At 57.2% G+C, this 134,171-nt stretch overlaps 12 protein-coding genes across 14 annotated transcripts in view; 8 read left to right on the top strand and 4 right to left on the bottom strand.

The window, feature by feature from the left end:
* LOC141464794 (thymosin beta-15A homolog) overlaps positions 1-1,361 on the top strand; it is a 1,617-nt gene extending 256 nt beyond the window's left edge. The window contains exons 2-3 of the mRNA XM_074147905.1: positions 202-306; positions 807-1,361. Of these exons, the coding sequence (XP_074004006.1) occupies positions 207-306; positions 807-844 (138 nt within the window). The 5' untranslated portion in view covers positions 202-206 and the 3' untranslated portion in view covers positions 845-1,361. The remainder of the gene's footprint in view (positions 1-201; positions 307-806) is intronic.
* A 12,661-nt stretch (positions 1,362-14,022) lies between these two features.
* Positions 14,023-17,752, top strand: RAB9B (RAB9B, member RAS oncogene family). Of its 2 annotated transcripts, none has more exons than XM_074147892.1 (2): positions 14,023-14,072; positions 16,734-17,752. In XM_074147892.1, the coding sequence occupies exon 2, from the start codon at positions 16,769-16,771 to the stop codon at positions 17,372-17,374; it is 606 nt and encodes a 201-aa protein (XP_074003993.1). In that variant the 5' UTR covers positions 14,023-14,072; positions 16,734-16,768; the 3' UTR covers positions 17,375-17,752. The 2 variants fall into 2 exon arrangements, with proteins under 2 accessions (XP_074003993.1, XP_074003992.1); XM_074147891.1 differs by lacking the exon at positions 14,023-14,072 and adding an exon at positions 14,934-14,952 and having other exon boundaries at positions 16,734-17,746.
* Positions 17,753-27,227: 9,475 nt separating this feature from the next.
* On the bottom strand, positions 27,228-44,092 carry PLP1 (proteolipid protein 1). Its single transcript, XM_074147500.1, has 7 exons — positions 43,963-44,092; positions 30,081-30,324; positions 29,461-29,617; positions 28,227-28,395; positions 27,929-28,002; positions 27,750-27,815; positions 27,228-27,299 (listed from the first exon to the last, which is right to left on the bottom strand). The coding sequence occupies exons 1-7, from the start codon at positions 44,090-44,092 to the stop codon at positions 27,228-27,230; spliced, it is 912 nt and encodes a 303-aa protein (XP_074003601.1).
* Positions 44,093-49,203: 5,111 nt separating this feature from the next.
* Positions 49,204-56,395, top strand: LOC141465008 (glycine receptor subunit alpha-4). The gene is made up of 8 exons (XM_074148184.1): positions 49,204-49,318; positions 49,685-49,752; positions 50,450-50,673; positions 50,806-50,888; positions 51,489-51,629; positions 51,717-51,931; positions 52,226-52,375; positions 56,108-56,395. Exons 1-8 carry the CDS (start codon positions 49,240-49,242, stop codon positions 56,393-56,395), a joined length of 1,248 nt encoding a protein of 415 aa, XP_074004285.1. The 5' UTR covers positions 49,204-49,239.
* A 7,371-nt stretch (positions 56,396-63,766) lies between these two features.
* GLA (galactosidase alpha) lies at positions 63,767-68,701 on the top strand. The gene is made up of 7 exons (XM_074147181.1): positions 63,767-63,936; positions 64,219-64,393; positions 64,605-64,782; positions 66,278-66,369; positions 67,297-67,458; positions 68,036-68,233; positions 68,438-68,701. Exons 1-7 carry the CDS (start codon positions 63,767-63,769, stop codon positions 68,699-68,701), a joined length of 1,239 nt encoding a protein of 412 aa, XP_074003282.1.
* Positions 68,702-70,886: 2,185 nt separating this feature from the next.
* On the bottom strand, positions 70,887-73,817 carry RPL36A (ribosomal protein L36a). The gene is made up of 5 exons (XM_074147182.1): positions 73,798-73,817; positions 73,350-73,455; positions 73,099-73,166; positions 71,297-71,419; positions 70,887-71,212 (listed from the first exon to the last, which is right to left on the bottom strand). The coding sequence occupies exons 1-5, from the start codon at positions 73,798-73,800 to the stop codon at positions 71,192-71,194; spliced, it is 321 nt and encodes a 106-aa protein (XP_074003283.1). The 5' UTR covers positions 73,801-73,817; the 3' UTR covers positions 70,887-71,191.
* Positions 73,818-75,423: 1,606 nt separating this feature from the next.
* On the top strand, positions 75,424-85,958 carry BTK (Bruton tyrosine kinase). The gene is made up of 20 exons (XM_074147174.1): positions 75,424-75,439; positions 75,646-75,713; positions 77,528-77,710; positions 77,827-77,925; positions 78,185-78,253; positions 78,830-78,911; positions 80,375-80,503; positions 80,608-80,675; positions 81,209-81,390; positions 81,695-81,757; positions 82,016-82,070; positions 82,370-82,452; positions 82,556-82,683; positions 82,774-82,848; positions 83,177-83,348; positions 83,622-83,838; positions 84,485-84,549; positions 85,035-85,153; positions 85,286-85,443; positions 85,574-85,958. The coding sequence occupies exons 1-20, from the start codon at positions 75,424-75,426 to the stop codon at positions 85,643-85,645; spliced, it is 2,103 nt and encodes a 700-aa protein (XP_074003275.1). The 3' UTR covers positions 85,646-85,958.
* A 108-nt stretch (positions 85,959-86,066) lies between these two features.
* Positions 86,067-88,638, top strand: TIMM8A (translocase of inner mitochondrial membrane 8A). The gene is made up of 2 exons (XM_074148258.1): positions 86,067-86,278; positions 86,721-88,638. The coding sequence occupies exons 1-2, from the start codon at positions 86,156-86,158 to the stop codon at positions 86,880-86,882; spliced, it is 285 nt and encodes a 94-aa protein (XP_074004359.1). The 5' UTR covers positions 86,067-86,155; the 3' UTR covers positions 86,883-88,638.
* On the bottom strand, positions 88,439-92,834 carry LOC141465066 (magnesium transporter NIPA2-like). Its single transcript, XM_074148255.1, has 5 exons — positions 92,686-92,834; positions 92,073-92,129; positions 91,317-91,407; positions 91,016-91,176; positions 88,439-89,734 (listed from the first exon to the last, which is right to left on the bottom strand). The coding sequence occupies exons 1-5, from the start codon at positions 92,822-92,824 to the stop codon at positions 89,100-89,102; spliced, it is 1,083 nt and encodes a 360-aa protein (XP_074004356.1). The 5' UTR covers positions 92,825-92,834; the 3' UTR covers positions 88,439-89,099.
* Positions 92,835-92,972: 138 nt separating this feature from the next.
* On the top strand, positions 92,973-99,143 carry TAF7L (TATA-box binding protein associated factor 7 like). The gene is made up of 11 exons (XM_074148256.1): positions 92,973-93,263; positions 93,977-94,055; positions 94,615-94,748; positions 95,142-95,268; positions 95,477-95,535; positions 96,541-96,613; positions 97,006-97,122; positions 97,322-97,510; positions 97,606-97,718; positions 98,031-98,090; positions 98,699-99,143. The coding sequence occupies exons 1-11, from the start codon at positions 93,198-93,200 to the stop codon at positions 98,741-98,743; spliced, it is 1,062 nt and encodes a 353-aa protein (XP_074004357.1). The 5' UTR covers positions 92,973-93,197; the 3' UTR covers positions 98,744-99,143.
* Positions 99,144-99,682: 539 nt separating this feature from the next.
* LOC141464534 (aryl-hydrocarbon-interacting protein-like 1) lies at positions 99,683-105,075 on the top strand. Its single transcript, XM_074147499.1, has 7 exons — positions 99,683-99,778; positions 100,441-100,620; positions 100,803-100,991; positions 101,069-101,245; positions 101,358-101,499; positions 102,014-102,298; positions 105,002-105,075. Exons 1-7 carry the CDS (start codon positions 99,683-99,685, stop codon positions 105,073-105,075), a joined length of 1,143 nt encoding a protein of 380 aa, XP_074003600.1.
* Positions 105,076-106,630: 1,555 nt separating this feature from the next.
* DRP2 (dystrophin related protein 2) lies at positions 106,631-125,302 on the bottom strand. Of its 2 annotated transcripts, XM_074147158.1 has the most exons (23): positions 125,195-125,302; positions 120,591-120,724; positions 119,602-119,758; positions 118,316-118,436; positions 117,840-118,108; positions 117,203-117,349; positions 116,616-116,694; positions 115,365-115,425; positions 114,918-114,979; positions 114,563-114,637; positions 113,287-113,488; positions 112,993-113,078; positions 111,673-111,830; positions 111,367-111,533; positions 110,938-111,049; positions 110,413-110,549; positions 110,054-110,119; positions 109,213-109,278; positions 108,776-108,919; positions 107,864-108,101; positions 107,601-107,721; positions 107,389-107,475; positions 106,631-106,650 (listed from the first exon to the last, which is right to left on the bottom strand). In XM_074147158.1, the coding sequence occupies exons 1-23, from the start codon at positions 125,300-125,302 to the stop codon at positions 106,631-106,633; spliced, it is 2,817 nt and encodes a 938-aa protein (XP_074003259.1). The 2 variants fall into 2 exon arrangements, with proteins under 2 accessions (XP_074003259.1, XP_074003258.1); XM_074147157.1 differs by lacking the exon at positions 106,631-106,650 and having other exon boundaries at positions 107,339-107,475.
* Positions 125,303-134,171: the final 8,869 nt, after the last annotated feature.

Below are 134,171 nucleotides of genomic sequence, written 5' to 3'. Positions count from 1 at the left end.
CCGCCCGGAGGCGGCGGGGAGCGGCGCGGTGCTCGGGGCGGTGGCGCGCCCCGCCCTGCGCTATTGTCCGCGGCGGGGCCGGGGATGGGGAGGGAATGGCGGGGGGGGAAGACCGGGGCGGGTCGCCTTTGTCTGCCGGTCCCCATCCCCGGGGACCTCGGCTGACCTCGGGGTGGGGCGGGGGGGGGGGGGGTCTCGCAGGCAAAATGTGCGACAAGCCGGACCTCTCGGAGGTGGAGAAATTCGACAAGAAAAAGCTGAAGAAAACCAACACGGAGGAGAAGAACACGCTGCCCTCCAAGGAGAGTGAGTGCAGCCCAGGGAGGGGCACCGGGGTTTGGCTTGCGGGGGGAGGGGGGGTACGACGATGGGCACGAGTGGGTGTCCTCGGGTGCTGATCTCGCTGCCGAGGTGGCTTGGGGCAGCGGGGCTCTGACACGGGGAAAACGGGTCCCCACGGACCCCCCCCAACCGATAGGTGAGGGGTTGGGGTATGGCACCCCCCCACCCCCGGGGCAATGGGCAGCATCCCCTGCGGTGGGACATTGCTCCGAGCTGTTGCCTCAGGGCACGTCTTCCCTGAGGAGAACTGAAGGTGGGTGCCCGACTCGCTGTCACCAACGTGTGTGTCGCATCACCCTCTGACTTGAAGTTGTCTACCCCGCTTGGGGTCAAAGCGTAAGCCTGGGCGCCGGGGGCTGAGTGATTGCTCTGCAACCTTCTCCAGTGGGTGTTTCCACCAAAAAGGAAAAAAAAAAAAAGAAAAGAAAAGCGCCAGAGACTAATGGACCTCTCTTCTCTTGCAGCTATTGAGCAGGAGAAGGAATGTGTGAAGTCTTCCTAGAGCGAGATGGCCTGGCAGGAAGAGCTATCACTTGATTTTTTTTTTATTTTTTTTTTTCTTTGAATTAAATCATGTGTTGGTTTTTGTTTTTTGATTTTTTTTTTTTATTTTTTTTTTTAAATTTACATCATGTACATGTATAGAAAACAGCTGCATCACCTCACCCGCTGTCCCACCTTGCTGGCAGCTTTGGCGGGTGGGGGTAACAAAGGGTGGCCCTCACAGTCCATCGATGGCCTGACCCAACCCCGTCTCTGCCGCTCAGTCGACTCCCGTTGACAGCGCTGATCTCGCCCCCAACGCGGTGGGGAGATGAGCAAGGGCTATGGAGGCTCCTGGGGACGGACCCCTTCTGCCTGGGGGAGTGGGGAACCTTTCTGGCCTGGCCCGTGGCCTGGGGCTGTCTCACATATTCTTCACTGATGGTGTTCTGTAGCCTCACGGTTTTTTTGTCTTCCTTGGGGGAAAAAAAAAAAAAAATGAGAAGTTTATTATAAAATAAAAAATGTAATGACCTACCTATGGCTTGTGGCTTCTTCTCTGGCAGCCTGGCTTGCCCTGGGGGGTGGGAAGGTCTCTGCCTGGTACTGGAGCAGTGCTGGTGGTTTGGTGTTGCTCAAAGGGCTATGTGGGATGGTTCCCTGCTGGGTGAGTCCAGCCTGGTGTGTGTGAAGGGCTCAGGTTCTGGTGGCCTGAGGGAGACCAGAGCTGGGAGCAGGGCTGGTGTGGTGCTGGGGTCTCAGTTGGCTGAAGCCACTGTGTTCCACCAGCAATCCCACCACCATATTGGTTTCTTGGTGGGTATTCCTGCCCACCTGAAGGCTGAGCCTCCTGCTTCAAAGAGGTTGGTGTCCCCTGCCTGAAACATCACTCGTGAAGCTGGGCTGGCTCTTCACCTGTGTGGCTGGAAGTGCTCGTGCTGTGGTAATGTGGATGCTGGCCCCAGTCCTGCTGGCACTGTGGCTGGGCTGGCTCTGTCCACCAGGTTCTCAGAGCAGAGCTCTCCCCTCACTGCCTGGCACAGACAGCCCTTTTCTTCACCTTGAGCCAATCTCCACCCCCAGCCTTGGTGGACGGAGGTTTTTGCAGCCTTGTAAGGATGGATTAATGCAGTAGACCCCTTGGATACCTTCTAGGCTGATCCCAGCCCTGCCTTGCAGGGGTGGAGATCCCTGTGTCCTCCAGCACAGCATGGGAAAGGGGGAGTTGGGGTCTGATAGTGCCTCCAGGTCTATGCTGAGGCTTCCTGGGCGCTGCCAGGATTTCCTCACCTCCACCTGGCCTGCAGGGTCACTGAACGGGCTGTTTGTGGAGGAGGTGGAGGCAGACTTGCCAGCTAACAGTTTTGGCCAGTGAGCCTGGTCGACTGGAGACAAACACGGGGCTGTTGTGCCTGTCTGGACACGGTGCCTATCTGCCTCGTACCTCCACCCACGCTGCCTGCCAAGGGCTGCAAATAACGCTGCTTGTGTGGCTGCAACTGCCTTCACCTCTTAAAAAGCAGAATCGAAAGAGCTGAAGGTAAGAGGTTGGTGGTTTTGTGCTTTCAGAGCAGGGTGTGGGGTTTTCCGTGGGGTGAGGGTGGTGGGGAACAACGCTAAGGCCCAGTTGGGGCTGCTGCTACGCTGGGCTGAGCACTGGGAAGCTCAGCACATGCCACGGTGGCTCTGCCTCCAAACCCCCCCTGATATTCCTGGGCATGGGAATCCTTCTCCCAGTGCCAACAGCAGGGATGGGGTGGCAGCAGCCGCTCATCACCCCGGCAGGGCTTGTCCCTTCCCGGGGTGGTTTCTCTTGCTAGGGATGGGGGCTCATCAGACCCTTCTGTGAAAGCAGAAGGTAGAAAAGGTCTCGTCAGCAAGCTCTGGGCTTGGGAGCCACAGGCAGGGCTCACAGACCACTAAAGGTCAAGCAGCTTCTCGCTGCTTCAGCATTTCCCCTTCCTGCAGAGAGGCTTTGCAATCCCTTGGCCACTTGATGCGCCCAGGCTGGGAGTCAGGTCAAGTCCAGAGGTAAAGCCAGCCTGAGCCTTTTTCCTGTCCCCGGAAACCAGAGCATGAGCTGAACCAAGGGAAGCTTTTTGGGATGGAAACACAAAGTGGCAGAGCACATCTCTTCTCCTCAGTGGGACTTTTGGGGACAGGAAGGTCTTGGTGGCACGCTGGGTGATCCTGACACCGTCCCAGTACCTCTCCCTCCCGCACGCTCTTAGTCATGCTGCGATGGGCCGCTCCACGGGCATGGAAAACCACCGGTCGGCTTATCTCTCCCTGAGTCACTCGGACCTCTGCAAGGTGACAGCAGGAGTGTCCCGTCCCTGCCACCGCTGTGCTCACAAAGCCCTCCCCCTGCACATGTGGCAGCAGAGACTTGGTCCAGGGGTGCCAGGCACCTCGGGTGCCTGCTGACCGTGCACCCCCTTCCTATGGGGCCCACCAGTTTGCCAGCTGGGGTGAGGGCTGTGGTTCCCTCAAACTGCAGGGTTGCTGGTGCCAGGACCTGGTGACACTCCAGTGTTTGTCCCAAGCCTGTGGAACTGGCCCATGGGACCACCTTGCTACATCCCAGGGAGCTGCTGGGTGAGGACTTTGCCGGGTTTGGGTTGCTTTTTCACTGGGGCCATCACAGGGATGGAGCCATGTGGGTTTAAACATGGGGTTAAGTCCTGGGTCTATGCCCCGAGGAAGCCACTCCAGGGCCTGGCAGCCCCAGCCTGGCCACGGGGACACCATTTGGAGCTGGAAGCAGCTCCCCAGCCCCAGTAACCCCATCTCAGAGGGTCGTATTGACGATGGGGCTGTGCGCACCCAAAATGAGGGCAGCCCAGGCACTTCTCCCACCATATCCCTGCCGGAACGGTGCATGGGGAAGTACCAGACACATTGCCCAAACACTGTATTATCAGGTCTGAGGATAAAGGGAAAGCTGTTTTGCAACCCAGTGCCCAAAATGTCCCTGTTGCCAGCAGAGGATTAGCCAGTAAGGGGAGAACCATTACAGAAAAGCCCTTTATATCAACGTTTTCCCTCCCTGCCTGACCTAGACCTTCCCTTTTTCACCCCGGCACGCATGGGCACACGGCTGCCAGCGGTGTGGGAGGCCAGGATGCCTGCCAGGCTGATGTCCCCTAGAAACGCGGTGGCTTCAGCAGCCACCCATGCACGGAGGATGCCATCCTAGGAGCTTTGCCTTCCTGGCAGGGCTCGATGTCACCTTCTTTCACTGGGCACCAGGGAAGTTCTATGTCAGCTCCTCCTGGCCATATCCATTCCTCTCCCCGGCTGGAACCCATCCTGCTGTTCTCGGGGCGGTTTCCTCCCATGGCTCGATCGGGTGGTGAGCCGTGGCTGGCGCTGCGGAGGAGGGAGGAGAAGACTGAGTCACCGGCAGGAGGAATTTGGGCAAATACCTGATGATGAGTGGCACGGGGTGAATTCAGATCAGGGCTTGCGGCTGGGATGGGCGTCTGCCCCCGCCCCTGCTCCATCCCCTGACTCAGCCAGGAGAGGATTTGGCCCCACATACACATGTGTGGCGGATCATAATCCCATCTCTTGGAGGAGGAGCCGGAGTCAGCCTGTGCATGGCCGTGTTCTGGGTACCCTGGTGTCCCCCTGCTCCCGGCTGTGTACCCCCTGCCAGGCTGCGGCACCCTCTGCTCATCCCGCAGCATCGTGCTGGTTTCCAGTAGGGATCGCCTAGTGCAAGGGAGGCTTTTGCTCGCCAGGGTTTTCCCTTGGCCACTCTCCATTTGGCAGCCCCTGGAGCTGCGGCAGAAGGTGGTAAGAGCCAAGAAGTGGTGGTGACTAGGGCCTGGGGCAAACCCTGGGTTTGGATGGTGGGAAATTGCCAGCCCCAGCCCGCAGCGCGGTTGGTCCAAGCAAACACCCCCTTGGAAGGTGTGGGTTTGTCACCAGAGCAAACAGGATAAAGCAAAGCCAGGCTGTGTGGCCGGGCAGACACTGCAGCTCCCTGATGTGTGGGTCCTTCCCCACCACCGCTCCCCACATCCTCGGGGAAAAACATGTCACCGCCTCAGTGTCACTCAGGTAAGCCTTTCCCTTCCAGGTCCCCTGCCCGGGCAGACACACTGCCAAGTGCAGAGCCCAAACCCCATGTTGGCAGGGGTGGAGAGGAGGGGTGAGGGGGCAGCAAGCGTGATCTGCCAGGGAAAACCTCCGCCGGCAGTTGTTGGGGAGGATACTTGTGTGTGCGCACGGGGATCGCTACATTTTTGGCTGTAAAAGGGGAAAGCAGAAGAGACTGAGCAGTAACGGGGAAATGAAAGCGTTGTATGAGCTGGTGACCATGGTCCTTTGGGAACGAGCTGATGGGAGGCCACCACAGGGTGGGAGAGTGTGTGCGATGCGGTGCTGTAGGTCAGACCGTCCCCTGGGGACACTCAGTGACACAACAGGAGGATTAGCAGGCAAACTGTCCCCATCCTGAGGTGGGAAGCAGAACAGTGCCAGAGAGCCCTGGTGGCCAAGGGGCAGGAAAGCCACTGTCCCTGACCAGTACTAGCACAGTGAGCCAGGCACCTCCGGACACCCACATAGGTAAACTCGCCTGTGGGCTACGTGGTGGCCAGCAGAGCCAGGCTGCCACACTCATCACACCCCAACACCTTCCCCAGCAGCAGAGAAGTTATTGCTGCTCTCGAAATAATGCCGGGGAGGTCAGGTTTACCAGCAGGAGCTTACTCATCCCCTGCCAGTGAGGGCTCAGCCCCAGTAACGATGAACCAGGAGGGCTCAGAGCTTCCTGCCCCCTCCTCCAGAGCTCCAGCGAGGACCTGCCAGCACCCAGGTCTAAATGAAGCCGGGGAGTTAATGCACTGAACACACACACCCCCCGCGCCCCCCCCTGCTGTTCTTCCCGCATTTGTTGCTGGCGTGGGGCGCAGGTGGGAGCAGCTTCTCCGCGTGCCTTCGCCGAGCCACAGGCGTGCTGCTGGCGCCTGGGGGTGACGAGCCCTTCGGGGGCTCACAGCTCGCTCCCCAGAGTGGCCAGAATTAATTCCTCATTTCTTCCCCCCCCCACCCCCGGAGTTGCATTCTGCAGATTCCCACGGGCCCCAGGAGCATGTGGTCCCACAGGGGGTGCAGCTCCGGTGTCCTACGGCAGCGCCCGCACTTGTGCCCGAGCCGGGGCAGCTGATGGCAGAGAGGAGCTCTTTATTTTAGGAAGCAGCTGGCTCACACAGGAGACATTGTTTATCGTCTTTCTTCCCCCCCCCCCCGGTGCTTTATTACAAAGGATTATGGCATGAAAAGCCATTTTGTTCCCCTGCTCCCAGTGCGTAGCCCCCACTCCGTGATTTATTCCTCTCCGCAGGCAGCAGCTGGGGTACCCCGGGGAGCTCAGGGGCGGGGGGGGGGGACACACGACAAGGTTGGGGCTCAAGCCCATGGCAGTGATGGCAGCAGGGATGCATCCGGTGCCCTAGCTGAGGCACAGCCAGCTGGGGTTTGCCAGGGGTGTCCCAAGGCTTCTGTTGACTGCGTGATGTGAGGAAACCTCGAGGGGCAGAAAAACAGAACCAAAGCCTTTCCGTGGTGGGTGTCACCCATGAAGCGATGTCACCTCGCTTCGTCTGGACAAGGCAGAGGTCAGTGTCCACTCCCCAGGGACACTGCTGTCCCCAAGTCTAGGAGCTAGTGGCACCATGTGGTGTCACAGCTCTAAACCTGCCTGGATGAGCTTGTGGGGGAACATCCCGCTGCCCATGGGGAACTGGGGCCAGGCTGGGTACGGAGAGCACGGTGCAGGGTACGAGCTGGGGGTCAGCACAGGATTTTGCTGCACCACCCCGAAACCACCTGCGGGCAGGGGAGAGGCATCTCCAAAGCAACGGTGGGAACAGCTTCCCTCCAGCCCTCTGCCCAGGCATTTTCCTTGCCAAGACAAGCCAGGGTGCCATGTTCCCCTCTGTCCCCCTCCTCCGTCCCTGCTGCCATGAAGCCGGCTCTGCCACCGGGCGTTTTTGCTGCGAGTCCCCGAGCAGAGGCTGCTGCAGCAGGGACCAGGCTTCTCCCCAGCAAGGCGCCCGCCAGCCGCCTCTGTGGCTTTCCAGGAACCGGCGCAGGAGCCATTGGCAGCAGATAAGCGTGTTGCAACAGATGCTTCATGCTGCCTCCCAAAGCCCCAGCCTGCCCGCGCACCCTCAGCAGGGTAAAATTACGACTGGTGCTTCCTCCTACGGCGCTACCTGCTCTGCCACCCGGTCACCCAACGTGTCCCTGATAAGTGGCCAAGGGGCCGCAGGGACAAGGTGGGGACAGGCGAGGAGGTGAGGCTGTAGCGGTGGCACGCAGCTGGGTTGCTGCTAGCCCTGGGGCTGCGGTGGAGCTGGGACAAGCCCCCACTTGCATTGTTGTGTCTCCGAGAGGCAGCTCGGCAGCCCGGGCATGTTCCTCTCGCTGCTGCTTCTCCCACACCACTCCCAGCTCAGCGAGGAGGGACCTCACGGGGCTGCAGCTTTGGGATGGAAGGCTCTGACAGCACCTCCGGCACCCCAGTACCACAGCAGGGAGGAGACGGTGAGGAGGCAGCTCCCACCCTTGCTGCCATGGTCCCAGTTCCCCTGCAGTGCTGGCAGCCACTCCATCTCTGGCGTGTCACCAGCTAGGTGGTCTTGCCGCTGTGGATGATGCTGTTTGGGGACACTGCTACACCCCTGAGCTACTGCTGCCTGTGTGGCGGCTGGCGAGTGTTGAGCTTGCAAGGCCTCAGCCCAGCTCACAAAACCCGCACAGGGCACTTCTCTGGGGCAACTTGAGCTGTGTTGGGTAGAGAGAGATGTTTGGGGGGGGGGCCTTCCCCAGCTTTGCTCTGGCTCTGTTGGTCCTCGGCAGGGATGGTGGTGGGGGGAAACGGGTGCCAGGGTGCCTGGCAGCCACTGCTTAGAGACATGGGCTTGGGGGAAATGTAGGTGGCCAAGGCTAGGGGGGCTAGGGGTGTTCAGGGGGGGACACGTGCTGGGGGCGTGTTTCAGAGCAGATGCTGTGCGCTGGAGCTGCCACCAGCAGCCTTGGAGAAGCAGCTGCAGAGCTGGGCACCGGGGTGGAACAAAGGAAGATGCCCAAGCCCCAGCTGCAGCGTGGGACGTGTGATGAGTTCATCGGTGCACAAGCTGGCAGCAGGGACAAGGCTGTATCAGGGCTCCTTACCTTGGCACCGGCTTCCCTGTGTTTGCCTTAACACCCAGAGCCGGGAGTGAGAGCCAGGCGGCGGGAGCGTGTGTTGCAGTATCTCTCCGTAGGGATGCTGCCGAGCCTAGGGGAGTAAAACCCCTCGTGCTCCAGGAGCCCAGCTCCCTGCAGAGTCCCTGCTCCACTGCCTGATGCTGCCCCTGCTGCCCTGACACTCCTCACCAAGCACATGGCTCCTGGGCAATGTCCCCACCTCCAGTAGCAACCAGTGGCAGTGCCCAGGGCTGGCAGGCAAGGTTCTGTCCTGCCTGCAGCGCTGAGGCAATGCCGGATCTCCACAGGCTTCCTGCAAGTGCGAGGTCATGCCGAGATAAGCCCGTTCCTCTTTTGCCCTTGAGCCCAGGGCTTGGGTTCCCAGGCACCGTGGGAAGAACCAGCCCTCCCAGCAGCTCCCCACTGCCTCCCTCCCGCTCCTCTCTTTCCAGGGGTCATCAGGGAGCCCCTCTTCTGCAATTCAAATTCTCCCCTTGCCCCTGCCAGAACTCCTCAGGAGAGGGTCCAGGCCCCCCTCCACGCTGTGTGGCCAAGCAAGCTGTGCTGTGTTGTGCTGCCAGGCTGTGCCACCACACCAGGGTGGCAGACCCGTGGAGCAGTGCCTGTGATGCTGTTTGCAACCCATCATGGCACGGTTAGTCTCCTCGGAGGTCTCCTTTCACTTGTAAAAGATATTTTTCTCCAAGACGCTGTACTGGGTCTGGCTGAGATGGAGTTAATTTCGCCCGTAGCAGCCCTCATAGTGCTGTGCCTTGTATTAGTAGCCAGAAAGGTGTTGATAACAGCCCAGTGCTTTGGCCACTGCTGAGCAGTGCTCCACAGCATCAGCGCTGCCTCTCCAACATTCCCCCCGCACCAGTAGGCTGGGGGGGAGCAAGATCCTGGGAGGGGACAGAGCCAGGACAGCTGACCCAAACTGACCAAAGGGATATTCCACACCATATGACATCTGCTCAGTAGTTAAAGCTAAGAGAAAAGAGGAGGGGGGGGATGCATTCATTATTATGACATTTGTCTTCCAGGGTAACCGCTATGCGCACTGAAGCCCTGCTTCCCAGGAAGTGGCTGGACATCACCTGCTGTTGGGAAGTAGAGAATAAATCTTTTGTTTTCCTTCACTTCTGTGCATGGCCTTTGCTTTTGCTTTATTAAACTGCCTTTATCTTGACCTACACCTTTTTTTTTCCATCTTATTTTCTCTCCCCCCGTCTTGCTTAGCAGGGGAGGTGATAGAGCAGCTTGGTGGGCACCTGGTCTCCAGCCAGGGTCAATCCACCACAGTCCTTTTTGGCACCCAAGGTGGGGCCCGAGACAAGGGCAGTTTTGTATTAATGCTGCTGTAGCTGTAGTAGTCAGTAAGTAGGGAGCTTCTGTGCGGGCCACGGAGTTTGTTGGCTGCGCTGCTTATTTTGCTGAGCTTGGGAACGTTGTTAGCACAAACAATGGCTCTGTGCTTGCCCTGGCACCGGTGGCCTTGCTGTGCTGGGGGAACTACCTTGTGGAGAGGATGAGGGAATGCATCTGCCTCTTCCTACCCAGGGCTGATGAGGGTGGATTCATTGTGCAGGCTCCCGAGGTCCTTGCTTACCCTTATGTGAGGTGTTTTATACTACTAATTAACACTGTTGGGGTATTGTGGTGTTTGGGGAACCTGGCGTCGTCCTGGTGTAAAAGAAGACAACTTTTGGGTGAGGCGATACTGAAATGTGCCCTGAGGCGGCCAGTCCCTGGGTGGCAGGGTGAGTGGAAGGATTTGGGCAGGTCCTTAGGGCAGTTGTCACCTCCCATCATCTGGGACTTTACACCTGAACAGACAAGTAACCCTGGCAAACTGACGTGCCACCTGATAGAAGGGTGCCTTGCCTACCCCAGTGGAAACCAGCAGCTTCTAGCACTGGACTGGGGTTTGGGCCATCCCTACCGAGCCACAGATCACTCCTATCAGATGACCGTGAGTTAGCTCTTGGGCATGTCTGGACAGGACCAGCTGTGCAAAACGAACTCTACGCTGCGGCTGGGGAGCATGGTGTCACCTGGAGCCTCTGGCAGAAAACATCAGGAGAAAACCAAGGTCAACCATGAGGGTTTTGGAGCCAGAGGTCTCAAGGATCAGAAGAAGCCAACTACACCCCGACTGAAAAAGAAATACTAGCAGCGTATGAGGGGGTTTGAACCACTTCAGAAGTTGTTGGTACAGAAGCGTATCCCCTCTTGGCACCGCGATTGCCTGTGCTACACTGGGTGTTCAAGGAAACACCCCCTCTACTCATCATGCAACCAGCGCTACATGGAGTAAGTGGGTTGTGTTAATCATGCAACGAGCTCGGCTGGGGAAACCCAACTGCCCAGGAATCCTGGAAGAGAGCATGGACTGGCCAAAAAGCAGAGATTTTGGAGCATTGCCCAAGCAGGTGGCTCATGCCCAAGAGGCACTACGATATAATGAGTTATCAGTAGATGAAAGGCGTTATGCTTTGCCTGGTGATGGATTCTGTCATGTTGTAGGAAACCATCGGAAGCGGAAACCTGCTGTGGAGACGAGTTGTTGAAGCCACTGAAGGAGAAGGTGAGTCAAGTCAGTTTGCAGAAGTGAAAGCCATCCACCTAGCGCTAGAGATTGCTGAGGGAGAAAAGTGGCCAGTACTCCATACTGATTCCTAGGTGGTGGCTAATGCTCTATGAGAGTGGCTGCAGTAGTGAAAGACCAACTGGCAGCGCAGGGGTAAACTCACCCGGGCTGTTGTGTTGCGGTAGGACGTCACCGCCTGGGTAGGAAACATCTCTCTAAAGGTATGTCATGTTGGTGCTCACGTGTCTGAGAGCGGCGCCACCGAAAAACACCAAAACAAGGAACAGGTAGAGAGCTAGGTGTTGTTGTTGGGTAACTCTGAAGGATGGGGAAACACCCAGTGTGTGCCTCAAGGAGATTTAACCTTGGGGGGGAAATAATCTGTGATCTAAGTTGTGTGTTGTAGGAAGTAATGTAGCAGGAACAACCTGAACCAACAAAGAGTGAGTTTCGCAAGGAACCGTGCGAGTGCGATGATGACCCAAACCAGGCCGGTGTTGGTGCCCAACAACTGAACCTGCTGTGTCTCCCGTCCCGAGCACCCCTCTTGACAGACGGGGACCAAGTCATAGCCTGTTCTTATGGACATTTGGAGGAGTGGAGGAAGCCTGTGGAATGGGAGAATAATGTCTCTCTATTAAAGGACAGGGGATAGTAGTTAATGAGAGCGTATAAATCTGTATGTTGGGTGTAAAGATGGATTAAGTATGTAGTATAAATTGTAGATGTTGGTAAGGAAGGATTTCAGGAATGACAGTTAAATACAAGGGTGTGGTTAGAAGACATATATGTATTAAATTATGTGGAATCTGATCATGACACAAATGGTATGGAATAAAGGGTGGAGATGGTATTTGGTCTTGCTGAGATGGACTTAATTTTCTCCCTAGCAGCCCTCACAGTTCTGTGCTTTGTATTGGTAGCTAGAAAGCTGGGGGGCATCCATTAGTATGACATTTGTCTTCCAGAGCAACTGCTACGTGTACTGAAGCCCTACTTCCCAGGAAGTGGCTGGACATTGCCTGCTGATGGGAAGTAGAGAATAAATCTTTTGTTTTCCTTGGCTTCCCTGTGCGACCTTTGCTTTTCCTTTATTAAACTGCCTTTATCTTGACCCATGAGGGTTTTTTTTCCATCTTATTTTCTCCCTCCCCCCATCATGCTGAGGAGGGGAGTGATAGAACAGCTTTGTGGGCACCGGGCCACCAGCCAGGATCAACCCACTACAGGCTGTCAACCCTCTACAGGCTGCCAGATAGGTCGTCGCCCAGCTCAGAGGAGGCAGCCAAGCTCCACAGCCTCCGAGAACCAAACCTGCCCAGGCACATCCCTACTCAGACGAGCAGGTTGCCCTCCAACAACTCCTGGTGCTCACAGCTCAGCCCGGGGCAACATGGGGGCCCCTTGAGCACCGGCACGGTCAGCTGTGGCCACCTGCCCTGTGGTGTCCTTGGCCACACTGCAGGGACATGTTGCCCCCTCCCCCCGAGCCCTACAAGCAGCATCTCCTGAGGCTTTGGTGTTTGCCAGCCCTACCAGGGGTGGTCCAGGGTGTCAGGACACGGCACGGTGATGCTGCAGAGCATCTCTTGCCTTCGCAGGATCTGTTCTGGTGGCTCTGTCTCGTTCAGGAGGTGTCTTGCCCCTCCTGTCTTCAGTATTCTTACATGCTAAATTAGATCTCTAATAAATAAGTAATGACGAATAATGGGATTAAAAGGCTGCCGGGCAAAGGGAGCCGGCGGGGGGGTGTGCCATGCTCGGACACTCACTCCGGCGGCTCGTGGCAGGGCTGGCACGGGGACCCGGACCGGTTGGGAGCGAGCCCCGGCCGGTGGTGGGGCTGGGTCTTCCTTTGGTACCAGCAGCACCCTAGCATGAAGGTGGGTGCCCCAAATGAATGCCCAAGGAGCACCCCCATATTCCCCGGGCATCCCTGGTCCCAGGCTGCCTGCATCCTGCGCCCTCGGGCCCTAATCCCGCTGCCCCCTCCACACCCCCCTCGCTTCCCTTGTTCCCCGTCTCCCCCGACAGATCACCCAGGCTGGTATTACTATAATCCCTGGCTTAATTTAAATCCTCCTCCCATCTCATGTTTTTCCAGGGGGGAGGAGGGAATTGGGGCACTTTCATGGCACCCACTCAGCCCTGGGGCAGCCAGAAAGCCCTGGGTCTCCATGAGAGGGGTCCCTGTTCTTGCCCGCCCCGGGAAGGTGCCGGGGGTATCCTGCAGCCCCCAAGTTTTGTGTTCCCCAAGTTTTGGAACTGTCTCTGGGTGGGTACCAAGCGCTGGTGGGACGAAGAGCTGACGATGCCTGGGGGGGGCCATCCTGCTCCCCAAACCCCACCTGCAGCCACCCAGGGGTCTGGTCCCCTCCCCTCACTGCCTGCCCCAGGCTGGGGTGACCTTGCCGCTATTTTTCCTTTCAACCATCCGAAATGTTTGCATTTGCTGCTCTATCCCCAGAAACCTCCTTCTTCAAGACGTTCTCCCGCCTGGTCCCATGGGTGGCGGTGAGGGTGGGGGGAGTCGCAGTCCTTCGGGCAGCTGCCAGCCATTTGCCTCCCTCAGCGCTAAATGGGGAAGCAAGGAAAAGCCATTTGGGGAATTTGTTAATTTATTTCTGTATGTCCCGTTCCCCCCCCCCCAGCGCAGCAGCTGGGGGGGCTGGGGACGGCCACCGCCACCCGCCTGTGGTGACATTGCACAGGGGACTGCGTTCTGCAGGCAGGTAAGGGGCTTTTTGTGATGAGGGTGCCACGGCTCGCACAGGCTCCATGGAGCCCCCACCGCTGTGACCGGACACCCATTACTTCTCGCCTGACCTAGGATGGGGGTCCCACTGCGCCTGCCCTCCCGGCAGTGGGGTGGAAGTGGGGTGATGGTGTGGGGACAGCAGGGTGACAGGAAAGGCGAATAAAGTGACAAAAGGGGTGCAGGAGGGGATGTGAGGAGGGCAGTGGGGGACGAGAGGGGACTGAGGAGGGCAGTGAGGGGACAGGAGGGGACAGGAGGGGACTGAGGAGGGCACTGGAGACAAGAGGGGACTGAGGAGGGCAGTGAGGGGACAGGAGCAGGCTGAGGAGGGCAGTGGAGAGGAAGGGACTGTGAAGGGGGCAGTGGGGGGACAAGAGGGGACTGAGGAGGATAGTGAGGGGACAGGAGTGAGGGAAGTGACGGGAGGGGGCGGTGCGGTGCCCGGCGGGGGTGACAGGCGGGCGGCAGGAGGGGCAGCGAGGGGACGCGGGTGACAGCGTCGCCATCTCCCTGCCTCCCCCGCGGGAGGGCGGGGCGGGGCGGGGCGGAGGGGGCGGGGCGATGCCTGTGTTGGCCCCGCCCCTCCGCCTCGCGCCGCCGCCGTGGGCCGGGCGCGTGCGCTGCGCAGGCGCGGGGCGCGGCGGCACCTGCGGCCGGCGGGTCAGGTGGGCGGCGGCGGCGGCGCGGAGGGAGGTAAGTAAGGGCGGGCCGTTCCGCCGCCATTTCCCCCCCCCCCCCCCCCGGCCCCCAGACACTCCCGCCGGGCCGCCCCTTACCCCCGGGCCCTTCCGACAGCGCCCCCGGCACCCCCCTCGCCGGGTGCAGCTCCTCGGCCGCGTCCCCCCACCCCGCTCCCTACGCCTCTCCTCGGCCGCTGCGGCCTGCGGGTCGGGAGGGAGCCTGGCAGCCAGGCAGGGGTCTCCCGGAGGGTCTCGCCTCCTGCCGGGCTGGCAGCCAGGGCCTGGGGAGCAGGGTGGGTGGCCGGGCCCAGCTCCCAGGGTCGCACCCCGCTGTTTTTCTCTGCAGGCGGGTGCTGGCGTCCTGCGTGAGGGGCCTCTGTCCTGCTGCCAGTCGAGGTTTGCCTCCGAAATAACCTCGTAAAGGGCTAGTCGGTGAACGCAGGTTGCCAAGAAACCTCGGTGTGATGGGTGGCAGCGTGCCCATCGGTGTCGTGGCTGTGTCATGTATGTCTGTCTGTCAGTAGTCTGCTGATCCCCCAGGCTGTGGGGTAGCCTGGCATAACCCGTTAGTCATTTTTAAAACGTCTGCTAGTCACTCCCTAACAAACCATTTCTAAACAGAAACTCTTGTCAGGGCTGACGGTGCGTGTCAGGGAGGCCTTTTGGGGACAGGGACCATCTTAACCCGCCCCCCCACCACAGCAAGCGTTTGGAAAAGGAAGAGCAAAGGTTTGGAACAGCTCACCTGCTCGGGGGAGAGTTTCCCAAAGCCCTCAAGCCCCAGGGAGCTATGTTGCATTTCCTGTTTGTCTCTTGTGACATTTGCATTTTGCTCTTTGCTTTAGAACCACTGGGTTGCACGGGTGCTTCTCAGATGTCCCATGGCCCATCAGGTTAGTTCAGCCGTGCTTGATTTGGGGTGTTTCTGTGCAGGGGGAAGTGAAATTGGTGAGCCTTTGGTTACTTTCTGCGCTTTCCGCAGAAACTAGCTAGAAGCAGAAGTTTCTGATTTGGGCTTTGTGGTAAGCACTGGTTGAAAGAGCTGCAAAAAGAGCAGAAACAAAGTTAAACAGGCCCCCCCCTGCGATTAATGCAGAAAATTAGGGTTTTTTTGGCCTGGAAGGAATAGGAGTGCTGATCTGAGCAGTGTCGAATGCTCCTGTTTGGGTTGGTTGGAGGTTGGTCTGCTGGTGTCATCACTAAGCAGCACTATGCATCCACACCCTTCCCAGGAATGTTGGTAGCAGGTGTAAGCAAGCCAGATCCCGTCTCTTTTCATACCAGCCTCTTGCCAGCTGGCTCACTCTTCTGGTTAGCAGATCCAGGTACATGTTCAGTCCTCAGATCAGATTCCAGTATGTAAGGGTAGGCAGGCCAAGCAGATCAAAGCTATCGACGTCCCCGGGATTGAGAGCAGACACAAGTTACACAGCCTGTGCATTCATGCCAGAGCTCCTTCAGTTTATTCTTTTCTTATTTTCGCTGTAGCATCCATAACGTACTGGCTCTGCCCTGGTCAGAAATGGGCTGTGTTCCATTTTACTTAGGGCAAGGGAAACTGTCCTCGGCGCCTTGTTCTCGCCTGTTTTATTCCAGCCATTAGCACTGAGAGCTCTTCTGCTGTTCTTCCAGCCTGGGCCACCATGACGGGCTGAAAGGCAGTGCATCGACCACAGCTCTGGCAACCTCTGCTGACAGATATTTGTTTTTTAGTGACTGTTATGCTGGAGGAAGGTGTTCCCTGGACAGTCCTGGAGATAGAAGTGCTGTATTTCTAGAGCAGGCACAGTATAGACAGCAGCCAAACAAACCTCTTGTTCTGTGTCAGGCCTCTACCTCTGCTTACAGAATGTCCCTGGCAGGGGGAGGGCTGGTTGGCACTTGGCCTTTCTCTTGCCGCTGCTGACGTAAGGAACCTGTGGTGTTGGGGTTGTTGCAACGTTGAACTTGCACCTGTGCCCTGGCAAACTGGGCTGCAAAAAGCGTTGCCAGAAAAAAAGCAGCACATAAACTGGGTCTCTGTGCCTGGGAAACCTCTCCTGAGCTGTAGAGATGAGGCGCAGTAGAGATGAGGCACAGAAAGCAAGCGCAGCACCACGTGTAAGGTGAATCAGCTTTCCTGGGGTGATGAAGAACTGGTTTGCCAGATGACTGGTATTGATGTTAGGCCTCTACATCTTTTACATCCTTCCAGTAGAGCAAGTCAGATGGAAGAAATTATTTAGCTAATGATGGTACAGTGGAAAGGAAGGTCTGGTGATGGCGATGCCTGGTGATTTTGCGGTTTCTGTGATAGCCCGAGGACACAGGCCGGAAGAGGTGTTTAACTAGTGATGGTATGTTTGGAAAAGCTAGACAAGCTTTCAGATACAGAGTTTTCACCAAAAGTAGCAAAATTGATACTAAACTCAACAGTTGTTCTCACCTTGTGCTTACAGTGGTGACATGCTGCTTCCATTTCGGACTTGATGGAGGACTTATGTGCCTGAAAGCTAATCCAATTCCCAGCTCTCATCTCTCTAATAAGATAAATTACCTCCTATAGGCAAAACTTGTTCAGAAATGGGGATGAAAATAACATATTGTGTTCTTCCATGTGCAACTTTCTGTAGAATTCCATTAATCCATGCAGAATCCAAAAATAGCTATTTTGTACTCTTTCTGAACCCTGCAGATTGCCTTGGTACTGCGCCCCTCCGTCCTGCTGCAATGAGTGGGAAGTCCTTGCTCCTAAAGGTCATTCTCCTTGGGGATGGTGGAGTTGGGAAAAGTTCCCTCATGAACCGGTACGTCACCAACAAGTTTGACTCGCAGGCTTTCCACACGATTGGTGTGGAGTTCTTAAACCGGGACCTGGAGGTGGATGGACGTTTTGTGACCCTCCAGATTTGGGACACTGCGGGACAGGAGAGATTCAAGAGCCTGCGAACCCCCTTTTACAGGGGAGCAGACTGCTGCCTGCTGACCTTCAGCGTGGACGACCGGCAGAGCTTTGAGAACCTCAGTAACTGGCAGAAGGAGTTTGTCTATTATGCTGACGTGAAGGACCCTGAACACTTCCCGTTTGTGGTCCTAGGCAACAAGATAGACAAACTTGAGAGACAAGTGAGCACAGAGGAGGCCCAGGCCTGGTGCATGGAAAACGGTAACTATCCATACCTGGAGACTAGTGCCAAGGATGACACCAATGTGGCAGTAGCCTTTGAGGAGGCTGTGCGACAAGTGCTGGCGGTAGAGGAGCAGCTAGAGCACTGCATGCTGGGCCACACCATTGACCTGCACACCAGCTCCAAATCAGGGTCCTCCTGCTGTTAAAGAGTGGCTGCTGCTTCGGGAATGTGGCTCGGAGCCAGTGGCTGGATCGGAGTAAGCGCGGGCAGCGCTGGGGCACTCTGAGGAGAGTGGCCACAAGGACACTTAGGTGGTTTGCTCACTGGGGAGTTGCAGCCTCACCATCTGAATTCCAGCTGGAGTTTTCGGGCACAGAGCATGTATCTGCAGGAGGAAGCAGTTGAAAAGCACGTGAGCGTAGTCCTGCTTCCATCTCTGCCTGTTTTAGCAGGTTTAAAGGACTGGGTTGAAGTCCTTTAAATTCACTAAAGACAGTGGCGATCTGATCTGTACCAAGAACTGCTTGTGGAACAGAGCTGAGAGCGCTCTAGACACTCTTTGAAGTATTTTAGTCCTGAACTCAAAAAAAAAAAAAAAAAGAAAATAGACCCACTAAACTCATGACCTTACTGCCAAAGGAGAGTCTGCTCAGCATACTGAACGGAACCTGTTGTAGAGACTCTAGCCCGTGCGACTGTGAGAATGCCAAATACTAGTGTGGATGAGGAGATGCGTGTATCTGTTGTTTGGGATTAGTGCATTCTGTCCTGAGACCGAATTGTGCTGAGAATTGTTAGAGCTCTGATCTGAAGCAACACACAAAGGAGAGACGGACCTGGGTTTGAATGTGGCAGCATCGCTTCTCTGTAGCTGCCTATTTCTGGTCTGTTTTTCCTCACCTCTAACTTTGTCTCGTGTGAGTGTTATTTTGTGGAGGGACTGTGTGCTGCTTGTTTAATATATGTTTCCTTGTCTCTTCTGGAGGCTCAACACTGGATCTCGCTTCTCATACCTTGAAGCCCTGGATGAAAAATACCAGTGTGGACACTCGCTGGGTCATGTCAAAGGGTTTAGCGTTACTCAGGAGTTCAGGAACGTGAAACTTCAGCTGGTTTCTGTCACATGTGCAGATGATATGCTCTAGCAGACCAGATGGTAGGTGGGTGGGATGTCTCCTAGGTGTGCAGGTGGCCAGGGGAGTCATGAGTGATCAGCCGGTGTGCAGGGCCGGTGGCCACTGTGCTTCGTTAGCTGGCGGATCAGCATCTTCAGCTGGTTTAGCGCGGTAGTTCCCATCAGGATGCTGCAACATGGAACCATTCACTTAATTACCTGCTGTGTCAGGTGCGGTGCTGCTGAGCACAGTTAACTCATGCCGTTGTCCTGGCCCTTACTGCCTAACGGGGAATCCAGTACGTTTTAGCTGTAATTCATATGACAAACTTCACTGGTAGAGGGTGTCCACTCGGTTAAGTGGCCTTTGTTTATGGCTGCTGTGTTCAGCCCACTGGAGAGAGCTGCACTGGTTCCACCTCTGTTCAGGGTGGGTGAAAAATGGCAGGAGCAGGGAACCTTCTAGAAAAGGACACCAGGCTTTGTTGATCCCAGCTCCTGCCCCCTGTTAGGTGTTAGTCCCAAGCTGTCTGTGTAGCAGAGAGATGAGTGCTTGCTGACTGCTGTCTTTACCATTATAACCTCATGTCCTGCAGCTTCCCGTGCAAACGTTTGTCCAAAACTATGGCTTTGCCCATAAGCACGTAGGAGCCTGCTGTGGGGAGAGCTTCCCCGAGTACGTATCCGCTACCTGCTGAGTGCGATTCCCACTGTGATGAGCTACTGGATGGTAAATTCTGTAGCTCAAATCGAGCAGCCTCACTTACGCTGTGCTTTAGAGCAGGGCAATCTCTGCCCTCCTGCTGGCTGGTGGCAGCTGATCCCCCGTCACCGTGCAGTCTCTGAGCGTGCAGGGAGTCTCCTCTGGGGCAACTCGGGGCCATCCTGCCCCTCTCTGCAGGGCAGCCACGTGTGGAAGGGGCTGAAGCTTTAATGCAAAGTGCTTTGGAGGGATCTGATTTCTAAATGGGACTGAACACTCATTCACAGGGAGAGATAGGGAGCGCTTGCAGTCTCTGGAAAACCAGGTCCCTTGAGGTATAAGAGAAGGCTCTGCCTCCATAGGTGCAACAGATTTTTACAGGATATTGAAGTTATTGTTACTGTTTATTTACCAATGTCTGTTGTCCCTAGGCTTCTAGATTTTTCTTCAGTTTAACACTGCTTGATATCTCCTTCAAGTTCTGGGCTCCCCAGTTCAAGAAGGACAGGGTACTGTTGGAGAGGATACAGCACAGGACTAGAAAGATAATTATGGGCCTGGAGCATCTCTCTTATGAGGAAAGGCTGAGGGACTTGAGTCTTTTTAGTCTGGAGAAGAGAAGACTGAGGGGGATCTGATCAACACCTATAAATACTTAAGGGGTGGGTATCAAGAGGATGGGGCCAGTCTTTTTTCAGTGGTGCCCAGTGACAGGACAAGAGGTAACGGGAGCAAACTTGAACATAGGAAGTTCCATCTAAACATGAGGAGGAACTTCTTTACTTTGAGGGTGGCAGAGCCCTGGAAGAGGCTGCCCAGGGAGGTGGTGGAGTCTCCATCTCTGGAGACATTCAAAACCCACCTGGACATGTTCCTGTGCAACCTGCTCCGGGTGGACCTGCTTTGGCAGGGGGGTTGGACTGGATGATCTCCAGAGGTCCCTTCCAACCCCAGATCATTCTGTGATTCAAGATCCCAGACTGTGACCTGTGGTTCTGATTTACATCTCTGAACAGATGCGTTCCCCCGGAGCTGGTTCGCGCAGGGTCCCAGGGTCAGAACAGGCTCAGACCCTTGTGTGCTGCCGGCCCTGCAGAGAGGCTGCTGAGGGAGCTCCCTGCGGGTGAACCTGCTGCTTCCCCAGCACCAATCTCACAGGATGTGTGTGAGGACTGGTCCCTCCTGTGGGAGAGGTCAGGTGCAGCACGCTGTTTGTGGTACCCTGGGTGCCTGTTGCTGCTGAGAGCTGAAGCTCGAGATCCTCATTGTGCACAGGCTGTGCAGACAGTAAGTATTGCCAGAGGGTGTTACACAGCATCTTTTATTCCTAACAGACATTGGATCGTTGATTTTTATTTTTTTTTTCAAAAAAGCTATTTTATTAGGCTTATGTGTTTTGAAAATCCATTTTTAAAAAGTATAATGTCATATATTTAAATTAATTTAAATGATACGCACAATTTCCAAAGGAGCCAGGATTTTGAACTCTTTGTTGCAAAGTTCGGTGCCAACAGCCATCCCCTCCCTGTGTCCACTCATGCTGCTGCCGTTGTTGCTATTGCTACAGAACTGGAATTGTAAAACCGAGATTCTACCTTTATTTAAGCAAATAAAACATGGATGTATTCAAGTGAATTGAGGAAGTGGCTGCTGCCTTCTTGGTTTATCAAAGTTCAGGTCAGCTCCTGTTCTCCTGGGGGATGTGGAACTGGGTTGTTGTAGCATCTGGCAGAGGGAAGTCACTAAGGGATCAAAGGGGTTAGTTCTTCCTGAATGTACCTTGCCAGACCAGTAGTTGAAGGAATATGACTTATTTACTAGCTGAATCCAGTAACCACTTTTGTCTTTTCAGGAGTGTATCAGAAAATACTTCCATAACACAAATATTCCGCATTGTTTCCTTCTGTCACTACATTTTAATTTTCAGCCTGGGCTCTCGGCAGGAAGCCACGTACTTCCCTTTGATTTCTTCCTGTGATCTTGGAACCAGTCCCTGGGGCTCCAGGGGGCTGTAGCCAGGCATGATTTCCATAGGATGCTGAGACAGAAGTCAGCATATGGGGACTGTTCTCTTCCGCTGTCCTGCCAGGATGGCGGCTTATTTTGGGAGGCTTTCTCTGTGTTTGTAGAGTCCGTGCCTGCTGTTTCTGTTGGCACAACGTTTTAGTTTATTTTTCTCCCATGTCTTCTTGCCTATCTACGCTTCCAGAGGCAGCGTAGGGTTTAAAGTCCTTGGAAATCCTGCGTTTTAAATGTGAGCTGGAGTATCTGGGGGCCTCCAGCATCTTCAATCAGCCGTTTCAAAACGCAGCTGAAAACAGCTAACGTGTCCTGATGGGAGATGGTCCCAGCCTTGCAGGGGTTGTGGAGGTTGGGTGAGGGTGTCTCACGTCAACGAGGGTCTGTCTAAAGCCATCAGAGCCACTGACTCCCCTGATGGGAGATGTTTGTAAAGAAAATGCAGGGCAGAAGCAGGAGCGATGGTGAGGCCATTCCCTCATTCCCTGCTTGGCCACCGCAAGCAATAGCAGAGGGCTCCATGGGTTTTGTCGTGGGCTGGGGAGAGGATGGATCCCTGGAGGGCCAAGGAGTGTCTCCAAAGGAAAAAGCAGTTAGCTGCTGCCATCTGCAACAGATGCTGTAGCACATCCCTGGGTGTTTGCAAAGGGGGAGGAGTGGTGGGGAGTCTCCTGGTCCCATCCATCCCTCTCTCCCACAGCCCTCTTGAGGATTTTGCTGCTCTGGGCCGGGTAGTGCAGCTGCTTGGTGGGATAAGGAAATGGAAATCTCTAGAATTGCTACCTGAGGAGCCCCACATGGCTGCAGATGCCCTGGGGTGGCTCTCTGGGTGATCAAGGCTCCTCACACACTCTTTCCCGAGTGCAGCTCCTCCCTGCTCCGGAGGCTGGCTCCTCACAGCAGTACAGCTGTAGGGACCCCGTTTCTGGGACCCCGTGTTCTTCTGTGTGTTTGAAGATGAGCAAAAGATACAAATACTCTAAAAATGCCCTTTTAGGAGCCTCTGAACCCGGCTTCAGGCTCTGGTTCTTAACAGGGAGTTTGTTGCAGCTCTGGCACCAGGGGCACTGGCTGCTCTGCTCTGGGGTGAGGAGCACTCCCGACTCTGCTGACGTGGGATGCGATGGCAGCTCCCACAGGAGTTACCCGATGGCCTCAGGTGAGTCAGAGTCCCTCGACTGGGAAACTGGGCCTGGGATCATCCATGAAGTCAAGGAAATCACCTGCTGAGGCGATTGCTCGGGCAAAGCAATCGGGGATGGACAGAGATACCTCTTGAGCCCAGTGCTTGCATGGCTGCTGGAGCAGCTCTTTCCTGGGGGCTTCCAGGGGTCTGTCAGGGGCCTGTGCTGTTGTCAGTCCTTCCCACAAGCACTTCCCACTTGCTCTTCCCTCCTCATCCCCGGGCATCTCCCCAGCGGAGTCAAGCTGTGCCCAGGAATGGAGAGAACCAGCTGGGTGCCCGAGAGGTGGCAGGTGGGACCTTCTCTGGGGGCAGATGGATGGCAGTACCATGCTGTGGCCCTGGCAGGCAGGGCTGCTCGCCAGCTACCACCCCTGCCAGGCCATCACTCGCCGCTCACAGCCCTTTCCCTGCCCTAAATGCAGCCAGGACAGGGCTGGGGGACCTGCCGGTGGGGACCAGCATGAGTGTGTCCTGCCGTGGCTGGTGTGCCCGCTGCCCGCTCCGCTGAGTGTTAGCGCAGGCGGGAGGGATGGAGGGCATCCCAGGAGAGCGGGCAGCCCTTTCCATGAGCCCTCCTGCTCATCCTACATGGCCTTTCCCCAGGGCTGAGCCGGAACCCTTGCTCGGAGGACATGGTAGGGGGCTGTGCCCACCTGTGTGGCTTCAGAGGAGTTTTCTGTGTAGTTAATGGCTGGCACGCGGGCTTTGAACGGCAGCAAATGGATGTTGAGGGGAGCTTTTATTTGCTATTCCCTGGCTGCACTGTGCAGGACTGAGCCCAGTGTAAATCAAGGCACTGGAGGGAGACGGTAGCTGGTTATTCTGGTGCGCGGCCGGGGGGCTGGCTTTATTTTGGGGGCTCCCGGGGTACCCTGAGCAGGAGACGTGCCTTTGCCGGGAGGGCTTCCCCGGAGAAGCAGGGGCAGCGCAGCAGAGGTGGGGGGGGGTCCGGGGCACGACGCCCGCCTTGCCCGGCTGCCTCCGGGCGGCTGCCGCTGCGGCCGGCGGCCGCGGGGAGGAGACGGAGGACCGGGGATGCGGGAACCGGTCCCGCCCCGGCCGAGGGAGGTGGCCGGGAGGAGCATCAGCCTGGCGGGGATTCGCCCCCAGAGGCCGCCTCCGCGAAGGGCTGGGGACCCTCCACGACCACCCTCGGGTGCCACCGTGCTTTCCTTGCCTAGGGGAGGTTTCTGTCTTCGCTGTCCCAAGGGTTCGCCTGCCCAGTGTCCCTTGCTAGCAGCGGCACAGGGCCCCCTCCCGGAGTGGCAGGGCATGGGATGGAAGGGTGGGAGTCTCCTCGCCTGCTTGCTAGCAAGGCAGCCCGTGGGACCCGCTCCAGGGTCCCTTCCCCTGGTCCAGCCTTTGTGGGAGCAAACTGCACCCGCGTTTCAGCCGTTAGACAGGGGGAAAGTGTTTAATTGCCCTGGAGCTCTCGTGATGGGACAGTTTACAGAGATGTGGTTTGGTACGAGGCAGGGTTTATTCCCTGTCTATTCACAGCCAGTTCCTGGAGGGCACTGGGTGCCCAGGGAAGGAGCTGTGAGAGCAGATCCCATGTCCCCAAGGTAGGGTGGCAGCAGGACACAGCCAAGGGCACACCTGATAAGTGACTACGTATGTCCTTCAGCCTTCGGACTTGCCCAGCGTCCTGGCCACGCTGGCCACTTTCACACGCTACCTCGCGCTGCTGTCCCCAACCCTCACCCTGGCCGGGGGGCACCAGTCTCTGCCAGGGGAAAGAGATGGTGTTTTGTTCCCTGGCTTGCTCCTGCCCAGCGGTTGATCCCGCACACACAGGGCCCTTTCAGCAATGGGAGAGGAGGGTGATGGCATCTGGGAACGCAGGGAACAAAGGCCACCATTGATGCTGGCTGCAGCCCCGCGGGTTTCTGTGAGCTGGGGCAAGGCCGGGGTGCAGGCACAGCTGGGCACGGAGCTGGGGCAGCAGCAACGTATGACCTAAACCTCCCCCGGCTGGGCTGCATGGAAGCCTTGCTCCCTGCCCAGAGGGGGATGAAGCGAAGGAGAGAGGAAAGAGTGGGATTTGGGCTAAAGTCCCATTTTGGAAGAGCAGCGAGAGTCCTGGCCGTGGGTAGGTAACAGCCCACCGGCTCCCAGCCCATCCTGCCACTGATGGGCACCTCTCTGCGCCTGAAATCTGCATCTTGGGCAGATCTGCTGCAAACAGGAGCAGTGCCAGGGTTTGAATGTTGGTCTGGGAGCATCCCTCCATGGCCTCGCTCCCTGGAGGCTCGCGGGCACAGCTTCTGGGGGGTATTTCCAAGAGAAGCAACATGTGAATCAATCATTTTTGAGTAGCTGCTGTGGAAACACACGTCTAAGGTCAGGGTTCGCCTGATCCGGGGCAGAAAGCCACCAGCCGATGACCTCCCCATGCACCAGCGCTGTGCAAACCGTTAATGACCCTGCGGCAAATGGCTCGCAGCCACCCACAGAGTGCATGGACAGGACATGTAGGGCCCTGCGATAATCGAATCCGCCCTCGTGCCTAAACAAGACCGTCTTATTTCACGATTTCAGTGAGAAAATCTCACGTCCTACGTGGCTCTGGACGTGCTTGCACCATGTGTGTTGCCTGATGTGAGCCGGCGAGCTTTGCTCAAGCCGTGGCGATGAGTTTTGCTGTGGTCGTGCTGTGGGTGCTACATCAGGAAGCTCGGCAGAGGCTGTCACTGCGTAGGCTGAGCGTTAAAGGGGAGCAGCACATCACCAAACACGAGCAAGCGGCTCCTACAGGACCCCAGCTTTTCTCCGGGTGGCTGGAGGAGAACTAGAGGTTTTGAGGGCTCCCCGGCTGGGAGCCAAGATTTTGAAGTCAGGGTGATGAACCTCATGGCTGGGGTGGGAAGGGAGGGGTGGGCAGAGTCCTGCGGGGGCTGCTGGCCCACGCGTGGGGCTGGCAAGTGCTGATCCTCTGGGACCTTCTCCTCTGCAGTCTCCCCTTCTCTGCTTTTTTTTAGCCCAGGCTGGGGGAGGGGGGAGAAAGCCAGCACAACAAACGAACAGAGAGACATATATCTTGTTCAGAATGTTCTTAATTTTAATTTATTTTCTTTAATTTTTATAAAATACATCTTGTAAGATAAGTCTCTAAAAACTTGCTCCTTTTTATTGCATGTTAACAAGTTGAAATTCTAGATCAGAAATGAAGGAAACACTTTCAGTTGATTAACTCTCTTTTTGCGTGTGTGTGTGTGCGCGCGCACGTGTGTGTGCGTGTGTGTGTGTGTGTATTTGGGGTCTAGGGACAAGGGTGGGAAGGAGGATCTGGTTATTTTTTGTTAAATGGATACCAAAAAAAACCCAGCAAACCCCCAAGAGAGATAGCGTCGATGTGAATTCCCAGATCTTGACTGGTTTCTCCCCACCCTGCCATCCCTCCTAGCTTCTCCCCCCTCCCCAGCCCGTGTGCGTTGGTAGCTTGGACAACGTATTTCAGCATTCCCGGCGGCAAGGATCCTTCGAACGCTCTGCTCAGCAGATCTGCTCCTTTATCCTTGCCCCTGCTGAAACCGGCAGTTAAAAAAAAAAATAATAATAATACAGATAAAAAAAATAATAATAAATCCATGCAAGATGGAGCTACAGTCTGCCACTGAAAGTAGTTTCTCCAATAAATAAACACTAAGATTAGCATTAAGGAGAAGCAGGGAAGAGCAAAACAAAATACCAGTTGGCGGGGAGGACTGGAAACAGTCTTTTGGCGGGTCTGGCTGGACCCATGCTACCCAGCCAGAGGGCTTTCCTCCAGCTGCCGTGCAGAGCAATCATGAGGGAGAGGTCACCTCCACCAAAACCCTTGCCCCGCTGCCCCCCTCCATGGGAAAAGGCTGAACTGGCACCAGAATGGATCTGGTTTGCAGAGATGAGCTGTGTTTCCACCCCGGGACCCCCAAACCACCACTTTTCCTTCTTTCCTTAACTCCTTCATGGGTTTGGGCTGGAAGCGAGATGCTGCCGGTCCCTCCCGCCCTGGCAGACACAAGACAGTTGTCCTGACTTGCAGGAAACGTGGAGGGGGGGGGGGGGGAAAGTGAGGGGAAGAGGGGGACAGAAGGAGGGAAAGTTATATTTGAGACAGATGAGAAACAAACCAAGCTCTCCGGCACAGCGGAGGTTAGAGAAGCAGACGTCACCCCAGAGAAGAGCACCATTGTGAAGGGACGAGAGCGTGCGGCGAGCGCGGCGCTGGCGGGGCAGGGTGGGCAGTCCAGGGGGGGTACATCCCCCTGCCTGCGGAGGGGTGGCTCTGGCTTTACGCTCCCAGGGCACAGCACAGAGACATCCCCTCTCTGTCAAACCTATCTGCCACCTCTTCACCTGGAGGGTAAAGCCAAGAGTCCCCCTTGTCTACAGAGACACCAAACTCCTTTAGGCTTTAATAAGGGGCAGCTGGGTTAGGGCTTTATCAGCATTGGGGTCAGCACTCTCTTCTCCGCAACGGGAAGATCCTTGCCCTGAACTCCCTTTGCCTTGGCTGCAGCAGGCAATTTGGGGTAAATTCATCATCTTTCTGTGCTAAGGGAAGAAAAGAAAAAAAGTCCTTATTCTCCATCCATGGGTGATGACAGCAGACAGCTCCAGGAGAGTCTCTAGCAATGGTACCAGGACTGGGCCAACTTCCTTTTCTCTCTAGGTAGCCTCTTGCTACTCGTAGAGCAACCTACATGGATTTCCTCCTCCCAGGAGCATGAAGGCCTTTGCTCATCTCTAGGCAACATCGGGACACTGGAGTAAGTCCCTCCTCTTCTCTGGCTGGTTTTGATGGGCTTGGCCCTAGAGCGAACCGGTTACGGATGAGCAGAGAGAGAAAAGTGCATGAAGAGGTGTCCATTGGTGGGAAGCTCTCCTTCCTGGTCACGCTCAGCACGATGGATGCGAGGGAGGAAGAGGAGGGGAGTCAGCGGCGAAGGCAGAGTTAAGGCAGGAGACCTGGTGTCGGGTGGCTGCAGTGTTAAAGCCTCGAGGTTAGAGAAAAGAAGGGCATTTGGTCTGGCCGGGATCCACAGCGCAGGCTAGAACTTGGTGCCTCGGCCCATCAGCTTGAGGACGGCAAAGTTGTAGGTGGCAGCGATCATGAAGGTGAGCTGTGGGTGGGAAGAGAGTGAGCGAGGAAGGAGGAGGAGAAACGAAGGTCCCACGGGTAAGGAGGGCAAGCGAGGTGGGACTTCTCGCTGGGGTATGTCAGAGGTGGCATCCCCCAGCCCAGTACCCCAACAAGGCAGTTGCCCTGCAGAGCCCTGTTGCCCCACTGCACCGGTGGGACACTGCAATGTCTCGATGCCGGTGTAAAGCAAGAGGAGATCTGGGGGAAGGCAACAGTGCCTCTCCCCAGTGGTCTCCTAAAGCCTCTCCAGATCCCCTCCAGCAGCCACCTCTACCTTCTTACAGCCCGAATTCATTGTCTGCACTTATGTGCCAGAAAATGACACGAGCACAGGCTCTGTCACGTCCATGCCCACCACCTCCGTTGTCCTCTGCCCCCACATCCTCGCCAGGTGGAGGAGAACGGCTGGGCAGGGGGAGCACCGACTCACCAGTGAGACCAGCGTGGCAGCCGCCCCCACGAAGGCTGCGATGAAGAGGTGGAAAGTCATCTGGAACTGCAAGGCAAGAGGGAGGGGTAAGCTCCCGGGGTCCCGTGCACCGGCTGGAGAGGCTGGTGCCGAGGCCACCCACTGAAGGGAGGGCACGTGGTGGGACAGGAGGTGCTCACCTCGCTGGTCTTGCAGATGGAGAGCAGGTTGGAGCCGCACACCTTGCCAGGGAAAGCATTCCAGGGCAGGACGCCTGGTGAGATGTGGGGAGCCGGGTGAGCCAGGCATGGCCACCAGCTGGCTGCCTTACCCAGCCTCCCGCAACCATGTGTCACACACACACACACACCCCGCAGCATTTTGGGGCCTTCAGCACTTGCCCTGGCTTTATCACAGCCTTATCTGCCTGAACCCTCTCCTTCATTCCCTCTTCTCCGCCCTGAGCCCTGGCTCCTGGGCAAGAAATCCGGCACTCACCGTACATCCTGGCATCCGCACACAGGGTGCCGATGCTGGCCGAGGTCTTGCTGGGGTTGGCAATGGACTGGCAGGTGGTCCAAGTGTTAAAATAGATGTAGACGGGCACCGCGGAGCAGGCGAAGACCAGGAGCCAGATGATGGTCAGGACGTAGGTAATGCCCACAAACTGCAAGGGGCAGGACAAGCCAGGGCAGAGCCGGGGTTATCGAGCGGCCAGGGACAGGGGACAGGGGAGCGCGAGGGTCCCCAGGCAGGAGAGGGCGTGGGGCAGGCAGGGGACTGAGATGCTGCCTGCATCTGGCTCCGCACTGCCCACCAAACCCGGCGTATCCCCAGGTGGCCACCCCTGCGGCTCATGGGGCCAGCACCGGCCCCAGCTTCGCAGCCGGCTAGGCATGCGTGGAGGTGACCAGCGGTGGCAGCAGGATGGCTGCCACATCCCGTGCAAGGGGGGAAAAAAACCACGGCCGCGGCCAAGCAGGTTTTGGCCTCTGCGGGAGGGCAGCTGCAAAACCCACCTTGGCGTGACAATGCGGCTCTCCTGCCCTCCCTCCGCCGTGCCACGCCAGCCCGCCCCCGAGGGAACCGCAGCCGTCCCCCTCCGCTCCCCCAGGACACGGGCTCCCCTTGCCAGCACTTTGTCATGGTCCCCAAGCACAGCGGAGAGGACATCCCTGGGGCCACTGGGTGCCGGAGGGCATTGGGCTGCCGGCACCGCGGGGATGCTCATGGCTGTCCCTGCTGATGCTTAAACTTTTCCCAAGGAAGTTGTGGATGCCCCATCCCTGGAGATGTTCAAGGCCAAGTTGGATGGGGCTTTGAGCAACCTGGACTGGTGGGAGGTGTCCCTGCCCATGGCAGGGGGGTTGGAACTGGATGATCTTTAAGGTCCTTTCCAACCCAAACCTTTCTGTGATTCTATGAAGTGGATTCGTTAAATGTGGCCATTTGGGCTGCTTTGGTCCCCAGGGGCCGTTGGCAGAGCTGGGGGAGGGCGGCCGGGCTGCGCTTCCCTTTGGGACACCCCGAAACCCCGACGGCCGCAGTCTCCTGCCCTTTGGCCACGCCGAGCGTGGCGAACCCGCTGCGGGCGCGCGAAGGGGTGCTGAACCCCGGTTAAGATCACCTTGTCAGGATGTCCTAGCCACTTTCCCAAACACTGACACACCCGCTGCAACGAGTGAGCTCGCTGGGGGCCTCGCGCTCCCCTCCCTTTCGGGCCCCCAGTTACCGTTGCGCTGAGGCCCTTGCCGCAGATGGTGGTCCTGTAGTCCCCGAAGATTTGCCGGACGGCGCCGGTGGTGTAGAAGCCTTCGGCCAGCAGCAGGGCTCCGTAGAGGAAGAAGAAGGAGGCCGTGCCATAGATGACATACTGAAAAGCGTGGATGCTGCCGGGGAGAGGAGCGGGCAGGGATGCTCAGGCACTGGGGCATGGCTGGGGCAACCTGGCCACAGCGACTTACCCTCCCCACACCACCCCGGGGGGACCGAAACGGAGGGTGAAGCTGCAAGAGGAGCGAGCTGGGGCAAAGCCATGGTGAGCAAGGCAGTGGGATACTGTCAGCTCCTCTGCGCCCTCCATACCTACCCGGTGCAGAGGTCCAGCACTAGCCAGGACACCTAGCAAGGGTCAGATAAAAATAAGCATGAAAAGGAACCAAGTGGCCACTGGACCCTGACGTGCACCCACGGCACCGGCACACAGCAAACGCAGCCTGGGGTCTCCGTGGTGCCCAGGTGACAACATCGCCCTGGCCAGCATGGCCAGACACCTCCTCCTGGTGGTGCAGAGCAAGATGGAGACGCGAGGGGTCCCGGCACAAGGGCGATGCACCGCAGCAGGGTACTTACACGTCAATGAGATACTCGTAGTCCTGGTAGTTTTTGGAGAAGTAGGTCTCAATGAGCTGCTCGGTGCCTGTGAGGGCTTCGTGCCCACAGCCACAAAACAGCGCTACCCCAAAGAAGCACAAGCCAGTGGCAACCAGTGAAGCAAAGGGTGCCCCGATGAGACATCTGGCACAGCACTCGAGCAAACCTAGGGAGAAGAGAGGTGAGGTGGGATGAGACCACTGGGATGGGGAGTGCTCGGAGCCTACAGCTCGGGAGCAGGCAAGCGTGGGAGGAGGAAGGTGCCCAGCGGGAGGAGGGAAGCAGGTTAAAGGAAAAACCCAGAAATGATTCATTGTGGTGTCGGAGATCCAAACCCAGCAGTTTCCCCACGAGCTCTCTAAGCAGCCGGGCAGGATGGCACCCAAGCGTGCCCAGGGACAGGGGCTGATGGTAGTGTGGGGCCCCGGCGCCACGAGGCAGCCCCTGGGTGTGAGGTGGACGGGGAGCTGAGGTGAGCCAGCCATCACGACCCACACGAAACGAGACGGAAATACAAGGCGACGTAGCGTAATGCCAGCGGGACCCATCAAACAAGCTGCTAATGGGCTCCCCGCTGCTGGCACAGCCCAGATGCAGGCAACGGTGACACCAGCTGCCTCCATTTTTCTCCACCTCGAAGATGGAGGAGAACCCAGCACCTCCACAGAGACAAACCCCAGTGGAGACCCAGCAACGTGGCCCAGCCTTGGGGCAGGGCGGGAGGAGCCAACACACCCCCCAAGCACCCCAGGCTTCGGGGTGGCATGTTGGGGTGCATTCATCCCCTCTCCTGGCACCCCGCAGGCAGCTCGGGCTGCAGCAGCCCCGTTACACCAGCAGATGTACTTATGGAGAGGAGACGGGTTAGTTCCCCAAACGTCAGCGCTTGTGTAATGGATTTAGTCCTCCAGGACAGATATTTGGCAAGAGGGCACGTGTACCTGAGTGTGGGGAGGGAAAGTGAGGGCACGAGCCAGCGTGCCACCTGGATTGCCTAAATGCTGGGGTTTTTTTCAGCAGTGGGGCCACGGGCACCAGCTCCTTCTGCATGCCGGGGCTCTGATGTGCAGGATCATTGCTCGGGTTCCCAAAGGGCTGGGTTTGGAGGTGCTCAGCCAGCCACTCTCCTGCTCAGTTTGGGGGCAGGCAGCCAGTTGGGTTTGCAGCCACTGGCATCCACCGCGGGAGCATCAGTTTGGCTCCAGCTAAGCTGTGACAACCTGGCTGTGCAACACCTCTGCCCAGGAAAGCTGCTCCCCTTCCCCAAAATGCAGGCTCCGGCACTCCACTGTCCCATCTGGGCATAGCATTTGTGCCTTGAATGCCAAAAAAGGCACCCGTGGGAAGCATTCCCAAACCCACGCTCCCTCCACGGACCCCACAGTGCTTATCTCCTCCCACAAAGGACAAGAAAGCCCCAGGGTCCCGGCCAGCAGTGCTCTCCCCTCCCTACTGGGAGCAAGGTCGCGCGGTGGCACCGAGGACAATGGGGGATTGTCCTGGCACTGCCACCCCGGCGGCTGCCCCGTGCCGAGAACAAACAGGGAACAAAGGCTGTGCTATGGGGGAGCGCTGGGACCCCTCCCGTTTGTTTGCCTTGGAACACAGCAGCTCCGGGGGGGTCTCGCTCCTCCCAGCCAGCGCTGCTCCCCAAACCTCGCTGGGACCCACAGGGACAGCCAGCGGGGTGCTGGGTCTTTTTATTTTTGGCCACCTGGGAAGTGGCGTGGCAGGTTCCCCAGGGGCTGGGGCACGGTGAATGGCTCCTTTCCTGGGGGGCTGCGGGTCCCGGGATGCAGCAGGGCTCCCTGCCACAGCTCCAGCCCCTTGGGCTTTGGGAAGCCACGCTGGGGAAGGCTGGGGAGGGGAAGGGAGGAGAAAAAGAGCCCTTGTGCCGCACAATCCCAGGCCTTGTACCCAGGCTCAGCTGCTGCTGGAGCCAAACAATACGCTGCAGACAGGAGGAGGAGGAGGAGGCAGGGTGCTGGCAGCCCATGGCACCCCTGGGAACAGAGCACCCCTGATGCCCTGCGGAGGGGGGGCATGCCGGTAAGTATTAGCTCTGGGGTACCGATAGGGAAACTGAGGCACGAGGAGTGTCTCTGTTCTCCCAAGGCTGCCGGCATACAAGTGGCACGAGCTGTGACAGGTCTCAGTGCCCTGCCTGCACCTCCCAGCTCCCAGCAGCCCAGGGCAGGAGCTCTCATCTTTCCAGCCCGTGTGGCAAGGACCCGGGTGGGACCAGCTGTGGGGTTGGCATCTGTCCCCCGCAGGCAGCGCACGAGCACACGGGGACAGAAAACAGCTTTGGGGAAGAAAACGCCATCCCTGCTGTGCCAAGGCGTCCTCCGTCCAGCTCCCACAGCTGGCACGGCCACACCGGGACCTGACCGGTGCCAGAGGAAAGTTTCAGGGAGCTCCGCTGTGGGACAGGGTCCCCAGAGCCACCAACGATGGTCCCCGCCCCGAGGTTCCACCACCCTCACCCCATACTCACCCATGGCGCTGGACTTGGTCAACTCCCCCGACTGCCCGCTCGGCTGCTTTGCTGCTGTCTGTGGGAGCCCTCGCCCGCCTGGCAGTCCCTCGCCCTGTATTTCCCCCTCTGGGTGCCTGTCCCGCTCTCCAGCAAAGAAAAGGGCTCTCTGAGTGACAGCCACCCCCCTTAAAGGGACAGAACCCCGCCCCCCCCTCCATCCCCTCCCCAGCACCCCTTGGCTGCCAGCTCCTGGGTGCCCGGCGGCTGCGTGGGCAGAGCCGCCCCACGGTCCCGCTCAGGGCTTTGGGGGAAAAAGGCTTTTGAAAAAGAAAGAGAGCAGCTTGGTAGGGGGAGCGGGGGGGTCATGGTGTGTCCCCTGATCAGCGGCTCTGGGGACCCCCCAGGCCTGGCCCAGGCTGGTTTTGCCCCAGGCTTCCCACTGTGGCAGTGGGAGAGACCGGTTCCACAGGACAGCAGTGATGCCCCGCTGTCACCTCTCTGACCCCCCAGTGCCCACCAGTGGGGAACAGGGGATTTCCCCATCATTCAGCCTTGGAGTCTCCAAACTGGGATTTTTTCCCCCCTTTTGATGGAATTCTGTGGCCACTTTCTCTGGCCCCTTGGCCCCTGTGGGGGAACTATGCTCGGGTGGGCACAGCCATGGGGTGGCCAAGTGACAGGCATGGCTCCTGGGCTGCAGCAGATGGAGCCAGCTCCCCTGGGTGTCTCATGTTCCCTGGATGCCATAGCTCCCATGGGTGTCCCCTGGGTGCCATAGCTCCCATGGGTGCCCCCAGCTCCCATGGGTGCTCCGGCTGCGGAGCCAGCGCAGGGTCAAGGAAGCCTGCAGAGGGCAACCGGCCCCTTCCCGGCGGGCACGGGGTGGACAAAGCCCCGCTGTGTCCCTCAATGCCCCGCTTTGTGCCAGGCAGTAAGGTGGCAGGGCCTGGCTGTCCCTAAGGCTGGGGACATTGGTGGGCTGGGGAGGGTCCTTGGAGTGCGGCAGGCCAGAAGCAGGGTGGGCCATCATGTGGGGACCCCTGCCCCTTCCTCGTCCACCCAAAGAGCCACCCCTTGGCTTGCCCGCGGCTGGGTTTTGGGCGGGGGGAAACACCACTTGGGCAGCTGTGCAAATGCTGCCAGGGCTTCATGGTGGCCGGCTGCACCCCACATCAGTGGGACCCAGCTCCTGGACCCCCAGTACAACTCCCTGTCTCGCTTTCCCACAGTGGGGCAGGATGGCAGAGGGCTGCCTGGTGTCCCCAGCCAGCCGTGGGAGCTGGGAAGTGCTCAGAGGGCTAACAGAGCAGGGAGACCCTCTGCCACCGCTGGGGGTGGCATCCTTGGGCACCTCCCTTAGCCCTCCAGGTGGTCTGGCAGCTATGTCACCCGGACACGGTCACCTCCTAATGGCCATGGGAGGGTGACAGCCTTGCAACATCCTTTTGGAAATAGCGCGTGACTCCTATGGCCACTGGAAACCAGCAGGGCCCAGCCTGCACCCCAGGGCAGCGCAGGGGGACCCCCAGCCACCAGGAGGAAAAAAATATGACATAATTCTCCCCCCCCCAAATATAACATATAAAATATAATAAAAAATAAAATAAAATTAAATATTATGTTGGAGGGAAAAAATGTAAGACCTTCTTTTTCTTTCCATATGATTTCCAATCTTGCTGACTCTGCAATTTCTGAGCACCCTGGGATGAAGCGGCAGCGTTACCCCGTTGGGGAGAATGTGGGCAAATAAGAGGGACTGTGATTTCTGCACAAAGTGGCTTAAAATTCCTGGTGATCGGGCACTGTTTGTCAGAAAGCGTTTCCTTCCTGGGACAGAAACCCCCCCCCGGCGCTGCCATTAGCATCACCCACCGGCAGCAGGGACCAGCCCAGCTCCCGGCAGTGCTCCTGCAGGCACTCCACAGCGGAGCTGCAAAACCAGGACATGGGGGAAAGGGGGAAATTCCTTCCCTGGATTCCTACGTCTTGAGGAAGAAGAAAACGTTCAGGAAAGTGGTTGAGGTTGCCTTTTACTCCACCAGCGCGGCGGGTACCCTGCACCGAGCAGCTGGGTGGGCGGCCAACAGCGCACCCCAAACACTGCACCCTCTGCCCGCACTGGTGGGGGGCAGAGCCCTGGGGGTATCTGTGGCCACGGGGATGCCGAAAAGCCCTTCTTGCATTCCTCTCCCTTTGCATTTCAGCTGGAGAGGTTGCAAGAGCCTCTCCTGCACATCCTCAGCACGGAACCACATGCTTGGAACAGTCCTGCAGCTCAGCCCCTCCCTGGATGAGCCCCCCCAGGGCAGCGTGTGGCTGCGGGGGAGCCTGCCAGCCCGCATAAAAGTTTCCTTCTCGGCTCATCCCTGTCAGAGAAAATGCTGTTATTTCTCCGGCGGGGAAGGGGAGACGCATCCCTGTTTGCCGGCCAGGAGGGGGCCATGCCAGGCTGGTAAAAATAAACATGCTTATAAATCAATCCGGATCACCTTGCAATTTGTTCTGACTCTTGGGCAGTGTCCAGTTATGTCCAAAACCACCTCCCCCCCCCCCGCCACAAGGCAATTAAGGGCTTAGCTACCTGCACTCATTAATAGAGCCCAGGATGGCCACGCTGCTCCTTGCGAGGCGTGCCGGGGGCTGGACGTGGAGAAGGCTTTCTTTCTCCAGCCATCCACAATCTGCACTAAGACACTGCACCTAAATGAAGTTTTTGGAGGAAAACACGCACACGCATCTCTAAATACAGCCCCCGTATGGTAAGGCCTCTCTGGGATGGTTGTGGGTTTTTTCTCTTCCATCCTCGGTGCTCCACAACTCCAGCTCAGACTCAGGCTTTCCCTGGGCCATGGAGAAGGCAAATTTGGGGCTGGAGGGACAAGCAGGTGACAACGGGAGAGCCAGACGGGCACCGCCGATCTGCATCTCTCCGCCACATTAGGGCAAAGCAGCGAGATGGGAAAGCCAGCAGGAGCATATGGGGCAGAGGACCAAAGCGTCCTCCCTGTCCCCATCCCCATATGCAGCCACCTCACCCGTAATCACCGCAGACAGCCTGTCACACCCGCTCCCGTCACGCTGACGGCACGGGACAGCCTCCTGCTTGCCCTGGCCCCCCAGCACACATTGGGCACATGGGCAGCCCTCCCACATGGGGGGGAGAGCTGGGAGGCAGTGGGGAGACCAGCTGGGAGAAGAAGGTTTCCAGCTCACAGCCCCGCAGTTTCAGAGAGGAATTTTTCTCCTCCCTCCCCCCCCCCCCCCACTCCCCCCCCAATTGATTTCTTTCCTTCCATCACCGTGGGCTCATTTTCTGCACTGCCCTGGGCATGGGGCCGGGTTTTCAAAGACACGCGGTGGCCAAAACCGCACGCTTCAGTGGGTGCCGACCCTGCAAAACACAGAAAGCGCCCCCCCCCCGCCCCCCCACCCTGCACCCCCAAAAGGCAGGCACAGCCCCCGTGCACCCAGGAGGGCCCAGCGACGGCGCAGGCGGCGCCATTATCCATTATACATGGGGCAGCGGGAGAAATCCCGGTGTGTCTTGTCACAGCGGAGAACCTTGCTGCTATTTTTAGGCAGCCGCTTTTCCCCGGCCAGGCTGAATTTCTCGTTATCTGCTGCTGATTTTTAACCGTCCTCCTTCAGGCGCCTCGGCTGCCTCGGTTCACCCATCGGCGGGGTAAAACCACCTCCGGCCGGGGAGCCCGGGATGTGTCCTGCCATTGAGTGCCCCAGGGTGACTCAGTGGCCAGGGCGAGCCAGGCGTCCACCCGCAGCAGCCAGGGATGACCTGGGGATTTTCCTGCTGTGCAAAATCTCCTGCTCTCCCCAGGCAGCCCCGTGGGAGCGGAGAGGAGATGGCGACCGCCGGGAGGTCGCGGTGGCACCGGCAGCATCTGTCCAGCTGCCTCCTCCCCGGTGGTGCCAAGGATGACGGCCAGAGCCGGCCCCGCTCGCTGCTGCCCAAGCCTGGCTGCACTCGCTGTCCTATTTGTATTCCTGCCTCGCTGCAAGGCTACAAAAATGTGCTAATAAAAATTAAATTAAAAAAAAAAAAAAAAAGAAGAAGCTGGCAGAGGCTGGCAGAGGACAGGGGAGGCACGCTGAAGGGCAGACGGACAGCCCAGTGTCACGGGATGACAGAGGAAGGGCAGGGGCTGTTCGGGAGAGGAGCAAGATAAAACCCTCACCGGGCTCAGGAGAGGGACGGGCAGTGGGTACCAGCTTTGGGCACGGGGGTCAGCAGTAGGACCCCATACCCTAAGCCCCCCATGGATGCTCCAGGGCTCTCAGGACGCCCCAGCAAGCAGGGCTGCAGGCAGAGTGACCAAGTCCCGCCGGATAACCCAGGGGCAGAGCTCTCCTCCCTGGCACCAGCGCCCGTCTCCCGCCTGCATCAGCTGCCAGGCTGTGACTGGGACCACAGAGGTCAGCCCTGGAGGTGCCGGGCAGCTGAGATTCACACCCATGCTGGGTTCACCCCCTCGCCCAGTCCCCCTTATGAGAAGATGAGCAGATGCCTGCACCTCCTTTTTGGGGTGCCTGGTTGATGTTTTCCCCTGCAGGAGCCTGATTTAAAAAAAAAAACAAACAAAAAAACCCAACCCAAAACAAAACAAAACAAACAAAAAAAACCCCACAAAACAAAAAACAAAACAAAACAAAAAAAAACCAACCAAACAAAACAAAAAAAAAACAAACCAAAAAAAAAACAAACCCAAGATTTAAAATTTGGAAGATCTTCTCATCTCTCTGAGCTCCCTGGTGTAGGAGGAGCTGCGAGCCTGGGGGGCAGAGGAGGCCACCAGTCCTCTCCTGCGCCCCCCCCCCCCCACAAGCTGGGATCGGGGAAGGGTGTCTGGCATCCCGGAGGTGATGCATGCAGGAGCCCCGCTGTCACCCCGCTGTCCCTACACCTTTCGCAGGCAGTGAAGCCCAGGGTGGCAGGGCCACGTGGCGCAGGTGTGGGAGCACGGCTGCCCATGCCTGGGGGGGGTGGAATCAGGGGCGCAGGCAGCTGCTGGCAGCACAACCCAGGGCCCAGCTGATGTGAGAGACAGCCCAGGCACCGGAGGGCTTTCTGGCTGCTTGCTGCTCCTTTTACCCACCAAATAGCCCTGTTATTTACTGCAGAAATTAGGGATAATATTCTGGTCCAAACTGCTTTCTTATTCTAGTTTCTGATTCCCCCCCAGATTCTCACCAAGCTCCTTGCCCAGCGCAGCAAGTCCCCAGGGTTAACTACGGGTTTGAGGAGAAGGTGATTATTTTTTCTTTTCTCCGCCTGATTTTCCAGCAGATTTGCCTTTCACGTCCACTGCCTTTCTCCTTGATTTTCTTCCTAGAGGAGGGTAAACAGACGCCTCACGCTGATGTTCTCCGGGCTGTTCATTACTCTCTCGCTCTGCCGTTCTTGGGGTCATATTCTTGAACTGTTCTCATTTACCTTTCAGAAAATCCTGGAAGGGAAAGACAAATGTCGTTCTGCCTCCGTGGAGCTGATGGTATCTGAGAAGAACAAATACAGCCCAGGATCACTCTGTTTCTATTTGCCCCTGCGAAGCCAGAGCAGGCTCTGAAAAGGGAGGGTGCAGGCAGCACTGGGGCCAGGCTCAGCTCTGGGGGACCCCCGTTTATTTCTTGCTGCCCATGGGATCCGTTTTGAGAGGCTCAGGAGAATTTGTGTGCCTGCAAACAGCCAAGGAGGTGCTAAGTGGTCCCAAGCTTTCGCTGAGCCCAGAGGAAGGAGACTGATGCCGAGGGAGTTCCTGAGTTAACCAGGACAGTCCTTGAGCAGCAGAGGCTGTGCTGCAGTGTTTTGGATTTCTACTCAGAGAGGGAGATTTTCCCTGTATTTCCCTTCAAAGTCCCAAAAGAGGCTTCTCCTCCTGCCTGTCCCCATGCCAATCCCAGCCCCAGCTCACCCACACGTGCCAGGGGTGATGCTCCCCGCCAGGGACCAGGGGACAGGGTCTGACCCAGCCGCTCAAGCCCTGTCCCTGGGCTGGCAGGACCCTTCCCAGGGCCGATGGGTGCCAGCCATGGTGGGGGTCTCTCGAGGGACGTGCAAGTGGGTGCTGGGGAGGTGATGGCTGGGCTGGGTGGCAAAAGGACAGCGGTGAGAGCCCCTGGGGTGGCATTACTGTCACAGCACCTCATGCCCGAGCCACAGAGAGCATGCTGCAGCATTTCCTGGAGAGCAAACCCAATGGTAGGACCAAGAGGTGGTGTGGGAGATGCAGACATTTCCTACCCAGCACCCACTGCCTCTCCCCAGAGTCGCAGACACAGGCGGCTCTCGGAGAGCCTGATGGAGATCAGCGGCCACACAACCCTCCTGTGTCCTCCCTGCAGCTGAGCCAGGCAGAAACAACCCATGAACGCCTCCCAGGGTGGCTCTGGGGACGGGGGGCTCGTTTGCTGCTCCAGTTGTTACACTTATTTAGGTGATGCCGCTGTGCAGCCCCTCCGTGCCGGCAGCTGCACAGGGAGAATTGGCCTCGCTTCCCGGGGATGGCAAGGTGATGAGACATAGGGACGGATGAGATGCCTTTGCCAGGATGTCACTTGCAGCAGGGACCCCAGGACAGCTACCTCAGAGCCCATAACAGCGTGGGAGGCAGAGGACTCAGGGAGAGGACCCTGAGTGAACCCAGGGTCACATTAGGCTCCTCATGGTAACATCCTTTGCAGCCATACAACCATCACCACTGGGATGACACCCAGTATGCTGTCCCCTGCCAGCCAGGAATTTGTTGGCACTGTGACACCCACCAGCTCCTTGGGATGGAGGTGCCATCATAGCGGCCCCACACCCCGACTCCCTCAGCCAAGATTCCCCTGGGACACATCTGCTGCCTGAACCGCTGTTCTTTGCATCTGTGCAGCAGCAGGAGGATTTGCCATCTAATTAAACAAATCCTTCATCTCCACCACAGCAGACGTGACAGGGGGGGGAAGCAATGGGGGGGCACAGGGCAGGGGGGCTGGTTTCCTATTCCTTCTCCCCTCTGCTTGCCGCCTGATGCCGCAGATGTGTAATGCTTTGTTTTCCAAACTTGTTCCTCCCAGGGGTCTCCAGTGGAAAAAAAACCCAATCCCATCCAATTCGGCCGAGGCGGGCAGCCTGCAGTTAACACCACGCAATGCTACGGCACGTTTTGCTCCCGGTGATCTCCTTCTGCTTTCCTGCCTGGAGACCGCTGGGGCCGAGGGCAGGAGAGCCGTGGAGGCGAGAACAGCAAACAGAGCTCGTAAGCACTCCTGCCGCAGTGAGGGATGCGCATCACCATGGCAACCGTGGCCGAGGATGCACAGAGCCGGGGACCCCAAAGTGGGGAGGAGACTGGGGCACCACGCTGACCCTGTCCCACATCCCCCACCTGCCTTTGCTGATAAACCCCCCCCAACTCCTTAGCCCAGCGCTGGCTGAGGCATCGATTTAGCACAGCAGCTCCTCTCCTTCCCAGGCTCAGGCAGGGCAAAGAGCTGGGGGGGAGTCGGGGAGAGGGGATGACTAGGGGAGGCAGAGGTTAGGGGCTGGGCGGGCAGGGGGGTGCCCTGCAGTGTCAAAATCCAGCAGATTTTCCTCAGAGTAATTGGAAATGCTGGAGGTGACTGGAGCAGGGGTCAGGCCAGTGCTCTCGCCCCAAGCTCCGCTCCCTGCAGCCCATCAGCAGATCCCAACCCCATCGAATCACTGTCCTCACCAAGCAGGGCCATTTCTGGGAGCAGAGCAGAGATGGACCATCCTCAGGCAAGAGAGAGCTCTGCTCCAGTCCAAGCCTCCTCCCTGTAATTCCCCTCCCACACCCCCAGCCTCAGGAGGGAACCAGCCCACACTATGGGGTGATTCGGGGACAAGGAAGGCAGTAAAGGAAAAGAGATGACCCATGGGAAAAGAGAAGGGACACGAAGATGGGAAAGGGTCAGGTCACCCTGGGGGAGTAAGGCGTCCACTGAGGGTTTTGGAATCTGTGCCAGACTTTGCTGCTGGCCCCAAGAGCCTCGCTTGACACTTATCTAAATTAAATCTCCCCCTTCATCGTGCCCAGCTTGCCAAGGTCACGGGATGAGTTGGTACCGATGCTCCAGCATTCCCTCTGTCTGCAGTTCCCTCCGCGCTTGCTCTGTCTGCAAATACTTACCCAAAGCAGAGCACCATCGGTGCCAGAAGGCAAAGGTCCACAGCCCATTGACGGGAAAAGGCAAATTAGGACCATCTAGACGTCTTCAGGACAGGGTGGGAGTTCCCTGCGTGTACGTGATGGGGGAGACATACAGGAAATATTTCCTTGAGAACCTGCCATAAAATATCAAAAATATGTTAGGGACATGTGGGTAAGCACCTGATAGATGAGGAGTTGGTTTTGAAGAACAAGCATTGGACTCTCTTTTCTTTGGTAGCTTTCAGGAGAGCAACATCTGAAACACTCCCAACCGCATGCAGCAGCCCCACATCCACACTGATGGCCTGAGCTTCTCGAGCCTTGCTGCCCCTCGTTGGGCAAACGAGCTGTGCTGCAGTGTCCCACCCCCAGGCTGGTCCCCAAATGGGCCAGACACACCCCGAGGAGCATCCGGAGGAACTGGTGTGTCCTAACCACGGCTCCCAAGGAGCAGCACCCAGATGAGTTGATGTGATCCTCCGGGACCAGCAAAGGACCCAGTGCTGGGCTGAAAAAAGCAGGTCAGAGCGGTCACTGAGGATGTTCTCTCCCCACACGGTATTTTGGGGACTGCTGGCTGAGCGGTTGCATCTGGTACAGCCCTTGAGAGAGGTGCCTGGTCACCTTGGAGCAGGAGAGAGAAGAGGTGAGAAGACCTCTGTGCCTGGCTGCTCGGGGAGCGGTAGGGCCAGCCCCATGGCAACTGCAGGGCCACCCCAGCCCCACCGGCTGGTTGCCCTTGGCCGGTCCCACAGCTTGGAGCATCCTTCCGCAGCTGCTGCACGCAGCGCCCGCCCCGCGCCGCACCAAGAGCTGGGGTATTTTTAGCCTGGAAAAGCGCCACAAAATCATAGAGTGACATTAGCTGGAGTTGGGACCAACGTCTCGGTTCACCTTGCACAATCTCCTCCGGGTCACCCCTGCCCGGCTCGACGAGGCACTAGGTCCCACTGGCACCACCACATAAGCACCAAGAACCCACTGGGGTCCCCAGCACTGCTGCCATCCTGTCCTCTCCTCCCATGCCAGGGTGCCACCTTCCCCTAGGAGCAGCCCCAAATCCCCCTGGCACCCCATGACCTTCCTGGGCCACTGGAGGGGACATCCTGCCCAGTCCTGCTGGTGGCTACACCTGAACCCAGTGCCCACTTGCCTTGCTGAGAATCGGTGGGGGTTTGGGCTCTCTTCCCATGCCCTGGTGCCAGCGGGTCCCCAGTCTCCCCACCAAAGCACCACCTCAGTTATTCATCCCTTGGCCATGCATTTATTGCCTTGAGATGGTTTTTGCTCCTGCTGGGAAAGGAGAGCACCGGCAGCCCATTCTACAGCTTCTCCAGGGAAAGACGGGGACCAGCACGACACTGGGGAACCAGATGGATGTGCCATTAAATGAGAACAAAGTGCCCAAGCTGGGCACACGCCGGGCAGCCAGGGAGAGCCGCAGGCTGGCAGCAATGCACAGCCACCCTGGAGAACGTGTCTTCCCTGGCATTAATTTCACACCCAATTAGATGCCTCAAAATGTTTGCTTTGGGGGGAGCCTGCCACCGTGTCTGCCCCAGGGCGGAGGGGCTGTCCTCGCCCCGAGTGCAGGCGCACAGGGTTTTCCTACTTGTTTTGCTGCTTTCCTCAGAAACAGTGATGAGATTGTGTCTGCTTTCCCTTGCTTTCACCGGTCGGAGGATTAAAAAAATGGGGAGGGGAGCTGGCATAGCCCTAAACTGAAGGCACAGAGGTCTTGAATCTTTCACAAGGAGCACTTTGCTCCCCCAGTGCTCGTTAAGTGTTGAAGCAATCGGTACAGAGCAGAAGCACAGAGCAGCGCTTCCACGCCGGCTGGCTGGCAGAGCCCTCTGCACTCAAGGTCTCTGTTTCACACCTTGGTTTCTGCAAAAAAAACCCAAAACATCCCAGTCCTAAGGGCAAACGAGAGAGGAAGATGTCCAGAGCCGGCTGGGTTGGCTGGGAGCCTTGGGAGAGGGGAAGGGAGGGAGGGAATTAGGAGACAGGGGATGGAGATGCCTGCTTTATGGTGCTCTCTAATTAAAACAGTCAGAGTCTCCTGGAGCATCTGCCTCTGCCCCTGATTAATCACAGAGTTTTGGCGGGGGCTGGCCTGCGTGTTGCACCCCAAAATGGGAGCTACCTCTAAGCTGCCATCAACACCACCCCGAACCTTGACCCTCCCTCCTTCCGAGCCTGCTGGAGGGGAGCTGGAGGTTGCTTAAACCCCACCACAAATCTTTGCCCACCTGAAGCTTCTGCCCCTCCTGGTGCTGCAGGTTGTCCTGGCTCTGGGGCAACAGCGAAGCTCTGAGCTGACTCCGAAGGACAGAACGAGGAGCAGCGTGGGCAGCAGCATCCCACCCCCCCGGGGCTGCCGGTGGGGAAGCACGGGGGAGCTTTGTGGCCCTGTATGAATAGCAAAGCATGCTCCTTCACCCACTGCCGTCCCTCCCATTCCCTGCCCCCCCCCCCACCCCCCCCCCCACCCCATCCCAACATGACAAACACAAAATTGACCTTACGGACAACTGTTCATCCTGAAATTGGGCTAAAGAACCTCACAACCTTTTCTCTGGACAAAAAAAAACCCAGACCTGTTTTCAAGCAGTTGAAACACTCAGCCCTTCAGAATTGTGTTGTCTACAAATGCACTACAGGGTTTATCAGGCGGGATTAAATATATAGATGTGGCAATGCCGGGGCTGAGCAGCGGAGAGGGGTCAGGATGCAGGCGGTGTGGGTTGGCACAGCCCTCCTCCAGGCTCTGGATCCAAGCAGATTTGCGACGGGTAGAAGTCCGGCCCCAGGGGAACAGTTTGACGCGGGCTCAGAGACAGCAGAGGGAAAGGCAAAAAAAAAACAAAAAAGCCACTACGCTTTCCTCCCTGTCTCAGCAACCCCAGCCCCTGCCGCTGCATCTCTCCTATTAGCAGAGCCTGACACCATGATGGGGACAGCCTCGGGGCAGGGAAAGGGGGATCCCCAGGGAGGACCATGCCAATGCCAGCCCTGGGGACTGCACCAGGCTGGCAGCCACTGCCCACACCCCCGGTCACACTGTGGTCCTTGCCAACCCCCCAAGCCTTGTTGGCCCCGGGGAAAGCGGCCGCAGGGCAGCCTGGTGGTGGATGCCTGCCTCAGGGAGCCCATCTCCTGCTGCTGCTGCTGGCTGGCATCTTTGCTGTTTACAGGAAAACCACCTCACGCTCTGATTTGAGGAACATGGAGGAGAAGCCTGTTCTTGTCACTCCCCCGAATCCCCTGGCCAGGATGTGGCGCAGAGCCTGGGGTCCCCCAGGCACGTCCAGGCTCTGCGTCTGCAGCTCCTGCTCCATCCCCCCGACTCGGCCAGCAACAAATCAGCGCTGCCTTCGCCTTCCCGATGGGATGCTCGCTGCCTTCATCTTCTCAGAGCTTATTTTCAGCGCTGCTTCGCTCATCGCAACGCTGGCTGCCTGCAGAGCTGCAAGGTGGGCAGGAGGGCTATGGCTGCAGTGTCCGCCACAGCCCTGCCTGTCAGGGAGCCACGTTGCCGCATTGGCTTCGGTGGCCTCTCCAAGGGCCCTGTTAGCTCAACCCCAGTCCCCTGTTAACTGCAACACATGCGGCCGAGGCTTGTAGCTGGTCATCTTGAGAGCTCATGCTCGTTGCTGCCTGCAGAACTGTCTCCATGGCCAGTCCAACCATCCCTGAGCCCCTCACGGATGCAGACACATCATGCGGGTGCCTCAGTTTCCCCGGAGGGTGGAGAGGATGCAGCTGGTTCCCCTCCTCCCAACGGTGTCAGGTCTGCTTAGCTCGGACAGTCTCTGGAAGAGGAGCTGTCGCACAGTGTACGTTTGCTCCTCGCCCCAGGGTTCCAGATCCTGCCTTGCGCCTCCCAGCACCGCGGCCCCGTAAACATTAATGGCAACGGTAATCAGAGGAGACTTCTCCCAGCTCCTGGTGCTGGGAGAGCCGATGAGTGGGGATGAGGACTCCTGCACGGTGCCTCGCAGCTAAGTGCCCGCTGCCTACAGCCCCCTGCCCTCTCCCCTGCCCTGGACAAGGCACCCCAGGCTGGGCTTCACACAGCCAGACCTCACTCACGCTGCCTCCCTACAGCAAACTCACCCAGGAGCTCTCAAAACCCTGCTCTGGCTTTCTGTCGTGGAGAAGCCAGCACAGACCCGAGCCCCTCACTTGCCCTGGGGAGAGTGGGCGCAGGGGGTACCATGCACTCCTCATCCTCTCCTGAGATCCTCCTCTGCAGACCCCTGCAGCAATGGCTTCGTACAGCGGCTCCTAGCCATTACCAAACTGTAATTAATACAATTAAACAAGATAAGCCAGCCACAGTAGGGTGAATGGAAACCTGAAGAACATATCCGCCGGGAATCATTTATTCTGTGCTTTTTTCTTTTTTTTTTTTTAATACTATTTGCTTCCTTGCGAATTAATCACAGATTGCCTAGGATGAGAGGCGACTCTGCGGCTCAGCCAGGTGGCCCCGGGGGACAGGGCAGAGGCAGCCAAGCAGCCCGAGTCCCAGCCCTGCCTATGCTGCCCTGGTTAACAAGCAGCTCCCCTGCCTCAGTTTCCCCCAGCCTAGCAGCCACTCCATCTCCCTGGATCATGCAGACGTGACTGTCCATCTTCCCTTCTCCAAGGAGCTTACCTGCCCCTACCGAGGGACAGGATTGCCCATCCACTGAGCCTTCAGGAAAGGCAAGCACAGGGGTCCCAGCAGGAGGTCTGAGCCCCCCAGGGTCTGTGCCCCAGCCTGCCTGTGGGCTAGCCCTGATCTGCAGCCCCAGGAAAGGCACCTCCAGGCCAGGCTGAGGGACTAAGGAGCCTGGCAATTCCCAGCAGCTCGCTCCTCAGATGCTCAGTACCTCCAGGGCATCCCTCAGCCCCTGCACAGCCCTAGATCCCAGCACGTCCCTCGTCCCTGGAGCATCCCTCAGTCCAATGCATCCCTTGATCCCAAAACTTTTCTCGTCCCCAGAGCATCCCTCAGCCCAACGCATCCCTTGATCCCAACACTTCTCTCGTCCCCGGAGCATCCCTCAGCCCAACGCATCCCATGATCCCAATGCTTTTCTCGTCCCTGGAGCATCCCTCAGCCCAACACATCCCCTGATCCCAGCACAGCCATCAAGCCCTGCCACATCCCTAAACCCCGGGGCATCCCTCGATCCCAGCGCATCCCCCAGGCCCGCCGCACCCCCGGACCCTCTCAAATCCCGCAGGGAGCTGCCTCCCTCCCCAGCACCGGGGCAGAGCCCTGCCGCCCCGCTCCTCGGAGCCCCCACGAGGGTACCTGGGCTCACAGGACAGCCCCGACGGGGCGGCAGAAGTCCCCGAGGCGGCGGGGAGGAGGCGGGCACGGCGGCGGGGGGCTCCCCGCCGCCGTGCCCGCCTCCTCCCCGCCGCGGCGGGCGAGGCTCCGCCCGGCTCCCGGGGCCCGCAGCCGGCCGGCGCCCACCCCGCGGCGGGCTCCCGCTCGCCCGGACTATGAGGAGCGGGACCGGGAGGGGGGCGGCGGCAGCGGCGGCGGCAGCGGCCCCGGTGCGGCGGGAGCGGGAGCGGGGGCGCCGCCGCCGCCGGCCGGGTCATGCCCGTGCGCCCGGGGCGGCGGGGCTGCGGGCTGCGGCGGGATGGGCGCTCTCCGGGCCGGCGCCCTCGCCTTCCTCCTCCTCCTCCTCCTCGGCTGCCTCCTGCCCCGGCGCGGCCCGCTCAGGTGAGCGCACGGCGCGGGTGCTCGGCGCTGCGCGTCCGGCGGGGCGGCTCCCACTCGCGGGCCGTGGAGCTGCGGGGGGCCGCTGCTCTCCGTACCCCTTCCCCGGCACCCCCTCCTCCTGCACCCGGACCCCCATCCCCAGGGATACACGTTTCCCCTCCGGCACCCCGGGCATCACCCCTTCTCGGAGACGGATCTCTCCTGCGGGGTCCGGGCATCCCTTCCCAGACCCCGAGGAGCTCCAGGACCCGCACCCCCAGCCCCGATCCGGACCTCTCTCCAGGGACTGCTCCCCCCAGCCAGAACCCTTCCAGCCCCGATCCAGACCTCTCTCCAGGGGCTGCTCCCCCCAGCCAGAACCCTTCCAGCCCCGATCCAGACCTTCCCGCAGGCTGCAGGAGCTCCCCAAATCTGGCCTCTTCCCCCATTCCCTGGGACCCTACCCCAGCACCCTGGGGACCCACCAGACCTTCCACCTCCAGCCACACTCCCCTGGGCTCTGCCTGTCCCCAGCAGCCCCTGCCCCAGTGCTGGGTCCCTGAGGGTCCCTCTGGCCCCGGGCCAGCTGGAGACCCTTGCCGTGGTGGGAGAAGGGGCAAGCTGAGCCAGGTGATGGCCCAGGCAGCTCTCTCTCCAGTGCTGCAAAGTCCCTGCGATGCCCAGACCCTCTCTTGGCTCAGGGTGTTTCGGAGGGGGGCTCAGGACAGTCCCTGACCCAGCCCCTGGGTCACCAAGGCCAGTGGGTGCCTCAGGTCCCATGGGTGCAGGAAGAATTCTTGGCCCACCTGCGTGGAAAATGCAAAGTCCCTGGGTCCCATTTTCCCTCTCCGGCCACCTTGGGTGCTATCTGGGACAAGGTGGGATGCTGGGGAGAAGTGGGCCAGGCAGGGGGGGCTGCAGTGCCCTTGGGCTGAGCTTGCTCCCTGTTCCTAGTCCCCCTCCCATCACTTGGACAGTACGGCTGGAGCAGCACGGGAGGAACGGCAGCATTTGTGGCAGGGAGGGGGGAAATTGTGTCAAAATGTCATCACATGCAGAAACTGCTTGTCTCGGGGTGGCATTTTTAGGCGGATGTGAGTGTTTTCCAGCCCCACCATCCCCCAGCTCCACGGAGGTGCTGAGCTCCAGGGCCCCGCAGTGCCTGGACCAGTTCAGCAGCAGAGTCCCCTGGGGCAGGCAGTGCCCAAACTGGAGACCTGCAGCCAAACCCTGAGAAGAGCCAGGCCCCAGGGGCTGTGCCCAGGGGCTGTGAGCCAGCATGGCCCTGCCAGTGACGCCGCTGGAGGCGGCTGCACCCAGGGCTTTTCTGCACCCCCTGCAGTCCCCAAGGTCCGAGCATCACTGGGGCTGCAGATCCACTGCTGCTTGGCCAGTTAGCTGAGCCTCTCCAAGGAGCCAAGGGAGACTTCCTCCCGCATGCTCCAGGGGAGTACCCTCATCCTCCTTTCCAGCGTCAGAGGAGGACATGGTTCAGGGCTATGTGGCAGGCAGAGGCCTGATTTAACTCCTTGTTACCCTGGCCTCTTGCAGCTCTCCTCCCACCTCTCTAATGCAGCTCCTGGATGGGGAATTTCTCCCAGTCTTTTGCTCTTGGCAAGGACCAGTCTCAGGTACTCTCTGCTGCCCATCTCCAATTAAGGGAAAACTTGCCCAGCTGCATCGTTTTGGGATGGCCGTTGTGGCCATTTTAGCCAGCAAGGAGTGAATCTCACTCCCCTGAGAGAAGGTAGGAACAAGGTGTGTTGGTAGGAACAAGGACCCCAGGGGGTGCCAGCTCCCAGCATCGTTCTCTGCTTGTGATAACGGGGTTGTAGCTCCAAGCAGTAGTGGGATCCACCTGGGCATGGACCTGGTGGAGTTATGAGGCAGCGAGCAGCAGCACCAGCAGCCTGCTCAAAGCTCTCTTTGTGTCCGGAGGTCTCCGACTAATTCCTCTCCATCACAGCCACATGCCTGGCAATGTGGTGAGCGAATGTCTCTCGCATTGTTCTTTGAAATGATCATTATAGACTGACGGAAGGAGAGAAACCGGCAGGCTAAGATGCGTTCACAAAAATATCCCCTCCAAGGTCAGTTTAAATAAGTCTCCATCATCGTTAGGAGGACTGCGTGGGAGAGCTCATGTCAGCTCAGCTCCACGCCATGGCCAGTGCGGAGGTGGGCTTTGCTGCTCCTCTCCTGCCACGTCGTCTTGGCCCCTGGGAAGGTGTCACAACCCCAGCTGTGCTCCTGGGCACCTCCTCACTCACGCCAGGCCAGCTCACACCTCGGAGGGGGTTGTTGTGTCCCCCCGGCCCCCAAGCCCCCCAGCCATGCAGGGTACGGACGTTTTCTCGGCAACTCAAGCTGGGGCTGGCGATTGAACCCAGGAGGGACCTGCTTTCCCCCCCTGGCACCGGCACAGATCCCAGCTGCCATGCATGAAGCTATCACCTGGACCAAATGCCATGCCAGGGGCTTTGCTGGCAGGGAGCCAGGCAAAACACAGATACGTGGCATGGATACACGGCACTCGGGCTGTGGTGGGCAAGGGGGGAAACTTCTGGGATCACAGCGGAGGGAGGAAGGGGTCCTGGGGTGCTGGAGCAGATGCAGCACGGGAACAGCCGCTTCCCCTGGCAGCTGGCAATGCCCAGGGGGTGCCGCAATGTGCCTGCAGACCCTTAGTGCCAGCAGGCAGCTAACCTGCCTCCTCTGCCCTGCAGGCTGGTCTCAGGGCGGGAGGAGATTAAAGCTGCTTCCCGAAGCTCGCCCCAGCCCATGTCACCCTCGGATTTCCTGGACAAGCTCATGGGACGAACCTCAGGGTATGACGCCCGGATTCGACCCAACTTCAAAGGTAAGGGGAGGACGTGAGGCTCCCAAACCTGGCAGCGACCCACACTTATGGCTGCCCAAAACCAGGGAAGGGGCAGGTATGGGCTTGGGGGCAGGACCCTGACCCACGTCCCTCCATCCCAACGCCCTTCCCGGAGTCCCGGCAGCTCCTGCGATCGCGGCCGCCCTGCAAGGGCTGCTCCGCCTGACAGCGCTGGCGGCTGCAGTGCTCACAGGGTGTGCTGGGGGTGACCCCACAGGCAGGGGGATGCTTGTGTGCATTCATCCGCACAGCCTGTGCCAGAGGCAGCCCCCCCTCTCCGTGTGCCCGTGCAGTGCCTGTGTCTCCCCGGCCAGCGGCGAGAGGAGGCTTCCTGCTGTTTTCCAGGTCCACCCGTCAACGTGACATGCAACATCTTCATCAACAGCTTCGGCTCCGTCACCGAGACCACCATGGTGAGGGTTTCACCAGCGCAACGGGCTCCTCTCCCAGTGCCTCGGGGCTGGCGGGCGCTCTGCTGGGGAGCATGTGGGTCCCAGTGCCTGTGAGCCCTTCTCCAGAGCCAGCCCTGGCACTACAGTGGGGACATGCAGAGCCATAGCAAATGGCTGTGGCTTTTCTGGGGTCAGTTAACCAGAGCTTGGCTGTGTGGACAACATCCCCCCCCGTGCCTGGGAGAAACATCCCAAAGGGTTGGAGCAAGGCAGCCAGCAGTAGTTCCCTGCTGTTCACAGGCTCGGCAAGCCAGCTCTGTGTCCCCTCCATCCCCAGCCTTTTCAAGTGCGTGAGGAAGCCCCAGAGCTAAAAATTCCCTATTTGTGCTGCTGCAAAGCCTTAATACCGTCAACCATCACATCAACCCCCCAGAGGGCCACAGAGCCCTGTGAGGAACACTGCAAGCAGCAGCTCCTCCTCCTTCTCCTCCTCTTGGCTGCCGTGGCTTTGGCTTTTTCATTTCCCCTGGCTGCTGACAGCGTGGGAAGGCTCCTGAGCTGCCCCTTCCCCATGCATCGTTAGTGTCAGGCAGGACCTGAGCCTTGACCAAGAGACTCCCTCCCACCTCCTCCTCCATCTCTTTTTCCTCCTCCTCTTCCTCCTCCTCCCTGGGCACCGGTGGGGTGCTCCCGGCTGACGCGGTGCCCTCTGCCCCAGGACTACCGGGTGAACGTCTTCCTGCGGCAGCAGTGGAACGACCCCCGCCTGGCTTACCGCGAGTACCCCGACGACTCCCTCGACCTCGACCCCTCCATGCTCGACTCCATCTGGAAGCCAGACTTGTTCTTTGCCAACGAGAAAGGGGCCAATTTCCACGAGGTGACCACCGACAACAAGCTGCTGCGCATCTTCAAGAACGGCAACGTGCTCTACAGCATTAGGTAGAACACTTCTCCTCTGGTGCAGTGCCCAAGTGGGGAGGAGAAGCTTTCCTCTTGCCTCCCATGGGGCAGCTTTTCCCCACCGACCACCCCAGCCCCCAGCAACCCCCTCCTTTCCTCTGCCTCCTCTAGGCTGACGCTGATCCTGTCCTGCCCCATGGACCTCAAGAACTTCCCCATGGACATCCAGACATGCACCATGCAGCTGGAGAGCTGTGAGTACCTAGGGGGGTTCAAGCTGTGCTTCATCCCCCTCCATCCTACCCCATCCCATCCCTTCCCACCCCATTCCAAAGGTGGCATCTCCCTGCTTCTGAAGGAGGTGAGCAGGAAGGAGCCATCATTCACAGAATCACAAAATCACAGAATATTTTTGGTTGGATGGGACCTTTGAGATCATCAAGTCCAACCAACAAAAAAAAAAAACCAAAACAAAGCAAAAAACAAAACAAACAAACAAACAAACAAAAAAAACCAACCACACCCAAAAAAATCCCAGAACACCAACACCAAACCAAACGCCCACAACCACACCACACCCCACCCACAAACAGACCCAAACCAACAATCTCGGGCACTAGAGCATGCCCTGAAGTGCCATGTCTACACATTTCTTAAATACCTCCAGGGATGGCGACTCCACCACCTCCCTGGGCAGGCTGTGCCAGTTCCTGACCACCCTCTCAGTAAAGTAATTCTTCCTAATACCTAATCTAAACCTCCTCTGCCACAACTTCAGACCATTAAGACCATTCAGGGTGGGGATTAATGAGGTGCGTGTCCCCCTGTCCCATGGCTCACTCCGTCCCCTCCAGTTGGCTACACCATGAATGACCTCATCTTTGAGTGGCTGGAAGAGCAGGAGGCTGTGCAAGTGGCAGAGGGCTTGACGCTCCCTCAGTTCATCCTCAGGGATGAGAAGGACCTGGGATACTGCACCAAGTACTACAACACAGGTGAGCACCCCAGGGACCCACTGCCACCCCCTCCCTCGCCGTGGCCCGGGGGTCCCTTTCACCCACCAGGGTCATCTTTGCCAACAGGCAAGTTCACCTGCATCGAGGTGAAGTTCCACCTGGAGAGGCAGATGGGTTACTACCTGATCCAGATGTACATCCCCAGCCTGCTCATCGTCATCCTCTCCTGGGTCTCCTTCTGGATCAACATGGACGCGGCGCCGGCCCGGGTGGGCTTGGGCATCACCACCGTGCTCACCATGACCACGCAGAGCGCCGGCTCCCGTGCCTCCCTGCCCAAGGTCAGTGCTGGCTCAGTGGGGTCCCATGCTCCAGCCTGCCAGGGACACCTGGGGTATCCGCTGCCATCCCCAGTGTCCCAGGAGCAGAGGAACCCTTCCCTTGGGAATGGCTGGATCCGTAGCCATCTGGGACACCGTGTGTACCAAGGGGGAACACAGCGAGCTCTGGCCCGTGTGTCCCAGCTGAGAGTGCTCCTGTGCCCCTTGGCAGCTGGATGAAGCTGGCAGTGGTGGTGGGGGGGATGAGCAAGGTGGGGGGACAGCGGGTCCCTGAGCCCCCTCTCACCCTGGCAGGTCTCCTACGTGAAGGCCATCGACATCTGGATGGCCGTGTGCCTGCTCTTCGTCTTTGCCGCCTTGTTGGAGTACGCAGCCGTCAACTTCGTCTCCCGCCAGCACAAGGAGTTCATGCGTCTGCGCCGGCGCCAGCGGCGGCAGAGGATGGTGAGTCCCTTCCGCCACTGCTGTCATGACGTCTGCCCGTCCTCAGCAGACAAGGGGACACCCCAGGGCTACAGGGCCAGTTTCTCAGCAGCCACCAGGGCAGGGCTCAGTGCTGGGATGTGTCCTACTGCCCGGGGCTTGTAGCCGGCCCCGCCGGCACATCAGGAACCCACAGGCATCGCAGTCCTCCTGCCTGCCTGAGCAGCACAGTGCACAGCACCCATGGGTGTCTCAGGCCCTGCCAGCACAAACACCCCCAGGGTGCCGTCGTCCTCCTGCTGGGACCTTCTCAGGCTCTGCTTCCTCTAAAAAAGCAGAAAAATAAACACCAAGGGTGGGGGAAATGGCCTTTCCCCTTACCTGCAGCCCCAAACTGGGGCTCCTCGCTGTGCCGCAGTGGTGACAGGGCGGTGAAGCTCCAAGGGGACCTGGTGGCACCCAGGGACAGGGTCTGGGCTGCAGAGAGGAGCACAGCAGGGCCTGGAGAGGCAGAGTCCCACGCTTGCAGGATAGTCCTCCCCTCCGTCAGCCCATGAGATGCTCAGGGAAGGCTCGCGGCTGCCCCATTCCCTTTTTCTTGCCATAAGCACACTGCGAGGCACCGGACCTCCATGGAAAACAACACGTACACACCGCACAGGCTCCCGGTGCCCTGTGCAGCCAAATCCCTTTGGCACGTGCTGAGGACGGATCCCAGTCCCTGGGCACTGCTGGAGAGGCTTTCCCCCCCACCATGCTGAGTCCCCATCCCCTCCACTGTCCCCATCCCGGTGCCTGGAGCCGCTGTCCCCGGCGCCGAGCCATCGGTCACCCGCTGTCCTGTTTCTGTTTGGTGCGCGCTGTCGGATGCCAAAAGGGCCTGAGCGGTGGGACGGCCAGCCTGGAGTCCCTGCGGCAGCTGAGCGGCCGGCACGGCGGCGAGCACACCTACGCGACGCTCTCGCAGCTCTCCGGCTCCCGGGTAAAGCACGACCCTCCGGCAGTGCCCCCCCCGACCCCTACCCCCAGCACACCCCCAGCCAGCCTCACCCCCCTCCTTCCCTAAACAAGCCCCCCAGGAGCCAGTCCCAGTGGAAGAAGCAGGGCAGTGATTTGCACAGAGCATGCGCCCATAGGATGGAGCTGCCGCTGCCTTGGCTGAAAAGAAATTTGGGAGAGGGATGGGAATGGAGCAGATTTCCCTGGAGACACCCCCTGCTCCATGCCTCAGTTTCCACTTCTGTAAAGCAACCCCCTTTGCCAAGGGAGGAGTGATGCTAGGACAGATGGATGACCACTCCTGGACCACTGCCCAGCTCCCCTGGCCATGCCAACACCTCTGGCAGGGTGAGGGCTCTGCTTTCCCGGCTTTCCTTGTTTTGAGGCACCCACAGCTCCCTGCAGTCACCCCAATGCGGGCACTGGCTCAGGGCACCCAGGCACTCCGCAACTCAAGGTGTAGAAGGAGGAGCAGTGGGGCAGGGCAGGCTGCCAAGCTGGTGGGGAGATGCTGGGGGATGACCAGAGCTCCCAGGAGGAGATCAGGCTGGGTACATCCTCGCCTCCCCACCCAGCTGGGCTGCCCCGAGCCTCACCTCTGCCACCAACAGCCCTTGGACTCCAGGAGAGGCTTCCCTGCTCCCATCACCATGCTCCCTCGCTCCCTGCCTTTCCCAGCCCCTGAGCACCGACCCCTGGAGATGAACACCCACCCAACTGGGGCAGGGAGGGGGAGGCTCTGCAGAGCCCAGGAACCATCTGCTGGCTTAAAACAGACCAAAATGTAGCTGCCCTGAGGTGGAGGCTGCAGAGCACCCAGCCTGGGGTGCTGCTGGCAAGGCACTGGGTGCATACAGGAGCACCCCGGGTTGATGCTCGGTCAGAGACGGGAGCAGAGCCACACTGCCCGTCGCTGCCTGATGAAGCACAGCCCAGGTGCCACAGCCCCACGGCAAATCCCGGGCCCAGGGAGTCCCCTGCACCCAACCTCGGCCCCCAGAAAGGACCTCGGGGCTGCCCCAGCCCAGAGGGACCCAGCTGGGAGAACCAGCACCCCCAGTCTGCCATCTCCTCCCCCAAATACCCGGGCTGAACTTGCTGGCTCCCGGGGCTGTGGAAATAGCTGCTACCTGCCCCCCCAGGGCTGGGGGAATAGCTGCTGCCCCCCAGGGCACACAGGGTACTCCAGCTCCCCCCCGACCCTGTCCCCAGGGGTGGCCGCCAGCGCTCAGCCTGGCACGGGGGAATAAAACTCTGCTGCAAATGAGAACTAATCTCAGCAATTTGAGCGGCTGCTGCTCTTCCCACTGAGAAATCTTGCTTAGCCGGCGGATTTCTGAGTTAAATAAAGACTCCAGGGCGCAAGCTCTCCGCATGAGAGCCCCCTTTGCCGGCTGAGCGCCTGTGCAGGCTGACCTCAGCGAGGAGGCTGCTCTCCGGGGCTTGGAGGGCAGTGCCGGTGGGAGATGGGGTTCGGGATCCGGCACCCGGGCTGCGTGTGGGCTCGGTGTGAGGCTGCAGCACCCCCCGGGGAGAAGAGACCCACTGCAGCCACATATGGCACTGGTGGGGAAGAGGGGAGATGAGCCACAGAGACCAAATGAGTGGCCCGGGGGCTCGTCGAGAAGCCAGGCATACAGCCCAGTGTTGCATGTGCCGGTCACTTTGCCAAATCTTTGTGCGTACACAACCACCCCCACCCCCCCACCCCAAGGATAAAAGAGCAGGATGAGGCGAGTCACTAACGATGTGCATCGCTAACGATGCGCAGCTGTGGCTGAGGAGGAGCACAGGCAGCGCTGGCCGGCACCGAGGGGCTGCGAGGCGAGCAGGGCTGGGCTACAAACGGTGGCTGTGGGCTGTGACCCGAGGGTGAGGGCAGGTGCCCGGCTCTCACGGCACTTTTGCAAGCTTGATCATGACGCCACTCAGCCCCCGTGGGCACGCTGCCCTCCCTGCAGCCCCCTGCCAGCACGGGGGGACATGGGGTGAGCAAGGACAGAGAGATCAGCAAAGAGTCCAGCTCTCTCAGCCTCCCTCCTCTGCTGCACGGGGCATCCCCCGCCAAGCAGCCACGGAGACAAACAGGGGTCTGGGCCCTTGGAGGGACTGGGAGGCCCTGCAAGCCCTGGTGGTTGCCAGGCTCCTGCATCCCTGCCCAGGTCTGCCCCATCAGGCTGCTTGTCCCCTCCTATCCACTGGCATAGGCACACTTCCATCCTGCTGCCACAGCAGTGTCTGCGCCCCCCCAGCTCCCTGCACCCCAATACACCCTCTACCGCTATGTGCTCTGCACCCCATGGCACCCCTGTGCCCTCCTTCCCCATCCAACCTGCAGCCACAGCAGCCCCATGTACCCATCTCACCCCCGCCCCAACCCCAGTTCACCCCTGTCCCCCCCAGTTGCCGGAGAGCCGGGCTTCCCATCCGGAGCTGGGAAGAGGCCAGGGGGGATCAGGCTGCCAGGGTTGGGGTTGTCCTTGGATGCACCCTTAAAACACACGCTGGATGACAGTGCTCGCCCCCGCACCCCGTGCACGCCGCTGCCTGCCTCTGCCTGCAGCCTGCCGGCCCCGTGCTCCTGCCTGCACCCTTCGGGCTTGCTGAAAAAGCGCCTGCCCTTGCACCAGGCACTTACAGGACCGTATCGCCCAGTGCGGGGGGTGTGTGGGACACGCAGCCACAAGCACCTGCTCGCCCTGCAGTGTTGGCATCCACGGGGTGCCCCAACTGACAAGCCTTTCCCTTCGCCAGGAGGAAGAGCTCGTCCGCGAGAGCCGCTTCTACTTGCGAGGCTACGGGCTGAGCCACTGCCTGCAGCCGAAGGATGGGGCTGCGGAGGGGCCCAGCATCTACAGCCCCCCCCCGGCCGGCATGCTGCTGCGGGAAGGGGAGAGCCTCCACAGGCGCTACATCGACCGGGCAAAGCGCATCGACACCATTTCCCGAGCCGTCTTCCCCTTCACCTTCCTGGTCTTCAATATCTTCTACTGGGTGGTCTACAAAGTGCTGCGCTCAGAGGACATCCACTCGGTGCCCTGAGGCCCAGAAAAGCATGACAGCCGCTCGGTCTGACCCCCGCAGTGACTCAGGATGCCACGAGCTCAGCCAGAACTATGTTTCCCTCTGTCCCGGAGCAGCGGCACAGCCAGGCTGGGCCTCGGAGCCTGGACATGTGGCAGCCCCCATATCCCTTTGGATGCCGGGGCACCGAGGGGGGGGATCAGCAACCCCAGATCCCCAAGATTAGCTGGAGAGAGGGACCCCTCCTGCCTCCTGCATGGTGTCACCCCTGGGTACCCAGGGATGCTGCACTGCCATGGCACAGGGGAGCCCCTGGTGTTTTGGGACACTGCACAGCTGGTGGCCAGGGAACACCACCTTCCAGCCAAACACCCTCCACCCCTCTGCACCTTCCACGTCAGGCTGCTGCTTTTCCAAGCTGCATCACTGAGCTGTGGGCCACCAGCAGCCAGGCGAGAGGCTGCAGCCCTCTCTCCTCCCCTGGCCCGGAGCTCGGTTGCAGGAAACAGCAAGCAGCACCCCTGCCTGCACCCAGAGACTGTGTGGGGTGCTGGCTATGGCCCCGTAGCCCCCAGCCCAGCAACAGACAGGGACCCTACAGCCCCCAACCAGCTCCAACGCACAGCAAAGCAGCCGGTCGGGGATGCTTCCCTCCCCGCAGAGCCCAGAGCTGCCCGTGATGCCCGTGGCCGCAGGCAGGACTGTGGCAGGGACACCGGGCAGGAGGTACCGTTCCCTCCAAGGAAATGCCAACCCCGGGGCAGGCAGCAGGCGAGCCCCGTCCTGCTGATTGTGACAGGGCGCAGACGGCCATTGCAGCCGCAGGTGGGATCCGCTTGGTGCTGGGGAGCCGGCACTAGACTACCTGCAGGGTAGGGTCCACAGCCCGTCTTCCAGGAGGGATTTTTCAGGATGAAAGCAGCGAGGGCAACTTGGCCGATCCCTGCGGAGGAGCAGAGTGAGCAGTGGCATCCCCAGGCTGCTGCGTTCCCATGGCACTGCAGTGCCAGCAGAGAGCTGGAGGTGAAAACTACCCTGTTCCTCAGCTTTCTCTCCATCCCGGAGCCCAGGCATGGCGTCCCCCAGGGGGCTTCAACCCCCACTGCTCCTCCACCGGAGAGGAGAACACCCGAAACCTCGACAGGACAAGCTCAGCAAGGCTTCCAGCCCTCCAGACCTGGATATCCTCCATGCTTAGCAGGAAATAAAAGCAGTAGGTGATGTTTATGTAGGTCCTACAGAGAGAAACGTGTTGATGCTCTCCTTTCCCCCTGCTCACAGCCAGCCTGGGGGGGCTTGCAGCCCGACAGGGTCTGTGTCGCCACAGCCCCAGGTGGAGGACAGGGCCCAGGGTCTTCCAGGCAGGGCGGAATGGAAACAGGAATTGCCCCTTTCCTCGGAGGCTGTGGTGCCACCATGGCATGGTGAAGACCCTGGTGACCTGCTTGTCATGGCAAAAGGGACCCTGCAGGGCAGGGGGACACGGGTGGGAGGTCAGCACTGCCTGCTGAAGCCAGACCAGGGCAGGAACCCCCACCATGGTCCCTGGGCAGGCATCACCCTCTCCCTTGCATGGCTCACTGGGAGCAAAGCCCCGCACCCCCACCCCATGCCCAGCCCCCCGAACCCCACAGAGTGCTCACCCGCATGCACCCATTTCACAGATGGGGCAAGCAGAAGACAACTGGCCCCAGGCCATTCCCAGGACCCACCAGGATGGGCTGAGCCAGCTCCATCCCACCACCATGCATGCCTTCCCCACTGGGGTTCCCCGCGGCGCCCCACCGCGTGTCCAGGCCAGGCTTTCGAGACTCGTTTTTGGGGAGGCTCCATTCGGAGGCGGAGGAAGGGGAGCACCTCGTCTCCTCATCTCGCCCAGCACCCTCGAGGCAGAGCCCAACGGGGAGGTGCCAGTGCCCGCAGGAGCTGGGCAGCCAAGCCACCCTCTAGTAGCGGTGGGTTTTTAAACAGCATCAATCTTCCTACGCAAATAAAGCTTTTCTGGGATTTTCAGTGGTGTGCTGGGGGTTTGTCTCTGCTGAGGACCCTGCGGCCAGCTCCAGCTCCCGGCGGGGACCTCTGCATGTGGGAGGGACACGGGGACAAGGGTACAACAGCCCTGTGGGGACAGGAGCCCTGAGCTGCAATTACACCCAGGTATCATTACCTCCACGGGCGATTTTGCCGACATAATTGGGGGTGACTGTCGGGTTTTATCTCCTTCATGAGAGATGCCAGCAGGGCTGGGTGCGAGCCACCTGCGAGCTCCCAGCCCCAAACCCCATCACCCTCCTCTTCTCCCCAGCTCTGTGGGGTGCTCCCCGTGGTAACCTCAGCTCCTTTCCACCCCAGTCAGGCTTGGCCAGGGGACAGGACCCAAGATGGGGCAGATGTGGGGCCGGGGTGGGGGTCTCCGCCTCTGCAGTGGAGCTCAGACACCCGAACATGGGCGAGCATCCCGACGGGCGAGCCTCCCCGCGCGGCCCCTTCGCAATGGCTCGCTGGGCAGGCGCCAGCCTTACAAAGCTGCCAGCTGTCCCGGGGGGCTTACGCCAGCCCTGCAGTGCCACCCGGGGCCGGCGCTTTTGTCCCCAGCTGGCGCGGGGGCAGGCAGAGCCCACAGCTGAGGGCCGAGCGCCCAAGCAAACATCAATCTCCCCTCTGTCCTCCCGGCCAAGTTTCACAGACCGTCTCTGTTGGTACCTCACAGCCCCGTCGCCCGCCCGGCCCCATGGGGGTCTTCTGCGGCGGGGAGGAGAGAAAGCGAGGTGCACCCACACCGATGCGGTGCTGGGGTTGATCTTTAGATGGGACAAATCAAACCCCTCTGAGGTCTTGCTCCTGCCCCCACCCCAAACCTAGAGAGGACGCAGCCAAGGGGAGAGCGGGGAGATGTTTCATGCCAGCGCGGTGTGTCCAGTTTCTTCACTCCCTGCTCTTTCTCTCCCTTGATGAATGTCAGGCCTGGGCACCCGCTGTCTGCTTGGAGATAAACGCTGCAGTCAGCCCTGAGCCACCCAGCTCCGGGAACCAACGAGTCCCAGAAAAACGAAAATGGTAAAAACCCAACACATCCTTCTTAAGCTAAAGCTCCCGGGTCCCACGCACTGGTCGTGGCGAGGCGAGGGGGGCTCTGCTGGCACTGAGCTAGCAAAGGCATGAGGGGAGTGCTGCCCCACAGCCCCTTGTGGCTCAGGTGTCCCTGGAAGCAGTTTCAGCTCCTCACTCTGGTTCTCCCAGCAGCCCAGTTTGGACTTGGAGCCACTGGGACACCCGCACAGCTGTAGGGCTGTCACTGCCCTCCAGCACGCAGCTCCAGCTGGTCCCTCACATCCTGGGGACAGCGGCAGAGGCCAGGCTGGGGATGCTGAACCCTGTGCTCTCCCACAGGTCACAATGTGTCCAGGGGTCAGCCCAGGTGGCTCCATCCCCCAGAAAAGTCCACAGCCTTTGGTTGGAATTGGCTTTCCTTTTCCTACATGAGGCTGTGCATTGGGGAACACGTCCCAGCCACCACGGGAAGCAGCAGTGGGTACAGGAACAACAACCACAGCCAAGTTAATTGCTGGTTTAAATGGAAGTTAGTGGAGTTACACCAGGTTAATAGGATTCCCAGACAGTAAAATGAGCATCATCGGCACTGTGCCAATGGCACAGCCAGGGCTGAGCAGCCATGGGCACACACAGGTTTGGGGCAGCACGGCCACTTGCCAGCCCCAAAGGGTGCCTGCATGAGGCTGAGGAAACGTGCCCTTGGCTGGGCACTGCAACAGCATGGCAGTTAGCCCCCACCCTCCACCAACCACAGAGGGCCTGATCCTGCCGGAGCTGAGCTCTGCTGCTGTGCATGGTGGCATTGGGGTGCCAAACCTTCCCTTCCTCCCCACCTCCCCCACGGAATCATGGAATTGTTGGAGTTGGAAGGGACCTTCTAGAGATCATCTAGTCCAACTCCCAGCCAAAGCAGGGTTGCCCAGAGCACATTACTCAGGACTGCATCCAGGCGGGTCTTGAAAATCTCCAGAGAAGGGGACTCCACAACCTCCCTGGGCAGCCTGTTCCAGGGCTCTGTCACCCCACCAGCACCTCTTGCCTGCACCCAGAGCCTGGAGCTGCCTTGGGACAACACCGACTGCCAGAGGTTTAGCAAACCGCCCTGTCTGGATGGACTGATGCCCGCAGGACAGCTCATCCCACGCTGTTTGGGACATCAGGTTTGGAGCCAGGTGAGTTCAATGCAGCAAGAACAAGTGACAGCCCTGCCAGGGCTCTGAGCACTCAGCACCCTTCACACTTTGCCCAGGCATCGATTTTTTTTTTTAAAGAAAATATCCAGCTCCAAAGTCAGCCAGACAGTCCTCAGCGGGCCAGTGCTACTACTTACAAGTGGGGAAACTGAGGCACGAGGAAAGCACCAGGAGCTGGACTGGCAGCGAGCCCTGCTGGGATCTGACCATGCCACAGCGCATGGAGCCCTCACAGGACCAGAGACCCACTGAGGCCAGCCCTGTGAGGGCACGATCCTTCCACCACAGGGAAGTTCCGAGCGTCGGGTGTTCAGGCAGCGTGAACCCCAGCCCTCAGCACAGCTTCCCCCGCCCCTGGAGAGAGAAGCCCAAGAGCCAAGGGGCACTTTGCCCCCCAGGGCACTCCTGCCATCTCAGCTGCAGCATCACACCACAGCCCATCACCTCCACCCCCTCAGAAGGGCCTCGTTGGTGCCCCGCCAAACTCCATGCCCCCACGGCCACATCCACCACCCTCCCAGCATCGCTTTGGGACCAGCCTACATCGCTCGAGGGAAGCCAGCCAGCACGTGGAGACCACTGGGCACCCCACATGCTCCCCAGCCCACGGGGAGGTGGGTCAGGTACTGCCAGGAGTGTGGGGGGCAGGCAGGACACTCAGGAAGGGGCAGCGAGGGAGGGCTGGAGCCCGGGTACATGCAGGGATCAGCCCTGCAGCACTCCCAAGCCCTGGGAATATGGGATAACTGCCCGGCTCCGGGCTGTGGTTTTGCACAAGAAAAAAAACAAAGCGATGAGGTTTTCCAGCCCTCAAAGTGGCTTGTTTTGTCCGACTTTGAGGGGCTGAAGCGCAAAGGCTTCTCAAGGGGCAGGGGGAGGACGCCGACACTGAAACAAGGAGCAATTATCAGACCAGAGGCTCTGAAGAGCTTTTGTTCCCTGGATGCGCCAGAGCAGGGATGGGAGGACACCTAGCGAGACGTCTCGATGGCCCCGCGCACCAGCGGCACCCAGAGCCCATCGCTGTGGCAGCCCTGGCCCTGCAGTGGTCCCATCCTGCTCCCCTCCTCCTCCTGCTGTGGTGAGGCCCCACGACGAGAGCTCCAGCGAGGCTGCAGGGGCTGGTCCAGCCCTGGGGGAGATGAAGACTCGGCTCCTCATTTCCCATTTCTCACTGGTCCCTTGGCAGCGAGAGCCTCCATGCCTCCCCGACAGTCCACACACGCTGCCAATGCCGATACCTCCGGCAGGATGAGGCCCAGTGGTGCTCGCAGCTGTGCAATTCCTGCAAAATTCCCCCAAAAATTCCAGGGATTAAATCTGGGCCTCATCTCAGAGACGCTGACTGGGATGCAGGTGCCCCTTACAGCTCCCTGGGTTCTTCTGACACCAGCATTGCCCTTTCCCAGAGGTTCTCATCTCACCCCCCAGCCAAGCGGGTTTTACTGGCGCAAACAGGGCAATGCCCAGTGATTATAACTTATTCTCATGGCTGAGCTCGTTTGAGGGTACAATCTTTGAGTGCAAAGATGTGGGTGGGAACAGGCACCCCAGGCAGAGGCAGGCTGGACCCAGCCCATCAGGGATCCCCACAAGGAGGTAGAGTGGGTACTGTGTCCAGCTTTGGAGTCCTCAACACAGGAAGGACAGGGACCTGTTGGAATGGGTCCAGCGGAGGGCCACGAAAACAGAGGGATGGAGCACCTCTCCTATGAAGACAGGCTGAGAGAGCTGGGGTTGTTCAGCCTGGAGAAGAGAAGGCTCCGGGGAGACCTCATAGCAGCCTTCCAATATCTGAAGGGAGCCTCCAGGAGAGCCGGAGAGGGACTCTTTGTCAGGAAGTGTAGTGACAGGACAAGGGGTAATGGTTTTAAATTGGAAGAGGGGAGATTTAGACTAGGTATCAGGAGGAAATTCTTTACTGTGAGGGTGGTGAGACACTGGAACAGGTTGCCCAGGGAAGCTGTGGCTGCCCCATCCCTGGAAGTGTTTAAGGCCAGGCTGGATGGGGCTCTGAGCAACCTGCTCTAGTGGGAGGTGTCCCTGCCCATGGCAGGGGGGTTGGAACTCGATGATCTTTAAGGTCCCTTCCAACCCAAACCATTCTATGATTCTATGAAAAGCCTGGCCATACCCCACGCTCCGCATTGGCCTCTTGCCAGCGCTGGATCCAGCCCCAGGCTTCACTCTGCTCCTCGGATCCCTGCAAGAGGAGAGTCAGGCTCTGCAGAGACCCCATTCCCCTTCCCTACCTCCCAGCCTACAGTGCCATAAAACACCCTGAGCTCACGGCAGAGACCCCGCCGGCTCCTCAGCACAGCCGAGGGACACGACAGCCCTGGGCTCCGCACACACCGTGCAGCCAGGACAAGATGGCTGCGAGACTGTCGTCTAAAGAAGCGCTGTAACACCAAACCCCTCCTCCTCCTCCACTGATGCTGGACAAGCTGCCAGGGTCAAGGAGATGAAGCCGGCAGTGTGTCTCAGAGGGCCGAAGGCACCCAGGGGTGTTAAGAGGGTTGAGGTGACAGAGGAGGAAGGAGAAGAGGGGGAAGGCGGCGCTCCGAGGAGGAAGGTGCCGTCGGAGGGTTCACTCAGGGGCCGCTCGCAGGAGGCTTTGAGGCAAGGCTGAAGACCGGAGCCAAAACCAAGCCCCGGGCCCGTGGGGGAACAACCCCCGCCCCCCGCAGGACCCCGTGCTCATACGGTCAGCGCCGACACGGCGGAGCACGCACAAACCCACCGCCCCGCTGCCCACGGCAGCCCCGAGTCCCCCCACACCCCGCCCCCGCGCTGCTGCGGGACCGGTCCCAGCAGCGGCGAGGAGGCTCTCGGCCCGGGGGCAGCTCCCAAGCGCCTCACGGGGACCTCGGCGCGGCAGCCGGGAAGGGTCGGCCCTGCCCACGGCAGACACCGGGCAAACGACCCCTGCCGAGCCCCAGCCACACCGGGCGTCGCCCCCGCCGCCATATGCCCTTCCGCCTCGCTCACGTGACCCTCACCTCCCCTCCCCACGTGACCGCCGGGAGAGAGGGCGGGCCGCGGTGACGCCCCGCCACCCGGGATTGGCGGAGGGGCGGCGGGCGCGGCGCGGCGATTGGTGGGTCGGACCGCCCGTCGCCGCGGCGGCTGGTGGGCGGCCATGGCGGCCGTGCGGCGGGTGCTGCGCTGGGCCCTGGCGGCGGCGGTGGCCGCGGCGGCGACGCTGGCGCTGGACAACGGGCTGGCGCGGACGCCGCCGATGGGCTGGCTGCACTGGGAGCGCTTCCTCTGCCGTACCGACTGCGCCACCGACCCGCACCGCTGCGTCAGGTACCGGCGGGGGTGCCGCGGGGGGTACGGGCCCGTAGGGGAGCCCAGGTACCGGCGCCGGAGGTGACAGCCGGACCGGTGCGATGCTCTGCGGCACTGGCACCCGGTGTGCCTTCCCTGTGCCAGGGCGGAGAGCCAGGCGGCTGCAGGGCCTTGCCCCCCCGCCTCTGCCCTTCGTGTGCTACCGGGCGGGCCGGCCCCTCGGCGGAAGGGCGGCCCGGTTGCCGTGTCGGTGGTTAGAATTCAGGCCGCCACCTTCTCCGCTTTCTTTCCCGCGCCCAGCGAACGGCTCTTCGTGGAGATGGCCGACGTGATGGCGACGGAGGGCTGGAGGGAGGCGGGTTACGAGTACGTCTGCATCGACGACTGCTGGATGGCCCCGGGGCGGGATGAACACGGCAGGCTCCAGGCTGATCCAAAACGCTTCCCCAGCGGGATCCGCAGGCTGGCCGACTACGTGAGTGCCACCCGCCGTAGGTAATGGGGGGACCCGACCCACAACCCCGCCGGGAACAGGGCAGGAGAGGGAAGGCCGGGTGGAAAATGGCCCCCCCATAGCTGCTGCGCTGAGGCCCTGCCTGCCAGAGCGGGGTTCTCCTTCCCTTGCCAGCCCAGCCCCCCTTCCTCCTGCCTCAGGGCCGCCCCCGTCCCCGCTTCGCTTTCTGCAGGTGCACTCCAAGGGGCTGAAGCTGGGAATCTACAGCGACGTCGGGAACAAGACGTGCGCCGGCTTCCCCGGCAGTTACGACCACTACGAGCTGGACGCCCAGACGTTCGCCTCCTGGGGCGTGGACCTGCTCAAGTTCGACGGCTGCGACTCTGGCACGCTGGAGCTGCTGGCAGAAGGTAGGGGAGGGCCGGAGAGAGCACTGCGGTGGGAATATCCTGCAGAGAGCAGCAATTCTAGGCCCAGGGTTGGGCTCCAGGGAGTTGCTTTTCCCCGAGCGTACTCATTTAAGGGATTTGCTTACAAAAGCAGGTACGAGACTCTGTTCCCAAGCCCAAGGTAGCGAGCGTTGCTGGTCCAAGTGTTGTTTTTTTTTTTTTTTTACCTGCTCAGCCTCCTGGAGCTTTCCACTGGTGCACACAGCTTGAAAAAGCAGCTCCCTCACACCAGAGACCGCATCGTGCTGAGCAGGGAAACACGGGCTGGGTGCTCTGGGGGCTTCTCTGTGCAAGCTCTTAACGCAGCAGAGGCTTTGCCCTTCTGCCGTGCCTCTCCTGGAGAGCTCACAGCGTTTCACACACTCAACCCTTAATCCCTTTGGTGAGGCCACGTCAACGCGCATCAGCTTGAAGCTAGAAACAGCTTGCGTCAGCTGTAAAAAGGGCAGTTATCGGAGCTTTTAATGGGAAAAAAAAATAAATGAAGGGAATTCTGGCTTGAAAATCCTACTGGGGTTTTGAGTTTAAAGCACCCCAGTGTAAATCCCAGTTCAGAAGTTACTGGCACGCAGGCTGGCAAGTCAGCAGCTGAAAGCTTCAGTAGCTCGCTGTGCCGAGCAGGACTTGGCTACGGAGTCTCTGCAAGCACAAGCAAATCCCAGTGCCACCGGAGCAGATTTGGGGGAAGAAGGATGCAATTCAGAAGGTGGTTTTCTCTTGACTGGACTCTGGCTGCCGGCACGGTCAGCAGGGATCCTGCAGGCGGTCCTGGCTCTGGCTGCCAGGGAGAACATGCCCAAGTGACAATCCCATGGAAAGCAGTTGGTGGGGCATATGCCAGCTGCCGCAGCCAGGAGCACGGCTCAGTACCGTGAGTGACAGCTGAGCTGAAAGCTCTCATTGGATCATATGTGTAACCCAGATAGATAGAATCTGGTTGTGTTGAAGCAGTTCCAGGGGAGAAAGCAAGCATTTCTTTCTCTCTGCTGATTAAAAGGGACTTAAAAGGGCTGTCTGGGGACAAGGACAGGAAAAAGCTAGTGCTTTTGAATTCCTGCCCAGTCCATATGGCGCAAATGCCTCATAAGAACATACTCCTGCAACGTTAGCCAGCGAAGCCGTACCCAGCAGCTTGATAGATACCAACTTGTATTTCCCAGAGATCTGGAGGGAAAAATGCCACACAGCAAAACCACAGCCTCTACCCACGGCTGTCTGTACAAAGAGATCAGCAGTCTCAGAGCAATAAACCTGCCTGTGACCTGTAGCAACGCTGTGAGGAAGCTCTCCTGTCCTTGGGAGGCAGGAAACTGGCTGCAAACCATAAGCTCCCCTGTCCCTGTGGTGCTTCAGCCTTGATTTTGCAAAAGTTGAACTGAAACTTGAACCTGTGACATTGGATTAGTTCCTCTGACCAAGGAGATTTGTGTAACCTCTGCCTGCCCTCTTCCTTTAGGTTACAGGCGCATGTCTCTGGCCCTGAACAGGACTGGAAGGAGCATTGTGTACTCCTGTGAGTGGCCTTTCTACTTGAGGCCTGTGCAGCAGGTAAGGAGTGTTTCTCAAGTCTTATCCTGGGGCTGAAAGTGGGAAGAACACAAAAGCACGAAGTGCAAAACGGCCTCCTGAGAAACTTGCTGCTCTGTGGTCTGACAGAACAAGGCTGTAAGCTGGAAAAAAACCACTTTAGAGCCCTCAAGTATACCTGAGGCAAGTCATTACTCTGCTGAAGGGAATTCCCGTAGGTTCCTGCAAGCATGAAGGCACAGCCCAGGTGGAGCGTGCCAAAGAACACAGCAGTATCCATCTGCTTTCTGTCTCCAAGAAACCAAGCAACAAAACACTGGCAATGCAAACACACAGAGCTAGCGGATAGCTTGGCATTGTTCCTCCTGGAGGCAGAGTGCTGCAGGTTCAGCCTTAACAGTCACCTCTAGGGACCAGGAGAGAGATTTTAGGACAGCTTATCTCATAGGAGTTCTCTACATTGTTTACCAACAGATTTCTGCCAGCCAGGGTCCACGGGTGACACATTGCTCTCCATCCCATAGCTGGCTTCCCCTGTGCCACCACAACAGGATACTGCCATTCCCTCCCACTGGGAGTTAAATGCATTAGTCACCAAAGGGTGTAAACCCAAGAAATGGCAGTAATTACTGGGATGTCACAGTTTAATCCCAATGGCCCTGTCACACCTTCAGTAAAATAGCGCTCAAAGGAATTTTCTAACAGAACTAGGTGGCCACAACTGTTCTCCCAAGGGAAGCAATAGTGGTGTCTGGAGTGTGGCAGACTGGAGTTACTGGGCAAAAGGCATCCTAGGGAACCAAAACATACTTGATTATCCAGATCAGCGGTGATGGAAGGCGTTATCATAGTTCTCCCCAAATTATCCCTGATCCAGTCTAGCCTTGTGTATGGTCTTGTTCCTGTACAGTCAGGCTCTCTGGCTAATCATGCTCATTATTTTGGCAGCCCAATTACACAGAGATCAAACAGTACTGCAATCACTGGAGGAACTTTTTTGATGTCTACGATTCCTGGAGAAGCATCAAGAGTATCTTGGACTGGACAGCACTTCACCAGGACAGCATTGTGAAGATAGCTGGGCCAGGGGGCTGGAACGATCCTGACATGGCAAGTAGAGCAACACCCACCTCCCCTGCGGCAGCAGCCCCTGTCCTTGGCGGTAGGGTGAGAAGGGGAGGAAGAGAATCAGGAGAAGGGCTCTGATGGGGCTCTAGGATTAGGAATCTGATGAGAGAGAAAGAGAACTACAGCTACAGAAGGTACTGAGGAAGCGCTGTCTCTGTAAAGCAGCCTCTACAAGCAGTGCCAGTTCAGAACACAGGCGTGGTGGTGGGAGACAGTCTCCAAAGTGCTGATCTCCCACCAGAGGGAAAACCCCTGGGTGCCAGGCTGCGTTCCAGCATCGCAAGGAAGGAATAGCTGCATCCAAAAGCACATTCTTGAACACTGCCTAGCCAGTTAGGATCCTTCTTTACCTCTACCAGTGGTTCATCCTAAATTGCCACACTAATCATGCCTTGATTTTCCCAACCATCTGGTCCTGCTCCTGGTGCTCAGCCTATCTAACCAGTCCCCAGATAGGGGTCCCACCCTCAGCATCCTGTCATTTACCAGTGCTCAGGTTGGTGGCCCAGTTTCTCCTTGGCAGGCAGCGTTACCAGGCATTTTTGTTTTCTTATCACAGCTGGTGATTGGAAACTTTGGGCTGAGCTGGGACCAGTCGGTGACTCAGATGGCAATGTGGGCTATTATGGCAGCTCCCCTCTTCATGTCCAACGACCTGCGGCACATTAGTCCTGAGGCCAAGTGGCTGCTCCAGAACAAAGAGGTGATCGCCATCAACCAGGATCCGCTGGGCAAGCAGGGCTACCAAATCACCACGGTACGGCAAGACCAGGCTGGGGGTGCAATGTGGGGCATAGGCAGCCAGTCTCCTCAGAAAGGGGACACTGGGTGCACACAGGGTATAGAGGAGTGCTTAGGGTTTGGGAACAGGAGGCCAGCGGGCCTGCTTAAACAGACAGGGACAGAGACCATCATTCTGCCTCCCCTAACGTAAGCCCTGGGTTTATTTTCTCCTTGGCAGGACAAGAACTTCGAGCTGTGGGAGCGGCCCCTGTCTGGCCGAGCCTATGCCGTGGCGGTGCTGAACCACCAGGAGATTGGGGGACCCCAGAACTTCACCTTCTCCCTCAGCTTCCTCGGCAACGGGCTGGCCTGCAACCCAGCATGCTCCATCCGGCAGGTCCTGCCAGCCAGCAGGGACTGGGGCGTTTACAGCTGGGTCTCCTCCCTGAGCGTGGAGGTGAACCCTACAGGCACTGTGCTGCTCAAAGTAGCGGTTCTATAGGAGGCACAAAGACAATCTTTTCATAAGCTTCAGACTCTGTCCGGACTTCTTGTCATGAGAAGCCTGTCTCCCTCCTCCAAGCAGGGTGCCTTTGTCCTCTCCTCCCCATTCACTACCTGTGTGCTTCTACATGGACTTTGAACCTTCAGCCTAACGTGACAAGTACCCATCACTCCATCACCAAGAGGTAACAGAGAAAGGGGCGCTGCTTCTCTTCTATTTACGCTTTCTCTGACATCTCACCTAACTCCTTCTCCAAGGGGCCATAAGGGCACCAGCCCACTGCCACTACCGACCAAAGAAATGCAAAGGATACATGCCTTAGTTTTCCTTGGGCATTTCAGGGACAATAGGGAAATACACCCTGGCTGCCCTGCTCTTGCTTTGCCAGGCCAGGGCACACAGTCTGAGAACAAGAAAAGCTGCTCCTGCTGAAGAAACCAAACACTCCCTCAGAGCGTGGACATCTACTTGCACCTTCTGACAACTCAGGGATTGACCTAAATCACCACACTTCTTAGCAACTCCTTTCTTGACAACTGCCTACTTACTATAAATGTGATTAAGTATCATGCTTTAGGACTTGGCTTTTGAGGGTTTCTCCTTACCCCAGAAGTCATCTCACCAGTGGCTGTCACTTCCCTTTAAATGACAGATCCCTCTCCATCCTTCATGGGGCCACTGGGGTCCCCTTCCTCAGTGAGCTGCCTTCCAGAAATACTCGTGTGCTTGCCTTCCACTGCTGGCAGTAGCCTTTAGGTTGAATAACATGGGTCCTTCTGAGACCAGGGATGGATACTTAATCGCTTGTGCAACTGTTATGTACAAGTATGTTCTCTTCCGACTACTGCACAATCAGGATATCTTGATTTGTTCTTATTTCTGTGATTAAGCACTTTGATTAAAACGTCCCTTAAAAAGGCCAAGCTTTTTCTTAGTTCCACTGTACGGGAGTACAGCATGGTATCTGAAATTAAAATGGGTTTTAGAAAACGGGCCAGCTTGTTCAAGTCACTAAGTTCTTGTGAAATTTGTCACAATTACTACAAACAGCGCTCAGTAAAGCTGACGCGATGCAGCTGTACAGTCCATCTCACAGGCAAAGACTAAAGCCACTGCTGCCAACAGCTTAAGCAGCAGGAGTTTGAAAACACCAACCCCATCAGCCGGTTCCAAATAAGCAAAAATACAAGTTCTGTTAATTTGGTAACCGAGTCCTCTCAGTCCCTTTAAAGATGTGGAGAGTTATTTCTCCATCCTCCAGCTCTATTTCCACTACAAGAAAGTTACTCTTAAGAGAGAGCTGCGCATTGTGCTCCCAGCATCTGCTGACAGGGGATTTCCTACTCACGGGCAGCATTTTGCTGCCTCCAGTGGCTGATGCCATCACAGCACAGGGTAGGCTGCCTTACAATGTACCACACTCTCGTAGTTACCCATCAGTCACGCTCACTTAGAACTTCAGTGGTGTGTTCGGGCTTCTTTTAAGGGAGATGCCAACAAGAGGTGCCAACAGCAGTCAGACACCAGGGGCAGGCAGCTGAGGCCTGTCACACCAACACTTTCAGCGTGACAGCATGCAGCTGGGGGAGCCACGGGCACGAAGCTGTCCCTCTCCTGTCTCTGAGCTACCATAACACTCACAACCACCGCACAGGTCACAGCTGAGCCACAGCACATAACCACCGCTTAATGGCGCGGGTGACACTTCATCAGATGAAGCCCCCGGTACTAAACCCACTAGCTGCTCCAGGGCCTTTGCCCACACGTTGCCCCTTAAGGCAGTGCAACTGTTCCCCGTTCTCTAAAGAGGGGCCTACAGCCAAGTGCAGGGGCTGTTCGGGGGAGTTCAGATTGTTCTGGTCCCTGATGCGTCGAAACCGTTGCTGGGTGCAAGGAATTTTACCTGCCTCTCCAGTAAGTTTTACCTCCTCTCCTTCTCCAGCCTTGGAGAAGAAAAAGGCCTACTTGGGCAGCTCTGCTTGTTTTTTGGGTTGTTTTTTTTTTTTCCAACCACTACTTCATCTAACAATTCAACTTCATCATAGCATTCCTGAAATGGAACCACTGTAAGAGAGACACGAACTATTTTAAATGAAAACAAGCTGCAGAAGTTTAGAGGAGGCCCTTTTGGAGACAGCCTTCTACCATGGAAGCTCATAAATAAGCCATGGAGAAAAGCAGTGGCAGAACGCTCAGGCAGAGAGGCCACCGGTGCAAAAATCCATCACAGCCTCAGGCCCTACATTTATTGTAAAACACCTCTTGGTAACACAGTAATGACATCCTAGCCATCAGAAGGGTTTGGTTTTTTTTTCCAGAAACCTTCAGATTACAAACTGTTAATTTCCTAAGCAGCTTTGCAAGCAACACGTTTCTGGTGCTGGGACTTGCAACTCCCACCCCACCAAGAAGAGAAGATACACAGAAACAAGCAACGGATCACCTCCAAATACTTTAATATGGCCCATACAACCAGTAGGATGGAGCTTAGAACTGGATCACCTGACCCTGTGAAAAGGAAGAGATAGAGCGAGTTTATTCACCACTGAACATTGTCCCCCTTTCTCAGCCCCTCGGGGTACGCAAACCTACCTTTCTCTTCTTGTCTCCTCCCAGTTCAAAGTGCTTGCACCTCTTAATCGCCAGCATCCTCTTGGACCTGCAGTTGGGCTCCATGCACTCCAGCCTCAGCACAATCTTCTTTGTGGTCTTGGCCTGGGAGGAGAGGAGCAGAACGTACCAATGAACAAAACGTTCACGAGCAGACAAATTGCCACTCTCAGGAAAAGCTCGTTATCTGCGCTCCTGAAGAGTCAGCAGCTTCTTCTCACAGTGTAAAGAAAGAGACTACCAACACGGTCCAGCTCCCTTCATTAAAAACAAGGCAGCACCTTAAGGACCAGTACAGGAGTATGGTGGGTCTGTTCCTTCACAATAAAGGACACACAAAACCATTTGGTGGGGCAGGGCTGGTGTCCCCTGCCAAGATCAGCCTCGCTAGAAGGAAGCCTGTGCCAGTGAACGCACCAAGGAACAGGCACTTCTGCAGCGGGGGAGAACAGACTGACACTGCTCAGAAGCTCAGCAGAGAACTGGGCAGGAGAAATACCTGAAAGCAGCACAACTGACAGACTTTCCCTGGAAAGAGCAGCAACACAACATGCTCAACGCAGACCCGCAGCTACTGAGAAGCTAAGATGACACCCAAAAGACTAGCAAAGGAACAACCCAAAGTTGTGAGGCTACTGGAGCAGCTAGACAGAGCTGTAACCACCAGTTAGAAGCCTCAGCTGATCATACATATAGTGCTGACTGGGAAGAAACAGAAATGGAGGTGGCAACGTACAGGTGGAGAGTGCCAAACTGCGAGAGCAGCATGGCTGCTTCGTGTACCCTGCTTGCGGAAGCATTTTCTGCAGACTCTCCCCACGTCCTGGCAGAAAATCAACTTGAAAATCTGCTGTCTCATTTATTTTATTTTTTTTCCTTCTTGCTGGAAGACTTCCTGAACATCTCCAGAACACCAGAGCTTCCCAGCAACAAGCCAAGTAACTCTATAAGCAGTTTACACAAAAAAAACCCAACGTAACAAATCAGCCCATCCGGTTTTGCTTCCCTGCTGTAAATACCACAGCTTTTGCCCCCTCAACTCCTTGGCAAGAGGTACATAGAGAGACAGAGGGAAAACATCCTGCAAGACTACAGTCCCAGGTAGCCGCAGTGAAGAGGAAGGGTGACAGCAGCAGGTTTCTGCAACTCATCTGTACCAGGATGCGCTGCTGCCCTTCCACTGCTGCTTCCAGACTCTCAGGAAAGGTCTAGCAGAGCAGTTACTGACTCAGCAATATGGATTTCCCTGGAGACAGCCGACTGCAAGAGACCAATGTCATGTTCTGCGGTACCCCCAGGAGTCGCATATACCCTTGTCAGTGAAGGCAGCCTCACTATGCGGAGCCTCACAAACCCAGCAGCAAGTTTCAGCCATAAAATACTGACTCTTCAAGAATGCAGGGAAAGCAAGCGGCGGGCTCCCTTTCCCTTCGCCGTACTCCTCTCCTTTGGAAAATATGAGGAAAACACTCCTTTCCTTAAAAGCATCACTTCCAGTAAGACCCTGCTCCCCTACAGCATCAAGGCTCCCCCAGAACCTGCTCTGCAAAACACATGCTACATCACTCCGGCCAAAAAAGGAGCATCTACAGGAGACAGGACCAGCCGGGAAGATGAGCAGATGTGGATCTCACACCGCCTGGAAAGCAGTGCCAGCACAGAGCTACCGTAACACACCTTGAGCACAGGACCACAAGGCCGCAGGAGGCTGAAGTGTCCCTCTTCAGCCAGGCATGTGAATTGCCAAGATGGTTTCAGGTCCTGCTTGCAGGAGCAGCACTCACCTTCTTACGGAAGATGGGCTTTGTCTGGCCCCCATAGCCACTTTGCTTCCTGTCGTAGCGTCTTTTTCCTACGGGAAGAAACGGCTCTGTTTAGGCAACAACTCCAGGCATGTTACAAGTGCAACTGGCACTCTTACTGACCCCTAGTAGGCATCATCCCTCCCTTCTCCTACAGCCCCATATTCGCCCATAACCACCACCCACGACCACCCGGGCCCCACGCAACTCCCCCGAGCTATGCCCGTCCCTACCCTGGGCGTAAAGGGACTCCTTCCCCTTCTTGTACTGGGTGACTTTGTGCGGCTGGTGCTTGCCGCACTTCTTGCAGTAGGTCCGACGGGTTTTCGGGACGTTCACCTGGAAAGGCAGGAAAAAGTCGGTCGGCAGGGCCAGGAGCTAGAGAGACGCCACGCCGCGTTCCGGCGGCCTCCTGGCCCCGGCGCTACCGAGCGCAACCCGGCCGCCCTTCCCTTCCCTTCCCTTCCCTTCCCTTCCCTTCCCTTCCCTTCCCTTCCCTTCCCCTCCCCTCGGGGAGGCCCTGCCCCACCATCCCGGCCCTACGGCCTCTCCCCGCCGCCCCAGCCGCCGGCCAAGCGCCCACCGCGGCGACCGGCACCTCGGCCGGGCGAAGCGAGCCGCCGCCGGGGCGGATGGCGACAGATGGAGCCGGGCCCACATCCCGTTGCCGCCAGCGCTCACCATCTTGTCGACGGCGTCCCGAAGAGAAAGAGCGCCCCGGAAGCGGAAGCAGATGCGGGGGGAGGAAGGGGGCGGGACAACGACCATAGAGAGGCGGGCGTGCAGCGCCCCCTAGCGGTGGGAGGAGTGCGGGGGCGGCGGAATGGGGGGCACGGGGTGGGGATGCGGGTGTTGGGGGGTACGAGGGATGGGGGGGGATACGAGGGATGGGAGGGGGTACGAGGGATAGGGGGTACGTCGCTGTGGGAGTGGCAGGGGGTGCCTGGGGCGGGGGGGGTCTGTGGGGTGCGCAGGGTGTGGGAGGTGGGGAGCTGGGGCAGGAGGGCGGCAGGAACATGGCGCTGCCCCCCACTCGCCCCCCAGCCCCGGTCCTGAACCCCAGTCCGCACGTCCCGAGCCTGCACCCCTGGCGCCACGTCCAGACCCCCCGTCCCCTCTGCGTGGCGGGCAGCCAGAGCCCCGGTAGCCCCATGGAGATGGCCCGGCCTGTCTCCAGGAGGAAACACAGCTGCTGCTTTTGAGTCAGAAACCCAAAAAAGGGGAACCGAAAGGGTGGGGGTGGCCGGCCCCGTCCTTCCTCCCTGCGTGGCCGACCCCGCCGTGCCTGCCACCTCCCCGCCGCCACAGCCACCCCGACCCGCCGGCCTGGGCCGCTCGGGCGGGCACGGGGCAGCGGGCACAGCGGGACCCCGGTCGGCCGGAGCGGCGGCGGGAGGGCTCGGTGAGTGCGGTGGGGTGCGGGGGTCCCGGGGAGACATGTCCCGGCACGGAGTGACGCGGGGACCACGAGGGAAGTGGCGGCACCATTAACGTCGCTGGGGGAGAGCCGCCATGCGGCGCCTGCTCGTGGCCTCGCACCTCTGCTGACCTTCTCGGCTATGCCGGGGGCCGTGACGCCTGCCCGGGGGTGGGAGAGCCCAACGCGGGGGGGGGCTCAGCCTCATCTCACAGCCCAGCCGGCCCTGAGCAGGCGGCGACTGGCCGCCACTGGTACAGCTGCCATGGGGCCGCAGTGCCATGGGACAGCAGAGCAGGGTGGCGGGGGGAGGTGTAGGGGTGCTGGGGGCTGCGGGGGTGCACTGCAGCAGGGGGTTCAGGGTGGTGCATGGGTGCCAGGGACCCCCGGGGTGCTGCAGAGCAGGGGGTCAGGGCGCTGACAGTGCCTTTGACTGTTCCTTGCTGGTGCTTTTTGCAGTGGGCGCTGCTGGGGAGCAGCTCCGGGTTTGTTCCCGAGTCTCTCCCTTCCCACCTTTCCTTTTTGGCACCTCCAAGCTGCACCTGAAACACAGGGTCTGTGGAGTTTGTCACTCCCAGACCCCTTGTCGCCCTTCCCGCTTGCCTCGAGCGTGCCAGCCCCCCGCCAGCCCCCCATCAAGCAGCGGTGGCAGGCAGGCTCGGCTCCTTAGCAGGACACGGGCAGGGGCCAGGGAACCTGCCTGCAGGGTGGAGGGGGTGGCCCTGGGACCACAGTGGGGCACAGTGTCTGGTGTGCCGGGCCCCGGGGCCCCTGGGGTGTCAGAGCACGTTTGGCCGAGGTGTGACAGTGACAGGAAGTCACATTAGCTGGGGGGGGACAACACACAGGACATGCATCCACCCACCTACTCGTGTCTCAGCACAGAAGCGATGGCTGGCTGCGGGGGTGAGTCCCACGGGGCACCCACCACCCCAAAGGACAAGCAGGGGACAGAGCGGGGACGGTGGCAGTGCCAGGAAGAGGGAGGCTATGCTATGCTGGGGACAAGGAGGCAGCACTGGGGACAGGGTGGCTGTGCCATGCTGGGGCAGAACAGCCCTCTGAGATACTCATCATTCTTCATTCTTTCCTCTCTGATGGCACTGTCCCAGAGGACACAGCAAGGACGTGTCCCATCTGCCCGGCACTGCTGGCGGTGACACAGCTGCTGAGACTCAAGGTAAAGCTTCTGGGGACCCAGCACTGCAGTCGGGGGGAGCTGGAGCTCCCAGGGCTGCTCTGCTCAGCCCCCCTGTGCGTCGAGGGTGCAATGGAAATCCTCTTGCTCTTGGACACAAGAGCAGCAGCCACATTTTATGGCTAGGGAAACTGAGGCACTGGGCTACAGGGGGATGTTGGGGTCACTCTGGGCTTGCCCACCACCCCGCCAGAAGTCTGGGGTCAGTAGCCACCCCAGTCACCTGTCTGTCCCCAGCAGGGACCCCAGCTCCCTCTAGAAGCCTCCAGGCCTGGAGCAGCCAGTGAAAGCTGCTGTTTTTTCTAAATCACTCCAATGACTCATTTTTGAAGGGTTTGTTGTTTGGGTTTTTTTTAACCACCCAAACAAGCCATAAAGGCCTGAGCCATGAGGGCCACAAGGGGAGGGAAGGAGAGACCCTGGGAGGGGGGGACCCTGCTGGGAGGGGCTGGGCATTGCCAGCTGAGGGGGGGACACCCCTGCTCCTGCCGCTGGGCTGGGGCATGCCCTGGAGAGAGGCACAGCCGGTGGGACCAGCTCCTGGCATCTTTTGTCTGCACCTGGTCCCTGTCACGAGCATGCCAATGCCTGCCTCCTGCATGGGGGGAGTGGATGGGCTGCCCAGCCGGGTAGTGGGGGCTCAACCCCTGCTCTGGCCCACCTCTGAGCCTCCCCTGGAGGAGACGGGCTGCAGGCAGCAGGGGAGGGAAACAGCTTCTCCCAGGTTTCCCTCCAAAGCTGTATTTGCAGGAGAAAAAAGGGAACAATGTGGACCTGGAGCAGGGCATGTAGGTGGTCAGGGCAGGAGTCGTGGAGGAGGGATCCGGGGGATCACAGTTCAGCAGTGGCTCCACAAAGCTCATCAGGTCCCTGTTGGGTCCAGGCTGGAGTCAGGTGTTGGTTATAGCCCTCGGAGGAGAAGCCCACATCTCTGACCATGCAGTTCTGTGTGGTGCTGGAACCGTCTGGGGTGCAACATGGAGGAGCACAGGGCAAGATGGACAGGCTGCTCCAAGAGATGGGCCAGGGTGGATTTCCAGCCCCCGTGAAGGCAGGGCAGCAGTGGGATGCAGGGCTCTCATCTGAGTGCTTTCCTGCTAGTCCCTGGAGAAGCTCAGGAGGGCTTCGCTGAGGAGGGCTAGGGGAATTGAACCCCTCTGCTTGCTGGCTGGAGGCAGCCCTTTGAGCCTGGCCACTGCGAGCACGGCTCACAGGGGAAGGAAAGAGGGCTGAGCACCCTCCCTGCACTCCTGCAGGCTCCATGGATGCAAAGGAGAAGGATGACTTTAGGGCCACTCAGTGCCCTTGGCAGCACAGCACTGTGGCTATTTGAGGGCCAGGACCTACCCACAACTTTTTAGGGACTGGCCTCCCGCGGCCGTCCCTTACACACTGCCATGTCAGCACGTCCCCGGCACGAAGCGCCTGCGGTGTGGCAGGAGGAAACGGCCCACATAAACACACACACATGATGTTGGAGGGGAGGAGGGAGCCTGCTGGGTGTCACTGCTCAGGCTCTGTGCTCCTCCCTGGGGCTACACTTCTCACAGCCGAAGCCAGCCGGGTGGGGGCTTGGTCTGCAGCCTGGCATTGGAGAAGGGACAGGAAGGGAGAGGTCACATCATAAATACTCTACATGGACCTGCCTGCACACCTCTTCAGCTGATTGACCCTGTGGGGGTTCCACCACCCCCTGGCTGCTCCTCAGGCAGGGGCGAGAGAGTACCTGAGCAAGGTCCAGCGGTCAGCAGGTTTGCGGCTCAGCAAGCTCCCTGTCGCTGTTGTCCTGCCCACAGCAATCCGGCGAGCACGGCGCGGAGGAGGCTGGGGAGGCCGACATGGCCAGCGTCATCCTGGAGAGCATCTTCTTGAAGCGCTCGCAGCAGAAGAAGAAAACGTCTCCCCTCAACTTCAAGAAGCGCCTGTTCCTGTTGACAGAGAGCAAGCTGTCTTACTACGAGTATGACTTTGAGCGGGGGGTGAGTTGGCAGCCCCAGGGGCTGTGCCATGGCAGGCCCCATGGGTCACCAGATGTCCTTAAGTCTCCCCGGGTCTCCCTCTTGGCAATCGTTTGAACCAATCCTGTCTCTTGCAGCGCCGGGGCAGCAAGAAGGGCTCAGTGGACATTGAGAAGATCACCTGTGTGGAGACGGTGATGCCTGAAAACAATCCTCCTCCTGAGCGGCAGGTCCCGGTGAGGAAGGTCCCCGCTTGTGTTCCCCTGTCCCCTCGCTGGGGGAGTAGTGAGAGTTACGCTGCCCTGGAGTGGTGGGAATGGGGGACAGCCCTGCTTGGCCTGGGGGGGCTCAGCACCCACAGCCTGTTGCACGCCAGGGGTCTGCCTTGATGCAGGGCAGGGGGAGCAGGGGGACGCCAAAGGCTATGGGTACCAGGAGAGGTGCCAGCAGCTGAGCAGCAGGATGCCAGCGTCTGTCTCTGCCTCTCTCTTCCAGAGGAAAGGAGAGGAACACAACAACATGGAGCAGATCTCAATCATCGAACGGTTCCCCTACCCCTTCCAGGTAAGTCCTCAACTGCACCCCCTTTGCTGATCCACTCTGCCTGGCTGCAGGGTGCTGGGGGGAGGCCCCAGAGGGATCTGGGGCCAAACACAGCATCGCTGCCCCAGTGCCAGGTGTCACTCAGCTGTTCAGGGACGCCCTGCTGCTCTCTGCGCTGCGTGGGGCAGGCGGGTGAGCCTCTGTGAGCCCCGAGGAATGGGACAGCTCTATTTAAGGAGACTACTTAGATGGAAACCTGCTTCTGAGCTCTCTCCTGCTCCGTTCGGTCCCCTGGCTGATGCTGGAGGGATGCTGTCTGCCAGCTGCCCGCTCAGCCCCCAACCCAGCTGCCTGCCCCTGCTGCCACCCAGTGTGGCCCCCAACACACCGAAAGTTAGAGAAGGAAGTGGAAAGTCTCGGGGGAGGGGGCTTATTTATAACCTCTCCGTTACGGTCCCGTGAGCACCGTGAGGGGCCAGCACACACCAGCACGGCTTGTACTCTGCACCGGCTGCTCTGGGTGGCCATAAGCCTCGGCTCCCCCCATCCTCCCCGGGAGACCCCCAGGCAGGGGTACTGAGGCATGTGATCCTGCAGGTGGTATATGACGAAGGGCCCCTCTACGTTTTCTCCCCAACGGAGGAATTGCGCAAACGCTGGATCCATCAGCTGAAGAGCGGTGAGTTTGGGGACTCTGTGGCTCCCTCGGAAAGCAAACACGAGCAATTGGCTGTGCATGTGTCACGATGCAGAGTGCCGGGTTTCCGGGGGCTCGCTATCTCATGGTTACATTATCCTATGTCTACGGAAGAGCGAGTGCTGATTAGAAACTTTTCCTGTGACCAGCACACCGGTAAAGCTATGCCCTCACATGCACGCTCCCTAACATCCCTGAGCTGACTGGCACCAGCTGCTCCTGCCCGGAGGAGGTGGACACTCACCTCTGTTATCCTCTGATTTCTGCAGCACCGCAGCCACCTCGGCTGAGGCTTCTTGCCCTCTCACAAGCCTGCTCTGAATTAGCTCGAGCAGGCTCAGAAGTTATTGAGGGCAAGAGGAAACAGCAGATGCGGCCACGCAGCTGTACTGGCATGCAAGACAAGGGTAGAGCAACCAGTGCTTTAGGACACACGGACAAAAAGCCTGCTGGAAGCCAGGGAGCGTCTCCCAAACCACCCCAAGCCTTGACTGGTGCTGCTGAGCTAATGCTCAGCTGCATGGGTGCTACCTCCTTGAGCTGAGAGCGTCTTGCAGCCACACTGCGCAGCAGGGCTCGGGTGCTTGCAATCGGCTGAAATCAGCTGGAGCTGCCCATATGAGTCTCTTGGTACATGTGTATCTTTTTGTGGGTTTGTGCTGGTGGGGCGAGATTAGCTGCTCAAATTGACACAGGGAAGTTTGTCCCAGTGAGGCGGAAGCAGAGCAGAGGAGATAACGGGGAAGTTGGTTACTTCACGAGAGCCCTGCTGCTCTGCCCCGGCTGGCAGCCAGCCCTCTCCCCACTTCCCTGCTACGGGAGGGGGGTTGCTGTGGCAGCTGAAGCCAGTATAAAATCCACAGGGGAAAAGGGGAGAGAAAATGTTGGCCTTTTGCTGCTGGGATGCCCTCATCCTGCACCACCAGAGAAGGGGGTCTCTGCACCCCATGGAGCTGTTGTGGGCCAGCACCACGATGCGGTGGTGTTTAGGCACATCCAGTTGTCCCTTTAGCTTGGGGAGAAGAATAAGGAAGCTGATCAGTGCCTGCCAGACAAGGGAGCAGTCTCCCAGCAAGGGAAGTCTCTGAGCAGCGTGAGGGATGCTGGACGTTTTGGCTGGCAGGAGGGCTGGTCACAGCAGGACCTGGCCCTGCAACCTCATGTATGTGTCCATTTGCAGAGCTGCTGAAGACCTTTTAATCTGAAAGGCCTGTCCCTCCTTGAGGTAGAGATTTCATGGGACAGGGTTTGTGTAGCTGCAGCACCGAAACACAAGTGATGAGCTGAGGGAAACCCAAAGAGCAGGGCGACTATGTATGAGTAGCACAGCAGAGGTTGAAATAATTTATTGGGGATGATCATCTGCATTCAGGGAGCAGAGGGCTCCCTGCAGCGGGCTGGGGCCACAGCCCCGGGTCACACACATCTCCCCTCCTCTGCCACAGTGATCCGGTACAACAGCGACCTGGTACAGAAGTATCACCCCTGCTTCTGGATCGATGGCCAGTACCTGTGCTGCTCCCAGACAGCCAAGAACGCCATGGGCTGCCAGATCCTGGAGAGCAGGAACGGCAGTAAGACACTGGGCACCCTCCCTGCCCTGTCCCCAGCCCCTGGGGACGACCACAGCACAATGCTGGGGATCTCTTCTCACCTTAGTCCCTTTTCTGTTCTGAAGGTTTAAAAGTTGGGAGGTCACATCGCAAGACAAAGAAGCCTCTTCCTCCCACTCCTGAGGAGGACCAGGTAGGGGCCAGTGTCAGCATGTGGGTTTGCTCCAAGGTGTCTAAGAAAAGGTCTACCTGGGAAAAGCCAACACATCCAGTGACTGACAGCGCTGTGCTCAGAGATATATAGGCCAGGGCTGTGCTCCGGAGAGGGATGTCAAGATGGTCCTCTAAGGCAGAAGGAGCTTGAACCAGGGGACGGAGCCCAAAGGTCTGAAGGAAAGTCAAATGACCTCACCCCTGAGGGTCCAAAGGCACAGCTGGGAGGATAGAGAAGCCCTGATATAGGGTGGGGGAGTCATGGGTTAAGCCAAAAGATATAGAGAAAACACTTATCTTTTGTGAGGATGGGTCTCCAAGAAGGAAATATTGCAATAAAAAGTGCTGGGGGGGAATTGGTCTCCCGGTGGAAATACATGTGGGAGCTGAGACAAACGCTGCACTGACCTGGCCTGAGCCCACTGCCCTGCCAGACCTGGGGAGGGTCTCACCTGGGAAACAGTGTGTCTGCCAGCCTCACCATGTCTTACACTCTCCCTCACTCTGGGGAAGATGGTGATGAAGCCCCTACCCCCTGAGCCAGCCCCCAGCGCAGCAGGTGAGATGAAGAAGGTGGTGGCCCTCTACAACTACCTGCCGATGAACGTACAGGACCTGCAACTGCAGAAGGGAGAGGAATACTTCATCCTGGAGGAAAGCCACCTGCCCTGGTGGAAAGCCCGTGACAAGAACGGGTAAGACCTCCCACCGCCCACGGCACTCGCCCCATAGCAGTTCCCTCTCCTGGTGCCAAGGCACTGGTGGGCAAGTTGCAGAGGTTAGGACAGCCTGCCTGCCTGTAGGATCCCGTGTGGGATGGCACATGAGGAGAGTGAGGGGGACTGAAGCAGGCTGTGATATCAGCCCTCCCCAAGCATGAACCCAAACAGGTTTGCGCCAAGGTTTTTGAGCCCATTTCTACTCAGCCTTCTGGGACAGGAACCTGCTTTCCCCTTGGCCTTCTCCATCAGTGTGTGACCAGCCCCTTTTCTCCTGCAGGAGGGAAGGATACATCCCCAGCAACTATGTCACTGAAACCAGCAATTCCCTGGAGATCTTTGAGTGAGTAAGAGAAGGTGCATGGACGTGGCAAGTTGTGCTTGGTCAGAGACTATTTAAATTCAGTTCTGTTAACTTACGCAGCCTGCGAGCCTGGCTGGGTTGCCATCCCTCTTGCACACCCTTCAAGAGCCTCTGGCCCCATGACAGCCATCCGTGCCCTGCTTCCTGCACTGCCTGTCCTGTCTGGGCCAGGGTCAGACCAGGCTGGGGACAGTGGTGGCTGCGGTGATCTCCCTGACAGCTGTGTCCCTATTCCAGGTGGTACTCAAAGAATATTACTCGGAGCCAAGCAGAGCAACTGCTGAAACAGGAGGTAAGTGTTGACTCCTGAGGCTGGGTCCTTTCTACACACCCAGAAAGAAAGGACCAACCCTGGCTTGCACTGGGAGGGGAGTGTCACCCCAACAGCCCCAGGAACCATCTCTACCCCAACGTGACCTCCTCCTGGCAGGCACTTTGGGAGGTGGTCCCTGGGCAGGGACTGGCAGTAGGATTCCTCTGACTTATCACACCCTCTCCAGCCATGCTGTGATCTTCACTCACTTTAACTATTGCCTCTTACAGTCACAGCTCCCTACAACCACCCCGTCCCCTCTCCCCTTTCTGTTTTAGGGGAAGGAAGGAGGCTTCATTGTTCGAGACTCCACCAGCAAGACAGGGAAATACACTGTCTCCGTCTATGCCAAGTCCTCTGTGTAAGTGGATTTAAGAACAGCTTGTTCCTACCTCAGAGGCCCACCCCCCCCCAGACATCCCTCACCCTCCCTATGCCACTGACCCCATGTACTGTCTCTCCAGAGACCCCCAAGGCACGATCCGCCATTACGTTGTATACTGCACCCCCCAGAATCAGTATTACCTGGCAGAAAAGCACCTGTTCAACACCATCCCGGAGCTCATCACGTACCATCAGCACAACTCTGGCGGTCAGTGTTTGGGGGACAGAGTGAGGCCAGCAGTGTTTATACTGACACAACAGTAAGCGCAGTGTGGCAATCTACCTTTTTGCGTTTCAGGGCTCATATCCAGACTGAAGTACCCCGTGTCTCCACACCAGAAAAGTGCTCCTTCCACAGCTGGCCTTGGCTACGGTAAGCTGGCCTGGGCTACCTCACAGTTCCCTGGTTGCAGGGGCTGGGATCCTGGCTGTCCCATGGCAGCAGGCCTCACAGCCTTCCCAGGAATCGCTTCCTAACACTCACTGGCCCTCTGGTGACAGTGCTGGCCAAGAGATGCCACAAGCTACTTTACTCCCTGTCCTGTGAGGAACAGGTCTCAGATTTTGTGGATTTCTGGGGATGTTTTTTTCAGCCAGCACATGCTCGTGAGCTCTTCTTGGGCTTGCTAGATCAGATGACTTGGGAGCACCCTGCAGGGAGGTCACCTGCACCCACATTATGCTCACGCTCTCTGTCCTAGGGTCGTGGGAGATTGACCCGAAGGATCTGACCTTCCTGAAGGAACTGGGGACAGGGCAGTTTGGCGTGGTGAAATACGGGAAATGGAGAGGCCAGTACGACGTTGCTATCAAGATGATCAGGGAGGGCTCCATGTCAGAGGATGAGTTTATCGACGAAGCCAAAGTCATGATGTAAGTGGTAAGCAGCCTGCAGGTCAGTGCTGGATATCCCTTGCCAGAATGGCTGCTCTCCTGGGTGATGTGGAGGGACAATCTCAGGCAGCCTCATACTCTGCAAAATGCATCTGAGAACTTACTGCCTTTGTGCTGATTCCCCAGTAAGCTTTTCCACCGTCAGCTGGGCCAGGAACGCCTTCCCTTTCCAAACTCTCTTTATTCAGAGATGCTTCTTTTTCTGCTTGGCCTTCTAGATGCTCAGAATTGCCCTTCTTGTCCCCAACACAGGAACCTATCTCATGAGAAGCTGGTGCAGCTCTACGGGGTCTGCACCAAGCAGCGTCCCATCTTCATCATCACTGAGTACATGGCCAACGGCTGTCTCCTGAACTTCCTGAGGGAAACTCGCCGGCGGTTCCAGCCTGCCGAGCTGCTGGAGATGTGCAAGGATGTCTGTGAAGCTATGGAGTACCTGGAATCCAAGCAGTTCCTGCACCGAGACCTGGTAGGGCTGTGGCTGAAGGACACATCTTCAGCTCAGTGACACCCACAGCATGTCCTAGACAGGGTCCAGCTAATTCATCAACATGAGGAGAGGCAGCCCTGCAGCCTTCTCTGCAGAACATCCCTCTAAGCTTCTCTGCCCACCTGAGCATGGGCGGGATGCTCTGAAGTCACTGCTCTGCAGCAAGTTATCAGAGATTAAGGAAAAAGCAGGACTAAGTAGCTTTCCAGGGGACAGGAAACACATTTGTGGCTAGGGCAGGGTTTGTGTTAGGCAGCACAGGCAGCATTGCTGGCTCAGACATGAAAAGGGATCTCTCGACCCCTGTGAAAAGCTGAGCCTGCAGTTTGTCAGGCCTTGGGCTGGCATTGCCAGCTTGCAGTCCTGCATGGTGCCGTACCTGATCTCCTCTGGTGCTGCTTTGTTCAGGCAAAATCCCGCCCAGGAAGTCACCCCTTCATAGATAAACAGGGTGCCTGGAGGTCTCTCTTGCTATCTTTGTTGAGGACTTTGTAGCTTGCCCCAATCCAGGTGAACCTGCAGGACAAAGCGAGGAAAAGTGTTAAGTGGGTGGGAGCAAGAGGAAGTTCCAGATGGTAGAGGCAGGAGCAGGTAGGAGTGACTGCCTCCATCTCTCCGTTCACAGGCTGCTCGCAACTGTTTGGTGAACGACCAAGGAATCGTGAAAGTATCAGATTTTGGGCTTTCCAGGTCTGGTAGATATATCTGTGTCACCCTCTTGTCTCAATCCCCCATCTCCTCCTTCAGTCTGTTCTGCACTTTAGTCTCTTTCCGCACCATCCTCCAGCTCTGCTTTTCCTCCATCTTCTTCTGTCTTTCATCTTCATCTATCTGGCTCAACCTTCTGCCTCTCCACTTTCTACCATCTCTTTCTTACTTCCTCCATCCTCTTTCCCCCTCTTTTTGCTTCTTCTTTCCCCCACCTCTGGTCTCCTGGCTGCAGCTTTCTCTCCACATCCCCTTTTTGCCGTGCTTCTGTGTCACTCTATCCCTTCCCCGCTTTTGACTAACCTATACTTGTTTGCAAAGGGATATTTCTGCCAGTTGCAGAGTGCAACCTCTGGTCACTCAGAGCTGTCGAGTCCTTTTGGGCTTGGTCAGTTGCCTGGAGGAGTGAAATGTGAAATCCAAGATCCAAGATCCAAGATCCACCCTGATCCATTAATCTGCTGCAGGTATGTTCTAGATGATGAGTATACAAGCTCCATGGGGTCAAAGTTTCCAGTGCGGTGGTCTCCCCCTGAAGTGCTTCTCTACAGCAAGTTCAGCAGCAAGTCTGACGTCTGGGCTTTTGGTAAGAGCGTGGCACTAATGACCCAGAGGTTGGGAGGAGAGGGTGCCCCCATAATAGTTTGCTCCTCTGCAAACCAGCTTCGGGCAGAGGCGCCGCCATGCCATGAACTGTCCCCGCCATTTCCTGTAACAGGAGTTCTGATGTGGGAAGTTTACTCTCTGGGGAAGATGCCTTATGAGAGGTTTAATAACAGCGAGACAACAGAGCACGTCATCCAAGGCCTGCGTCTCTACCGGCCGCAGCAGGCCTCGGAGCGGGTCTACGCCATCATGTACAGCTGCTGGCATGAGGTAAGTTGCTCTCACCCTCAGTGATTACCCCGAACTGCCCTGGTGGGGCTGATGGGGGCTCTGCGGCTCCTCGGGGAGCAGTGGGGGTGGCCGGCAGGCTCCAGCAGGGCTCCCGGTTCTCGCACGACAGAAGGCCGAGGAGCGTCCCACCTTCACCGTGCTGCTGGGCAGCATCCGGGACATCACGGACGAGGAGCCCTGACCCCTGGCTGGGCCGGCCCGGCCCGTCGATCCCCGCCTGCTGCTGCTGGCTGGTACCATTGGGCTGGCGCTGCCCCACCGCCCGCCGGAACGGCCCTGCGCACCGGAGGGTACCTCAACACCTCACAGACACGGCACTGGCCACCCCCCGGACTAGCAGGGGCCTGAGGGGCCCTCACGGCCGCCACCGCTGCCCCTGTCACCGGCAGGGCCCCTCGCAGCCAAGGACAGAGGCGGGGGCCGGTGCCGGTTGGCCCCACAGGGCCACGGTGCAGGCGGCGGCGGGCCGGGCCTGTGCACAATAAACGGTTCCCAAGGCCGACGCCTCCCCGGCTGCCGCCGCGCACCGGCACCGCCCCGCCGCTAGGGGGCGCGCTGCGGGGGCGGGCGCGCATGCGCGGCGGCGGGCGGAAGGGGCGGGCGGGGCGCATGCGCGAGGGAGGCGGCGCGGCGCGGCACGTGAAGGTCGCGGTGCGGCGGTACCGGTAATACCGGCGGTACCGCTAACGGCATGGACGCGCCGTCCGGCGCCGGGTTGGCCGGCGCCGATCCCCAGCTCCAGCGGTTCATCGAAGTGGAGACGCAGAAGCAGCGTTTCCAGCAGCTGGTGCACCAGATGACCGAGCTCTGCTGGGTACGGGCGGGGCCGACGGCTCCGGTGACCGGGGCGGCGGGAGAGAGGGCGGGAGGAAGGGGAGGGAAAGAGTGGGGGAGTATGGCGGGGGGTGGTGGTGGGACAGGCGGGCCGGGACGCCGCGCTGACCCTTGTCCCCAGGGGGAGGAGGGAGATGGGGACAAAATGGAGCCGCCGTGGGAGCAGTCCCAGCCCCGGTGAGACCGGCGGGGGGGGGGCTCTCGGGAAGGGGAGGCCCGGGCCGGGAAGAGCCCCGGGGGCGGGACGGGACGGGGCGAGAGGATGAGGCTCTCCAGCGAGGAGAGGTGGGGGTATATCGCCGGTGTGCCCGAGGGCTGGAGAAGCCCCGAGGGCACGTCACCGCTGTGCGGGAGGGGGGGGGGGGGGGTGTCGTGCCGCCGTGCCCCCGGGACCACCGGTTCCCCCGCCCCACTGTGTGCAGGAGAAGTGCATGGACAAGCCGGGTCCGAAGCTGGACAGCCGGGCCGAGACGTGCTTCGTGAACTGCGTGGAGCGTTTCATCGACACCAGCCAGTTCATCCTGAACCGGCTGGAGCAGACGCAGAAATCCAAGTCGGCCTTTTCGGAGAGCCTGTCCGACTGAGGGGGGACCTGCGCCCTGGGGGACACCGGCCAGCACCTCCCCCTTCACCCCCCCGCCAGGCCGGACCCTCCGCCGTGCTGGCTCCCGGTCACTATGCCGCCTGAAATGAGCCGGGATCAGCTCTGGGGTTTTGGATTCGATTAAGTGTCAGTCTCGGGAAAGCTGCAGCAAGATGAGAGCCCAGGACAGAGGCAAGGTTGCCCCTCCTCGGGGTGACGTACTGCTCCCGGCCCCGCGGGCCAGCAGCCCTCGTCGTGCTGGGACTCCGGGGCTACCCACACTACGCAGGGAGCATTTGGGAGGCAGCCGGACGGAGGGATGGTGACGCTCGCTGGTGGGAATCTCAGCTCTGGGCAAGGCCACCGCTGCCTTCATGGGTGCTGCACAAAACGAACCCTCCCGGGTAAATGCTTAACGAGCCCTGCAGGCGCCATCGCTGCGCAGGCCGGTACAGGTACCCTTAGAGAGAAGAGCTCGTTGGGCACAGCGATCATCCCAGGCAGTCACTACTGGAAAATACTTTCAGGCTTCCAGAAGTAAATCATTCATGTGGCCAAGTGGCAAATTACCAAATTGCAGCACAACTCTGTCAATACTGACTCGCTCCATTAACTGCTTTCCCCTGACCAACGTAATAAATATTAACTGGGTCAATTTTTAATATGAGATTCTTCTTTGTTCAGGTAGATGGCCACTGAGAATTGAAAAATCTAGTCGTCTTGTCACTCCCCCTCCTTCCCAGTGATCCTGTGTATTGCAAATTTATTGCAAAATTAGCAGGGAGGGTGCATGACTGTCTCCTGGCTAGAAGGTCTGCTCTGAATTCTCACTTGTTTCTCAATTAATTTGCTCCCGTGAGCTCCCCTCGTTTCTGGGGGAGTCTATGGCCTGCCCTCCTCTTCCCCAAAGGGTTAACAGCTCCTGCTGTCCTGTAAAGGAGTAGCTTCTTTAGAGAGAGACTAAATGCAAGAAATGAGTAACCAGCTATTTTATAATCTCATGCACCTTTACCTGTGGAGATCACTGGAGGGAGGCCTATGGCTGTGTTTTCTGCACCTCTGCCCCCAGGACACAGAGAGGAGCTTCTAAGTGGAAAAACAATAAACTACTGATCCTCCCTCTGGAAAGGCAGCGTAGCAATCCAGCAGTGCTTTATGTACAGCAGGGCTCTGGGAAGCCTAGAGTGACCCACTTGCCAGCGACTTGCAGCTCTGCACAGGAACCTGGGAAAGCAGTTGGTACATGTCCACTTGCCACTGGTGGCTGGAGAGGGCGTGTGAGTGCCTAACACGGGTGGCTTGTAGCCAGCAGCCTTCCTGGGAACAAATTCAGGATGGGTTAAACAGCTATGCAGACATAAACCCACCGAAGTGAGGATACAGCTGTCTAGTCATCGTTCAGAGACTTACCTCGGTAGCTAAGGACTCTTGGGTCACTCCTGTCCCCTATCTTGACTTTCTCTCGAGCATCTGCACGGTTCTTCCTACCCCCGTGATCCTTCAGCCCTTTCAGTGCTGGCCCAGCTCTCGGTACAAATGTGTCAGTAGCCACTCAGTAACTGAACAAATCGGTTTTTAATAGAATATTAAGCAGGTACTTAATCAACCCGCACTGCAGACGATGGGTGAAGAGGTTGGTCCCTCCGTAAGAGCCACAGCAGCACGTGGCAGCACCACTGAAGTTTTCCAGTTTTGGCTGTATTCTGTTCTTGGATGTGAATCTGTAAATAAATTCTAGCAGAGTGAGCAAAACCAGTACTTGACAGAGGAATTTTTGAATTAATATTCTGGGTATGTCATCTTTAAAGCCAGACATTCATCTTCGTGTAATCTTAGCACCACGTTAGATTATTTTGTAACTATTAATCTTCTAAGTATATTTTAAAAAAAAAGGCTGTGAGGTGTCCCCAAATGCGTGTTCTTCACGTTCAGTAAGGGTTAGCACTGTGTTAGTGCTGTGGACCTCTGCACCGCCAAAGCCTCTGTCCTGATGAGGGCAGATCAATTCTTCATGTAAAAGAACAGCAAAGAGGCACCAGATCCCAGGAACTGAGCTGTTCCCAGGGCTCCTGTCCGTAGCCACAGGAAGCTGCTGTCCCTGTCAGCCTGTGGCAGGTCAGGTAGATGGTCACTGCCAACTCCTGCTAGTGCAGCAGCAGCTGAGGCAGGATGTCCAACCTTGCAGTGGGAGCAGAAAGCTAGCAGTTCAGAGGCTTCCTCACACGCTTTCACCTTCTTCCTCCTCTTCCTCCTCTGTGCTCTGACAGCTTTTGTCCTCTGAGGGCAGAAGAGGCTGGTGCTGACATGACTGATGCCTGTCTGCACTCCTCCATGAGGCGCATGGGTCTGTCCTGCCTTGCTGCAGGAAGAGGGGCAGGAGGTCGGGGGTGAAGGGCATGTCCCTGAAGGCATGGAGAAGGAAGATGCCAGACACGATAGTGAGGAAGCCGCTGATGGTGCCGATGATGTTGTCTAGCACCATGTGTTGCCACTCCTTGAAGAGGATGGCAGAGCACATCATGACTGATGTGGTGAAGAGCACGTAGTAAACAGGCGTGACCACGGATGTGTTGAAGATGTCCAAGGCTTTGTTCAGATAGTTGATCTGGACGCTGATACAGATCACCAGGCACACCAGGAGCACCCAGCCCAGTGGTTCTTTCAGGACCGGCTTCCCGGAAAACAGTTCTTTCAGGGCAATCCCCAAGCCTTTGACGCAGGACACAGAAAGCGAGCCGATGGCGGAGCAGACCAAAACATAAACCAGGACGTTGCTCTGTCCGTAACGGGGTCCAGCCACGAAGATAAGCAGAAGGGAGCTCACCAGGACACACACGGCAAATACAATGAATCCTTGGGGAAAGAAGAATTAAAGAGCTCTATCAGAGAACAGTAGGACCAGTGACAGATGTCACTGAACAGCAAGCGGAGATGGAGGACAGGCAAGGAACTGCCGCATCAGTCTGTCTTTTTAGCTTCCACCTGCAGGGACTGGGGTTGGGAAGCAGAGTTGGTCATCAGCCTAAGCAATGTTGCAGAGACAACAGGGCTGATCACAGCACTGCCCCACAAATCAGCCTGTCAGGGGATACGTGTGCGGGAAGGGGAAGGGGCACAGCCAGGCTCTATGGCACTAGTGGAGGTGGGGGGCTTGTTGACCAGGAAGATGGGGGGCACAGCTCTGCAGGAGGCCCAGGAGGGTGGCAGAAGGCTTGGGACGCCTTACCTGAACTCTGCAGGCTGTGGTGGGATAAAGAGAAAAGCGCCACATCACAGGAGTGCCAGAGCACTCCCTCTAATGAGCAGCAGCATTTACCGGTTACTCTGCTTTGGTCTTCTCCCTGTGCTTCCTTCCTCCATTTTCCTGTGATTTACTCTGCCATTCACGCTGTTGCCCAAATCAAATCCTTTCAACCTGATTCATCCTCTAACATAAATATCAGGACTACTTGATCTTGGGCATAATTCCTTGAATCGCTGGTTCATCTTTGCCTGAAGTTCCTCCTCTGTCTTCCCTCTGCCACACAACTGTCACCCTCGTCTACAGGAATTCTCTCTCTTATCCCGGCACTGCCACAGGCCATCCCCTTCTGCTGACAGCTCAGCTAATTCCCATGCTCTTCGCTTTTTGCGTCTATACCTCACAGACAGCACAAAAAACCCCACACATTTGGTTAAGTTAACAACCCAAGTTCTCATCCTTCCTTCAGCACAGACCCAGTGACTTGGGAGCATCACTCAGACACCCTCTCTGCGGAGTGGGGTTCCCATCTGCCTCTTTCATCCAGGGTCAAGAGGACTTGACAGTCCTAAAAGCTACTCTGAAGCTGACATGGCCCCCTGTGTTTTGAGCTAGTTGATAAGGTGTAAATCCTCTGAGCACGTGCCTTAAATGCTGTTTGACAGTCACCATGATTTCACATTTAGAGCGTGGAGATCCCAGCCTCTTCCCAGCCCAGAAAGCAACCCACAAGCTATCCTGGACACAGGGGAATGTTTCCTCCACTGAGATGCAGAGCAAGAAACAGCTCAATTATCCTTTAGTTCAGTCCTTCCCAATCTAGCCAAGTTGTATCCTATCTTCTACTGTCATTTCCAAGCCTGAACTTAACAGGATCCTTTTTATTTAAGTACCTGGATCTTTCAGCTTCTCTGCCATTGACTCCAGGCTGGAAACCTCTTCTTCCTGTGGAGCATGGATCACCATCACCGTGGAGCCCAGGATACTGAGGAGGCAGCCAATCTTCCCATGAACGTTCAGCTGCTCATTCAGGAAGGTGGAAGACAGAACTGCACTGAAAGATAGAAAAAAAAGCCCAAATCCAATTAGGCCAAGGGATGGAGTGCCTGAGGGAAGAGACAGAGGAAAGCAGAGCAACTGCTTTCACCACTAAGGGGTGGCGGGTGAGGTAAGGGTGTTTCTGAGGCTTCTTACCTAACAAGAACACTTAGAGCACCCAGTGGAGTCACCAGTGTTGCAGGGGCAAAGGCATAGGCAGCAAAATTTGCTGCTTCTCCAACTCCCACTGCAAGAGAAACTCTGTCAGGTGAGCGTCAAAGTAGGAGTAATTCAGCATAATGCACATTTGAGAGCAGTCAGAAGAAAGCCTCGGTTTCCACCATGTTTCTCTGAGGTATGTCATGCAACCAGGAAAGAACAGCACCAGCAAGAACAAGCAGAAGCCAAATATAGGTTCTCTTGGGAAGAGAAGGCTCGTGGTTACGCATGGTGATCCTTAGTGGCCGCATGGGGCTATGCAGCTGAGCAGTAACCACAGAAAAGTATTTCCATAACGTCCTCAAAGCTGAAGGAGTTTTGACCCGTTTCATATTTCTAAGTCACGCTCTTCTCCTGGAACAGCTTCTACAGCTTTTTAAAGGGTAAATCAAGTACAATTGGTTATTAACGTTGCAAAGTGTAAACCAGAGCTGCTGAAATCACTGCAGCACTAAACGCGCGGTGCTGGATGTGCCGTTGTAACTACATCATCTGGGCAGACCCCTTCAGAAGCACTTAACCCAGCGCCTCAACTCCTGTTTAGCAGAGAAACCTCGTAACCCGTGAGACTTCAGAATATTTTAGAGTTACAATTAGATCGACAACATCCTCAGACACTCGGATGAAAATCAAGCAGTAATGACAAACACACTCTTAAATGTGTGTTGCTGGAGTTTCAGAGGGGGTACTTACTGCACAGCAGCCCTGCCCACCAAAGCCATTCCTGCAGGTACGCATGACCTCCTTGCCCTAAGTAAGGAAGAAAGAGCAACAAGAAACTTCAGATGAAGGTACACGAAAAGCTCATTATCCTGCCAGAACTGCCTCGGAGAAGCAAAACGGGAACAGCCCGACCATCTCTAAGTTCCCGGCTGCCTTGGGTCTGCCTGGTTGACACATCCGCCCGACCCAGGCATGGGCAACCACCAGTTCCTTATCGTAAACCCAAAGATTTTATCCCCCAGCTTCTCCCACGTTTTATCCCCGCATTCTCTCATGTTTCAAGGACGCGTGAGCGGTTCTACAGACACGTCTTAGTGGCGATGGCTGCCTATCCCTGCGGAAAAAGTCCACTTTTAGACCAAACCTCCCCTCCAAACAAGGCAGGGGGGCGGCCCAGGCCCAGCGCTGCTCGGGGACAGGCTACGGTGACCCGCGGGGTCTGGGGGTGCAGCGACAGCCCGGGGGTGTCTGCCTACGGCCCTGAGGTGGAGGTGACAGGGGAGGCACCGGGCCGCTTTGGCCTCCCCCGTTAGCCCTAGCCCGTCGTCCCCGTCCCCCCCCCCCGGCCCGGTGGCGGCGGTACCTGCCCTGGCGCGGCCGCGGCGGCACAGCCGGAGCAGCCCCTTCTTCTTGAGGATGAAGCTGCTGCCGATGAAGGCGCTGGAGGCCAAGGCCAGGCCCAGCCCCACGTAGAAACCGGTCCGCCCGCCCGCCGCCCCCATGGCAGCCCCCGCCGCCGCTTCCGGTGCGTCGGCAACACCCTTCCCCGGCGCCGGGCGGAACGAACGGAACGGGGCGGAACGAATGGAACGGGCGGTGCGGGGGGGGGGGGGTAGTCTGTGCCACCGCACCGGGGCCGGCTTCCGCCTGGGGCGGACGCGGGAGGCTCCGGTAGGGAGGGCCGGGGGCGGCCGCGGCCACCGGACAGGCCCTGCCCGGGGGTGTACGGCCCCGGAAAGGCCCCAGCTCCCCCCGCCGGTGTCCGTGGGCGAGAGCACGGCCCCGGGGGTGTCGGGCTGGCGTTACCGTGTAGGAGGAGCCTTCTTGGCCAGGAGGTGATTGTGTCTGGTTTTGCGAGCTGAGGAAGAAGAGAGGATGAGTAAGAGCAAGGACGATGCCCCGCATGAGCTGGAGAGTCAGTTCGTGCTGCGGCTGCCGCCGGTGAGAGGCCGCCGGGCCCGGTACAGCCGAAACGGCCGCCGTCGAGCCTCGGTCCTGTTTGCCTGGGGAGCACCGGGCTTTGGAGAGGGATTAGCGAGGGGGAGGGGGGGGACGGGACGACAGGCCAGTGGGATGTCTGTGGAGCTTCCATGTGCAGATGGAAGCAGGCTGTATGCTTTTGGCCTTGGGTAGCACATTCCCACTCATTTGAAGAGATTTTCCACGGCCTCCTCTTGAGAGGGGAGTGACACGGAGCAGGAGGCTCGGAAGACAACTTAGAGGACGAGGGAGGAAATTTCTGTAAGGGTAGAGCTTCGGCAAGTGCTGGGTCTTCGGTTGCTATGGCTGCCGGTGCACTTGATGCTATTTGTCAGGTGCTTAAAGCCGAAACTGTGTCCTGCTGAGCCCGTGAGAGCTGTGAGGGGAGCTGCAACGTCCCCCAGAGCTGTGGTCCTCTGTCAGGGGTCTCACACCGCTGTCGCAGCCGTATCATGTCAGGAGGGCGTGAAATACTGGGAATACTCTGCACTGGGAATAGCAGAGCCACAGGGTTAATACGTGGTATTGGGAGGCGGGTGCAGTTTTCATTGTGGCTCTTGCAGTTGTTTTTCTGCATTGGGATGGCAGGGGTGTGGGTAGGTTGGACAGAAGCCTTCGGTGATTCTTGTAGGAAGCACACCCATTCCTGATGTGAGTCTGTCCAACCTTCCCAGGAATATGCCTCCACCGTGCGGCGAGCGGTACAGTCCGGGAATGTCAACCTGAAGGACAGGCTCACCATTGAGCTACATGGTGAGTGAGCAGGATGAGGGCACCTCAAAACTCCTCTGAGTGTCCATAAGTGAAGCTGTGCAACTTGCATGTGTTTCCCTGTGAAATTTCCCTTATGAGGAAAGGCTGAGAGAGCTGGGACTCTAGCCTGGAGAAGAGAAGGCTGAGGGGAGACCTTATCAATGCTTACAAGTATCTAAAGGGTGGGTTGAAGGACGATGGAGCCAGACTATTTTCAATGGTTCCCAGTGACAGGACAAGGGGCAATGGGCACAAGCTGGAACATAGGAAGTTCCATGAAAACATGAGGAAAAACTTCTTTACGGTGAGGGTGACAGAGCACTGGAACAGGCTGCCCAGGGAGGTCATGGAGTCCCCTTCTCTGGAGGTTTTCAAGACCCGCCTGGATGCAGTCCTGAGTGATGTGCTCTGGGCAATCCTGCTTTAGCAGGGGAGTTGGACTAGATGATCTCTAGAGGTCCCTTCCAACTCTGACAATTCCATGATTCTGTTGCCGGGAATGTATTGCTCAGTTTAGCTGTTTAGTGACAGCACTTACCCGTCTCCTGCCTTTCCACAGCGGATGGGCGCCATGGGATTGTCCGTGTAGACCGGGTGCCGCTGGCAGCCAAGCTGGTGGATCTGCCCTGCATCATCGAGAGCTTAAAAACCATTGACAAGAAAACCTTCTATAAGACAGCGGATATTTGCCAGGTATGGGCTGTCCTTCTTGCCTACCCCAACAGCTTAATTCCTTGTTCCCCTCTCCAGCAAAATCCTTGTACGCTTTGGCAGCTGGAGACCCATGGCCAACTTCTGTATTCTCACAATATTAGCAGTTTAAAATTCCCCACTCTGCTTGGTGTTTAGAAATCCCATTTCTGAAGCACAAAATGGGGTTCTCCTTGTAACAGCTTAACTGCTGCTGTGTTTAGATATGAACTGAGCTGAGTGGGAAACATCGTGTTTCTTGTACCCCGTGCCTGTGAATCCCTTTGGCTCACAAGATGCAGTGGGCAGTCACTGGTCATCTTCCAGAAAAGCTTTCACATCCCTTTGTCCTTGCGTTACGATAAGCACCCTTTTGTGTTTACGTGGGGATTCCAGATGCTTGTTTGCACTGTGGATGGTGATCTCTACCCGCCTTTGGAAGAGCAAACCGTGAGCACTGACCCCAAGGCAAACAAGAAGAAGGACAAGGACAGAGAGAAGAAATTCATCTGGAACCATGGCAGTGAGTAGAGGCTGTGCCAAACCCTTCCATCCCACCACCCCAGTGTCCCCACAGCTGCGCAGGGCGCTCACCACTGCTTTGTCCCGGCTGTGCTGCTGCTCCGTTTTCAGTGCTCTCCCTGTTCCTGAAGGGATCTTCTCCCTGTTGGCATGCAGCTCTGCTGTTAGGCCATCTGCCTGACACATGCAATCTGTTTCCTCTGTCACAGTCACTCTTCCTCTGAAAAATGTACGGAAGAGACGATTCCGGAAGACAGCTAAGAAGAAGGTGAGTCGCTTCTCACAGAGATACGGATGCAATAACCAAGGGATAGGAAGGCAGAGACATTAGAGCTGTAACACTCTATTCGTCCAGAAAACATGTAATTTCTTAACATTGCTTCACATGTTTCCTTGCCCAAGGTGAGGGTGAAGGCAGGGTAGTAGATTTAAACACTTCTTTGGATGCTTCCTCCATGTTTTCCAAGATGCTTCTGAGGGGAAGGTCCTCTGTGCAGAGAACTCCATTCCCGTGGTTGCCTTGCCATAGTGCGGCTCTTCCTGCTCAGAGACAAAAGGAAGACTTGCATGGAGATGAGGCTTCACTCATTCCTGCTTTCCCGGTTGAAATCTTCTCTCTGTGCATGGCCCCTTCACTTTCCCAACAACCAGCACTACAAATAGAATAACTGTCATTTCAGCTGGGGGAGTGACAACAGATGGAGCTCAGAGACTGTCTCTGTGCATATGCACAAGCCAGGCAAGGTGTTGGGGAGCTGCAGCACCGTGAGGCTGGGAAGACTTGTTCTTCTCCGCTTTGCAGTTTCTGAGAACAGGATGGAGTGCTATTTTGCATGACATTTGGGAAACAAATTACTTGAGACGTTCTTATAGCCCACAGGAGGGGTTTGATGTCACTGCATTAAGATTCCTGGCTAATTTAAAAGTGAAAAATGAAACCTTCTTTTGAGTGTGATGGGAAGGAGTTGAGTTGACCATCCATCAGGAAACAGCACCTCAAGGACTTTCTGCGTACACACAGAAAGTCTAATTTCGTAAGTAGTATAAGTAGAAAAATGAGAGCGTACAACCCACCAAGGAGCTCTGCACAAAGAAGATGGATTGCTTTCTGGAGGTGCATAAATTACTTTTAGGGTGAACATGTGCAGAAAGCATAAGAGAAAAGAGGCTTGAAACAGGGGTCTGTCCAAAGGTGGAGGGTTGGAGTTGACCAGCACCAGGGGCTCACACAGGCATTTAACAGTGTCCGTTCTCTTCCCCCTCTCTGGCCCAGTATATTGAGTCTCCTGATGTGGAGAAAGAGGTGAAGCGTCTCCTGAGCACAGATGCTGAAGCTGTCAGTGTCCGTATCCTTTTAAAAGTAAAAAAGCTCAAGTTGGGGACAGGATGCAATGTGTGACCTGGGGGGTTGTGGAAAGGAGAAACAAGTTCAGCTTTGGGTGGGTGTGAGAGGCTGGGAGATGAGGACACAAGCGGCACTGAAGTTTTGGAGCTTCATTGGGCCTTGTTCGGAGCTCATCATTTCTTCTTCTTCTGAATTATTGTAGTGAGCAGGAGCTTAACAGCAGAGGAGGAATCATGAAAAAAGGGGGCTGGGGTTGCTTGTCCTGGATATTCATAGCTGCAAGGCCAGACTTGTTGGAGGGGCAGTGATCTCCTGCAGTTTTTAGCACTCTTTAGTCGTTCTGCATCTTTCATGTTCCTCTTTTTCCCTTGACTCATCTGTTCCTGCTGTCAGGCTGGGAAGTCATTGCTGAAGATGAAACAAAAGAAGTAGACAACCATGGTTCGCTCACCAGCCTGGACATCTCCTCTCCGGGGATGTCGGGACATAAGCAAGGCCATGGCTCCTCAGGTGCAGTGGGGAAAGCTGTTGTTTTCTTTCTAGTCACCAAGTAATCACTTTGGCCTATTCCCTCTGGGATAAGCCCTAATAAGAGCAAAGGAGGGAGGGCATTGAGACAGGCACCCTGTACTGACTTAATCCCTACCAGGCAAAGGGTGCTGAGAGGTCATCAGCTGTGTTTTCCCTCTTCCCTTCTGCACCCCTCTAGAACATGATGAACTGCGGGAGATATTTAATGACATCAGCAGCAGCAGCGAAGACGAAGATGAGAGGGATCATCATGACGATGAAGACCTGAACATCATGGACACTGAGGAGGACTTGGAGAGGCAGCTGCAGGACAAGCTCAATGAGTCCGATGGGCAACAACAGGAGAACGAGGGGTCCAACCAGATAGGTGAGCGGGAGGCAGAGTGCAGCAGAATCACCAGGGTACCAGGCAGGCTGCGCTGCCCAGCTCTGCTCTGGGTCTGAGCTCACTCTTTCTTCCAGTCATGGGGATCCAGAAACAGATTGACAACCTGAAAAGTAAGCTCCAAGAGACCCAGGACAGGAGGAAGCGCCAGGAAGATCTCATCATGAAAGTGGAGAACCTAGCCCTCAAGGTGAGAGCTCTCCTGGGGTCTCTTCAAGTCTTCTGCGTAGCACTGGCTTGCCGTTAGATCCAGCAGACTGATTTCCTGCTGCCCTGGAAAAGTCAGGGGCCTTTACCTGCTGGCTTAAAAATAATTGTGGTGTGACCACACACACTCCAGCATTTCCCCATGGAGGCAAAACAATCCATGAAACTGTAACAGATGAGGGGGCTGGTTGTCGGTGCAGCTTGGGGCTTGCTGTACCATTTGACGTGTTGTGCCAGCACACATTCAGTTGGAGAACACATTGGTAACTGTGGTCTGGCATGTTTGTCTCTGCAGACCCGTCTCCAGGCCGTGCTGGATGAGTTCAAGCAGCAGGAAGAGCGAGAGAAGCAGCAGGTGAGGAAACTCCCACAGTGGAGTGGGGAGGACTGGGGCATGACACGGTTCTAGGCTTGGCCTCTGACAAGGTTCCCCAAATCTTGTACCACACCAGCTGCTCTGAACTCCAGTGTTACAGGTCCAGGTGTGATTGTACCTCCTCTATAGCTGCATGGAGCTTCCTAAAGCACAAGGAGGTGTATAGGAAATGGGATTGATTGCAGTCTTCTTTCTGGAGGAGCAATGAGCCAAAACACATCTAGTCAGCAGCCCAAGGCTGCTAGGATTGCTCTCTGGGGTAAAACATGACACAAAACCACTAGTACCCGTCTAAAAGAAGGGCAGTAGTTGCGGGGTCTTGGCAGATTCCCTGCCTGGGCAGCTCTGCTGAGTTTCAACCAGGTACCGAGGCAGGAGGTTCCTGCTCCCGGGCTCCTGTTGTGCGGCTTTACCTTTGGGCGGTGCTGAGTTCTGCCCCAGCGGTGCCCAGGCACGGCTCCTGCGAGGCACAGGCAGAGCAGCCACTGGCGTAGGTGGAAGATCTGCAGAAACACAGAAGTGCTTGGGCTGGAGCTGCCAGGAGCCCCAGCCCTGCCTTACTGTAATGCCACCTTCTCTCTTTCCAGATGACATCCCTGCAGGAGCAGCTGGAGTCCCTCATGGAGAAGTGAGGAGCGAGCCTGGGTCTTTGTCCCTGCGAGCAGAGCTGGAAGCGTTCATCTGCCACGCTGGAGTCTTTGCTCTAGTCACAGGTCTCTGCCACCAGATGTGCTGCTGGGCAGGGCTAGAGGCTCCGTCTCCAGAGCTGCTCTCACATACATTGTGCTGGGCTTGGCTGGTGGAGCTAAAGAATTGAACTATGCCCGTGAGAGCAGCCAAACCCCTGGGTTTGCTGTAAACATACAGCACTGTTCTCCCAGAGGGGTTTAGTTCCCTCTGGGACAGCGAGATGCTTTCTGCATCTTATTGAGTCTTGGACTTGATGGGCTGTGGCCTCCTAGGAGCTTGTTCTTGTGTTTGAGGAATGCCTGTCTGCAAACCAGACTCAATAAAGTATCATTTCCAACCCAGGACTGTTCCTCTGTGGTCTCTGGAGCTCAGACCGGCGCTGCCTCTTGTCACCTTGTGCCTGACCCTGCACAGCCCCCGGCTGGTGCTGGGCTCCTTCCCTGAAACGCCCCTGGCGTGGCTGGGTCACTGCGTGCGAAGGGGACTCCGTGAGCTGTCACTCTGTGGGAGGAACGAGGCCCTCCTGATCAGGGAGTTTCTTTAATTCCTCACAGACTAGGCAGGCAAATCCCAGATTAACCTGGCAGGGTGGGAAGAGGATTAGAAAGGCAGTTCCAGAACGCAACGGAGGGCACCGTGGGCTTCAGTGAGGGTGTGCCACGGCAGGACGCCCCTCTCACAATCCAAAGGGCAGGGGACGGGCAGAAGGCTTCCAGGCTCTGCCCCAGCAAAAGGCCGGGAGAAGCCCTGGGAGATGACATGTGTGTCTGGATAGTGAAGAAAGGGAGAGACCCTGAGGAAGACGCTGAGCTCAGGAAGGGCCAGAGCGTGCCCGCGTGCATGTGCCTGTGACCGGCTCCTGGGGCCCGGCAGGAGCAGCCATGGAGGAAACCTACCTGCTGAACGTGGAAGGGGTCAAAAAGAAGATTCTGCATGGAGGCCAAGGGGAGCTGCCGAAGTTGCAGGACGGGAGCAAGGTAAGTTGTCTCGGTTGGTACCCCAAAGCACTAGGAGAGGGGAGCGGGTCTGACACCGCCATCCCTGCCATCATGGGACAAACCGAGCTCCAGGTCTGTGGTTTGGGGCTATCCCATCTTGAGGAGATCCCTCTCAAGGGAGGTAGCAGGAAGGACTGTTCTGGGCACAGGCAGCCACATTGCCCACTCCCTTCGCCTCACATTGGTGCTGTTACCCACCTCCTCCCTCTGTCCTGGAGCTGTCGGAGCTCGGCAGCCACGATGGGTTGCTGGAAATTTGCCTTTCCTGATGTGTCGAACAGCCAACAGAGAGCTTTTGGGGGTTTCTGAGATTCCCCAGCCCATGGGTAGGGGTAGATCAGCATGGGTTCTGCCAGGTCCTCTGTACTGGATTATAAAGGGGGAGCCAAAGAGAGCAGCAAGATACAGCACCGATGGGCGTTAAGACGCTCCACCATCTGCTTGCTGTCTAAGATAAGTGGGTAGGAGGCACAATCTCCCGCTGCGGATGGAGAGCTGCCAATCAAACCAGCACCTCGCCGGGAGCAGACTTGGCCCCATGTCCTGGGCCCTGTGTCCTAGGGATTCGGGGCTGGCGAGGGGATGGAAGGCTCTCACTGCAGTGCCTCCCCCAGCTCAACACTGAGCTTTCTCCGGGGCAGATCACCTTCCACTTCCAGACGCTGAAGGATGACTTTGAGAGGACAGTGATCGACGACAGCCGGGAAGCTGGCATCCCCATGGAGATCATTGTGGGCAAGATGTTCAAGCTGGAGATCTGGGAGACGCTGCTCAGCTCCATGAGAGCCGGGGAGGTGGCCGAGTTCTGGTGCGACGCCATCGTGAGTGAGGGGCCCGTGGGCACCCACTCCCTTCGGTGCACCCCAGAGATGCTCCAGTCTTGCCTGGTGCAAGCACAGGGGGCACAGGTGCCACATAGCCACGGTACCAGGGGGGCTGCCCCAGAGGAAGGGGGTGCAGGCTGGCCCCATGTGGCTGAGCAGGGTGCTCCCCCTCCTTGCAGCACACGGGCATGTACGCCCTGGTCTCCAGGGGCATGCGGAGGATCGCAGAGGGCCGGGACCCCCTGGAAGGGCAGAAGCACCGCTGTGGCATGGGCAACATGTTCGACTACCACAGCACGGGCTACGATGACCTGGACGAGCTGCAGCGGACACCGCAGCCCCTCATCTTCATCATGGAGTTGTTCCGGGTAAGGGGGAATGGAGGGGATGGCGGCCAGCGTGGGGACATCCAGGGCAGGCAGCTCAGGTCCCGCTGCTCCTGCAGGTGGAGGAGCCCTCAGCATACAAGCGTGACACCTGGGCCATGAGCAAGGAGGAGAAGCTGGCGGCGGTGCCCGTGCTGCACCGCGAGGGCAACCGCCTTGTCCTCCGCAAGGAGTTTTCGCAGGCAGCAGCGAAGTACCAGGAGGCTGTCATCTGCCTGAGGAACCTCCAGGCCAAGGTGAGCAGGACCCAGCCACTTCCTTTCATCCCTGCCATCCCTTTTCAGCAAAGCCCTGTGGGCACTGGGTGCCCGGGAGGGGACAGCCACAGCCGTGAACTCCCCGGGGCAGGAGAAGCCGTGGGAGGATGGCTGGCTGAAGCTGGAGAGCCTGGTCACGCCGCTGGTGCTCAACTACTGCCAGTGCCAGCTGGAGCTGGGCGAGTACTACGAGGTGCTGGAGCACACGACGGAGCTCCTCCAGAAACACAACGGTACCCATGCCCTGCATCCCTCCCCCGAGCTGTGCCCATGGCCCCGGAGGACTCTGTCCTCTGGATCCCCCCCTCCATGACAATGCTCTTCCCACATCCCTCTGTCTCTGATGGTACCTATGTCACCTGGATCCCCATGTCCACTGCAGGACCAGTGTCTCAGGTCCCCCTGCCCATACACCTGGTTTCCCCTGCCCACAATGGCACCTGCACCCTGTGTCCTCTAGGCCCCTCTGCCCATGACGTTGTCTCACATCATCCAGACACCCTTGCCCACTATGATTCCCCTTACCCATGATGATCCCTGCTCCCCATGTCCCCTGGTGCCCACAGTGCATGTCCCAGGTCCCCCTGCCCCTGATGGCACCCCTACCTACAAGTGTGTCCACCCCATGTTCCCCCACCTATGATGGTTCCTGTGCTCCATGTCCCCTGGATTCCCAGGGTCTCTAGCTCCTGTGGCTGGTGGCCCTGAGCTGCAGGACCCCCACTGGGGGCTCTCCTCTCCCGGCAGACAACGCCAAGGCCTATTTCAAGCGGGCAAAGGCCCACGCCGCTGTCTGGAATGAGCGGGAGGCACGGGAGGACTTCCTGCGGGTGGCTCACCTCGACCCCTCCATGGCGGCCGCTGTGAAGAAGGAGCTGAAGCAGCTGGGGGAGAGGATGAGGAAGAAGCACGTGGAGGATCGGAAGCGCTACCAAGGGCTCTTCCAGCCACCCCGAGGGCCACGGGTCAGCGAGGGGCAGGAGAGCGGGGAGGTGGGCAATGGGGCGATGCTGCAGAAAGAGGCACCCCAGGGTGAAGTTGGGGTCCCAGAGACCCCTGGGAAGGGGGAGCAGGGTGCAGAGACTGAAGAAGCGGAACAACCAGGGGCTGACCAAGCAGAACAAGGGACCCCCGGGGCCGGGTGTAAAGGAGCAGCACCAGGAGGAGAAGCAGCCCAGGAGCAGCCAGCAGAGGTGGAAGGGAGGGATGGGACAGAATTGGGGGAAGAAGCAAACCTGGGTACCTGTGGAGCAAAGCCAGAGAGCAGGGGAGCAGAGACAGGGGCAGAGGAGGAAGGTGATGAGGAGGAGGGGGAAGAAGAAGAAGGGGAAGAGGAAGAGAAGGTGGAAGAGGAGGGGGAAGAAGAAGAAGGGGAAGAGGAAGAGAAGGTGGAAGAGGAGGAGGAAGAAGAAGAAGGGGAAGAGGAGGAACATGTGGAGGAGGAAGAGAAAGATAAAGAAGAGAGGGAGGAGGAAGAAGAAGAAAAAGAAGAGAGGGAGGAGGAAGAAGAAGAAAAAGAAGAGAGGGAGGAGGAGGAAGAAGAAAAAGAAGAGAGGGAGGAGGAGGAAGAAAGAGAGGAGAGGGAGAAGGAGAAGAAGGTAGAGGAGGAGAAAGAAGAGAGCCCAGCAGCAGAGATGGAAAAGCTGGCAGTAGGGCAATGTGGGGCAGCAGGGGGGGCAGAGGCAGAAGGGCTCAGGCTGGGGCTGGAGCAGGAAGCCAGTGGGGAGCCTGGCATAGGAAGCATGGCCAAGGCTGAGACAGGCAGAGCCCCAGAGCCGGAGTCCCCCAGCGAGGGGCTAGAGCCAGTTGAGGGGCCCCTGGAGCTGGAGGATGAAACCCCCAGAGAGGAGCTGGAAGAGGGGAGCTGTGGGGAGCAGCGAGCAGGCAGTGGCCCAGGAAATGCTGGGGAAGGCAGCATCCCCCCGGAGAGCATCACCCCTGGGGTGGTGCTCCAGGCTGGGGGCTTGGGGGCAGACAAGGAGCTGGGTGGAGGGGCAGAGGTACCCCCCTGCCCCATAGCAGTCATGGAAGGAAGCAGTGCACCCCCAGAACAGTGCAGCAAGAGCAGAGAGCTTGGAGCCACAACCCTGGGACATGGCCAGCCCTGAGCAGGGCCAGTTACCCCTGGATGTGGGAAAAGCTGCTGGACCACTGATGAGGAGGTGGCACGGCACAGGCAGCGGGGCTGCTGTGCCCTGAGAGGGAGCCCCAGGGCCAGGGACTGGCCTTGCAGTGACACAGGAACAATACTGTCCTCACCCCACTGCCGCCGGGGCCACCAGCCCCGCTTGTGCAACAGTGCCTGCTGCCTCCCTGCCCCGACTCATCGGCTCCAGCGCCTTTCAGCTGGGCCCCGCTGAGCTTTGCTGGCTGAGAAATAAAAGCTTTTCCCTGGCAGCATGTGCTGGATTTGTTCCTGGACGTGACCGGTTTCCCTGATCACAGCCTGCACCTCCCACCTTGCCCTGGAGCCTGCAGCGCAGGGATGGGGTATTTTGCTCTACCCTTAGGAGGGAGTGTTAAAGAGGCTGCGTTTCACCCCCATCTAAGCTCTTGAATCTCTCCTGTGTGAGAGCTGTCCTCGTAGCTACTGCAGTCCCCCATGTCAAGCCTTTCCCGAGCACCACCAGCCCTTCCCGGGAGGGGTGAGAGCAGCTCCAGCCCTACAAGTATCAGTCCTGGGCAGGCTTCACCATCAGCCAAGGCTGGACTGCACCCCATGCAGTGGGGAGGGCCTGAGAGCCCCCAGCCTTGCCCTGGGGTAGTCCTCAGCTGAGCCCCTCACTGTTCCATGGAGACACAGGGAACATGGGCAGCACTTGGGGCAGAGGCACCCGGACACCTCTGGGCACTGGAGACATTAAAGGGGCTCCAGGGAGAAAGCACGGAGGGAGAGAACTCCCTGCCCCAGCATCCCACTGCTGCCTCCATCCTTGCTGGGGCTGAAGGGTTTCCTACAGCAGACATTCCTGGGTGAGGAAGAGGGACTGTCCCCACACAGCCCCTGTCTCAGCACTCAGGCTGCCACATGGTCCTGAGCAGACCTTGTTGGAAGAGGACGAAGGAAGATGGTGGTCGGGGGACACACCTGTGTCTGGGGAACCCGCGGCTCTGCTCACAGTTTCTGCTCTGCCTCCAATGGTGCGGACAGCCAGGATGACACAGGACACAGGGACATCTGTGTCCCACCAGCCCTGCAGGAGCGGTGCCGGGATGGCACAGCATCGGGAGCTGCCCTGACCCAGCTGAGGTGCACAGATAGAAGAGGCCAGAGCACCGATCCGGGTCTCAGTATAAATACAAATTTATTCTCTTTCCAAAGCAGAGATGGCGCGAAGCAGCGAGGACAGCAGCACCACGGTACATGGTTACCAGAGCATTAGCCAGCCTGCTCCCCTCCCTGCCCCATCCCGGCTCCCAAACACGGCCCGAGCACCCAGCCTGGCCACCGCTGCTCCCCGCGCCTGGCACTGGGACCAGCAGCTCTTCCCTCCTCCTGCCTTTTCCTTCCCTCCAGCTCCCCCCAAGCTGGGTGCTCCTGACCTCATCCCTCAGGCCAAAACCTCGCTCCTCCCCATGCTCCCTCCATCCTGCCACTGGGATAATGGTGGGGGTCCAGCCAGGTCATGCAGCCTGGCATGTGGTTCATCACCGCTGTCAAACACAGCGTGTTACAGCCAGCCTAACACCAGTGCCACCCCTACTGCGCTCCTGCGGCTCCCCCGGGTGTGAGAGGGGACGGCAAGGACAGCAATCCACACCTCTGCGAGCGGACGCTGCAGCACAAGGTCCCCAACACCTGGCTGTAGGGCTGCCATTGCCTAATCCCTGCTGTGGGCACTGCCTGGCACCTCTGCCAGCACACCAAAGCCAACCGCACGCTGTCTTGGTCCCAACCTCCCCGAACAGCTCACCGCCGCATCCCGTCCCAGCCAGCAATGACAGCCCTGTCCCTGTCCTCACAGCAAGCCCTGTTTGGGGCAGGATGCCACACACCATCATGCAGCCCTGCCTGCCCCCTGGGCTCAGGCATCTCCTCCCTCTGCAGCCTGTGGCCCCAGAGCACCGGGGCCATCTCAGCCTCCTCTCTGGGGCACCCCACAGCACCTGACTCTACCTCTTTCTCGACATAACACAGCATGAGAAAGCCAGCCTGAGGGAGCCTTTGGGACCAGGAGCCACCACCACCACTGAGCTACCCCACCAGCTTGCACAACAGCCTCGTCCACTGCCCAGAAGGACTCACCTGCTTCCAAACAGTGCCTCTGGTCCTTCAGCCCAGCTCAAACTGGGGGACAGCAGCAGGACAGCTGCTCCCTGGGGGCAGCAAGGAGGTGCCCTGCCTCTCCTACTGCCTCCAACATCCTGGTGGCCCCCGGGCTGGAGTTATGGCTGGAGAAACCCCTTCCTGCAGCGCCGTGGAGATGGGCGGCTGCAGAAGCCAGGGATGGAGCTGGGTCTGGGCAGGACAGGCTCTCTGTGCCACAGCAAAGGCGCAGCTTCCCAGGAAACCAGGTGGGATGGAGTTACCTGCTGCTGGTCCAGCCCCTCTGCTGAGCTCCCCTGTTCCAAAGCAGCTCCAGCAATGGAGAAGGTGTTGGTCCCCGCAGGAACAGAGGTTGGGGCTGGGCTGAAAGTGAAGGGCAGCTGCACTTACAGTATTAGAATTTAATGGAGTGAGTCCATGAGAGTATTTAAGTACAGAATATATATATATAATATATAGAAATATATGCAAATTAAATGATAAGGCTCTGTTATAAAGACCCTCTCAAGATAAGGCTACTACCTGGGCTGAAGCTCTAACATGGACTCATCCCTACTCCATAAACCTCGCAGGCTCTCCCCACCAGACGGTACGTGCCTGGCTGCAGAGCCCTGGGTGGCAGAGAGAGTTCGATCCATAAGGCTGGCAGCTGGATGCTGTTAGGAAGAGTTCTTTTAAAAAACTGGGTGGCTCCAGGAGGTTTTTGGTGCCCATAAAACCTGGAGGCTCCTGGACACAACTGAAGAGGAGCGGGATGCTGAACTCTGCATCCCCCGAGGGCTGCGGTCAAAGGCAGCAGCCCAGGAGCCCCGTGCCGGGGGAGACAGGCAGCTTTCACGGCTTCAGTTCTTTCTTCTGAACCTTTCCACCCAGGCTTGGACACTATGGCCGAGCCAGCCTCCTGGGGAGCCCACAGTCCCACTCCTGCATGACCTATGTTCCCCTGAGATCTTCTGGAGCTGGCAAGCATCCTGCACGACCGGCTCGGCGGGAGTCTGTGCGAGGTCTGCCGCAGCACAGGGAGCATGGCAGGGAGAGGAGGGGGAGGAAAGCAGCCAGGTAGCTGGTTAGGTAAAGCCTCTGGCTCACAGGAGGTGTTAGATAAGAGAGGTCATACCTGAAAGAGAAATGGAAAGGGTCAGGAAAATAGGACCTGGAGCCACCTGGTTAGAACAGGGCTGCTCAGGGATGGCAGAAAATGGGCAAGGGTCTGTGTGGGCAGAGAGGGGAGCTCTCCCCAGCCTTGTGTTAGTGCTGGCACCGAGCAATATGACACACATGGGCAGCCTGGGTGAGGGACTGAGTGCTGCTCCTGGTCTGGAGCACGGAGGGACAGTAGAAAGACCAACACCAAAACCCACTGTGTGAGGGGAGCACCATCCACACACGCATCCCCCAGTCCCCATTCCTGCTGGGAAGAGCCATCCACAAGCAGCTGGGGGAGCTTGCACCATTGCTTCCATCTTGCCAGGGAACTGGGGTCTCGACAGGGACTAAGCGAGGAGGTGGCTGCTCAAGGTGATCGCTGCAAACTCGATGCTGGCAGGACTGTCCATCTTCGCAGTGGGGAGCCCCACAGGGTAGGGGGTCCCAAGCAGGGCAGGAGGGTGCTTTGCAGCTCATCTGGGAGGGGGATCTAGTTGGTCCATACTCTCAGCAGCTCTGCTCGCCTCTCCTTGCAGGTATGAAACCTCCTCCTCATCCTCTCTGCACCCAGGCCACACACCAGTCCCAGCTGTAGGCGCCGTGGGGGATCGGCCGCTGCAGGGAAGCTGGGATCGGGGCAGGGCTCTGCGGGAAAAACCTCATCTGAGGGAGCAGTAAGAGGCCAGAGAGGGGGATTTCACTCGAGTACCTCGAGAGTTGGGGAAGGCGCTCCGCAGCTTCTCCATGATGTCTTCCAGGCACATGCTGACTTCCTGGGTTTTGGCTTCCACCTCGTCTGCAGTGGGGAAGAGGGCAGGGGGGGTGAGCAGCATCTCCGCAGGATGGCAGGGCACAGGCGGCTTCCCGCAGCATTGGACCAAGGGAGAGGGTCCAAGAGCTCAGCCCAGCCCCCGTCCTCACCTGCAGCTTCGGTGTCAGGGGTGTTGTGCTCTTTCTCCTTTGCCTGGCTGCCTTCAGACTGATGCGGAGATGAAGCCAAGGAAGAGGCTGCTGAACCGTTGCCATCTGACTCTGCCGGAGGCTGGAGAGAGAAGAAGGGTTGTCATGACCTTCTGTCCTTGTCCCCCCAGCCTTACGACCATCCCTTTCTGCCACTGCCCCAGCTCTGTTATGGCAAAGCCCACCCCAAGGACGGACTTCCTGGATCCTCGCTCTGAGAGTACCTGCAGCAGCAGTTCCCTCAGCCGGTGCAGCTGGGACTCCAGCTGCTTGTTGTGGTCCTCCAGGATCTGCATGCGGGTCTCCAGGCGGCTCTTGTGCTGCCGGAGAATTCGTGCTTCTGCCAGGAGCTCATCGTTACGTGGGTCTTGCACTGACTCGGGGGAGCCTGTAGCCAAGGTTGGAGACTCCACCGCTTCATCATGCTGCCATTTCAAACGTCTCAGCTCTCCCTGGAGGACCCTGTAAGATGATAGCCTCAGTCAGCATCATCATCCTAATTTCTAGAGACTGCTGGAAACAGCCAACAGCTGGGCTCTGGGGAAGGCCCATGACTTGGTGACAAAACACTCCTGGAGGCTTTGCCACATGTGAACCTTGAGGACCAGCATGCTCTTGGACTTTGTCCCTGCACTGCAGGGTGACCTGCCTGCAGCTCTACTCCACTCAGGCAGTTTACAAAAAGTTCTCAGCTTCCTAAGAGGCTGAGAACAAGGGCAGGGAAAGCATCACCTCCTCCTGAGCTGATCTGCCCTGCCTAGAGGCTCACTGGTGTGGTCCAGAGCGGCACCACCAGTGTTTGTGAGGGGCTCAGGAACAAGAGAAACAGCAGTGCCCTGGGCTCACTTCAATCAGTTTGGCGTTCAGGAAGGGAACAGGTTGTGGGGATGGGGGCAGGAATATTTTGGGGAACAGAGTCTTCTTCCTTCCTTGGAGAGCACACCCTCACTGAGTGTTCCCAGGAAGGTTTTAGGGCTCAGCCTGGACGCCCTCCAAACCAGCCCAAGTCAGGTCCTCAGAGTCCCACCTCCAGCCCGAGCAGCTATCCCCCAGCTTCACTCTGAGCTCTGCCAGGCTTCTCCAGCCCTTTCCCCTGTGGCTATAAACCCCACTTTCAGAGTTGCCCATGCCCCTACCTGTTTTCATCCTCTAAGTGGGCCAGGATTCGCTCCAGCTCTCCCTTGTCATCCATGTTGAGGCTCCCTGGAACCTGCTGGCTGCCCCCAGGCTCTCTGTCGGTGATGGGGCTGGAATGGCGCAGCAGGTACTGGTCCTCGTCCCTGTCGCAGCAGGTAGAGAAACACCTTAGGAACGTCAAACTCACAGGATTTGTGTGCCCTTGGGGAAGGACAGCCTGGAGGGAGGTGGTTTCATATGGGAGCTCATTCTGGCTGCTCCAGGTCTAGAGCTCAGAAGCGGCTCAACACCCCTGGGTAGCTGAGGGTGCCCAAGAGCCTCAGACTCAAAGGAGCTGGGAAGGAAAGCATTTCTGTGCCCTGGCTAGGCAGGGATGGAGTCACAGGAGCCCTGCCTCAGCGGGAGGTGAGGAGAAGGGAAAGGAGGCAGAACTCACAGGCTATCATCAGGGGACAGGCTGTCACTGAAGAAGGAACAGTTCTGGCTTTCCATCTCTGCAAGCCTGGAGGAAAGAGAAACAGGCTGAGATGTGGTCAGAGACACCCTGAATGTCTGCTCAATGCACCCTACTTAAGGCAGCCCCTGCAAGACCCCTCTCTGGCGCGGGTCTCCCAACTGGCCTGTGTCACTCTGCCCCTTTTTACAGGCTCTGGAGGGTTTTATCTTTTTAGAAAACGAAAGATCCTGCTGCTATGGGGTGACAGTCTCTGGAATAGAGGGATGCTGCCGTGCAGCCGCTCAGCACAAGCAAAGGAAAGGGATAAAAGCGTAACAGCTCCAGCCTAGGGCTTGAGCTACAGGCTCCCTGCGCTCCTTGGGTCCCTGTGGTGAGGGCAGAGCCGTTACCAGCCACAAGGCAGCAGCAATGGGGACCCTGCAAGTGGCACCATGCACAGGCAGAGCAAGACATTGAGGGATCTGCCTGGTGAGAATCCAGCCAGCAGTTCTGTACTGGGAAGAGCAGGAGGCTGCTTCATCACCAAGACATCTGCTGTCAAAGGCATGGTGCTTGCTGCCAATTTGTGTGGCATCAACCGTGTCCCCGGCAGGAGTGATGTGTTACCGGCAGGTTTGCCTGGCCCCGCAGCTGCCTCTTCCCAACGGCACTGCAGCCTGAGCCGCCCCAGCCAGACTCTGCCTGTCATGCAGGATGCTGGAAAGCATGGAGGAGCTTCTGGGCAGCAGGACCTCACCATGTGTCTGCCCCGAAACCACCCCGACACCCGTCAGAGTCATGCTCCATGCCCTGGTGTGACAGAAGTGCCCAGTGGCGGTACCTGCTGGCAAAATGCTCGATCCGGGAGTGGGTGTCAGCGTGTGGTAACATCGGGGAGGAGGCCGGTCTGGAAGAGACACACACTGGTCAGCTAGGCTTGGTGGTCCTCCCTCAAAGCTAGGGCTTGGAGAGGCTGCCCTGGTCTCACCTGGGCTAAGAGGAGCCAGGGAACAGGCTGGAGAGGGAGACTGAAATCTCTGCTCCTCCAAGAACTAGTGGCCATATCATGCCCAGACCAAGTGCCCCCTCCAGCCCTCCCACGGGAGCCCCGTCTCACAGCTCAGATGCTGCTTCCATCCATGGAGCCCACGTACCAACCAGGCAGGGTGGAAAAGCACAGCCCAGGGACAGCAAACTCACGTCTCAGAGAAGTCAGCCTCGAGTACAGACTGGACGGGCAGGTAACCTCTCTGCGGGTGCTTGCTGAAGTACTGCTTGGACCGAAACTTGTTCTTCAGGGTTGTGGCAAAGTCTCTCATGTTCTCACTGGACGTGGTCTGCAGGCACAAACATTACCAAGGTGCTGCTTAATGAAAAGTGGGGAACAACAGGCCAGCATCCGCAGGAAAGAAGTCCCTTCAGGCTGGGCACAAGAGGAGGAAGAGGCAGACACAGCTGAGGAAGCAAGGAGGGCACATGGCAGCTCTGCCAGCCTGTCACGGGGCCTGGCACAAGCCAAGCTGGGCATCTGTGGATGCCATGCATCCCGCTCACCACAAGCCCCAGAATAGCAGGGACACAGGCAGCCTCCAGCATGTGGAAGGGGACAAAAACCTACAAGGGATCCACTTCTGGGGCTGCACCAGCCTAAACATCGCAAGACTGCTGCCGTTGGTGGGGACCTGCTCTGAGCCAAGACCCTCCCAGCCCAGCCCAGCCCCATACCGGGGTGTAGTACTCCATGATGGGGTAGTGCAGCTTGTTGCCCTTGCTGGCTCGCCCGGTGAGGAAACAAGTCTGGCAGATATCCACATTGAACTGCTTCAGGCTCCGATACCTGGAGACAGCAGGAGGCCATAGGGAGTGAGTCAAAGTCAGCAAAACCACATCATTTTGGAGCCCAAGGAGAGCTCAGCAGGGAACAGAGATGGTCTGTGTTGCTCTCACACCCCACTGAGCCAACAGTGCTGATAGATTAAGTCCCCAGAAAAACATCCTGCTCCTTCCCCTCTGCTGGGACCTGGTCTGACCTGCCTGAGACACTGCTGCTGCAGAGCTCTAAGTTCCCCCAATAGCACAGAGCAAATTCCGCTCCCTCCCACAGGACACCATGCACTTCCCTTGGGGACCAAGGTCCCATACCACAACCCCTACCTGAAGCCTTTGATGGGGCACTGCCGGCAGACAGAGCACTTGGTCTGGTGCTTCACCTGCTCAGCCATGGTCACCCGGTGCAGCACGGCCAGCCACACCATGGACTGTGGCTCCAGGTTGGCCCACTCCAGGAACTGGGACGCCTCGATGGCGGGCTTCCCGTTGCTCTGGGCAGGGGAGAGGAAGGGGTTGCTCACGAGCTGAGACCCGGCTGTGATGAGGGGCAAGCTCCTCACCACCTCCGGGAGCCTCTCCCCGGCATGGCTACTGCAGAGGGGACAGCACGGGCCACGGTACCCTACTCACAAAGCGGAAGCAGCTGCGGATGCTGGGCTCCACGTTGCTGCCCCCGAACGCCGCCACCTCCCCCAGCTGGCGTGGGACCTGGATGGCCTCGTGGAGCAGGACACCGAGGTGCCGCTGGTCACACAGTCCCCCGGCGTTTGCCACTTGGCTGAAGAGATCTGTTGGCAGGAGAGACACACAGCCCCCGTTAGAGACACTGCTAACACCCCGACACACCGGGCAGGATGCCAGCATGGGGGAGCAGTGTGTGGGTCAGACCAGGGGCTCCACTGCCTGTCTCCATTCGGGAGCTCAAATATGAGGGGAAAACTGAGCTATGATTAAATAACATTTACCAGTATCCCTCCAGCTCCCCATCGCAGAATGACAGGGGTTGGAAGGGACCTCTGGAGATCATCTAGTCCAACCCCCTGCCAACGCAGGTCCACCCGGAGCAGGTTGCACAGGAACATGTCCAGGCGGGTTTTGAATGTCTCCAGAGAAGGAGACTCCACCACCTCCCTGGGCAGCCTCTTCCAGGGCTCTGCCACCCGCAAAGTGAAGAAGTTCCTCCTCCTGTTTAGGTGGAACTTCTTATATTCAAGTTTGTGCCCATTACCTCTTGTCCTGTCATTGGGCACCACTGAAAAAAGACTGGCCCCATCCTCTTGACTCCCACCCTTTAAGTATTTATAAGCATTGATCAGATCCCCCTCAGTCTTCTCTTCTCCAGACTAAAAAGACCCAAGTCCATCAACCTTTCTTCATAAGAGAGGTGTTCTAGGCCCCTAAAATGATCAGGAGTTTGGAGTCTTCTTGAGACAGAGGTTAAAAACGTCACTTCTTTAACAGCCACAGCTGGTCTGTCCTCTATGAATCTGCACGATCCCTTTATTTAACCCCTTGCTGCTTCCTGTACTGACCCCTCAGCAGTATCCCATGGCAGAGAACACCAGGGTTAAAAAGCAGTGAGGAAAGGGGCTTCCTTTAATTTGTCCAAAACCTCCTTCCCAGCCATGCACCCCCAGGTTTTTTTCCTTCTGGGAAGCACGGGACAAACTGTTGCCTGTTTGCCTTCTCTGCACTCTTCCTTCCAGTGCCATGCAAGCCAGATCACCGTGGCACCAGTCAGTCTGCAAAAATGCCTCCTAATTTAGGCGGCGTAGGCTCAGGGAGGGAGGGAGGGAGAGGTGGCAATGCAAGCAGATTAGTCACCGCAGGAGAGCAGTTTCTGTGCTTTTTCTGGGCAAAGAAGGGCTACGCCAGGAGACAAAAGCACTCCCACTTTCCCCAGGTTGCTCCACACCAGGTCCTGGGTGAGGGAGACGGGGGGGGACTCACACTGAAACTTCTCCTTGACTTCTGTCCCACACAGACACGCGATGCCCGTCTTGAAGGAGAGAGCCCTCATCTTCCCGCTGCGGCCGCTGCAAGGCGAGATATCGCACAGGTTTGCAAACATTTTGGAGGTTTTTTTTATGCGGGGGGCATCAAGCAAAGCAAACCCATTCCAGGCAGCCCCCTCGCTCGCGGCCAGGACCTTTTTTGCAGCACTGCCAGCTGGAAGAGCACCACGGAGGTTTCCTTCCAAGCATGGCAGTCCCACAGCTCAGGGGGACATCGAGGAATGGGTACCTGTCGAAGACGTTCAGCAGCCAGTTGAGGCTCATGTCCACGCAGAGCGGCACATTCACCAGGATGCCCCGCTCCTCCTCCAGCCTCTCGTAGAGGGCGGTCAGGCAGTGGATGACCTCCACCACGTCCATCGCCCGGTCGCTGGGCTGCAGGTCATGCTCGTTGAAGATTTCCAAGGCCGTGGCCAGGGTCACCATGTCCACTGCGCAGAAAGCACAGGCCAGGGGATGAGAGGCAGAGAGGAGAAAGGCAGAGGTGAGAGCCAAGAGGAGGGAGACACAGCCCTGCCCTGACCTGGGGCAGTCTCAGGTGGTGGGGAAGATGCTGGCAGAATGGGCACAGCTCCCAGAATTGCTCTCCCACCCATAAAACCTTCTCAAAATACCCACATCTCCACCTATACTCAACCTGAGCCACCATTCTGTGTGACCTTCCTTCCTTGTTGCTGTGGCTGGACACGGTCATGAAAACGCTACCCGTGAAAGGCTCTGTGTGGAGCGACAGGTGCCCAGAGCTGGCCTCTGCACATGTGAGGTCCCTGTGGGGCTGGCGTGGGGAGGTGAGGGGACACAGAGCCACCTAGACCCTACGAGCAGCTGCCCAGAGGTGGAGCAGTCCTGTCTCCAGCTCTGACCGGCAGTGAGCGTCCAGGCACAAACCTAAAACCGGGCTAGGACAGTGTGAGCAACCTTGGTTTTCCTTTTCCTCAGAAACCCCTCAGCAGTTTCAAGGAGCAGCTGCTTCTCGGAGAGCCGCACATTGTGTTGAACACCTGTCACATCATATTCACCTGGCTATTAATCCTCGGTTTAACTGGAATTTTACCAACCATGCAGAAGTCAGGTTTATTGTCTCCCTTCCTCCTCTTTAAGTAGTGGAGCCCTCTCTGCCCCTGCCAGACAGGCTGGTTTCTGCTCTCGGTTACATCCACAGCTTCTCCGGGCTCCCTTGGAGCTCCAGAGTGAGCCTCTGCCTGATCCCGCAGCTTTGTAGCTCTGAACTGGACCACTTTGTTCTCAAATCCCTTTGACTAACACCTGCCCTCGAGGCATTTCCACCCTAAGCCTGCAAAGAAAGGCTCTGACACAGACCCAGACCCCTCGTTGGTGGATTTGCTCAGCTTTCCAGCCACAGGCTCATCCTTCCTAGCGCTTCTTGCCTCAGCTACCTGTCCCCTGGCGGGCTCCTGCCTTTGATGTGCTGATAAAAGCTTGTGTTAGTTTAATGCCTTTATTGAGGGAGACCCAGCAGGAGGGAAAATACTTCCTGCACTCACATCGCAGGGCTTTTTGCACCCGTCGTAGTTTCATAGCCGTCCGATACGCTGAGAACTTGATGTTGTTCAAATCCGCTGCAATAACACAAGAAAAGAAGAATAAAACCGCAGCCCGACACCCTTATCTCCAGGGCAGGAAGCAGCAGTTGCCGTTCCCAGACACCAGCCCCACCAGCAGAAGCAGAGTGTGCGCGGAAGGAGGAGGAACAGAGCCTGGTAGGGGGTCACACTCCGTTGCTTTGGGGACCTCTGTGCCACAGAGGGGAGCAGGTGGGCTGGGGGGGGTCTCACATTGCACCCCACGCTGCAAAAAGGCAGATGCTACTCGAAGGGTTTTTTGTGGCAGCCTCCTTACCCAGCGTCTGGTACAACTCCGTCATCTTCGGGTGGTCCCAGCACGTCGTCTGGGCCTGGTGGCTGGAAGGAAAAGAGAGGGAAACCAAGAATCAAGCTGGGAATTCAGCAGCTTCCATGAGGGACAAAAAAAGGGACCTGGCTGGCCCTGGGACGGAGACCCCCGCTGCCTGCAGATGCTGCTGCACCCTTGTGAGCACAGTCCCCAGCCACAGCAGCATGGAGGATGCTCCACTTGCTGCCAACCCCTTTTCCTTCCAGCCAGCATCCCCCCTCATCTGGGACAACTTGACAGGCAAGGAAAACCTGGCTTTTGGGGGCAACATGCTTTGCTGGAGGTCGCAGCTCAGACCGGTCCACTCACTGCCCCCCAACTCCTAACTAGTCCCCAATTCCTCTTCTCACTGGGCCTGAGAAGACCACGGGCTGCAGCTGGGAGCGCACTCACTTGATGTAGTACGGCACTTTGTTGGGGGAAATGGCTCGCTCCCAGGGAACCTGGACGGAGGCTGCAAGGAGAGAGACACAGATGTCAGATCAACACCAAACGCTCCTGTGGGTTGATGCTGTTCCTGCTGAGTGCCCAGCAGGACTGTGACAGCAGGTGGAGCCCTCTGAAGAGGCTGCCCCTTCCCAAGTCACCAACTGGGAGTGTTGGAGCTGGCAAGTGGATGCTGCCTATAAGAGAGGCACAGGACTGCTGGCCTCGTCAGAGGCATCTTGCCTCTCTTGAGACAGGGGCTCTGAATCTGGCTGAGCTCAGAGCTCAGAAAGGGACACTTCCTGATGCTTTTGACAACGTCCAAGGCAGCGCTGTGGTCACCAGTGGGCAGGGCTCATAGCTGCTGGGATTCGGACACACACAGAGCACTGCCTGCTATGGCCAGGCTTGGGCACCCACAGCATCGGCCGTTCCCATTATTCACTCTCTGTGTGTCAGCTGCCGCATCTCGGGAAAATGAGGACACATCCCATACCAGTTGCCTGCCACCCTATGTTTGTTATCTAGAGGATGAGAGCCCTTTTGAGACCCTCGGCTATTTTGCCTTGTCACAGGGAGCTTATCAGTTTCAGCAACTGGAAAAAGTCACTCTTCCTTTCAGATAGGAGGACACCGTCTGCAGAGAAACACAGCTCAACAAACCCCACTGACACCTGGATACCCTACAGGGCTCAGCATCTCTGAGGACGGACCTCAGACTCTGGAGAACAACCTGCTGCCTATTCTTTGCAGGTCTGATAGCCATCAGCAGCTCAGCTCTGTGGGAACAGCATCCCTCTGCCTCGCCACGTGAATAAAAACCTCCTTAACGTGTGCATTTTTGGCCTCCGAATGACTAACACGGGATACGGGGGACTGCCTTTTTCTGCCATCTGTTGTCTTGCCCACCCAGTCTCATGCTGGCACAGTCCCAGTATCACCTGGGAGCTGCTGCTGAGAATGTCACAGCTCTGAGTTCTGAAGGGGAACCTCACCCTTGGTCCCACAGGGTGAGGTAGCACAAAAGTAACTTTGGGAGATGCCTCCTGCTCTGGTTCCTGTGCACCAGGTGCTGGCCTGGGACCATTTCTAGCTGCATGTGTGGCTCTGGGGTCAGCAACAAGACCCTGCACCCCATTCTCCTGTCTCACAGCCCATGCTAAGCGCCTCTGCAGAGGCAGCCTCACATCAGGAAGCCAGGAGAACCTGCTCACTTACAAGACAGGAAGTGTTGGGAGCCTGGTCCGAAGTCCCGGTGAGCATCTTGGAGCTGCTTCAGGCGTTCGTTTATAGAGGCCTGGAGAGTGGGACAGAAGAATTCAGCAACAGCCCATCAGGCATTTCAGATTGAAGCCCCATTCAGGAAGGCTTGTGGATGGACTCAGACATGCCCCAGTATGCAGGTCCTCTTCCTTCCTTGGTATTTGCATTCCTCAGTCCGCTCAGCCCTCTACACCTCCTCCCGCAGGCTGAGGCAGGAGAGGCCATATCTTCAGGTCTCCTGTATCTATATTTTCACAGATATCAAAGCAGCCACAGCTGGTACTGACCCCCCATCAGATTCTGATTGTCCTCAGACAACATCCTTTGCTCCTCCCGTTGCCTTTTCCTCCTCAAGACCTCCACAGATTTACCAGCCACTTTCCTCACACTGAAATGCTCTCCTCCTCCAGGAACACCAGCTATACCACCCCTGCTATGCCAAGCCTTACTTCATCATCCTTGAAGCTCAGCAGTGACAGCCCTTCCTCAGCATCCTCCCACCTGTGGTTTATTTGCAGTGTTTGGTCCTGACTCCTTCCCACCTGCAGCTGCTTCCAGCGTGTGTTGATCTGCTCCAGGGTACGGGAGTTCTCCATGGAGAGGTGGACATCTGAGATGGCAAGCTGGTGCGCAAGGTCATTGACCACTTTCACCCCGTCCTTCATGGGCGAGAGCTCCTCTTTAAACAGCTGGAGTCCCATGCCCGAGGGAACAGTCACAAGGCAGGGGAAGAAGGAAAAGAAGAAGGTGAGTGGCCAGGACTTGGACCTGGTTCCTCTACTACAAGCTATTGTTGGCTGATGGCTGGCAAGACACTGCTGACACTAACATTCCCACAGGGTACCTTAGCCGGGAAAAAAAAAAGCAACCCCCAAACAAGCCAGTCAGGCTGGAGATTACTCAAATCTCCTGGGAAGTGGGACATAGACAATGGGTCATCTATGCTGAGCCACCGTACCTGCGTAAGGTCTGTGCCATGACAAAGTACTCAGCCAATTGCCCAGGACACTGCAGGCCAAATCCACCCTCACAAAGCTAGGGGGCTGTCAGAGGGAGGACCTGGCCCCTGAGACCCCAAGTAAGGGGTTCCTAAGGCTGCATTGGACTGAGCAGTCATGGAGGAGCAGCATCTCATCACCACTGGGGCCAAGGCTGGAGCCTTCTCAGAGCCGGAAGTACCTTGGTTGACTGGATGTGCTCTGGCAAGGAGTCAATGAAGAGGTCCCCAATGGGTTCCCAGGTCTCTCGCACGCTTTCAGCCTGGTCCAGTGTCGTGCTGAGCTCCTCCATGGCCCCTTTGATCTCCAGCAGCTGCTCCAGCGTCCGTTCGATGTGACGGTGCTGGTCCACGCACCGAGCCGTGAGCTTCTCCCACAGCTCACTGGCCACGTTCGCCTGCTTCCAGACAAAGCGGCTGATGTTTTGGATGCGGTGCCGGGGAGAGACATCTGTGAAGGCAAAACAGAAGGGGAACAGAGGGTAAAAATGAGAGGCCAGCCCAGAGGAGAGTGGGCAAGAGATGGAGAGAGGGCAGGGAAAAGGGAGATAAAAAAAATCTAGGGAAAACTGGAAAGAGGGAGGGAAATCAAGTGACAACAGTATCCAAAGGAGGAGCTGTGCTAAGGGAGAAGGAAGGAAAGGGGAGCTCCACGGACCTTTGCTTTCTGAAGTTGGTTCTTCTAATTCTTCAAACGGATGCTGGGAAAGGAAAGCCTGTGCTGACTCCAGGACAGAGTAAATGTATGGTCCCCGAGACTTCACTTCTTCCATGAAAGCCTGGAGAGCAGAGCACAGAGGTGAGAGAGCAGGCTGAGCTGGAGAATCCTGCCCCTGCTGCCCCCTCGCTGAGGGCTGCAGTGATTTATTCACTCCAGGGCCCAAACCTCACTGGAGAGACAGAGAGAAGTTAACAGAGAAATATTTTTGCGTTTTGGGGATGGAATGACCACCTGCAAGAAGGTGGCTCTTGCAGAGGTCTGGACTGCAGCTTTGCTGGACGGGGGAGGCGGGACAGCAAGCCCAGAGGGGCATGTTGAGCCAGGGCTGCGCAAGAGGAACTGCTTTATTGGTGATGCTTTCACAGGCACAGCTTGGAGACGCTCCTCGCTCACGCAGTGAGAGCACGGTCACGCAAACAGACCTTCCAGCAGCTGTTCAGCAACAGGTCCAGCTGCTGGAGGAGCAAGGAGGGGAACAGCAGGGTGGCCCAAAGCAGGACATCTGCCAGGGAAGACTTTGGAGGCAGGCTGGTTTAGGATGTCCTCTCCTCCCCTCCAACTGCAGCCCCCCACTGGTACTGTCTGCTGGATCGGCTCTTTGTGCGCCGGGGAAGCAACTAGTTCCAGGGAGGATGAGGGATGACAACAGTAAGCAATAGTTTAGTTTTGTTTTCCAGGTAAAAACAACTAAAGCCCAACAACCACTGGCAGCGAGAAGGAAATGCTCTGATCAGGGAAGCTGGAGACTCTGATCTGTCTGGGTTCATCCCAGTTTCAGATATGATGATGATGATGTGCTGCTGCAGGAATCACTCGTGTCCCCACCACCAGGACACCTTTAGACCAACCGCCCCCCTTAAGCCCCAGGATCCCAAAAGCAGAGGCCAGCGAGAGGCAATTCCCTCTGTTGCAGAGGTAGGACATAAGGAGGAAACTAAGAGAGAAGTGATGGGGTCCACTACCGGCTGCAGCACCTGCAGATGACTTGAGGCTGTAAAGCAGATTTATTGTCTAAACCCAGACGGGCTCTGCCTGTTGCATGCCATGAGTGTTTGCTATGGGATTGGGCCTCCGCCTTGCCATGGGGAGCAGAGATGGAGATGGGCAAGGACTGGTGTGCTCATAGGCTGTGGGCACGGGCAGTGCCCCTTCCACCTGAGGAGGGGGTCCCAGGCAGGGCTGCCCACCTGCAGCTCATCTTAGCAGCGAATGGTGGCACATACCGCGTGTGTCTCCTTTTCCTGCTGCACCAGGAGGACATCGCCCCGCAGGGGCAGCTGTGCCGAGAGCTCCTCATCCTTCTCCCCGAGCCAGTCTATGATCTCCTGGAGAGGCACCTGCAGCTTGCCACTGTGGTCAGAAAAGGCCTCCAGCCGAGCCCTGTCAGGAGAGCGAGGACAGCAGGACAGTGGTCAGACAGACAGGAGAGGAGCGGGTTCCCCTGGGAGGGAAGGCACAGCACCGTGGCTGGGCTGGTGACCCCCGGGCAGCCACAGGACCCCACCAGTGACTGGCAGCACATCCCAGCACGGGCTGTGGATTACTCTCAGCCAGCACAGGCACTGCACCACCAGGTTGGGTGAAGCATGGAGGTCTTGGGGAGAGGTAACTCTGAGGGTCTTCATCACCCCGGAGCAGAGGACAGAGTTACTCTGCACTAGCCTCTGGGTCGGGGCTGTGCTCTGGCTACCACGGGGTGCTTGGCTCGGCATTTACATGGCTGGGCAGCTTCCAGGAGCCTTGCATTAAGGCAGGAGACAATTAACACGCCCCAGTTAAGCTCTCTGTCATGCTGGCTGTGGAGCTGCAACCTCTGGCGGTCTGGAAGGCATGTTCCCCCCCCGTGTGTGGTGGAGAGGGCTCCCAGTGAAGGGACAAGCACAGAGGAGGTGGCGGCAAAGCCATGGGGCAAAAAGGAGACAAGCTGCAGAGACAGCAGCGGCAGAGGATGGAGAAAGCAGCAGAAAGCAAGCAGGAGGGAAGGAGGGGAGGGAGAGGAGGACAGGATGGGTGGAAATGGAGAGGTTGCTTTTCAGCATAAGGAGAAAGACTTAGAGGTCTGTGGACAAGGGGGGAAACTGAGCCAAGGTCACCATGCATTCATGTGGCTCATCAAGCAAACATGTTCAAAAACCTCCTGACAGGCACATGCAGCAGGCAAGGCTGGAAGGCCTGGCCAGCCCCGGAGCTTGCTCCAGGCAGGCACTCTTACCGAAGGCTGTGGGATTTCTTTTTGATCTCGTTCCAGCAAAGATTCATCTCCAGATGGGCCCGGGGCCCAGCGGCACCGCTCGGAGCCCGGGGGTTTACACACAAAGGTCCTGCACCATCCTGTGAGCCTTCAACCTGGGCAGAAACAGAACCACGCTGCATCCAGAGATCGCTGCCCGATGCTTACGGCACTTGCCTGGGGACACCTACCCCCGTCCATCCTGACCCTGCCTGGCTTTTCAACTCCCAGAGGGGTCTGTTAGCTCCAGGGAAGCTCATGGCCGTGCCTGGAGGAAGGATGCAGTGCCAGCTCCAGCAGCACAAAGAGCACAGGTTGAAGGAAGGGCTTACTGCACATCTCCTGTTCTGCAGGGTCTCAGTGCTCCTCAGTCATCCAGCAATGAACTTATCTCACTGACAGGTGTTAAATCAGAGCTGGCCCTTGTGTGTCACAGTCCCTGCAGAGCTGACGGCGATTTCCTTCCGCACCATACAGGGCTGCTGTGCTTCGAGAAGAGGCAAGCACTGTGGGTCTTGATGTTCCTGGGGACCAAGGGAACCTGCCAAACTCCTTTACACCACCCGCAGTACTGGGAGCTGCCACCTGCTCCCCTATGGAAGCACAAGGATATTCCCTGCCTGCACAGCAGATCTGGGGTGCTGTTTCTCTTCCACAGATGCTGCTTCTCCTCCGCACCTCTCCAGAAGGAGCAACGGTGGGAAGGATGCTCTGAGGGGCCAATGACAGCAAATCCTACCCCAGCCACAGGAAGGAAGCACACTTTGCACTGCGCCACTCAGCCTGAAAAAATGGGTGCTGATCCCTGGACGGCAAATCCTCAGTGGATGGGGGAAGGAATCCTCTCCTCAGCCTTTAGCACCGTGTCATGCTCCTGCTCGTGGTGGCAGTGAAGACATCGCTGCACTTGCTGGTGGTGGCAACACACACCAGCAGGACTGGAAGCATCTCACACAGGACTGAGTGAGTGAGAGGGATTTTCCTCTCTGAAAAACAGTTTGTTGTCCAAAATACATGGACACGTTGCATTTCCACCAGTGAGACGCTGATGCGCTTTGTTGGGGAAACGGCAGCGTTTCGATCTCATGCTACTTTGATATTAGAGCTCATTTGTGGTAATTATCCCCAGGTGATTAATCAACCATAATTAACTGCATTAGCACTTTCTAAACAGCACATACAACAGGCACCTCTTTGCCAGAGAAGAGCAGCCGCCTCTGGAGGAAAGCAGCAGCTCTTCCAAGGGGAATGTGCAGATACTTGTCACTTGTCCTGTCTGAGGGCTCCCAGAAGTGTCCAGGGGACAGATCCAGCCAAGCCAGGGAGAGCAACAGGCAGGAGAAAAACACCAGACAAGAAATTTTGCCACACACTTAAACCTATACCCCCTCCTTGCCAGTTCTCGGAGAGAAGTCAAATGATCACAGAGACTGGTGCTAAGTTTGCTTCATCTAAAAACATCTAACACCAGGCTCTTCTCTGCCTCCCCACCCTGCCACTCCAGGAGCATCAAGAAAACAGAGAAAACCATCACCCACAGAGTTCACAGGAATCTTGGGGCCATGAATAATAAACCACTCAAGCTAAAACTGCTGCTCGAATGTAGAAAAATCAATCCTCTGCATGTGCACATCCTCATGACGCTGAAGTAGGTTAGCCCCACAGCGCTGCCAGGGAACACTCCAGCCCTCCCCTCTATCCCAGAGGATACCAAAGGAAGGAATCAGCTCTACCTGGGTGCAAGTGCAACTGCAGCACAGCTCAGCGGAAAACACAGCCCTCCCAGCCTCCTTTAAGGAGTTAAAAGCCCACCAAGCCTGCGACTCACAAACCATGCCCAGTAGATGACCCAGTGACAGTGGCCAAGCAGGGGCCAGGTGTTGAACATCTGCTCCCCCAGGACAAAACCCCTGCAAGCCAGCAGAGGGGAAAAAGCAGTGCTTTCCCTCCGAGCATCCCCTAAGCATTCCTTCCCCAGAGCCCCAGCAGGCAGCGGCAGCCTGGATCTGTGTTCCCCTTCCACGGATTTATTTTTCAGGTGCAGAACACTCACGCGGGCTCCGGCGAGCGCATCTACCTGTGCTTAGCCACGGATCCGCCGCTCAGCTTCGCCGGAGGAGCGGGCATCGCCTCCCATCCCTCCGGGTGCCGCCAGGCAGCACCCGGCAGGGAAGCGGGCGAGCGCCGTGTCCTCAGCAGAGCGGGGCCGCCCTGAGCACTGACCCCCCAGGAATCTGGAGGGGGGCGGCAGTGCCTCGCAGCCGGCCTCAATCCCAGCTTTGTCCGGCGGCATTCCAGCAGCCTCCAACCTGCCTTAACCCCTGTGGGGACATCGGGGCTGCCCGCAAAGCATGAAGTGGGCAGAGATCTGCAGGGCACCCCGGGGAGGGAAAGCCCCTTGTAGGAAGCTGGCCCTGCGCAGAGGGATTGCTCCAGGCACTGGGGGATCCATCTCTGCAAGGGCATGGCAAAGGTGGTGGTGGGCTGGGATGGGGTGACCAGCAGAGACCTTGCCCTCAGATGCTGCAGCACATGCTGGACAGACAGGGGTGTTTACCAGGGAAGAGATTTACCCAGGGAATGGTCTGGGCTACCCAGAAGTTGAGTAGTCAGGTCCTTGAGATCTAACCCCCAAGAAGCCAAAGATGCCCTCCTTGCCCTCTACATGCCCCAGGCCAGCTCTGGGTGCCAGCACAGATGTTTCTGCCCTCCTGGACTGGGTGCAAATAGTTTGTTTTTGCCAGAAGGCTCTGGGCTGTGCCCCCCACAATCCTGCCGCCCAGCATTGTTTCCATGCTCTCTTCCACCTACAGGGAGGGAATGAAAAGCTCCCTGTATCTCTCCCTCTCTTCCCCTCCTTCCTTGCCTGCACATCTGACCTCTGCTATCTCTCCCTCCGGGTCCAGCACAGCCAGTCTACTCTCCCCACCATCTCCCAGGGCCGGCAGATACAGGACCAGCTCCCAGACTGGAGGAGGGGGCTTCAGCAAGGCCAGGGGACAACTAAGGATGGGTTGTCTGCAGCCTGCCAGGAGCCTTCAGGAGAAGCAAGGACAAGAGAGGAAGGCTGTTTCCCAGGTGGCAACACCTACACCTGTGAGAAGGAGGGCACAACAGGTCCTTTGAACAAAGCAGGCTGTCATCAACGCTGCAGGAGCCAGCAGCCAGCTGGTGCGTGGCACCCAACGCACTGATGCCCACACAGCAGAAAGCCAGGCTCAGGCAGGGACTGGGGGATACCTGTGGTGGTTGTGACCTGAGCTGAGGATGTTTGCACCCTCCCCAATGTGTCATCTTGCAGCTCGACGGTGGTGGGTCCCACAGGGCATCCTGCCCCAGCTCCCTTCCCCTCTACCCAACAAACCCCACAGGGCTCTGAGCCCTTCATAGAGGCTTGGACTGCTCAAGGCAGCCAAGGAAGACATTTGACTGCTCATCTTGTACTATCCCTCTCCCTCCACGCTTCATCTGCTGGGCCGCTCGTTAACCACCCATGCGCTGGCCCAGTAGCAGCTGCCTAACAGCCACCCCAGAGCCAATAGGCTCTGACTCAGCTACAAGCCTCATCCTTGATGCTGGAGCCACTCCAGAGAAGGCTCTGCCTTCCTCCTGCAGACCTCAGCTCCCTGGGGCAGAATGGGTCCAGGCTGATGGCAAGCCACGGCAGGGAGGAGACCCAAAGCTCAGCCCTTACTTTTCATGTTTAAAGCAGGATGAAAAAGGAAAAGCAGAGCCAGGGACCTCATTCTCCCTGGGAACACCACAGCCAGCGCCCAAGGAAAACCTTGGCACCATCCATCAGTCTCTTGTCAGGCGAGAGGTACCATGAGGCCAACAGCTACAGGCAAGAGAGGGGAAGCTCTAGCAGAGCCGGGGCAGCGCTTCCCCAGCCGTGCTGTCTGGGTGACCCAGGACAAGGTGCTAAACCAGCCTGTGACAGCTCGGTGCAGAGCTCAGGCAGCTTTGCAGACAGTTTCCAGCACACTTTTCTGTTCTCCTCCACTCTGCTCTGCCATTTACGCAGGGGTGCCAGAGACCTTCCCCTCTCTGCCCACCTTTGGTGAGAAGCCCAGCCTGCCCGCGCAGACACCTCGGGGGAAGGAGGAGGGAGACCAGTAGTGTGAGCACCCACTCTCTGTTCCTCAAGATAACTAGACTAGAAAGAGGTCAGACTCCTCCTCTGCCTTGCAGCATTCGCCAGGGGCTTATTTCCAAGCTCTTCTCTGCAACCAGAAAGGTTAGAAACCTACATTTTCAGCAAAAGCTGACGTTCTTCCAATTTTCCTGGAAAAAAAGTAAACCCAACCAAACACACGAGAGCTGTTAATGGTGGCCTCTCGCTCTTTATTTTGAAGGAAGCTTGAAATCCAGCTCTGCAGGTTGCCTCTCTTGCTCTACTTTGGGAAACACTTTGCAGCCAAAACGCTCGAGGAGAGCTAACGCTCTCATTAAGTGCAAGCCAATGGGGGGCTGGAGCTAACAGCTTTCCCTGCCACCAGGAACAGAGGTCCCAGTTTGCTCCACAGACATTTGCAACCCCTGCAAAAAGCTGCCACGAGAAAAGGCTCCCAAGACCCAACTCTTACCTGAGGCAGCGGGTGGGCAGTGCTGCTGTGCTGCGCCTGGTCTGTGAGGTGCCACTCAGGACATCGTGGGAGGAGATAGGGCCATTCCTGCATCACCAGGGGCTGCATCAGAACCGATGTTCATGGGGATGGAGACAACTCTGGGCACGGGCACCTGAAAAGCAGCGTGAGAGTCCCTGGGTCAAGTTGCACCCCCTCATGGAGCTGACATCCTGCCCAGCTGCCCTCGCAAAGGCTGAAGACTTAAAGGATGCATTTTTTAAAACGTATATTTGTACTAATGTTGTAATCTTTTTTCATCTAAATGTCCAGCTGGTTTTTGCATCTAGTTATACAATCTGCTGTAACGATCTCCTGTGTTAGCGAGTCCCCTGTTGCATTTTTAACAAGGGTTGGGATTCTTGAACTACAGGAGATGCCCAGGGTTTAAAGGAAGAGGGGGGAGAGGATCTCACTGTCATGATTGCTTCTGGTTAGACATAATAGACATGTCCCCATAACAGACAATATTTTCAAACATGTTATTTTTTCCTTTTATGTTCAGAAGGACAATTACCTAGAGCCTCAGTTCCCCCATATGTGCATCTCACACTATCAGCCACCTTTTAATGAGTTTTTACTCCTATAAAATACCCTTTTCTTTTATTCTGGTTTTAAAACTGTATGACCCATAAAGCCAATTAGCAGTGTCCCCTTGGCTATTCTATAGATCTGGAAGGCAATCTCTGGTCACAAAGCTGCTTTTTTTTTGTTGTTTAGGCTCCGATTAAGATAAAATAATGATTTATCTCACTCTTAGCATCATCTCAGCTTTACAGAAGGCCATGAGAAAATAAAGCCCCGATGTGTTAACCATGTCCTGTGGGTACCCACGTGTAAGATGTGGTGGATCTCCATGTTCTCTCTGCCTTTGCTCAACCAGTTTTGCTTCAGCTCCACCACAAAACTTACTGCTCTCTGCAACCTCCCAGGTACAGACCCATTGCAGCAGCCACGGCCAGGGAAGCAGCGCTGGGGTGCACCGGTGATGCCCTTGTCTCCTTCAGCATCACTTCTCCATCCCAGGCCACAGCACGATGACAGGTTGCCACCAGCGCGCGCGTGCTGCCTGGTGTATTTCTGCCGTTTCCCATTTTGCTGATACAAACCCAGATCCAGGCTCTCCCAAACATCAAGGGAATTCACACTGCGGCTGACCTGCACGGCTAAAGGTAACCCCCAGGGTTAGGGACCCGCCACGGAAGCTAGAATTCAATATCAGATGTTGAATTTCCACCTCCCCACCACATATAACAGCAGCAAATACAGCATATAGGTCAAGAGGTCTCTCGATCACACGGCTGATGCTTTGAATTGCTAATTTCCTCCAAAATGTTCTTTCCGGCCTGAAACTTTCCACTTCAGATCTTGGCCTATAAGGAAAAAAATTACGGCAACATTTTGAGGCAAGGCAGCTCAGCCTTCATCCCAGGAGGGGAATGGAAATACAAACACGTTCCCTGCTGCTGGAAATGTTAATGACTTTGTTGTTGTTTAACTTACTGTTCAAGAGAAGTAATAACATTTTAGCTCAGCATGCCCAGTGTCCTTTAAGGGGAAAGGTGGGAGGCTTGTGGATATTTCAAAGTTCAGCTCCCATGTAGACGCTGACAAAGGGAGCATTCCCAAGCTGGCAGACAGCAGGACTCCCTCCACAGCGCAGTGGTACATCCTGTTCCAGCAAAAATCATTTTCTGCACGTGTAAGTAAATAGTTTAAGCCTGAGATTGAGGGCCAGCAGACCTAATTCCCAAGACCCTGCTAGGTCAAGATTTGGTGAGAAAGAAGGAAGAGAAGCCTTTGTCCCATGGGGACCAAACACCACAGCTCCCTCTTAGAGCACGGGCCCTGAGTCTCCATCTCTTTATAAACCAGGAATAGATACTCAAACACACTCCTTTTAAAAAATCACCCCAACAGTCTCCTGGTTCTCACTTGCTCCTGTGTGGAAGGAAAGGGGGAAAGGACTATCAACAACCTTATGGAATCATAGAATAGAATCATAGAATGGTTAGAGTTGGAAGGAACCTTAAAGATCATCGAGTTCCAACCCCCCTGCCATGGGCAGGGACACCTCCCACTAGACCAGGTCGCTCAAAGCCCCATCCAACCTGATCCTGAACACCTCCAGGGATGGGGCATGAGCAGACCTTCCACATGAGCGGGCATTTACAACCCCATCATCCAAGGGCTAAAAAACCCAGATGCCAAAGCTGCAGCTGGGCTTTGCACCGCACTTCCACCTAAGTACCAGGTCCCCTTCATTAATTAGAATGAAGGGTCCTTCAATTAAGCAGCTGTCCTTAAGAAGTAACATAAAATCTGGTAGCGAGCAAGTGGCACAGAAGATGCCTTCTTCACTGAGGGTGGGTGAAGTGGGCCACTCTCGTATCTAACGAGCTGCATTCTTAAATGACCACTTAGGCTTTGAGCTCATAACCAAAATGTTATTTTAATTCAATGGATAAACAGGTGCCACAGGTCCTAATAAAGCAGCAGCATCTCTTCTGCTGGCTCACTCGCTCTCCATTTTCCCAAGCAAAAGAATACACGCACGAACAAAAAAACTCCAGCTGAAAGATTTAACCATTTAATCTCGCACCAGGAAACTGGGACGATGATGTCCCCCAGCTAACCAGGTGAGCATGGGTGCATGCCCACAACATGGCCTCGCAGAACTGACTGCTTCTCTCCCTGCTTAAAAATAACTTCTGGGGATTTATTTAGGAAGATGGAAATCTACATTTCTTTCACACGCTGTTTCAGACGCCCAGCTGGGTTTTAAGCTGCTCTCTCCAAAACTCGCTTTGCCTGGGAATTCTTCCCATCTCTTCTTCTCCCCCTCCTTCAATTAGACAAGTACTACAAATAAATACTCGAGCACCCTGAGGACCCAGCTGTAAATACATGGCCCTGCTGTGCTGGACACGGAGAAGCTGCTGATAGACCTGACACACAAAAGGAGTGGGGGAAGCAGCGAGCACCCTCTAACCTCCCAAAAAGGGGCGGCGAGGGGGCAATAACTTGCCTAATGACCAAAAGAAGGTTGCATAAAAAGCAACCAAGCATAAAAATTGAACCCAATTCCTCCCAGACTTGGTCATGTCCTGTAGCCCTGAAACCAGCCCATTTAAACCCACTAAAAATCTTGAGTCTTGTCTTTGTCTTTCTCCTCTAAACACCTGAGCTTTTCCTCCCCTGCTGATCGAGGCAGGAAAGGAGCGTTGCTGCAGTCTGAAAGACACACCACCCATTTGCCACACCGTAGAACAGGTCAGCAATAGTGGGAAGAGCACACCCGCCACACAGCGATAGCCAAGGCAATGCTGCCCTAAACTTTTGGCTTCCTCGACGCTTTGCTTCTCGTTCTCAGTGTCAAACTAACATCTGTGTCTCTGCACTGAATATTGTGCCTTGCCCCCAACAAGCTTGTCTCTTATAAACCCCCAGCCAAAGTATGGGGTTCTCTGGCCTCCTGAGCCCACACGTTTTATAAGCAGGCTGTGTGCCACATGAAGTCACGTTTCTTTTCCTTTCTTGAGATGTATCAGAGCGACCTTATTCTTATGCTAAGGGAAACAGCAAAGGAAAAAAGGGATGGAGCTATTTTGGCTCAGTTTTTAAAAGCTCAGTTTCATCTTTATACACTTGTGAAAATTAGGGGTTTTTTGAAGACTGAATTCTTTCTGGTCAGTGTGTCTTGTTTCATGAGACTTACAATTCCCTCTTTTATGCTTTTATCATAGGCATCCAGCCTAAAGTGGAGGCCTTGAATATATTTCTCAGAATTGTATTAGAATCAGAAATTCACCATACGTTGCCAGAACTCAGGGCTTTTGTTTGAACCCATTAATTTAATCCCTTCCCTGTCTCACTTTGTTTAGTTTTGAAGAGCGTCACTCCAACCAGAGCAAGCCCATTCACGCTTCCAGTCCTGGCCAATTTTAGCAGGTGGGATTGATCTGTCTCAGGTATTAACCCAGAGAGAGAGATGGTCGTCATCTTAATTTCTTCAGTTAACAAAGAGGACCTGAACACAGCATCGCATCACAGCACCTTCTCCAATGCCTTCCCGCCCCAGCACTCCAAGCACCCACCTTCCCAGTTTGAAATTGCATGTCTGTGGTCTGGTCCCTTTCCGGAGTGCCATCGCACCAGAGCCCTGCCCGGCCGCTTCCCGCAGCAGCGGAGAAAACAGGTTTCAGCGTGAGGAACTGGCAGGGGAGGATGTGAGATGGCACCGGAGCCACGGCCGGCACATGCGCTTACACACGGCTGCCAGAAAATCGGAAACCCTCCCGGCGCGACCGAGCCTTGGGGCTGGGACTTCACACCGTGCGTTGCTGTAGGGTACTATGGTTGGGCGACAAAGGCCATTAAAGAGAATAATCAAGCAAGAACTGCCACTCCTCCAGAGAGATCCATGAGCAGCAGAGGGAGAGAAGGTGTAAAGGATCTCGGATTAGGGCACAGGTAAAACACAGACCGACAAAGATTTAACTAGAGGTATTTTTCAAGGCTAAAAAACAAAACCCAAACAAACATCGGTTTCTCCCACAGACAGCAGGGTGTTTAGAAGTGTGGCAGTAACTGCTCCACACCCCTGTCACCGCACACAGGCAACCTCAGCATTAAGACCCCCATGAATAGGATGCTCTACGCTTACGATGCCGTACCACAGGGAAGACTGAAGGGAAGAGGCTGGACCAGGGAAAGGTAATAATCTGTTGTGCAAAGGGGCACTAAATCATGGTGAAATGCTGCACAGGCTGCCCTGTCTGGCATGGAGAGCGAGGCAGAGTGCCGAGCCCTGGGGAGCAGGAAAGGTCCCGCATCTTCTGCGGCCGGTCAGGGCTGCCCGCAGCAAAGGGAAGGTCAGCAGCAGCAATATAAGGCCTTGAGCGAGGAGGAGGAGGAGGAATGAGTGAAAGGGATTGGGGAGAAGCTGGGGGAGGGGAGGGGAGGGCAGACACATAAAGGAGCAGGGCTGGACCGGGCATGGTAGTGAATGAAAAGGGCTGAGCTGGGACTGGAGTCTGATCCCAGCTTACTACTCGAGAAATGTTTGGGTCCCTGCCTTGCCCTGCTGTCTAATCCTCCCAGGAGGATGCTAGAAGGCCACCATGCACCCTGCCCGGAGCAGTCCTTTAGCTCAGGCAAAAACACCGCCAGGGTAAATAAGCCTTCGGTGTGCAAAGAATCAAAGCTGGTGAAATCGGGATGCTGGCTACTATTGTTTGCCCCGGGAATCCACATCACTTACCAGTCATCAGCCTCTCCCCAATGGAAACGATCTTGGCCACCTTTCTTGCTCCCACTGTGTCCCCCCTAACACCCTTTCTTTTCTTCTCTGCGAGTTTCCTCACCCACACGTACACGGACAGCGTTTCTGTGAAGGGATACGCACATGCACACACGCCCAAAGAGCTCCTTTCCGAGGTTAACGATCCGCTGATATTTTCCCCCTTTTTCCAGCCCAGCTACAGCGTCCGAGCGGGAAAGGAATTTTGTCGTGGCCTACCTTCCGAGTCCACCGGGTCTGAGGCACGGGGGGCAGCGGCCGGTGAGCGTCGGGAACGGGGACGGGGGCTGCCTCTGTGAATCAGCAAAGGAGTCCCTGTGACAGGGATGCATGCTGAGGCTGAGCGCTGCTGTCGGCAGGCTCCCTGCCTCTCCTCCTCCACCGCCCCGCGCTGCTGTGTTGCTATGCAATCACATCACCAGGAGGAACAGCATCTCCCCGAGCCTGCGAAGAGATACCCTTGACTCGGCAAACGGCAGGAGGAACAAGGACGAGCCCACCGAGCGCCCGGCCCTTTGGAGGTCTCCTCGGCCAGCGATCGATCCGGAGGAGGGGAGGGAAGAAGAGTGGAGGCAAAGAAAGGCACACGCACAGGAGGAGGAGGAGACAAAATACACATGGAGAGGGAGAAAGAAAAGGGAAGGGTGGGGGGAGAAATAGAAAGGCACAAAAGGCGCTGTGGTCTGACCTCCGGAGACCTGACACAGGCTGCTGGGCTCAGACGCGCTTCCCGCTGCTTTCCGACATCTCCCCATCGCCTCCCCAGGACCAGCGGCTCTCATTTTAGGTTAGATATGGCCATGCGTGTGCTGGAAAATGCCAGACACATTCACCTCCTTTCTTAACCGCAATTTGGGTGTCTGGCACAAGATTTAATAACTTAAAAATAGCCCGTTTTAAAATTAAAGTTAAGGAGCAAAAATAGGATAATCACTTAATTTCGGATACGTTTCCTATTCTTCTTAGAATAGAAAAATAAGTAAAGGCAGAGCCAGTTCTCCAAGCTGGGGAGAAAGCCTGATCCAAGATTTTTCAAATGTCAGGGTATCTTGTCTCAGCCCATGAGAAACAGAAGGATTGGAGCCACTAACTTGGCTGAGGACACAAGCAGACGTGGAGATGGGATTTCAGTCCACACATAACAAATAGTTTGCAGTTCTTGAGGTCATTCCACCCAAGAATTTCAAACTGCTCAAGTTGCCAGTGATGTTATTCCAATATTACACAAGAAGAAATAGAGTTAAACGGCTTGGGCAGAAAGAGGAATCAAATCTGATCCCAGCCCCGGGCTTAAGCCACTAGATTCTCTCGGCCTCTCCCTAGGAAAATTAAAACTTGGGAAACACAAACAATCTTCCTGGTTGTTGTCAGAACAGCCTCTAATGAGCCTTAGTCCTTCTTTTCCCAGAGCGGATAGACTGAAGATGTTCATTTCCCACTCATACAGTCATGTTCTACAGAAGCATCACTGCCGTTTCTAAAGATTGCCCATTTTCATACATTTATTCCTCACAAACGGTAGGTCAGGTGTCCCTCAAAATGCAGGTTCCCTTGGCTCATTCAGCCCCAGCAAATGGATACGTAACAGCAGTATCAATTCCACTGCATTTCTGAAAATCATTTCTGGCCAAGACACCTCTCTCACCACAGTGGAAAACACAACTGGCAAACGACCTGCTGTGGTGGGGGCTTCCCGTGGGCCCTGCATCGAGGAGCATTGGTCAGGAGATGTTGTCGCACGGAGTAGCGGTGCCCAACACACCCCAGGTGCCCACTGCTGTGGGGAGGCCAAGTCTACCCTTCAGCCAGTTTTGGGGACTCTAAGAACAAAATTTCCTAATCCCAAACCATTGTCGCAAGGTGGATGTGAACAGATCAAAAGCTTTTCTAGGTCACCAATTTAAACCCAGAGAAAGCAGTCAAAATATAGTGGTTCTCCAGTAAAATAGAGAGTCCTCAAGAAACCAGTGTGCTCCTCAAGGTGGTACCTGCTAGAACCTCCAGTAGGTGGATGGCTGACCCTGAGGAACCTCTCCTTTCATCCTCAGTAGGTGAACCAGGAGCCAGGAGAAGCACACAGTGAGACATGATGCTCAGAAACTTCATGTAACAACCCTGAAAGGTGGAGATTTTTAAATAGCAACCTCCTTATAGCTGGTTCCAAAAGGAGCAACACTGAATACTTTTGAGTACCAGCCCAAGAATACGTACTCATTTCCACACACCTCCTGCTTTTGAAAGCTTCTTCAATAGCTTGTGCTTCCACAACAGCTGTATTGATGCAACAAAACTCATTCTGAAAAGCTGTATTTAGACCAAAAGAAAAATAGATATGGATAAGAAGACAGAAACAGAGTCTCTGCTGGGCTATTTTTGTGCATACACACACACACAAATAGTAAGTCCTGGGTTAAACAAGGAGAGTGAAGGTGGCGGGGGGGGAATACAACCGAGCGCTGGAAGGGTTATCCAGGCAACTCCAAACACACCGTTCTACAGAGAGATACGGCCAAATCCCACTGCAGCCCGCATCTGTCACCAACAGGATCTATAAGGGACGTGACAACATGGATAAACAAAGCGAGTACATATCAAGCCAAGTTACACATGCACACGAGACAGACATCAGCACAGAGACATTAACAGACAGCACAAACCACGAAAACAAGGCGCTTTGCAGTACATGCATCCTAAATTATTGATAGTTCAGGGACAGCAAAACACAGCAGGAAAAAAAATCTCTTGTGTCAGTTTAGCTTAAATTTTGAGACAAACCAGAATCTCTGGTGAAAGAGCTGCTTCCATGGCTGGGAGCATCTTCCTTATTTCCCCAATACCTTCTGGCTTAAGGATATAATTAGGACAAACAGCCGAGCAATTCAGAACTCAAAGGAAATCAGGGAGACAAAGTCAGATTTGTCATAAATGCAGCCTTTCACATAAACATTACAACTTTCTGAAGCGTATGGGAAGGTTTATGAGACAGGATACTAAATATGGTGTGCTTTGAGTGCTGAAGAGAACTTAATCCAAAAAAATCTCCCAAGGAACTCCAAGAACCCAGCTTTCAGAAGACACAGCGGTACCGACCGTATGCCTTTCCCTAACAAAATATTCCAGGCATTTTACGCTTTACTAAATGGCAAATATGTACCTTGTTAGCAAAACTAAGGATCTCTACCCACCCAACAGGGCCATCCCGATGTGCACAATGCTGAATACAACGTACAAACACCCAATAGAGGAAAAATCAAGCCAGGTTTTAAAAGGCATGAAGGTGAAATTGAAATCAGATTCTGATTCACCAGAATCATTCCCTTTAAAACACTGGAGTTCTAATCAATGTAAATCATTGAAACAGATCCCAGTTTACACTTGTGAATTCAGAATCAGCCACCCTGATCAAACATACAAAGTCACAAAATGCAGAATGCCCTGAATACAAATGCATTTGCCGAAAACGACTGGTGAAACCAGTGCTATATGGAGATACGCTAACAGTATTTTTATTCTGAAAATTTTAAAAAGCTAGAAGTAAGCGCTGGATATGGTCCAAACCTAAAGTCTACTATTTTCTCTTTATTCAAAGTCAATATTAATTCGTTCAGATCACTCATGAGCTGGAACATCCATAAA

This window comes from Numenius arquata, chromosome 5 (genome assembly GCF_964106895.1).
Source record: "Numenius arquata chromosome 5, bNumArq3.hap1.1, whole genome shotgun sequence".
In the NCBI taxonomy this organism is placed as follows: domain Eukaryota; kingdom Metazoa; phylum Chordata; class Aves; order Charadriiformes; family Scolopacidae; genus Numenius; species Numenius arquata.
This window is presented reverse-complemented; position numbering and strand designations above follow the sequence as displayed.

Bases quoted from the DNA above. Each gene is read 5' to 3' on its own strand.
- DRP2 (XM_074147157.1), bottom strand. From the start codon at position 125,302: ATGCAGCCCCTGGTGATGCAGGAATGGCCCTATCTCCTCCCACGATGT. The intron at 116,695-117,202 runs GTGGGAAGGAGT...CCCACTCTCCAG, and splicing joins CACGCTGGAAGCAGCTGCAG to GCCTCTATAAACGAACGCCT. The intron at 113,079-113,286 runs GTACCCATTCCT...CTCGCCTTGCAG, and splicing joins CTGCTGAACGTCTTCGACAG to CGGCCGCAGCGGGAAGATGA.
- GLA (XM_074147181.1), top strand. From the start codon at position 63,767: ATGGCGGCCGTGCGGCGGGTGCTGCGCTGGGCCCTGGCGGCGGCGGTG. The intron at 63,937-64,218 runs GTACCGGCGGGG...TCCCGCGCCCAG, and splicing joins GACCCGCACCGCTGCGTCAG to CGAACGGCTCTTCGTGGAGA. The intron at 64,394-64,604 runs GTGAGTGCCACC...CGCTTTCTGCAG, and splicing joins TCCGCAGGCTGGCCGACTAC to GTGCACTCCAAGGGGCTGAA.
- TIMM8A (XM_074148258.1), top strand. From the start codon at position 86,156: ATGGACGCGCCGTCCGGCGCCGGGTTGGCCGGCGCCGATCCCCAGCTC. The intron at 86,279-86,720 runs GTACGGGCGGGG...CACTGTGTGCAG, and splicing joins AGATGACCGAGCTCTGCTGG to GAGAAGTGCATGGACAAGCC.
- BTK (XM_074147174.1), top strand. The intron at 78,912-80,374 runs GTGAGTTTGGGG...CCTCTGCCACAG, and splicing joins GATCCATCAGCTGAAGAGCG to TGATCCGGTACAACAGCGAC. The intron at 84,550-85,034 runs GTCTGGTAGATA...AATCTGCTGCAG, and splicing joins TCAGATTTTGGGCTTTCCAG to GTATGTTCTAGATGATGAGT.
- PLP1 (XM_074147500.1), bottom strand. From the start codon at position 44,092: ATGGAGCAGGAGCTGCAGACGCAGAGCCTGGACGTGCCTGGGGGACCC. The intron at 30,325-43,962 runs GTGAGGTGGTTT...CCCGAGCTGTAG, and splicing joins CATGTTCCTCAAATCAGAGC to GCTCCGAGCACTCCCCATCC. The intron at 28,396-29,460 runs GTAACTGGGGGC...TGCCCCTTGCAG, and splicing joins GCAAGGGCCTCAGCGCAACG to TTTGTGGGCATTACCTACGT.
- LOC141465066 (XM_074148255.1), bottom strand. From the start codon at position 92,824: ATGGGGGCGGCGGGCGGGCGGACCGGTTTCTACGTGGGGCTGGGCCTG. The intron at 92,130-92,685 runs GTACCGCCGCCA...TTCCTTACTTAG, and splicing joins CCGCGGCCGCGCCAGGGCAG to GGCAAGGAGGTCATGCGTAC. The intron at 91,177-91,316 runs GTAAGAAGCCTC...TCTATCTTTCAG, and splicing joins GCTCTAAGTGTTCTTGTTAG to TGCAGTTCTGTCTTCCACCT.
- LOC141464534 (XM_074147499.1), top strand. From the start codon at position 99,683: ATGGAGGAAACCTACCTGCTGAACGTGGAAGGGGTCAAAAAGAAGATT. The intron at 99,779-100,440 runs GTAAGTTGTCTC...TCTCCGGGGCAG, and splicing joins AGTTGCAGGACGGGAGCAAG to ATCACCTTCCACTTCCAGAC. The intron at 101,246-101,357 runs GTGAGCAGGACC...TCCCCGGGGCAG, and splicing joins TGAGGAACCTCCAGGCCAAG to GAGAAGCCGTGGGAGGATGG.
- LOC141465008 (XM_074148184.1), top strand. From the start codon at position 49,240: ATGTCACCCTCGGATTTCCTGGACAAGCTCATGGGACGAACCTCAGGG. The intron at 49,753-50,449 runs GTGAGGGTTTCA...CCTCTGCCCCAG, and splicing joins CCGTCACCGAGACCACCATG to GACTACCGGGTGAACGTCTT. The intron at 52,376-56,107 runs GTGAGTCCCTTC...TCCCTTCGCCAG, and splicing joins GCCAGCGGCGGCAGAGGATG to GAGGAAGAGCTCGTCCGCGA.
- RPL36A (XM_074147182.1), bottom strand. The intron at 73,167-73,349 runs GTAGGGACGGGC...TTCTTCCCGTAG, and splicing joins GGAGTCCCTTTACGCCCAGG to GAAAAAGACGCTACGACAGG. The intron at 71,420-73,098 runs GTGAGTGCTGCT...CTCTCCTCCCAG, and splicing joins AGCCCATCTTCCGTAAGAAG to GCCAAGACCACAAAGAAGAT.
- TAF7L (XM_074148256.1), top strand. From the start codon at position 93,198: ATGAGTAAGAGCAAGGACGATGCCCCGCATGAGCTGGAGAGTCAGTTC. The intron at 96,614-97,005 runs GTATCCTTTTAA...TCCTGCTGTCAG, and splicing joins TGCTGAAGCTGTCAGTGTCC to GCTGGGAAGTCATTGCTGAA. The intron at 97,123-97,321 runs GTGCAGTGGGGA...GCACCCCTCTAG, and splicing joins GCAAGGCCATGGCTCCTCAG to AACATGATGAACTGCGGGAG.